We start from the raw sequence: 114,280 nt of genomic DNA on the forward strand, positions 1-114,280 counted from the left end.
GTCAAACCAAAGCTTAGTGTTTTATAAGGCCGTGTATAATGTAAAAATACTTATTATTAGAAAAGTTCCATCAGAACTTAACAAGGGTTTAGACTTCACACTCTGACTTCTGCAACTTGAGTGTTTAATTCTACATCAGCAGAACTTGGTCTCAGCTAAATACTGAACACTTGTATTTTCTGATAGAAGGCAAAACAGCATATTCAGCACAGAAATAATGTGAATAGTTTTGTAAAAATGCAGTAAACTCTCCAAAGTTTTATTATGTGGAATAAGGGAAAAAATGCTTGCATATATTGTAGGGACAGAAAGAAATCCAGTCACTTCCTTCATTCTGTGTGGTTCAATACGAAGCAGCAAACCCCTTCAACACTGTCCTCCTCCAGAACAAGTAACTGTCAGAGTCACAGTGAAGGAAATAGATTTTTGTTGAAGCTCTGTCACTGTATTTACTGCTTCATTAACACTGGACTTTTTAACAAAGTGACAAGATGATGAGTGGAAGGTAGCGAGGAGTTAATGTGACCTCTGCAGTCTTTACTCCTGTGGTTTAATGTTCAGATCAGATTAATGACCTTTGACTACGTCTGGAAATCTGTCTCTGTCTTCTGCCAAACAACTCAAAAGCGTCAGCAAAAAAACTCTGTAACCCAAAAGGTCCACTTACTAGATTTTTGTGGAGCTTTCAGTCACATCTCTTGGCCGTAACAGAGCTGGCTTTGTCAACACATAATCGAAGTGTGGAACAAACTTCTGGTGTTGGATGTGAATGTCTCGTTGATCTTTCTCCATCTGTCGCCTGCTGTGACCGGGTTTGTCTGAGGTTCACAGAAATATTCACCACTCAGCCCAGTGAAAAAGCCACTCTTGGGTCCTGTGACTTTTATTTATGGGCGCTGGACTTCTCGTAAAAAAATAAATGATAAAAATGATTAGACTAAAGAAAGCCAGCTACAGATGTGTCTGCTCAGTGAGGAGACCTGAACTGACTCATCATGTCAGGTTGTTTTTGTCAGTGAAGATCTACTGTTGAACTCCAATTATTGTTTTGTGGAAGAATTCTTCTTCTACAAATAATCCACAAAGGAGGACAAAAATAAAATAAAATATCTGCCTCTCTGTCTTCCTCTCATTCAGGATGATCCCGGCCAACCACAAATACTTCCTGCTGAGCGACCTGGCGTCATCGCGGGACTACGAGCTGTGTGTCTTGGCCGTGTACGACGACGGCATCACTGCCCTGACAGGCACCAAGCTGGTGGGCTGCGTGTCCTTCACTACAGAGACGGAGTACGGACGCTGTCACTCTATACGAGACCAGGTTAGTGTGTTGGAGGGGCCGTGTTAATCTGGTGTCAGTCTGACAACGAACTGAGCTCAGCGGCGGGAATTCTCTGGAAAAGACAATGTGGCTCTAATTATCAGGGGAATGGAGACAGTGTTGAGTGAATATTCCAGTTCATTTGTAGCTGAGAGTCTTTTACTAGTCACATGTATGAAATGTACTGAGCACTGAAAACATCGGGACCAAAAAAAACTCTAATTAGATACAACAGAATCTGAAACCTATGAAATATCAGAGTCAGAGGTGCAGCATGTGAACAGGCAACTGCTTGGGGCCTCAGGCTGTTAGGGGGCCCCTGAGAGCTGACACTGTTGACTCCACAGCAATGTCTCAAAATGCAGCTCCCTCCCCTTTAATTAACCAATGGACGATTTGCAGGGACATCTGAGTAGGAAAACATATGATGTCGTGTTGGGGGTCGGGGGGGTGAGGATGGGGGTAGATTACATTACATAATGATTAACTAATAGTGACCATGCCGCACCACCTAACGCACCTGTGGCACACACCTGCATCTGCAGACTCTCATGTCTCCGGATCCGCATATAAAAATGCAGGCCTAATGTTAAATGAAAACAAAAAACAAATAAAATAGATGCACGAAAACCGCAAAATGGAAAAATTGTCATAATTCAAATGGCCACAGCCTGCACAGCGGTCTGTGTGACGGCGGTCTGTGTGACGGCGGTCCGTGTGACGGCGGTCCGTGTGACGGCGGTCTGTGTGACAGCTTTTGTGGTCTGAGGAATAAATGCTCAGAAATCTTGTGTTTTTTTTATTTTAATACCTTCATGGCTTCAGAAAACATCCAAAACATATATTTAGGAAAAGTCATAGACTGAGAGACCTTAGTTTTAATTTAAACATTATTCACATAATAAAAACTCAAACGTTTCGGCGGTCCTAGCGTTAAAAGTCACCAACACTGCTCAGCGGTAGTAGCCCTCTTTAGCTCAGCAGATAACTGCATATATTAGCCACTCCAAAATTGAGGATGGCTGCCGTTTCTGGCTAGGAAATGTCATTTTTTGCAGTCATTGAAAGTTGTCCCATGGGTAAACTTCTGTGGTAAAATATATGTTTCCTTTACCAGAAATGACGGCCATCTTGAAATTTCAAGTGGCTAATGGGATTTTTTCAAATGAGTGGCCCCAGAGGAATTAACATACCACATTTGAAAAGATTATTGTAGTTATCTGCTGAACTAAAAGGGGCTTTATGTGTTGACGAGCATTATAATGTGGATTATTTAGGACCTAACAACACTGAAGTTAGTTGGTTAGTTATTTAGGTTTTTATTGTTCTTTGTATTTATATTTTGAAAATTTTCCTAACGTGAACATTTGGAATAAAAAAAATGTTTAGATTTCGTATGTTCGTTGATGTTTTTTACATAATGGTGATAAACGCTGATTCAAGGGGCCCCCCTGGCAAATTTTTGCCAAGGGCCCCAACGGACTCTAGAATCGCCACTCATCATGGTTGGTATTATTTACTGTTTATTGAAAGTCAGGGTCAGTTCAAGTGAACAGGACCTGCACACGCCAACACACAGTGGGTGAGGATTTACAGAATGGGAACTTGTGAAGATAAAAAATTTTATCATCCGCTCATTTCCGAAATGCAATAATCTCATTTCAAGGTGCATTTAGTAGCTGTTCTGGAGCTTTCAGTCATGACACAGTCTTCCTCGGCAGCTGGATTTGCTCAGTACATTTTCACTTGTACAGGGCTCTTCAAAGACTTCCGTCTGTGATTTCATGATGTTGGCAAATCATCTCCCTGAAAGGAGAGATCACAGGACTAACTGTCTGCACGCTTTAACTCTTCATCCTCAGTTCCTGGGTGGTACTATGATCATCATCATCGGGGGGATCATCGTGGCCTCTGTCCTCGTCTTCATCTTTATCCTCCTGATGAAGTACAAGCTGCACAGTAACCACTACAAACAGAAAACCGCCGCACGCCAAGCCAACGTCTGCTCCCAGACCAACGGAGGAGGTGGAGGCGGAGCCAACGTCCTCGCTCTGCCTCCATCCTCCTCCTCCGCAGGCCAAGGTAACCGGAGGAGGAAAACCAATATGTGACTCCTCTCTGTTTCCTACTTCTGCTAATCTGACTCCATCTTGTCATCTCCAGGTGGAGGTGCGAATAAGAGCTCCCAACCGTCATCATCGTCAGAGGGGATGGGAGGGGCTTCTCTTCGAGGGACAACTGTAGTGGACTTAAATCCCACCCAGGAAGATGACGCCATCTCCCAATAACACACAGTCCAGCCCACAACCCACCAATCTTTAAGCCCAAACCAATACTCCACCTCCCTCCCCCGTTTTTTTTAGTTTTTTTATTTGTTGCTGGTGTCTGGAGCCAAACTCCACTTCAGCTGAGGAGCGGCTCCTGTCATTGGTGAGTAGCTGCTGTCAGACAAGAACGGGGGGAGGGAGGGGGGAAGGATGGACACTTACTGTATCTGCATTTAGAGCTGATTTCATTCTAGGAGGCAGGGGGTGAGATACCTTCACTTCCTCATGTTGTTGTTTTTCATGATTTCATGGAAGAAAATGATGAACAAGATCCTCGCTCCTTGTTACTACCAGTGTAAAGTTTAGGTATTTAGGCGGCAGACATTTTCATATTAAAAGGGTTGTAAAGATACGCAAAACTCACTTTTCAGTTCATACCTCGGTTTTGAATTCATGGTTCAATATGTTTTTCGGTACAGTAAAAAAAAAGCTGTGAAAAACGTGACATTTCTTTTAATTCATTATGAATTTAACTTTGAAAAATAAAGGCGTTATTGTAAGCTTGTAAACTTGTGGCAAACTGGACATGATTTAAAACTGGATGACTTCTTGTTTCTTGAATGCAAGAAACGCACATAAAGGCACATACACAGAAACACATACATTCACTCTATTCTCATGTGTTTCTCAGAAAGATTAATGTATCCAAATTGTCTGCAGAAAGGGCAGATTTTTGGTAGCAACAGTGGGACAGGGAGAGAGAGAGAGAGAGAGAGAGAGAGAGAGAGGAAAGTCAGTAAAGGGCCACAGCTGGATTCAAACCCTTGCAGCTGTGGTTAGGACTAAACCTTTATGGTACGAGCATGGCACGAGTTACACCCCTCATATATACTATATATATATATATATATGTATACTATCGAATTCATAGTTAGATTCTCACTCCAGCGCCTTCGCAGTATTTTCAGCTGCAGTTTTTGTCACATCAAATGGTCAGGTTTAGGGATCTAGACTGTTTTGGGGGTGGGGGGAGTTACTACATTGTCCTGCTCCCAGACATGTAGAATGTAACTCACACATGTTTTTTTGCCTGAATGAATTCAATTGAATATGATACACCTCAGACTTAGTGCAGCCAGAGAGAGAGAGAGAGAGAGAGAGAGAGAGAAAGAAAGAGAGAGTTTCATGTGAAGTTTGTTTGAAATTGAAATCTGAAACAGACAGAGAGAGGAAGTGATGGAGAGGACAGGCAGTGAACCATGCAGACAAAGTTCAATCAGCCTGCATCGCTGAGCACCAACTGAACACTCCTATTAAAAATACACTTTAATGAACAGTCACTCACCTGGATAAGGTACACACACACACACACACACACACACACACACACTCACACTCACTTTCACACAGTACTCACACAGTTGGATGTTGCAGCTTTGCTGCTACCTCAGGGCGAATGAAATGGGCATTTGCCACTTTATCAAGCTGCAAAAAGACACACACACACACACACACACACACTACACACACACACACACACACACACACAGACACACACACACACACAAACACACCTACCTACACACACACACACACACACCTACCTACACACACACACACACACACAGACACACACACACACACCTACCTACACACACACACACACACGCACACACACACACCTACCTACACACACACACACAGACACACACGCACACACAGACACACACACGCACACACACACACCTACCTACACACACACACACAGACACACACACACACACACACACACACACACACATACACACACACAGACCCGTGCAGTTTCCTGTCCAGTAAACAGATTTTAACAGTCCAATTGATTTCATATTACTACTGCCTGTAAAAATCAATGCAGGGCAACAATGTGTGTTATAACAGCAGCCATATAAAACCATAACATACCCATAACGTCTTATTTTCCCTCTTATAACAGCATGTGAAGCTGAATGAATGAATGAGGAATTACATTAATACACACTCAAATTCACAAAGATCCCCAGTTTGGTCGCTTCATTTTGAAGAATGATTCCTTAGGAAAGTGCTTGTGATGCAGCTTGACATATTTCATACCAAAGATGCTCTATGAAGGAGGCTGGTCTCAAATGTTCATTCAGAGTTGTTAGTTGTTAATAGAGAAGTGAAGTGGGTGGAGCCACTGGTGACTCACACAACCTCAGTGTTCCTCAACACAGAAGTCTTGCAGGTGTTGTGTATGTTATGGCCCCGATTATTTGAGTAGAAATTATGTTTTTTCTGAATACTACAATCTCCATGAGCCTTTGCCACCATCACAGTAGAGCAACCATTGTGATGTGACTGCTTGACAAGGATAACACCAAGGATGTGGAGCACAGTGCAGAGATACAGTAGCTACATGAGATCAGCATGCAATTAAGCCGCAGTAGCACTGGCTATACCTTCACTTCCTGTGTGCCATAGATGTCATATGACATAACACTACACAACACGGGTGAGCAAGTAAGCTAAGCTAATTGTTGTATCAAGTTGGGGACTTTGGGCCCAAGCTAATAAATGACAGTGCAGGTGACTTCACATCAGCCAAAGCCAGAATTCAAATGTGCCTGATTTTATCAGCCAGCGTGAGGAGCAGTTATGAAGCTCCTCCAAGGGGCATAGTTGGCCATCAAATAATCCCTTCATAATATCACAATATTGCAATATCACAATATAGATGTTTATGAGGTTATTACTCGGAACAAGATCTCAGATCGCCCTGTTGGTGTGATTGGTGCGCTTTATTTACATTTTCACTTTTCTTGTGGAGAGGAATTCTCACTGTGGCTCCGCTCAGACAAAGAAAATGAACACACAGACTCTCTCACCGCTCCCTTCTCTCCCTCCCTGCAGTCATTTGTTTGATTTTAATGAGCTGTTTTGTTATGATGCTTCCTTTCTCTTCTCCATTCCTTTCATATCTGAGTTCAAGGTCGTTTTGTTTGTCTGTTATCAGACGCCATAGCTTTTCTCTTTATCTTGTGAGATTTCTTTGAGCAATTTCACTCTAAAATTGACATGTATACCCTAATGTGAGGTATCTATCAAAGCTCTGGAGGATTTTCTCCCCTTCACACAATTTATGAGCCGTTTCTCTTCTTTTATCTCTGTGTGAATTCAAACATTGGACCTGTATCGTTCAATGGATGGAGCGTAACGTTAATGCATTTGGGGGTGAGCGGCTTCATTCACTGTTTAACCAAACAAGCAGAGCATGTGCGTCTGTAGCGCGACCCGACACATACAGGCGCTGTATGACCTTATCCTCCTTCACTCTGAAAAGGTTTTACAAGCGACATGACAGGAACATGACAGGAGATGATCTTTTCTGCATCAGCCTGCTTCACATTTTTCTGTGTCAGTAATTGGAGTTGACTTCCTTTCAGAGTGACGAACACACACTGTTCCTTCTGTCTTTGACCCCATTTCCACATGTTAACTCAAGAGCTGTGTGGACGTTTGATCTGGATCTGGAAAAATCACACATGCAGGTGTAAACGCACAGGAAACATGTTCAAATCAGAGTGCCGTGTCCCGTGTAGGTATGGCCAAGACACAAATTGTGCCCCATCTTCCCCAAGTCCCAAGAAGCCACGGGAACAAATTACCAGTGGATGGTACCTGGTGTATTCGTTTACAAAATGCTTTCCGATAAATTGCGAGTGTATTCCAGCTTCAGAGTGGACAAAGGCCAAAATAACAAACACAGAAATCTATCGAGAAACAAAACACTAACATAACACCAGCTCCTCCAACCTCAACAGTTATACAGGTGGTTTTTTTCTCCCCCTCTGATACGACCCATAGGAGTAATAGTGCCGCCATGGCTGCAGGCGTACCGGACCTGGGTTGTCATGTTTAATATAATAAACACGTGGACTACACCGAGAGCCGCGTACCTACCTTTGTCGTCCTGGTTACAATAATAACAACGTGGTTAAGTATATCGGATCATCATTTATAATAGAAACAACAAAAAAGAGCTACTTTCACATGGGAATGGAACAGCGCTCTCCTCCGTCATATTCATCCATCCACCACCACCTCCTCCTGACGTGGACTTTGTCTCTCTTTAAACTACGTCACCGCACTTTTCCCTTTGCTCCTGTCATCATTACTATGACCGCTAGATGTCGCCTAGCAACAAAGCGTAACTGTGGGTCATAACAACCTGCTGCACAGACGACCCGTGGGCTCGTTTTTTAGGCCACAGAGAAAAAACATATACAAGTTGTAACAAGACTGTGACTGTGCTTATATGAAGTGAATGCCTATGATCAGATGTTATTACCCGGATAACGTAGGTAAAAAGGGTTAGAAGTGAAGTACAGTCTTTCTGGTTTCTTGAGAAGCACTTGTATGGATACAGAGCTCAGACGTCCTCTCAGTCCTCTACAGCTGAAGTAGCAGCAATTCTACTGTACACAGTGTTTCAGATGTCAGGCGGTCGACATTTCAGGTCACAGATTTGAGTTTGTTTAGTATTTCCTGTGTTTACAGTGCTTGCTAAACTGCCTACAGGATGGATATATGCGTTAAAGAAGCTATTTGTCAGTTTTGCTATTGCTACATAGCTGAAGTTAGCATTAGGAGCTGTTTACGTACCAGTTCTGAAGAAACGTTGTGAGTTCAGCATTAAACTTCATTCCTTTAAGCACAAAGATCTGTGTCCAGAGGTGGAAACAAACAGCGATGTTAACTCTAGTTTAGAGTTAACATCAGTTTAGGGCTAAGACACACTGTAAACAGACTTGACTGGCAACATTAAGGCTACAAACCCATAATGCAACGCTCCCTTTATGTCAGGGGCTGGGTGCTGCATTCAGAGACCAAAGATGATCTTGTGAATGTGTAAATGTCCAGTCATGAGATGTTAAATGACTTCAACTTAAAAAAAACATATTGTTTGTTATATGGGCCAATATGATGATAAACACAATAAAAAAAAAACACAAAATAATCACTATCTCACTGTTTCCCCCAAATTAGATGCACCCCCCCACCCCACCCACCCCACCTTAAATATATAGGATGCGGTTTGTTTGGCGTAAGTGTTCTCTTCCTGTGAAGTCTCTGAGTATAGACATTTAAAAGTTGACTTTACCTCTCCCCCTCTCTGGTTTCTGCTCTTCCTCCCTACTTCCTTTTCCTTTTTCTCCATCTCCTCCTTTGTTTTTCTTCCCTTCATCCATCATCCACATCCCCATATGCCACTACTCCTCTATAACATTCCATCCTCTTTTTTTATCTGCTCATCATATCGTGGCCCTTTCCTCCCAGTAATAATACACCTCCCATCTAAAAACACGCATTTTGCCACGCATGTATGCACACACACACACACACACACACACACACACACACACACACACACATACGCAGATTTTTTTTTTCTCATGGAAGGAATCTCCGCGGCCCCCCCCATCGGCCCTTAGGCCATTTGTTGGGGGTTTAATATCTATACACACACACTGAGTAGAGAAAACACACATACACACAAACAGCAGCAATTCCGATGCACCTGCTTCCTCTGCAGTCCAAATGAACTGAGCCGGTGTTTGTTGGTCAGCCTGATTCATTGCTCCCCGAGTCGCCATCAGTACCTTCTCCCACTACACACACACACACACGCACACACACGCACACACACGCACACACGCACACACACACACACACACACACACACACACACACACGCACACACACACACACTCTCACTCACTCACAGGCACTTTCAGCCACAGGAACACAAAATGCATTGTTTGTGCGAGTTATACTGTATATGTAAACCATTTTTTCTGCTTTCATATCATTCATATTACTTCACCCTTCATATCACTAGAATAATAATAGCACTTATATACATATATATGCAGTGTAGGGTGTAGTAACCGAAATGGAGATGCATTTTTAAAGAATATATAACTGCAATGTTGCAAAATATTCAGATTGAATTTATCAAAACTTTTGCTGTCGACATATTTTCTTACAATATCTGCAGCTCAGGCATGATTAATGTTTTTATCCAGCTGCAGGGACACCAAGTTGTCTGTCAGAGGCTCAGACCACCACCTGGGTCCAAACTGAAATATCTCAGCAGCTATTGGACAGATTACCATGACACTTTGTACAGATGTGCATCGTCCCCAGAGGAAGACTTGACTTTTCACCCAATACGACCATCGGGTCAAACTAATGTTTACTCAGTGGATTGGCATAAATTAAACATTGATGTCCCCCAGAGGATGAATCCTTTACATTTTCTTCTAGAATAATCATCAGGGCAACGTTTCAATTTGTCTAATACTGTACTTTATCTATCTAACAGTTTGTTTCCTTCACAATGAGTATCACAGTCTCATAGAGCAACAACTGTGGCACACATCTGTCAAACTCAGAGACAGATTCTCACCTCAGTTAAATATAAAAGCATGAGTCAGCAAGTGTTGAACTTTTCCAATAATTAACTGAACTAGTAGCTTTTCTAATGTACTGTAGTAGCTGAAAACCTAAGCCAACCCTGCGACCCTGTTCATATTGGACAATCCTGCACTTGATGATTTACATCCAGTGCCGACATTCACTGTGAACGCAGGAAGAAGTGTGTTCTCTGTGTGGTGAGATGGAAAGTGGAGGGTACAGAGGTCGGGCTGATAGATGTGTGTAGCATTTCCAACTTTTCTGCGGGGGAACCTGCAATTAACGTTCATCTTTTAATCAGTCGTAATGATAGTCTTCCCCTGACCTTAACCACATCATAGTTGCCTCACAGAGCTGTCGTAAAAGCAAAGAATTTATTAAATATTGCCACTGAATTTAATCCAAGTTTGTGCAGAGTTGGCAAAGTAATACCTTGTCTTGTCCACCCAAATTAAATACTTCAAAAACTCTGAAAGGTACATAAGCTCCACACCATTAAAGTGAAGTGATAGATTCCCTGATTTTCTCTCTCTTGTCTGTAGGACGGCACAGACTTTATAGATTCAAGTTCTCAGAGCATAAACAGTAGATCCCATTCTTATTTGCTAAATTAAATTGGATAAATGTGGAGGTAAGATGCCAACGATATCTTTGTAGACGGGTGTGTACCAGGGCCAGCCAACCCTGTTATATAATACACAAAGACAGGTAAGCAGTGGAATTAGAAATGAACCTAAGAGCAGCATTGTAAATACAGTTCAGTGTACATATGCATTGAGAGGAAGCACAATTACATATATATAAATTGTGACAAATGCACTGTCATCATCATTTTCTCCGGACATCAGAACAGTACACCAATACACACATGCAGACGAGCTACACACAAAAACACACATTCATTCAACACAGGCTCCCCTCCAATGCAATCCCACCATCCCACCTCGCTGGTTACCACGGAGAGGGACAGAGGGCAGAGAGGCGTAGGCACCCACGGGCAGATAGCATCACTGTGCGCTCTGTAAAGCCACGAGGCATCGGGGCGTCATTCAGTGTGCTTTTATTATCCAAGCCTGGCACTGAGCAGCAGGATGGCACAGTGACTAAACTGTTAGCGACTGCCACACAGCCTCCACTGAGGCCGGCAGGCAGCGTCACAGTGACACCTGCTGGTCACGTCACACACAGTGGAAATGGATTCATGTGCTTTTATTTTAATGTTGCATGTATCCAGGGAAAGTAGGAGGCCTTCGGGGGGGTTCCTGGGAAAAGATAACAAAAGTGGGAGTTCACAGGGAGAGGAAGTGCTCGTTCAACCAAAGCAAAGGAAGAAATATGTGCTGTGCTCTGAACGGAAAATCATTGTATTTATCCAACAATTCAACAATACAGTCTTTTCCACAGCATGGAAAAATAATCACATCAAAGGAATATATACATATACAGCTTAGGGAACTGGGAGTGTTGCTCATCTTCAAATCACTTCACTCCAAGGCCGTGCCTCCAGCAGCTGCCTGAAAAACAACAACACATAAAACAGAGTAACAAAAGTAATTATACTAGGTTAGGCAACTAAGAATGCTTGGTGAAGATAACAGAAGACTCATTAACATATCGTCATTGCGTGAGATTAATCCTATGTTTAGATTGGTGAGCTAAATTAATGCTTGAACCCCGATGTTCGTCCGACGTTTGTCGGCACATTGACGTCCCGCATCCCCTGCAGTCCCTCTGAGCCCTGCCCTGATATGGAAAGTACAAGCTGAGACAGTTGAGAAAGGAGACAGCACATTTACAATCATTTCCTGTAACTGTGTCACATGGTTTCTCCACCTCCCCGCCCCTTTAGGAGAGCAGCAGCAGCTCTGAGTCTGTTCACTCCAATGGGAGAAGTGAACCTGATCACACATTATGATTTTTTTCCCCCCATAATCACTGAAATAAATTATTTTTCACAAGCCACAGATCCTCAGATCATTTTTGCAGATCAGGAGAAAATTGACTTTATTAGACACCTGTCTCTGTCAACCAATCTGAGATCTCATGTTGGTTCTGGGTTCACTGCTGCAACCACAGAAGTTTACAGTGGCCTGTACCCGTAGAGCAGAATGACACTTGTGGCCCAACATGTAGTCCATGTACTCCCAGATCCCAGGGCAGATTCCGGCTGTTATCCTCCAGTATTGACTGACAGATGGTAGATTTCCTGTGCGTGTGCCAGAACTGGTCCAGATGCGGAAGTGTATGTGCATCTGATAATCATGCTGTGTATGGGCCAGATTCGGGCCGTGGAACCAGGCATGTACAGGGCCAGAAGAAAACACGCATATAGCCCAACGCATGTTATTTTGCTACCTGGGTACATGCAACCATGAAGTTAACGTTAAAACTGAAATAAAACATGTCTTTTATTTGCTTGATAATACTATTATTGTTGTTTTTGGCGGGAAAACAGAGTGTTAGACTGATCAGATATAAGCTAGCAGTTAAAAACAGTATCAAGTTCAAACTGTATCTAGTGTAGTATTATATTGTTGTTATGTTTTGACATGAACAAGCAATCATGACCACGCCCACTTAGGAGACAGGAAGTGTTTACCATTTGTCACCATTCGCTCTGGTTGTGATGCATCATCTTCTGTTGTAGAGTCCCCAGTTTAACCAGCTTATCTAAAGTGAGAGCACCAGAGAAACAATGTTATAATAATCTGCTTTATTTCTAAACTGTTCCTTATTTCCATTTTCAAAAGTTTAAATAACATAATAAAATAGCATGTAAAAAAAATAACAAAGCAGCTTCTGTTTAAAGTTTGAAGCAGTTAAAGTAGCTGCTTACTTTAAATAAATCTTGTGAATGCACATTAACAGAAAGCAGAGAAATCCCAACTCAGGCTCCGCTGTTTCCTGGTATCTATTTTTATAGAGGAAGGCCTTTGAATATAATTTGCAGTGTAACATTGCCAGTGGCTTCATAAACCCTTTGACTAAAATAAAGCAAAGTCAAAGTCTTTTTAATCTCCATCTGAAACAGACCTGGGTGTATGTGCAAAGAAAGCAGAGAGACAGATGAAGGCGGGCGGGCGGGCGACAGACGGGTGGATTGTGGGCTTATAGTTGGTGAAAGAGAGAAACATCCAAGAAAGACAAAAAGAGAGAGACAGGAGAGAGAGACAGAAGGGAGGATTATGGACTTATATTTAGTTAGTGAGATGGAGAAAGAAAAAAAAAAAACAACAGAGAGAAAGAGAGAAACAGCCAAGCAAACAGAGAGAGGAGTGCAGATGAGTCACTCAGCCCTGAGACACAGTTATTGACAAGAAGAGATGGAGGGATAAAGAGACGGAGAGAAAATGAAAACTCAGGGATGAGGGGGAGGTGAAGAAGGGAGAGAGACTGGGAAGAGACTAAACGTGAAGAAGGTGAAGAGAGGTCTGCAAATAGAAAACTGAAGCCCAGATTTACAGCTCGCTGAGAGAAGACAGAGCTAGAATGATCTCTCCATCAGGAGAATTAGTATCATTGATTTATCTTTTAGCCATCTTTCTTTATCGTTTTTGTTATTGATTATTCATTGGCTGCTTATATATGTGTGTGTGTGTGTGTGTGTGTGTGTGTGTGTGTGTGTGTGTGTGGATTTACTGAATTTCACTCTTTTAGATCATTTTGAATTAATTGTATTTTGGTCTGTTGGTTCAACAAAATAGATCTATCTATCTATCTATCTATCTATCTATCTGTCTGTCTATCTATCTATCTATCTATCTATCTATCTATCTATCTATCTATCTATCTATCTATCTATCTATTTATCTATCTATCTGTCTGTCTATCTATCTATCTATCTATCTATCTATCTATCTATCTATCTGTCTGTCTATCTGTCTATCTGTCATCTATCTATCTATCTATCTATCTATCTGTCTATCTATCTATCTATCTATCTATCTATATATCGGTCTATCTATCGGTCTATCTGTCTATCTGTCTGTCTATCTGTCTATCTATCTATCTATCTATCTATCTATCTATCTATCTATCTATCTATCTATCTATCTGTCTATCTATCTATCTATCTATCTATCTATCTATCTATCTATCTATCTATCTATCTATCTATCTATCTATCTGTCTATCTATCTGTCTATCTATCTATCTATCTATCTATCTATCTATCTATCTATCTATCTATCTATCTATCTGTCTATCTATCTGTCTATCTATCTATCTATCTATCTGTCTATCTATCTATCTATCTATCTATCTGTCTATCTATCTATCTATCTATCTATCTATCTATCTATCTATCTATCTATCTATCTATCTATCTATCTATCTATCTATCTATCTATCTATCTATCTATCTGTCTATCTATCTATCTATCTATCTGTCTATCTATCTATCTATCTATCTATCTATCTATCTATCTCTCTATCTATCTGAGCTGTTTATTTGTCGGTTTTGTGTGTTTTTCAGATTTACTTACATTCAGCTTCACAGCGCTGGAGGGAGAAGAGGCGGGAGAGGTGAGAGATCAAACACAGACACACACACACAGACACACACACACACACACACACACACACACACACACACACACACACACACAGAGACACACGTACACACAGGTGAGAGGGTAACCACTCATTGTTTCATCAGAGAAGCTCCAGCAGAACGTCTTGAGGGAGAGAGGCATGGAGACATGCCAAGCATACTTTAACAGAGAGGAGGAAGAGATAGGAGGATGAGAGAGTGAATGAGGATGAAGGAGAAAGAGAAAGAGAGAGCAGCAATGAGCAGCCATTAGCAGGCCTGGAGTGAGTTCACCTCTAAGTGCTCTGTGAATATCGCCTTGCCTTAGTAAACAACATTATTCCTCCTTATTGGGTCATTATATAAAGGCCCAGTCCCCCACAGTGTGCAGACTGGTGGCGCTCGGTCCAAGCATCGTTCCTCCTTCCTTCTCCTGTCTTTTCTTTCTCCTTATCTTTTTCCTCTCCTCTTTTCTTCCTCTCCTCTTTCTCTTGCTTCCTGTGCTCATCTTTCTTCTCTCTTTCTTTTAAAATCTACTTTTCCTTTCATGTTGTTTTTCCCCTTATCCTTGACTCACTTTCCCTCTTTTATACCTCATCTCTCTTTCTATCATCTCCTTTTTTTCATCTTTTCTCTTCTCGTCTCTGCTCTCTTTTCTCCTCTCCTTCCTGTTTTCCTCCCCCTCTCCTCTCTTCCATATCTCTCCACCCTTTTTTTCCTCTTATCTCCTAGCCTCCTTTTTTCCACCTTTCTGTCCTATATTTTCTTTTCCCCTTCCTCCCCCTCTCATTTCCTCATGTGTCATGTTTTGTGATCTCATCTTTGATCTCTTTCTCCCTCGCTTCATTTTTTTCTGTTATTTTTTCCTTTTCATTTTTCCTCTGCCCTTTGGTGCTTTCATCTTTCTATAACCACCTTCCTATTTTCTCACTTTCACATTTTCTCCTCCATTCTCCCCTCATCTGTTTTCTTTGCGTCTTTTTCTCCTCCCGTGCTCTTGTCTCCCTTCCACTCGTTTTCATTCTTCTTTCAGCCAGTTTTCCCTCCTCCCACACCAACTCTTCTCCTCTCCTCATCCCCCCTCCTTCCTCTTCATCAGCGTGTGCTGATTTCAGACGACAGTTTCATGCAGCTCGAGAGGCCTAGACAAACGGAACAAAACACAACAAAAGACAAGCAAATCACAGCTGAACTGTAGACCGTAACTTTTTATTAATGTTTGAATACATTAACTGATGCTCCTTTTTAAATCTTGCTTTTTCTAAAGAGCGCTGACATGTTTTTTACTGCTTCATCATTCATTCCTAAAAGCTATTAAGCATTCATTTGTCGAATTTCACTTTTTTTTCTCACGTGCATCAGTCTCTCAGGTTCTCTTCAGTCATTTTGCATTTCAGTCTTTTACACATTTTCTAAACTAGGTCTCATTATTTCAGAACTCTTCACACAAATTCAACAACTGCAGACACAAAATGCAAAGTGCCACATATCTGCTGTAAAATGAAACACTGGACACACTGAAAATATCATGAACACATCTCAAAATCAAGTATTTGCATCAAATACCAAACACTTTTTTTCATTATAGAACATTTCAGAGGTTGGAATATACACAGCACAGTAAACACCAATGCAGCGTTGAAAACCTCGTCCTCCATGATGTCTCTGTCTTTCCTCTCAACACACAGTGTGTGTGTGCAGTATAGTTCACATGTTGGCATTTGAATGATTGTAGACTTTTACAGCAGCTACAATATTTGCTTTTAATAAGTTGAGAGATAAACTTTAAATAGTTATTACAGGTGGAGTCATTCAGTCAATATAAAGTCAATTTACAACAATGATAATATTAATATTATTATTATTATTATGTAATTATTGAGTTTCCTTATTCTGTCTTTAAATGATGAATTAGTCCATCTACTTATGTGCCTGTCTGTTATATTCCATCTTAAAGAGGACTTGTGTAGTTTACTGTACTTTTCATTTAGCACGCTTCAAGCGCCCCCTGCTGGCACAGTTTGACCTGAGCTCCCTCACTCTTCATTAGTACAATCTCCCCATGCACCCAAACACAGCTTTACCATCTGCTGTACTTACCAGACAGTGAAAAGTGCTACGGTGCCTTTTGTTTGGCCTCGGTCTGTGTTTCAAGTACAAATACATAAGGCTTTGTGGGTGTGAAGGGGGTAGTTTCCAAACCAATGTATAGGCAGGGAATGGGTTTGAAAGCCCTGAAATCTCAGCAGCTGACCGAGCAGACACTGAGTCATCAGCATTGGAGAACAACAGTATAGAGCCTCTGCAGATGCTGTGGGGGCTTGTGTGGTTTTTGTAGAGTGCGTGAAAAAAAAAAAGAAAGAAAAAAAGGGATGTCTCAAGTGTGTAGGTTCATAAACATTGAACAAGCAAAGACTCGAGGAACCTGCTGTCTATAAAGAGAAGAACTCCGCAAGAGGCCGGCTGTTAGAATATATTTAAGTGAAACCAAAAGAGAGAAGAGCAGTTTGAATTTCAGTCACAGTAAGAGACCATCATTTGTTCTGATAATGCAAGAGAAATTTAACTACAGTACATGCACTGTTAATTTATACTTCTACTCCATTACAGGTACAAGTACTTTTTACTGCACTAACTTTAATTGACAGCTATAGTTACTAGCTGCTTTAAGATTTAAGATTTCACATACTAACATCGACCAGTACCTAAAATATGTCTCTGAAACACTCTTACTACCAAACACCATGTAAATGAATTCAAATGAGATTCTTCTCAACCAGCTCCTACATTAAAAATCTGCTCACATGTTAATGGATCAGTTATAATGATGAAATAACAGTAAATATGTTGATGAAACAGGAACTTAATGAGTACTTTTACCATTTGAATTATAAGTATATCCTGCAGATGAACTTCTCTACTCTAACTTAAGTAGGAATTTAAATACAACTTCCACTGCTGCCAGTAAAATAAGTCACCATGAGTTGACAAACAAAACTAAGATCAGACGTAATGTGTCTCTAATTACAGTAATCTATCAGCAACAGTAGCAGCACTTAAACAGGTAAGAAAAAACCCGTCTGAAACCAGAGAAGCCACAATTAAGCAAATGGAAGGACACGATTATTGAAAACTATACAATAGAGATAGTAAATCACAGGATTAGGAATCTAGATAAACTATTTGAAATGAGGTGGAAGATGATCCAGAAAACAAATATTATATAAAAATATCAGTATCAGAAGTTCAGTTTTTCTTCCGTTTTTTCTTCTATTTTTATTGATTTCCTTTACTTTGACTTATTAATTGATTTTTGTGAATTGTTTTATTACATTATAGCTATCATAATGTTGTTTTTTCTGGGAAATAACAATCTAAGGGAATGAAATTTAACAAATAAAGAGTATAAAAATATATACACAGTGACTCAGTCAGCCTGTATCTCTGTCTCCCGTCTCCTTTAGGTGCCCCGATAGGTTGCATGGTCACGTCTGTCTGCTCTGCTGCAGTGATCAGGTATTCAACCCAGAGACACACACCCGACCCTCTGATGCCACCTCATACCACGAGCACGGGATGTGATGTAAACATCCTGTAGGCAACTCGAGGAGGATAAACAGCCTAAACCTGTTGATATGCACAAGTCTCCAGGCCGCTCGGATCAGACATGTGGGATACAGGTCAGGCTCCGGGCTTTGAACACCGGCCCGTGTTTGGTGCTTATCTGGGGCTTGAAACCTTTGGATGTGAGGAATCATACTGAACAGTCGGGAATCACTCCTTCTTCTTCTTTTCTGAAGGAAGTATCCAGTGATCTGTCGGGGCTCCTGGATTTAGTCTCTCCATTTGACAGCTGGGATCTATGCGGACACTAAATGCTGCTCTGGGAATATAATGGATGGATTACTGTGGATTTGGGGAAAACCCATTTCATGACATTTGTTCCAGGATGTTCTCAGCTGTGGTTCGTCAATGGTTGGTGGCACCACTCTTCTCTTTTCTCCAGCATACAGTCATATGCCAAAGGATTACTGCAGTATTATGACAGCATTATTACAATATCGGGAGAATATGCAGACTTCCAAAAGCACACACCTCTCTATTATCTCTTAGGAGTCAAAGAGAAAAATACATGTTGGGCCTTGGATTAAAAATACGAGCACATCGTCAGCGTCTTGTCTCGAAGCATCAATAATAACAAACTGTCAAACTAAACGGTGAACTTCTCTGGCACTTTAATCGTGTGTTTTCATTTCATCTATCTTCCCCTCTCTCTCTCTCTTTCTCTGTCTGTCTCTCTCTTTCTTTCTCTCTCTCTCTCTCTCTCTCTCATTTTCATGAACAACTGAATAGTATACTCTCCAGTATTACCAGTCTAACTCTTCTGGCTGCGGATGACTTAAATAATGTTGAAATAATCAGTGTGTTTGCGTCCATGGTGGACTGGTTCTCTCTTTGTCGGAGTATTAAAAAAACCTTTGGTGTCCCAAGAAGCCTTGAGGAACACCAGCGAGGATTTATTCAAAGCCAAACTTCAAGCACACAAGTCTGACTCTACATTTGGTGGTGAAAATGGTGAATATGATGTTCTGTTTGACACGGGAAAAGCGACCATAAGTGTTCCTACTACTAAACGCTGGCACTCGAGATTGTTAAATGTATTAAGCGGTTGTAAAAGATGGCCAGCAGAACTTGCGCTGTCCCGTCCCCCTCACTCCCCCTCGCTCCCCCTTTGCCGTTTGACAGTGTCTGTGTTTGTATGTGACATACACCTTACAGTCTTCGATGGTTTGATACCAATGATTTACTTTGAATATAACGAAACAAATGACCACAATAAGGATAAAACACAACAACAAGTGAAATGGGGATTTTATGCTTTCATAGATACAATTATGTGGATTTATAATGAAATAAAAAGGTATTTTTCTTGGAAAAAACTGATGTGTTTTTATTCATATCTCAACAGAACTCTTACTTCTCTTTTGACTATTCTTTAAGTTGACAGGGGATTCAAAGCAATGGGTTTTCCAGTGCACACTGCTTGGCCAGTAGTAATTACATCCCAAACAATGATTACTCATTCAAGATTCACTCAAATTTCTCATTTTTTACACTTTGTTCCACATGTATAGCCAAGTAAAGCCAAATATAGCCAAGAGATGGAAGAGTACATTATATGTACCTTGTGTTAGTGCACTGAGAAATTAAAAATCACCTAGAGGGAAACCTGAAGGCTTTTAGTCAGATATAGACAGAGGTAGTGGTGCACCTCACCCTCCTGTGGCTGAAATCAGAATTACAAACGCAAAAACACATTTTTCTTCTGTGAGAGGCAAGTGAAATAAATATTTTCATTATTTTATATTTTTTTTTCCCAGAGAAAAAGTGTTTTATCTTACCACTAAGAGTTCTCCTAAATCACACTAAGAGTTTCTAACTAAAGGTTTTTTCCTAAATCCTCTTCACAAAGCTGCTGACAGAAACTTTTACAAAGAAGAAGTGAAAACTCCGTTGCAATGGCTGACGTCAACTCTCATGGACGAGCTCCCTCGCAGGAACCACAGTGATTGGTTGATGAAAGACCGTCTGTGCCGGTGAAAACGCATGTGCAACATCCAGTGTTTGTGGATGTTGAGAAATAAATTAACACAAATTAAATAATAACGGATTAGGTGCTGTTTACAAAAGTAGTGCATTTTCCAAAAAGCATCCGTATGATCAGGTTTGTGTCGACCCGTTAAACAAACGAGCCTGTCCTAGACTAATAGCCACAGTCTGTTGTAGCGTAGTGTTGTATTGTAGCTGTGGGTTGAGGTGTGAGAAGATTTCCACTGTCCCACCAGGCGACATCCAGCTGGAACATGATCCTTTCAAACAGCTGATCGGGTCACTCTCCATTAAAATCCATGAATCCTTCACAAGTTCCCCAACGATCATTATTCCCTTGTGATTGAGTCGTATCTTTTAGGTAGTTGAGCACAGTGTAAGGTTTCCAGAACACTGCAAGGTGGAATGACAGCAGACTTAGGTGCTACTTTTAGCGCTAAGTGTCTTTGTGAATTGCTCTCAGTCAGAAAAACCAGGAGTCCTAAAGTTAGGACTGACACGCCCATTCATTTTAAGAGCTTTTTTTTAGGAGCTCCTTTTAGCCTTAAGATGCTTTGTGAATACAGGCCCTGATATAAACCAGAATATCACACTTGAGTGTTAGTTGTCCTAATAACATTTTTGATATCGTAGTAACTTTATACCCAGAAGCCACTGAGGGGCTGCTACTTTACTTTAATCTAAAACAAAAATGTTCCACACACACACACACACAAAACTTGACACAAACAGAGGTGTGTGAGGCACGACACAAGCACAGGTAGCTGTGTACAGAAGCCAAGAAAGACTTTACTCAAATATTTTTTATCCCGTTATCTCAAGATAGCAAAGCTCTTTATCAGGAGAAAATGATTTTGACTGAACCTCACAGTGTTGTGCCAGTTCACACTTAAAAAAAAAACTAGTTCAGTTCATACAGATGAAAATGAAGTAGTTCACGTTCATTTGCTCCGTTTTTTTTGTGGTAAAACGTGAGTTAAAACTATTGTAAAACCTTCACGTTCATCATTTGTAAACTGATTCGTTCAGCTCAGTGCTGAATAAAATGAACATGTTCAATGAAAGCTGTTCATGCACAACACTGGAGCCTCATACACTTAGTCGTGAGTAACACTCCTTAGCAACGATCCTTAGTAACTCGTTGCCTGACGAGGACTGATCGGAAAACGATCTTGCATGAAAAGACAAAGTGTGATTTCTGCCCTTGACTGAAATATTCTCTGATGTGTTGATCAGTGTCTCGTCCTGACATATTCACTTTACTCTAGAAGTCTCCGTCTGCATACTGACTTGGCACATCTGATCTCTGATTAACAAAGTAATTATAATGAGAAAACAAGCTTTGTTATCGGGATAACAAAAGATCGTTTTCTCCTGTCAATTTGTTATCTTGAGATAACAGGATAAAAAAACATTTGCGAGTATGGCTTTTCTCGGCTTCCATAGATGTGCACTTGCACTTATATATCTTATTAATTCTTATCTACATCTTTATCAATGACCTCAAAAAATAGTGATGTTGTTAGTTTAACCTTTTAGCTTAGCCAGGCTAGCTGTTTGCCGCTGCTTCCGGACTTTATTTGGAGCTGGTTGAACCCTCATACAGACACAGAGTGTTGATCTGCTCATCTCCATCTTGCAAAGAAAGTGAAAAAATGACTTCCTACGATGGTGAACTATTTGTTTGAAGCAGCAGTCTGTTCAAATGGCCGTGTGACAATCAGACATGCAGCACAACAGGTTTGAAGCCAGTGGTGATGGGGAATCACTGAGTAATAGAAATGATCATGTCAGTCATGTGTGAATATCGTGCCGTCTTGTTGACGGTTCATCTGCGCTGCCGTGTTACAGTGCCTTAAAGACTCCGTGTCATCCTTCAAACAAACTGTGACTGTCACTTTCAAACACAGAAGCTGATTTGCCTCATCGTGGTTAGACGCTGATGAGTGTTTTCATCTGGCCCGAACCGCTGCTTCAATTTCCAAGTAGAGAACTTTTTAATGATGACGGGCAGCGCTGCATATCATTGTCTCCCCTCACAACCATCTCCAGAACCGTCAGCCTGTCAGGAATAAGAGAAGCTCATCTTCCACTTTGAGACATGCATTTTTAATGTCTTACAAAGGATTTTCAGTGTTTGCCGTGCTCTCTGGATAATATTGGACTTTTGTTCTCGGGAAACAATATCGACCGTCAGTGAGGCTTTAAATAGTTGGCACTTTTACCTGACAGTTCTGTTTACATACGAGGTTCCAGCGGAGCCCTGACAGCACTTCCATCGGGATCTCAAGTCAGCAGACAGCGCAGTGACAACAAGGCCTACAACACACACACTGTGAGTGTGTGTGTGTGTGTGTGTGTGTGTGTGTGTGAAAGAGGTGAGGACTGAAGCTGAAAGACAGCCTTTTAGCATTTCTCAGTGGCTGTTGTCGTTTTAAGACCAAGTTTCCCTGTTTGGATTGTGTCACAAAAACTGTGGGTCAACTGTCTTAGAAAAATAACGAGATGGTTTGAGTCACAAAAGTAGATTGAGGTGTTTTTAATGACAGAAATAGGAGAAATAGGAGAGAAAACTTGGATGTCCACAGCAAAAACAAAACAAAAAAATCATAAACAACTTCCAAACACCTCCTGTCTGGTTCACATCCACCCTCAGAGAACCTTGCATCACTTGAGAGCCTTGTAGGCCAGAGGTTTATAACTGCTAAGCCCCTCCCCCCAGACCAACCAAAATCTAATTGAGTTAATAATCATATATTTCTGACAGTTCACAGCTTTTTTCATGTTAGTTTTCATGTTAAACAAATGAAAAAACAGAAAAACTATTTCCCAGTTCAGTACTTCAATAAATCCCAAAACGTTACCACAGTTTCGTTAAAAAAAACGAGCTCACAGGTCGTTTGCGCGGCAGCTTATTACGACTCATAGTTACGGTTTGTTGCTAGGCGACATCTAGTGGTCATATTAATTATGACAGGAGCAAAGGGAAAAGTGCAGTGACGTAGTTTAAAGAGAGACAAAGTCCACGTCAGGAGGAGGTGGTGGATGAGTCAACAAAATACAGGAATATGACACAGGAGGTTGGTGTTTGATTCCCATGTGAAACCAGTAGTTTATATTGTTTCGATTATCCATGACTGTTTGTTGTTATTATTGTAACCATGACAAAAAAAAAGACCTTTTAATGTTGAGGAAATACTTATTTTAACCCAAATCGTGATCTTTTCCTAAACCTAACCAAGCCATGACCGTTATTACAGTAACCACGGCAACGTTGGGTACGCCGCTCTTGGTACAGTTGCCTGTTTACTATGGTAACCATGAAAACCGAGGTCCGGTACGCATGCCACCGTAGGGGTTCTATTTCAGCAGACAGTCCTGTGGGTCGTATCAGAGGGTTGAAAGGAGTTGTTACCTGTGCAGGTAGCTGCTGCCTCTATATAAGACAGCATCATGCAGCAGCTCTGGTTTGGATCCAGGAACTGTGGAAGAGAAGGAACATCAGATTACGGTGACACTGGTAAAATGAGATGAGGACATATAAACTGACCTGAATGAATAAACTTTAACGTAGTGCAGTTTTATGAAGCAGTGAATCTTTCGACACAGTTGTATTGAGAAATGGTTCATTACTGGAAGCTTTTCAAGTCAGAGCTCGATGGAGACCTCTGCTGGTCAAAGTGAGGGAACGTACTGTGATGTAAAATGCAGGTGCGCGCACTGACGCACACACACTTGGTTATAGTACATTGAATAACGTAAGAAGTGTTCTGAAGAACTACTGGTGCTTAATTCAGCAAACCACAATACACCTCAGCAACCCGCAAAGTCACGCATTTTTAAAATTAGAAACAGATTTCGAAGCGGTCATGTGGGTGCGTCTGAAATGAAGCTTCGGACGCCATCGCTCACATGATCTGATAGAACGAATCAAGCTTCGATGCCAAGCTTCACTGAAAATAGAGCATCGGTGTCACGGGTAACATCACTCGTGTTTTTTTTGTTTTTTTTGTCATACATATTACTGTGTGTAGAGTTGTGATATTAGTGTTAATGTGTGTGCACTCACCACTATGACAGAAAGACATTATGTGTCTGGATGACTGAGCGTATTTCTGAGTGTCCTCTCTGCCATGTGCCGTCTTTAATCACTGCCGAGGTCTTCGTCACAGGTTGACTGTTGCTGCTCAGGCAGCTGCTTTCAGAAAACAAAATGTTGTGATGGAGCCGCTGTGACGAGCTGCCCGGCAAACAGAGGACGCACAAAGTAACAAACTAGAGGTGAATGAGCAGCTGTGTTCTTCTCAGGAGCCCATGAAGGAGAGTGAATGTAAGACTTCAGTGGCCAAAACGAATCCAAGTGAATGATGTTGCTTCGCGTCTGCTGGATGTTTATAGATAATTGTTAACATTTTTCCATAATATGAGGTGTCAGATGTTTACAGCTTTTTCTACTGTGGCCAAGAATCTGTATAAACTTGTAACATGACTCCATCTTGAACCTTTTTATCTGTTTGAGTCTGAAGCTGAGTTTGACTTTGATGAAGTGTTTTTCCTCCTTGTTTACTGGTGCTCCCGTCTGTGATGTTCTGTCAACAGCAGAGTGCATTTCACTTGTCAGCAGAGTGCAGTGTTTTAACAATGACTGTAGGGAAAAGAGTCAGTCTGTTTGAAATCCAGAGACACGACTAACCGGTTCACCACTCGCTAAACAACGGCTCAGTGAAGCTGCTGCAGCTGACACGAACAACGAGAACATCATCCACACACTCCGGGCACTGCCGGCTTCTCTCACTGTATACATTCAATATCAAAGTGATGAAGGACGCTGACCTGACAGCACACCATGTTTGTTCATTTGGTCTTCTCATTGACTCCTAACTATTAACAGATTTAGTGGATGATTTGAAAACTCAAGGGTCTTCAGTTATTCAATCAGTTTCAGAGTAGAACTATCAAAATAAACAAGTTCCTACCGGTTGATGTAAGAACTCTCCACTCTCCAGCGTCAGGAGTTATTCCCTTTCAGGTATTTTTGCCAGTTGTGTATATGGTTTTCCCCATGTTTTTCCTGATTGCAGACTTAAGTGACAGACTGCTACTTTTCCCGGCCCCCATGCTTTGCCTGCCTGTGCCAATCCATCTACATGGTCCGGCCCCACTTGATTTGCATTGTCGGGACCAGATGGTCCATATTGCCTGGTTTCACTGGCCCGTTATGTTAATGGAGACTAGACCCTAGTTTTTGTGTGGATTTCCCTTCGTTCTGTTTTATTTCCTTTCAGGCAGCAGAGCGAGCTGTGGGGAGTACGCGTGGGTTCCACCTTGGATGCAGTGTGGTAAGCTTTGGTGGTGCTGGTCATTTGCATGTCTTGCAGTTTTGTTTCTGCTTGCAGTGTGAGTTGCAGTGTTAGCGAGCACCAGGTGATATCATAGTGGTATTTATTGGGGTATGCGATAGAATCTCCGCACAGTGAGTACATTGTCTGATTTATTGTGGCTCATAAATACCATTATTATCCCATACTGGGGTCTGTATTAGCCATTACTGTTTTAGCTATTTATTAGAATTGATGAATAAAACTTTACTGGGTTTAACCTTGATCTCTTTTGTTCTCCAGGGCTGCAGCCACAAGTATTACATTTGCTAAATAAATATTTCTAGTAGTGAACTGAACTCACATCTCTGCTGTCCTTGAACCTCTAAGTTTGTATTGTGTCGACACGTATGAAGTTGGGGCCTTTCATGACATACATATATCTCTCTCTCTATCTCTATCGCTCTCTCTCTATATATATATATATATATCTCAAAAACTGTGTCACATTTAGCATAGGAAACACTAGCGCTTCCTTTACAAAAGGAAAGGAGAAAATGCTATCCCACAATCCCTTGCTGCACCAACATTTAAAATGACGCAGAATTGCAATTTCACCACAGCAGACCCACATAGATACAGAAACAGAGCAGCTGTCTCATGCTTGTGACACAATCCATAACCATAAATATAGATTTTCCTCTTTCAAATCCAGTTAGGAGTCATCATGAAGACCAAACAGTTTTATCCTCATCATAACAATCTATACATGTCATTTCAAAACTCTGCTCACTGCAATAAAAATATTATCTCTATATAGCCTACCTATGTCTGCATGTAATTCACCCTGGCCCTGACTCCACTGTTTATTTTCATTTAATTATCTTAACGGCTCGACTCTGTCTACTTGTATATTTCATGTTGTCTTATTTCAATTTCAATATTTTGTTTTGTTTGTGGTTAGGGAAGGAGTAGCGCGTGTCATGAATAAAATTGGTTTAAAAAAAAAAAAAAAAAAAAAAGCACCATACTGCAGTTGGATTCTCTCTGAAGTCGAGTCGTTATGAATTCTCCTTCAAATCTTTCCTTGACCTCATGACACTTTCCATTGAAGTTGAGAAGTGGTTAGAGCGGAGAAACAATTCACTCAGCAGATTATGTAATAAAAACAAGAACATCACATGTTTCTCACCTGTGTAATAACTTATAAAAGTGGCTTTTATAATCTTTAATGTGCATCCATATTCCCAATTATAATCCCAACAAACGACTGAGGTTTCACTGATGTTACTTTATATTGGAGCAGTATTTTCTGAAGGTAGAGATAAAGGTGTTATAACAAAGGTATGATTTGCTACATCTGTTGTGTGAGAGCTGACGGGTTCATGTGGATGTGCAGCTTGGAGAGCTACTGTGCTCCCTGTGTTCCTGCCTCTTCACCCGGCCGTCCCTCGACATCACCAAGGTAACCAGCTCAATGCTGTGCAAGTTCACCTGCAACTCCAGAAGTGCCGGTAAGTCTGCTTCTTGCATTGATTTGCACATGTGCACAATGTGTTACTTGGTGTGTAACGTGAAGGCCTGAACCTGGACTTGGATGGTAGACATTTAGATAAGAGGAAAAGCACCTCTTCCTCTGAGGTGTTAGTTTCAGTTCTCCTAGTCTATGTATGCCACCCCTCCGCCTGCCTGCATGGCAGAATGTAAAAATATAGACTTGTAACTGTAAAACATTGCTGTGGAGTTTATTTATTCTTTATTAAGATTTCCTCAGCAAACAGTGTGAGGTCCTGGCCATTAAAGTGGGTATATCAAAGGATTGTCATATCTCTGTGGTTGGATGTTATAGTCTCCCATCTGCCTCAAAGGATGCTCTCAAATCTATTTCAGATATTTTAATGACTCAGAAATCATCCGTTTGTGTGATTTGAATTGGGACTGGTTTTAGGGAACTCGGATGGATTGTTTTAAAGAAATACTGGACTCCCTTAAAACCTTGTGCAACTTAAAATTTAAGAAGAAAGCCAAATCCTAAATCACAAAATAAATCTACCTGGCTTGATTAATTATAACAAATACTAAATCTTGTGGTTGTCTGCCTCCACCAATCAGTCCAGTTGCAGTTTACGTGCATGTTTTTGTCCAGACTCACTTATGCCTCACACACACACACACACACACACACACACAAGTACAGACAACCTGAAAACTGTCTCCGCTGTGGAGGCATAAAATGAAAAGAGCATTCCCTACATCTACCGGTGCTCTCGGAGAGGGGAGAAAGTCATTTTAACACACATCAGTCCATATTTCTTAAAGGGTTTCATTCTTAACCATCGCGAAGGAGCTGAGTGAGTTTAATAGTTTTTTTCATGCAGCACAAGCAAACAGTAGTGAAAACATTCACAAACAGGACTCAAGGATGAACTCATTAGAATTGGGTAGTCAAAGGCCAAAGGTCACTGTGACATCATCATTATTCAGCACAGTAACTCTGGAAGGGAAGACTGCGACGATGTTTCCTGCAACTTGATTGGAGGCCACCACATGCAAACTGAACTGATCGGACAAAGTTTAGAAAACTTGTTCCAGAGCGAACACAAGCATCAATTTAATGCAAACTGAAAGCAAGAAGAAACTTGTTGTTGCTTTTGTTTTCAGGAAACTTCCAGTCAAATGTCACGTTTCTTTGAGTATTAAATTAAATGAAAGCTGGAATTAAATTAAATTATACTTTGATGATACTTTTATGCTCTGAGAGCAATCAGCCCACATTACACCTTTATGATGACCTACAATAGAAGGGTAAAAAAAAACAGCTAAAAAAATAAAGCAGAAATCCCCTGAGGGTTGGACCTGACTCTGAACTTGATAAAGACAAGAGCAGAGACACATGAGGAAGACAGAGCAGCACGCTGCTTCATGCTGGGCGGACATGGATCACAGAGTGCTGATAGTGCTACTGTCTCTCTGGGGCCCAGGTAGGACTCTGGCTTAATAATGGATGTTTGAAGGTGTTTATGTTTGTAGAGGCAGAGTGTGTTTGTGTGTGTGTGTGTGTTTTAAAATGTTTCTCGTGTTCTCAATGTTAGAGCTTGAAACGATTAACAAAATGATCTGGATGTTTTCTTTTTAATGATACATTTTCATGCAGTCAGGCTGAATAATATATGTAGATGCTTTTTCTGCTGCTTTTCCTCTCATCTAAATGTCACCATCCGAGTCATCAAGTCTTCAGTACTATTACACTCTGAGTAACATATTGTTGTTCAGACTAAGATAGTAACACATTCATCAAAGTTATATTTCGCCATTACAGTAATTGACAGAGTTATGCAGCTAATAAGGTTGGATTTGACGGCAACCCCGCCTCCTTCACCTTTATGATTAGTCCTGTTGACTTTGTAGCCAAACTTTGGAATGTAGGCTTCAGTCCTAAGGCTGTTAAATGGTTCAGAAAGTGTGCTTGATCATTTGCACAGCTACTGGAAATCTTACACACCCATCACAAATAGTATTAGTTGGAGCTGTGTTGCTCAGACTGAGGCAGATGGGATTTATTAAACAAGTAGTATTAGACCAGCCAGCCCATTAACATAATATTGTGTTTTCTTATGATTACCATTTACAGAATTAAAAAAATGTAGCTCTCTCATGGAACCTTTAAGCGCTCTTGGGGGCCCTCTGGTGGCCATGGGGGCTCTAAGCAGGCGCTTAGGGAGCATGTTTTTGAGTAACTGCAGCAGATTCAATTGTATGTTACTGATATCATCAATTAAAACTAAGATGCAGATTAATTAAGCCATAAATACAATAATTATGACGGAAACATCACAAGTAAGCATAGGAATATTTAAAAATAATTATATTAATTATAAAAACTATATAAATATATATAAAGTAAACTAAGTTCAATTTATTATAAAATCATAATCTATCAGATGAGATGTTATATGATATATTAGGAATATTAGAGCTTGAAACGATAAACAAAATGATCTGGATGTTTTCTTCTTTATGACAAATATTCATGCAGTCAGGCCGAGTAATACAGAGGATCATCTGCTTCTTTCATCACACTTAAATATAGGATATTTGGCATAACCGAAAATGTTCACAGTAAGTCTGTTTTATATATGCAAGCAAACTGGCTATAAAAAGCATAACATATAAAACTGATTTACATGTTCTTCAGAGGAAGGAGGAAGCTCAGGAGGAAAAGAATGACAAACACTGAAACCAGTGTCTTGTTCTGCACATTTTAAATAAAGTACTGATAATCTTTTCTGTGTCTTGTCAGTAATGCCCGATGATATCAGGTTGGTGGGAAGTTGACTAGAGATGAGAAAGCAGGGAAACTGGGCCCCGGTGGACCTGAAAAGAGCAGCTGCAGCGTGCAGCCAGCTCAACCGTGGCTCCGCTGTTTCAATACGAGAAATGTCCTCTTACTCGTCTTTTGTGAGCTTTCAACCACATCTCACAGTCTGCATCAGCTGGCGCAGTGCACTTTGCAGTGCACAGTTTTCTTAAACTACAGTTAATAACTGTGGTAATGAATGCAGTGTCGCAGTGTTGTGCTTTTGTACATTAATGCTGTTTCATGCAAAGGCCCAAACCTGACAGCATTAAAAAAAAAAAGATTTGTTTTCTACATACCAGTAGTGTGTGAGATGAGTATCAGTTTAATGACTCAGGTTACAATGCTTTAGTTAGTTAGTTAGTTTCTGTTTTTCTTATACAGCTCAGCATGAATTGCATATAATTAACTGAATAATAATTAAATGAATGAATAAAAGCACCTTATTCATTCATTGGATTATTATTCAGTTTTACAAGCTACATCTCTACCTTCATGAAAGTAAAATGAAGCGTAAAGAAGTCCTCAAAAAATATACAAACTTCATGGGACTAACAGTCTTCAAACATTTTGTCTGCCATAAACTATTTGACAAAGTGTTAATCAGTTCTCATAATTTTAATAAAGTCACGATACGGATAAACTCTACTACTTACTTTTTACTTTTGGTTACAAAATGGTTACAAAATACTTTTTAAAATGTTGCATTTGAATTAAAACCACGTCATTACGAACTGATGGGATGATTTTAAATGTGTTTCAGCCTCTCTAACAGAACTGATCATCAGACTTGTCGTGATCCTGCTGGGTATGATGCTGCTCATCACAGCCCTCTGTTTCACCTCTAAGGTACCGTACACATCGACATGACATATTTAGTCAGCAGAGAGCAGTGATTTCAGCAGCGACAGGACATGTCTGCTGTCATGTCTTTCCAGATGGGCAGGAGCCAGAATAATGCATGAGGGAAGAATGCAAGAGCTCAGTGATGATGGTCTCTACATGAAGAAAAAGGAAAGAGAAAGATCTCCGAGCTCCAACAAACCACACCACCACACCACCTGCTGGATGAGGTGAAACAGGCTTGAAATGTCTTTATAAAGGCCTAACTTTAGCTTTTTACTGCTGGTGATTGTATTTAAGCTTCAAAAATCATATAAGTGGTGTCATTTCTCTCACAGCTGCTGCTGCTTGCAGGAACTACCAAAGGAAGAGATCCAGAGTAGTTTGTCAACCAACCAATTGCTTCATACGTCAGAACAGCAATCTCTACCCTGCACACAGCCAGAAAGGTTTTTATCTGTTATAATTTCAGTGGTAGTAGCATCTCCAGGATCTTTCCTGTATGATAATAGAGCTGAAAATACTCTAACTAACTCTAACTAACATGCTGTTGTAAACACATCATAGCCTCACTGTATATGTTTAAAAAAGGCTCAGTAATTTCCAAAAAACACCTGCTCGCTGCAGCATTTGTTGGGGACTATTTTCAGCAGCGGATTGATCAACATGCACTGCCCGACTAAGTATTTGGGGCAGCAGGACAAAGTATGAACAGTCAAAACAGACTACTGTGTGTTTGTTTGTTTGTTTTGAAACATTTTTCATTTTTAAATTTTTCACTTACACCGGTTTAAAGATAGAAACATACACACTTATTTCAACTGATGTTCCCCAGAACATGAATGTGCAGGCAGACACATAAATAACAGTTTGGTTTTGCCCCCTGGTGGCAACAGCAACAAATACAAGCTGGTGTCTGTTTACTCACTGTTAACTGTCAGTTCCTAAACGATTAATCAATATTGTAAGTGGGACTCACTGAGTCGCTTGTCAATAATCTTTCTATTACTGTTCCTACCAGCTGACTTACCAAAAGGTTGTTTGAACTGTTTCTTCTTGAAATGGTTGAAGATTTACAGATGAGTCAATCCAGTTTTTCTTCTATCTGTCTGTCTGTCTGTGGACAGATGTTGTCACTTCGATAGTGTCACAACTAAGATCCGAATGAAGGCAGAGGTCATAGGCCGGTGTGTTCCGACCTGTGGGTACTGGGCACAGCTGGTGTGATCCCATCACAAGATGACTCTACTGTTAGATTTGTGCTGTAGTTTTATTGTAGTCACATATACATTTGTACGTTTTGCCATAACATCTGCAACCCAACAACAACGAAGGAAGTGATCCATCAACTGTTGCTATGATTATCTATCATTAAAGAAGTTCTCTGGAGATATAGATATCTTGCCAGTTGGGTATCTTCCATAGCATTTTCAGTACAAAATCACCCTCATCGTGGGGGGGGGGCTTTGTTTGTGGGCCCTTTTCCCCAGCACTGGATGATGTATTCAGTAACCTTATGTTCATAAAACACAGAAAATATACATTCTGACTCATAAAACAGTTTATCATTTTAAAAATGGTTTCACTCAATGTTTCAACGATACACCACTAGATACAGAGCCCACTGCATGATATTAAATTAGATCTTTTCATTATATTTTCTACATACAATTTAGTTTTTTTTAAATAATTTCAAAAGCCCGTCAAATTAGTACTCGTTCTCGTCATCTCCCGCTCATCCGGATCGCGGGGGCAGCAGCCTCAGCAAAGAGGTCCAGACAGCCCTCTCCCCAGCCACTTCCACCAGCTCTTCCGGGAGAATCCCGAGGCGTTCCAAGGCCAGGATGAGTGAACAGGATCCTGAGATACTTAAACTCCGCCACTGAGGCAGGACCAAGCACGCCCTGTAGGCTTCCTTCTTCAGCCTGACGGCTTCCCCCACCTCTGGTGTCCACCAGCGGGTACGGGGGTTACCGCCACGACTGGCCCCAGCTACCCTGCGGCCGCAGCTTGCAACAGCCGCCTCAACAACAGCAGAGCGGAACAAGGCCCATTCAGACTCAATGTCCCCCACCGCTCTCGGGACACGATCAAAACTCTTCCGCCAGGCTTTCCCAGCAGACCCTCACAACCCGTTTGGGCCTGCAAGGTCTGCGCGGCGTCATCCCCCGCCATCTGATCCAACTCACCACCAGGTGGTGGTCAATTTGCAAATCCGCTCCTCTCTTCACCCGAGTGTCCAAAACATACGGCCGGTCTGATGATACGACTACAAAGTCGATCATAGACCGGCGACCTAGGGTGTCCTGGTGCCATGTGCACCTGTGGACATCCTTATGTTTGAACATGGTGTTAGTTATGGCCACACTGTGACTAGCACAGAAGTCCAATAACTGAACAGCACTCGGGGTCAGATCAGGCAGGCCATTCCTCCCCACCACACCCCTCCAGGTCACGTTGTCATTGCCCACGTGAGCGTTGAAGTCTCCCAATAGGACAATGGAGTCCCCTTTCGGGGCACTTTCCAGCACCTGTCCCAAAGACTCCAAAAAGGGCGGGGAGTCTGAACTGCTGTTCAGCGCATAAGCACCGACAACAGTCAGAACCCAACCCCCGACCCGAAGGCGCAGGGACGCAACCCTTTCGTCCACCGGGGTGAACCCCAACATACAGGCAGAGAGCCTGGGGGCCACCAAAAAGCCCATCCCGGCCCTCCGCTTCTCCCCCGGAGCAACTCTAGCAAAAAGGAAAGACCAGCCCCTCTCAAGGACTTGGGTTCCGGAGCCGACGCTGTGTGTTGAGGTGAGGCCGACTATATCTAGCCGGTACCGTTCCACCTCTTCCACAAGCTCCCGCTCCTTCCCCGCCAGAGAGGTGACGTTCCATGCCGTCAAATTAGATTTATGGTTATAGAAGGAAAGTGGGGTGTGGTCTATTAGGCTCCTTTATGGCACCCTTTGGTGAGTGTGGTCCCTGGGTTGGCCACTCCCCTGCCCCTCCATGAGAGAGAGAGTATTGCTTCTCTGCAGTAACACCATCAGCACCTACAATACAAACAGTCCAGAGACCGATTCAATCTTAATGTTTCAAAAAATGTTCGACGTATATTCCCTTCCTCAATTCTGATGTTGGAAAGTTATGTGATGAGACGGATTCAGACAGAGACTGTTTGACATCCCAAAGAGCTGTTTGAGGTAAACTCTGATTCTTTTTAAGCCGACAGAGTGAGTGTCAAAGGGTGAGGGGCAAAGTTAGACCTGCACCGACACAAAGACTCTACTCAAACACTCTGTCTGCTTATTTTTCTTTCTCTTCCTCTTCAGAATCTGTCAGACTGGTTAATGGGACTTACCTTCAGGTTGTGGAGGTGAAGTCTGACCAGTCGTGCTCATCAGTGTGTGAAGACAACTTTATCCAGAAGGATGCAGAGGTGGTCTATTTGGGACCTTTACTGCAGGGCTCCTTCAGTCCTGCAGGTGGCGCTGTATGGAGAGGAGGTCCAAAGAAGTCCGGTGGGAAAGCAAAGAGTCTGTTCAGCTGGACTGTGGAAGCTCCAGCTCAGCTAGAGACATCTGCTCACCTGCTAAATTTGTGGTCAAGCTTTATTTTACAGTTATTATTATTTTATTATTTTATTTTTAGATAGACACCAATAAGACGAAACAAGCCGTAATAAGACATAACAACTCATACTTTGTATCAAATTACACAAAACTACAAATAATATGTTCTTTATTAGACAGTAAACATAGTTATACCCTATATAGATACCATGGTTACACCTAAATTATTCTGTAATTAGAAACCGCCTATAATTATTAGATCCAAAATAAACAATACTTAAATACTGTTACACCAAATTATACTCTAATTAGAAAGCAAATAGGAGACCCTAATATACTATTAGACATCATTTTACAAGATCATAGTCTAATGAGAAATAAAATACAATGTTCTACAAATAATACTGTAATGCTTCACATTGAATACTTCCATCATGGACCTACGATAGCTTCATGAGACAGCTGTAATTAGAGGAATGTAATGCCGTATTATATCAGGAACATATTATTTGGCCTTTATTTAAACATTGTTTCACTTTCTTACTGATCATTAGTTGCTCATTGGAAGATATCTGTACTGTGAACTAAAGTCAAAGCACATCAGGCCACATGTTGGCACTCCCTCACCCATCCGTTGTAGATTGGACGTTGTCCACAGTCCAATGTAGGTTGTAGGTAGTGATAGTTTCTACTCTCATATGTCACAAACATTAGACTATGGAAGCTGCTAGCACATTCCATCTTTATTTCCCACCGTGAGACACTTATTACACACTCTAGCGGCACATTACAACAAAACTGTACCGTAAACTAAAGTGAAAAACAACCTGCATATTGTGGTTATTTTTACAGTTTCCGTCATTACTTCATCATTATATCACAGTAAGTTTGTTACCAACAAATCAGACACAGCAGAAACAGGATATAATTTTAACTTATCTCAAACATCTAGTAACGGGTCTGTGAGGAAAGGCAAACTCCTTTTATATTTAAAAAGAAAAACTTGCATATTTACAAAATGCTCCAATGTCTGACAAAAATATTAAAGGAATTCCATTGCCATATCCAATAGCTATCCAGCTGTACCTTAGTTTCCTAGTTTCCTTAATTAGTTACCTTAAAGAGTTACTGAACACCAGGCTGAGACATTTCAAGCCTGTTTCACCTCATCCAGCAGGTGGTGTGGTGGTGTGGTTTGTTGGAGCTCGGAGATCTTTCTCTTTCCTTTTTCTTCATGTAGAGACCATCATCACTGAGCTCTTGCATTCTTCCCTCATGCATTATTCTGGCTCCTGCCCATCTGGAAAGACATGACAGCAGACATGTCCTGTCGCTGCTGAAATCACTGCTCTCTGCTGACTAAATATGTCATGTCGATGTGTACGGTACCTTAGAGGTGAAACAGAGGGCTGTGATGAGCAGCATCATACCCAGCAGGATCACGACAAGTCTGATGATCAGTTCTGTTAGAGAGGCTGAAACACATTTAAAATCATCCCATCAGTTCGTAATGACGTGGTTTTAATTCAAATGCAACATTTTAAAAAGTATTTTGTAACCATTTTGTAACCAAAAGTAAAAAGTAAGTAGTAGAGTTTATCCGTATCGTGACTTTATTAAAATTAGGAGAACTGATTAACACTTTGACAAATAGTTTATGGCAGACAAAATGTTTGAAGACTGTTAGTCCCATGAAGTTTGTATATTTTTTGAGGACTTCTTTACGCTTCATTTTACTTTCATGAAGGTAGAGATGTAGCTTGTAAGACTGAATAATAATCAAATGAATGAATAAGGTGCTTTTATTCATTCATTTAATTATTATTCAGTTAATTATATGCAATTCATGCTGAGCTGTATAAGAAAAACAGAAACTAACTAACTAACTAAAGCATTGTAACCTGAGTCATTAAACTGATACTCATCTCACACACTACTGGTATGTAGAAAACAAATCTTTTTTTTTTTTAATGCTGTCAGGTTTGGGCCTTTGCATGAAACAGCATTAATGTACAAAAGCACAACACTGCGACACTGCATTCCTTACCACAGTTATTAACTGTAGTTTAAGAAAACTGTGCGCTGCAAAGTGCACTGCGCCAGCTGATGCAGACTGTGAGATGTGGTTGAAAGCTCACAAAAGGCAAGTAAGAGGACATTAGATTTGACATCATTTTGTCACACATAACAAAATGATCACCGTAACGCCTGCATGTTAAGATCTGTGTGTGTTGCATTTCCCTGTTTGACACAAACTGTCCATGAAGTTACCTGAGACAGTGAGAGAGAGTGGCCGGCTCTCAGAGGAGAAGTTATGGGAGAAAACATGGACGTGATAAACACATCTGTAGCTTCCTTGGTGGGTGTGGTCCGCAGCAGAGAACAGGAAACGGGCAGAGTGATTGACAGCTGGCAGGGTGTGGTTGTGCTCTCTGTGGGCGGGGCTGAAGATCAGCTGGAAGGAACCTTCTTGGTACTGTGGTTCAGTAGCGCATGTGATGGTGAAGTCGGAGCCCATGAGCACCCGAAACGCCCACTGCTTGGAGTCTCCGTCAGCGGAGGGAGAGAGGGAGATGCTTGGCTGAGCCAGCAAGTCTGTTAACACAAGGGGAGATAATGAGCTGAACCAGCAGACATGTGAACACAGAGAGACAGAGGGCCCACCTCCACCTCCACCCCCACCCCCATTTCTTAACCTTGACATTAGCTGAATGTCTCGTCTGTCTCCATCCTCAAGTCTCTTCTTTTGTGTGTCGCACTGACACTGTGGGTAAATGTAAGCAGCAACTATCTAGCTTGTTTAATACACTTTACTTTCTTACCTTCAGACCTTCTGAATTAGATTGTGTCAAGTATCTACGGCTGAACGCTAACGTTAGCCAGTTTCTAACTTAAACCTTAAGTTATTGTTAAGTTGAAACTAATGTCAGCTAGCTGATAGCACACCTTCATTTCTAGTGCCGACTTGTAATTTCAATACCAATATAAAATGTTATATATGATCTAATTCTAACAAACACTGGTGCACTTTATTTTGACATTTGAACAGTCTGTGTGTGTCTGTGATGGTTGGTCTTTTACCTATTTGATATTAGCTCCTAATAGTCACCTCCTTTGTTTTCACTCAGGAATTCAGGAGTTTTACTTGTTGGATCATTGAACAATATTAAAATCCATGTTTGCTGAAGGCTCAGTAATTGTATGGGCAGTTGTGGAAAGTAATTAAGTACATTTACTCTAAGTAATGTACTTAAGTACAATTTTGAGGTACTTGTACTTAACTTTATGGTACTCTTTACTTCCACTCTTACATTTCTACACCGCTACATTTATTTGTCAGTTTTAGTTCATAAAGCAAGATACTGTAAGGACTGTAACACTTCAGTTCACTGACACACTGTACTGTTTTCCCTTTTGCCCCAGAGAAAAATTTGACCCCCCCCCCCTGATTGTCACTGTATAATCTGCACTCTGAGTAAATGTAAATGTAAATGTAAATGTACAGCAATACTATGTGCAAAAGGGCTGGGTGAGGTGAACTATAGGTCAGAGGGTGTGGTGATTAATAAATAACTATTTTCTCAACCTTGCATTAACGTTTTCCTACCATGACTTGCACTGTATCACACCGCAGATCAGCTTGTACAGTGAGTGCACTCGTGTAGGAATATGGTATAACAGGTGAGAAAATGTACTTTCAAAGGGCTGTTTGACGGCAAGTTAAAGATAACTACCTCACACATCCCCACTTTAAATAAGCTAAACTATCCCTTTAAGATGTGACTGTCCAATAATACCTGAGCATATCACTTCGATGCCAGCATAGGTTTCAGTAGGATCAGTCATCATCACACAGTCGGAGAGTGCAGATGCCGACTCAACACAGGAACTCTTGACCCACCACACAGGTCTGTCTGGATGTATGTCTGTCATTTTTCCACAAACAGCAGAACCACAGTCCAGCTGTCTACACACTGTAGCTGCAGAATTCTGGTCCCATTCAGATTCCCAGTCAGCCACTGGTCTCCACTCTCCCTGGTTTTTCATCTCCAGTTCACCAGCGCAGCGGCTTGCCCCTCCCACCAACCTGACATCGTGTGGATCTGAGACAGGAAAATAACTTGTAGAGGGAATAATCCAGTACGCCGAATCAAAGTTATGCAGCTCACCTCTTACCTGAGCAGGTGAGTCCAACAGCTTTGTCAGGTGAGCAGGTTTTTGTAGCTGAGCCCGACCTTCTGCAGTCCAGGAGAAGAGACTCATTGCCTGCACACCGGAATTCTTCGGTCCACACTGGAGCCCCTTCTCCATAGAGCGCCCCCTGGAAGGCTGAAGGAGCCCCACAACCAAGCTCCCTACAGACCACCTCTGCATCCTGCCGGTCAAAGTCACCTTCACACACCGACGACCACGAGAGGTTAGACCTCACCTCCAGTCTGCCTGAGCACAGGCCAGTCCCATTAACCAGCCTGACAGATTCTGAGGATACAGAGGGAGAGAGAGAGCGAGAGACAATGTTTAGCTTCTGAATATCCATCCATTTTCTCAGCAGAGATCCCGAGGCATTCCCAGGCCAGATGGGACATGAAATCCCTTCAGCATGTGCTGGGTCTGCCTTGGGGTCTACTCCCAGTTGGACGTGCCCAGAAAAGATTTAAAAGGAAGACGTCCAGAAGGTATTCGAGATATCCAAACCACCTCTGCTCACTGCTTCCTATAGCAAAGAGCAGCAGATCTACTCTGATCTCTTCCCAGCTGTCTGAGCTCCTCATCCTATCCTGTGAAGGAAACCAATTCGGGCCAGTTGTACCTGTGATTCCATTCTTTGAGTCGTCACAGTCACCTGTGACTGAGAGGGTGGATCTTAAACGATATGAGCCAGTCTGATGGCAGACGCCACGGCGAAGGGAGGAGGGCAGAGATATGGACACATGAGAGCTGTGTGCTGCAGATGAATGCTGAGAGCAGCCGCACGGTCAAGTACGTGACGCTGCAGGGAACAGAGCACCACAGTCTTGGAATTTGCACAAACTGCAAACCGCCCCAGTGCACACTGGAGGTTACAATCTGATGAAACCCGCAGGATAACATCAACTGACACAAGCAGAGATACAATCCTGAGGTCATTGCTCTGTCTGTCCACACCTTGGCTTTGCCTTGAGAGTCTGTCCATGAACATGACAAACAGAATCAATAACGAGGCATAACCCTGCCAGCGCCCGGTGTGCGAGTCTTCCTGCTGAGAAAGCAAAGCAGCTCCACTCCACTCAGTAAAGGAATGTGGGAGATAATAAGACAACCACCATCTTCTGCCATGAGACAAAAATGAGCTTCTAGTACAAGCATCATTTTCTGTGTTCGTCCTAGATAACTTTGCAGTTCAGTCTAACGTAATCCACAACTGACCATGTAACACAGTGACATTGCTGTTAGTATAGGCGCCATTAATGGTTTTACCTGAGCAGGTGATTTCCAGTCTGGAATAGGTCATTTTATTCCCTACTGCCACACACTGCTTCAGTTTGTATTTCGACTGAACACAGGAAGAGTTGAGCCACCACACAGGTTGTTTGAAAGAATCCTCGGTCCTCTTTGTTGAAGCAGATGAGCCACAGTCCAGCCATCGACATATTGTAGCTGTTGCCTCCAGGTTCCAGTCAAAGTCTAGGTTACTCACTTTTCTCCACTCTTCGTGGTGTTTCAGTTCTAGTCTACCAGTGCAATAGTTAGCTCCTCCCACCAGCCTGACTTCATCAGGGTCTGAATAAAGATAAATTAATGATTAGGGAAAGACATAAAATGACTCGAAACAGAAGAGAAGCTTACTCAAATCAAAGCGGTGCCTCTACCTGCGCAGGTGAGTCCAACTGCTTTGCCAGATAAGCAGGTTTTTCTCACGGTCCTAAAGCTGTTACAGTCCAGGAGGACAGACTCATTGCCTTCACATTGGAACTCTTCGGTCCACACTGGAGACTCCACTTCTCCGTACAGCGCCCCTTGGAAAGCTGAAGGAGCCCCACAACCAAGCTCCCTACAGACCACCTCTGCATCCTGCCGGTCAAAGTCATCTTCACACACCGACGACCACGAGAGGTTAGACCTCACCTCCAGTCTGCCTGAGCACAGGTCAGTCCCATTAACCAGCCTGACAGATTCTGGAAAGTGAGAGTGGATCAAATAACACTGAATCAAATGAGACACACTCTTTAGGTCTTTGTCAAACTGTGGATCCTGCTCTCAGACTTCACTACTTATTTTTGCATAAATGTATCTCTGCAATTTATACTGATAAATAAGGAAAATGTTGTCTCAAATCTAACAAATGAAATTAGGTCTATAATGTAACAGATTAGGGAAAGATTAAGTTAAAAGAAATTTAATTTTGAAGCTGGGTTTATTATTTTGGTAACTTGTAGGATTGAAATTCCAACATGTGTTCGTTCACATGTGGGGAAGTTGGCAATCTTCATCTATCCATTTGCTGTTGTCTTTGTTTGGCATTCCCAGTAAGTGCGCTTTTGTTTAGAAACCTAAGGAATAAATATATCGTTGTATTTGATATAAATTACTAATTTTATATTCTATAATTTGGTATACTTACCTATTTCTTACTTAGCTGTAGCTAGAGTTAAACATAAAAGAAACACTGAATACCCGTGTCATTTGTTTTGTTGCAGTTTTACCTTTTATCCATTACAAATCCTGCCAAGTACTACATGTGTCTGTTCATTGGAGGTTTTTGGAGGAATGAGTTTAGCTTGCTGTTTCATTCAACCTTAGATGAAAACAGTATTAGGCCTGAATAACACATGCAGAAACTTATGCTATGGATGTAAACAGACAAACCATCATTTTCTTTTTTTTTATCATAACCCTCTTCTTTCATCTCATGTTTCCTGTCTGTATCTTTAGTGTGAGATCATCCAGTAATACTAAAATAAAAAATAAAAAAAACAATTCACAGGACATGGTAGACCACTGTTCACTCCACATTTCATACCAACAGTCAGTGTTGGTTTCTGACTATGACCACAATCAGCACCTAACCTTGACCAAGCAGTTATTTTAACTATAACGAAGCCCCTAACCATAATAAAGCACTAAGTTTAACCATAACCCACATAATGATGTTTTCCTAATTCTAACCAAACCTTAAGCACAGCAGTATCGGGTCAGAAAACTGCTCTTTGTAACAGTTTTAGAAGGACCAAGGCCGTGAGTTGTGCTCACGTGGTTCATATTCCGTTCTTCACCGCAGTGACAGATAAAGGAGGAAACTGAACTATGATGGCAGCTGTACAGTTTACTGTCACTTCTTAGTTAATGACACTCACCTGAACATGTGATTTCAAGGCTGTAGCTTGGCTCTGAAAAAAAGAAAGCGATGTCAAAAGGAGGATGAACAGCGGATTTCTGTCCTCCTCGTATTGAAACAGCAGAGCCACAGTTGAGGTGGCTGCACACTGCAGCTGCTCTTTTCAGGTCCTTGTACTGGTTATTAACAGGGGTCCAGTTTCCCTGCTTTTTCATCTCTAGTCTACCGGCGCAACGGTTGGCCCCTCCGACCAACCTGATATCATCGGGCATTACTGACAAGACACAGAAAAGATTATCAGTACTTCCATTTATTTAAAATTAGCAAAACAAGACACTGGTTTCAGTGTTTGTAATTCTTTTCCTCCTTTACCCGTTGAAGTGTGTGTGTCCTCAGCCCAGAGCCCTGAGGAGAAACATAAGAAAATAAATGTGAAAATAAAGAGATTTGACCAGAGCTTTGCAGAGATTTAAGTCTAGTGTCTTCTAACTATCTGCCTCAACATCTTCAGATACAGGAAACTCAAAAACATGCTCCCTAAGCACCTGCTTAGAGACCACATGACCACCAGAGGGCCCCCCAGAGCTCGTAAAGGTTTTTATTTTAATAGGCTAGCTGGCTAATACTACTGCTTTAATAAATTCCCCCAGCCTCTCTCTGAGTAACACAGCTACAACTAATAATAGTAGTAATGGGTGTGTTAGATTTACAGTACAAATGATCAAGCACTAAAAAAAAAAAAAATCCATGAAGGACCCCATAAAGCAGAAGTCGGCAACTGGCAGCCCATGGCCAAAACTTGATATGTTTTTTGTTAAATCGAAAAAAAAAAAAAAAAAAAGATCTCTGTTCCAAAAATAGTTACCTAAAGAATAACTAACTCTTTAGCAATTTTTTTTTTTTGGAGCAATACTTTATTTCAAGCTGTTGTGAGCTTTTATTCTGAAAAATTCTGAAAGGAAGTTCCAAGGGTTCTGTTCCTTTCTTGACAAACCTCTGAGGGAGCGGACATACGATGTGTGATATGAATAAAATAACAGGTCAATATTTGATTATTTGCACACCTGCTGTAAATTTAGCAAACCAGTTATCAGTTTTATTAGTTGTAACTGTGTTGGTCTGACACAGGCCTCGTTAACATAGTCTTGTATGATTGCCATTGACATAATATCACAGAAAAATATTACAATAATTTGAATACGAAAATGTTTCTCCTACAGTGAAATTTGTATTTTATATGTTATGTGAAAGCAGCAGATGATCCTCTGTATTACTCGGCCTGACTGCATCAAAATTTAAAGTTATCATTAAGAAGAAAACATCCAGATCATTTTGTTTGTCATTTCAAGCTCTAATATTCCTAATATATCATGTAATATCTCAGGGACGGGGAATATAATATGTGTAAAATACTGTATGTATTATATGTTATGATTTTATAATGAATTGAACTTAATTTACTTTACATCCCATCCTGTAATTTGAATAATTAATATAATATTTTTTTAAATATTGCTATGTTTATGTTTTGGGATGTTTCTGTCATAGTTATTGTATTTATGACTTCATAAATCTTCATCTTAGTTTTAATTGATGATATCAGTACAATACAATCTGCTGTAGTTACTCAACACAGTAAATTTAATAATAGCAGTATTTTTCCTTTGTAATATCAATATCATAGGGACAGTATTTACATAGATAGAGCTGCAACAGTGTCACCACAGAGCACAGTGAACCAGGCAGAATGTTTCAGATCTGTGTGAAGTGAACACAGGGATTTGGCCTATGTAATAAGAAACATTTTAAAACACACACACAAACACACTCTGCCTCTACAAACATAAACACCTTCAAACATCCATTATTAAGCCAGAGTCCTACCTGGGCCCCAGAGAGACAGTAGCACTATCAGCACTCTGTGATCCATGTCCGCCCAGCATGAAGCAGCGTGCTGCTCTGTCTTCCTCATGTGTCTCTGCTCTTGTCTTTATCAAGTTCAGAGTCAGGTCCAACCCTCAGGGGATTTCTGCTTTATTTTTTTTAACCTTCTATTGTAGGTCATCATAAAGGTGTAACGTGGGCTGATTGCTCTCAGAGCATAAAAGAATCATCAAAATATAATTTAATTTAATTCCAGCTTTAATTAAATTTAATACTCAAAGAAACGTGACATTTGACTGGAAGTTTCGGGAAACGAAAGCAACAATAAGTTTCTTCTTGCTTTCAGTTTGCATTAAATTGATGCAGATGAATTTGGATAGGATCTCTATCCTGAGGCCGATTTATCTATCTCATTACCTGAGAATAACACAGTGACAACTCAGAGTCCTGCAATTTCCTGTCTCAGTGTTGTTAACCTTTCCTGGCTCATATCGTCTGTGTCAGGGTTTTCAGGTAAGTAGGGGTGGACCCAAATGCAGCCAACACTTTGGGGAACGGTGCAGACAGGTTTAGTAACCTGACGACGTGAACAAACCCTGAACTAAACAGACGAACTGACACAGACAAAGGGGAGCACAAGGACTATATAGACAAGGGGAGGCAAGGGTGATTGAACACAGGTGAAACACATTAGGGCGGGGCAGACAAAAACCATGACAGTCTGGACTGTAGTTGGGAAGCACATGGGAGACGCAGGAACCTCGGTCTTGAGGAGTCGTAGCATTTACTTACTGACAAACAGCCTAAAAAGCACATACATTTATTGCTATGTCCACAGCTGTATTGCTAACTGCTAACTAAGTAGCTAACTCCCTCCGCCTGTGGGCAGCCTCATTGATTTCTCTCGCTCGCCCACTATTTTGAAACAATACTGTTTCAGACTTAATTAATTTACAGCAGAAATTTTGCACAGAGATGATAAATCAGAGTTAAATCAGCTAGTTTACAGTTAACGACGCGCACACACATCTGCACGTGTACAAGGCGCGCAATATCTCGGATTGACTGATCTCAGAATGATCTCCGAATGGGAGAAGACTCCAAGTCCCTGTTGTCCTCTCTGCTTGACAAGCCCCAACCTTTGTCAATGGGACGCAGTCATAGCCACAAAAATGACAGAAACGATAGGTACAATGGCTGGAAGTCAAGGAACAGTAACCTGCTGCTACAACAAGTGGGCAGTAAATTGCAAACAGGCACAGGTTCCTTTATGGGACAGAATGCTGTTGTGAGATCAGATGCAAGGAGAGATATCGCTTCCTCATTCTAATTGATGTCTATTTTCAGCTTTAACTGAGCAAGCACTGTGTGACCATTTTTACGGCATGCCGCATGACGTCTCCATAGACACGGCCAAGCTTTGCTGGTGTTAGCGGTACAGATGGTACAGATGCATCCGCTACGGCTGAAGCCAGTTTGTTTGAGCATTTGAAGCAGTTTTATGAACAAACAAGTTCCCCCCCATTTCTGTCATATGTAAAGGGAGATGCGCCAACAATTGTGTGGGCATTTCTTTTTTTCTTCATTATCTTTCTTCTGTCTCTTCCATGTTGGGTTCTTTTATTAAGTTTCTGCCTGGCCTTCATATTATCCAGGAGAGTATCAATGATGTGTTTGCCAGTTAATACAGTGCACAGTCAGCAGAAGAGTTTGAGTACTGTGGTCACTGAGGTAGTGTTTGCAACCTGGCAAATACAAATGCTGCAAAATCCCTCAAACATTTGTCAGCCATTTTTCTCCCCAATTAACTGAGCGACAGTTTTGAGCATGTGTGCAGAGCATGTGTGCAGCACTGTAAACACTCTGATGTCCTTCCATGTCTTCAGTTTTGAACATATGTTAAAAGCCCTGTCCAAGCAACTGGGAATGTCTTGCTGATGGATGATAGCAGAACACTTTGGAGTAGTGCCCAGCTGTAATCTGTTTCAACCTGATGAACTCTTAGTTTTGTGTAATGGGACAGTTTTCAGAGGAACTGCATTAGCCAGACAGGTAGGAGAGGTGCATTCTGATCACCTCCAGGAAGCCTGAGAGAGTGGTAAAGGGGTCTTTTGGTCCAGCTTGGAGGATACCTTGTTCCTACCATAGTTAGACAACAAGCTAGTTTCATCATAATGAGCCGTCTTCCAAGATGGAGAAATAACATTGGTCTGTATGTGCAGCTGGTTGTGAGATGAGTGACACAAAGCCTGTCTTCAGCCTTACAAAGAGTGAGGCAGAAGACAAGCAACAGAGGATGTCATTGCAGAGAGGAGCCCAAGCAGAACATGGAAAGACATGGAACAAAAGAACAATGGAGAAAGTTGCCAGTGGTATCACAGACAGCCGCAGTGAATAGAAATAAAATGGCAAACAATTGTTCCACTAATGTAACCATGGACCAATGTTGCTGTTGAACTGTTGCGAATTTCTCACAGCTTGAAAATTAAAAATCCATATTTCAACATCAGTGCAGTTTATACACTCCCTTCCTGCAGAGTAAAAATACTTCTTTTAAAGGAAGTGGGAGCCACTCACGTCAATGTGATATTTCAGTTTTTCCTTTTTGATAAACTTGTAAACAAGTATAACAACATAAGAAAATGTGAAACAAGTTGTTAATATATTTCCTTCTTTGGAGCAAATGAAGAGCTTAAGCCACAAGAAGTGATACAACTGATACAAGCAACACGCTGAGGACTTGAGATGCGACATTATCAGCTCTGCTTTTCTGGTCAGATGACCTGTTTCCTCTCCATCGTTTAATCGTCTCATCAGTTGTCCAGTTCATTTCAAGCATTGCACCACCGGTACGTTTTTGGAAGCTGGCCATCTGGACTGGAGAGTAAAGCTCATCTGACCGGTGGGGAGGAAAGTCAAATCAAAACATACAGGAAGATGCTACTTCCATATTGTTGTTTTTGCTTGTTTGTTGTTGTTTTTTTTTACACAAGAATACTGAGCGATTTTTATCTTTGTGTATTTGCTGAGCCACATTATCAGTGGTTACTAAAAGTGTAAATCTGCCAGTGATGCTGCTGATGAGGATGATGATTTCCTGAGTTTGGCAGCATTAGTGACAAACACAGATGTTTGATGAAGATGTTGGTAATACTGAACTGGTCATTGGCTATGACTGGAAAGCAGATGACAGGATGATGATATGATAAACCCCCCCCACGTCACCCACACAAGAAAATCTTGTCATGTGCTGACTTATTTGAGGTGTTGTGCTTTCACAATAAGACTAAAAAGGCCCCACACCTCTCTGTGCCTTACACACAGATGATATGAGTTTGTGTCATATGCAGAAATATGAGTCATCAGAATGAGGCTGCCTGTGAACTCAGGTATTTGATATTTCCTAATTGTTATCAAATCCCATGAAAAGACCAGAAACAAGTGTTAATCCATCCCTCAATACGTCCTGACTTCCCTACTCTGTCCGCAGCTCTCAGCTGCAAGACCATTGGTTCCAACTGAGGTTATAAATCTTGTTTAAAAACAGTTCATAAACAAATAGTTCTATTTAAAACCGTAAAGTAATTTCCTAAAACAGATGGACATTGTAGTTTTTAGCTAACAAGTAGGACTGCTCTACATTTGGTTCTCTAGTCTACTGAGTATTTGGGTCAGCAGGCCAGAGTGTGTGTGGCACCGAGTCAAAATAAAGTAAAGGTTGTGTTTTTAACAGTTTTTGGAATCAGTGGAGCTCTATGGCTTCGGGGTATGAGACACATCAGGCTCTGATACATACACAGTCCCCGTTAGTGTTGTTGCTCTCGTGATTTGTTAACAATAAGAAAAATAAAACATATAAGCAGACCTCACCACATACTGTGCTATAAAAAAAACAAAAAGAAAACACTCTCCCAACAGATTTTTCTATTTTTTTTTAATTAAAAAAATCTTTATCCTCAGGATTTGGTTGTAAGAAACATCACAGAGCCTGGTTACAGTCGATTGGTCAGAGAGCCAGCTGCAAGTGATGAAACTGCATCTCCAAGGGTAAGGTCTGCAGATTCAGAAGGAGGAGCAAAGAGCAAGAATTCAAAAGCTCGTCATCTTTATGTGGTATTATGGGCAGCAGTTACATCTTTAATACCAACAAGTACAACTGCTTCTCGGACTGTTGTCTCAGTTTCTACTCAGGGTTACAGTTTTTTTATTGGTCTGTTTGAAACCAGGTGTGTGTACATGACTCTGGTTTACTTTACAAGCTGCTGCTTCAAATTTCAGATCTAGAGATTGAAGCTTTTCTTAGATTTTCTAGAAACGCTCAGAAATTTGATGCTTGCCAGGGTGTCAGGTGGAAGGGAAGGATTATGGGGTGGGACAATTTTCCGCGGGAACTGGCTCAGCTGATTCTACATTAAATCTATGTTACAAAATTCACCAGCCACGTTCACCGTTTGACCACATTCAGAACTTGGTGGGAGCAGTCAGGCCTGCAGCAGGGTTCAACTGACTAACAACAGCAAAAGCATTTAACTGCATTGGGCTGGTAGTGCGGTCCTACCATGAAACTTCCTTTAATAGCTTTTAGTAAGAGTTTTACAAATATTTTTTATCCACTGCACGATAGAACTGCTTTCGTCATATTCATCTTTAATCAGCATGTTTCTGACTGATCTGAGACCGGGGAGAAAGAGACAAACATTTTAAACAAACTCCTGGTTTTTGGGTCTACACATTTAACATTTTAACTCGTTTTAACAGCTTCTCCACTGATTTTGACATCACAATTTTAAAATGACATTTATCCACATCGCTCCTCGAACTGTTTGCCCGGTGCCAGAAAAAGACAGTGTCGGAGGTTTGAAGGAGTCTTTAAACAGTTAGAAACATCACACAGCGCCTGTGACGCAGAGTCGTTGGTGGACTAAAAGAAAACATTACCCTCGGGGGATTTAGCCGAGTCCATCTCTGAGTCGGTACTTTTAAGATTTAAAGAGGAAGACTGTAGTAACGATGGCAAAATCTAAATATTTAGCACCATCAGTGACACTCGTTTCATCATTACTTGTTTGCTTGTTTTTACTTAGCATTGTGGGATAATGTTAACCTGCTCGAATTAACTCCCACAAGACAATCGACTCACAGAATTTTAAACACATCAGTTTTCATTGATCAGCAACAGCAAATTAGATTTCTCCCTCCCTCCCTAATCAAAGACATGTATTTAATAATAATAATAATGATTATGCTGCTTTATTTAATACCCATTCATTGTGATTTTAGCTGCATCAGATGACACTGACCCAGATGTAGCCTTACACTGAGTCCAGAGGCAGGTGTTTGGGATCTGGTATTACATCTGTAACGGGATGATTTCTTGAACTGGATCATGCACAATTGTTTATTCTCTTCTCTCAGTCAATTAAACAGAGTTTCCAATTCATGTTACTGAGGCACTCCCAGACCAAACTGTGGAGGCCTTTTAGAAGCAGGTTATTAGATCGCACAGACAAACCAGCGAGAAGATTTTTTTCCTTAATTTAAAAAGATTAACCCTTTGGAAATGACACAAGAAACTTTTTCACCAGCAGCAGTAAATTCAGCAGCAACCTCAACTAAACAGTTCTTTTCATTTTCATTTTCTTCCTGCTGTGTCTCAGCACCTGCCATGTTGGAAATAACAGTGAGACTGGGGGGCTAGTTTGAGCTGAGCCAGTATAGATTAAGTTTATCAGCATTGAAAGCATTAAAATGGTGACCGTATGGCTCTAAAATCTAAAATGCAAGATTAGTATCTATTTATATTCTTCTGACATGTTACAGTTGCTTTGCTCAATTCCTGTCATTCAGTGAGCCGAATGTTAAATGAAATGCGGGACTCTTGTCTCTGCATCATCTTATCTGCGTTTGTTTCTCCACACATGAGCACAGTCCCATCGCCGCTCACTGCAAGCGGGTGATTTCAGCAGCTCAAAACAACTCACTTTAAACCCACTTTAAACTGCCAATTACAGTGCGGATAACACACGAGCCTGCTACAAACCAACAGCAGATACATAACGAAAAACAAGACTCAAAGCGGCATGTTTTTGTGCCTTTGGGCAAATAATTTGTCCCATTTTCAGGTTGTTAAAGTCAAATATCACCTTCTCTTTTACGATGTTAACTAATAAGACAGAAGTTTAAACCTGAAGCACTCAAAATTCCCCTGCACTTGGCTTGTTCCTTCCCATTTTGTCTCATTTTGTAAAAACCTACTAGTTTGTTCATGTCCACTTTTCAGAAGTGTGAAGGGGGATGATGATGTGTCGGCAAATGTCCACTGTTGGCTTTGTCCCTCAGCATAGTCAGCGCCGTGTTGGAGAAATCCCTCAGGATGTCCACTGTCTCTCTCTGCAGCAGCAGAGACTCCTGCACAAACTCCTGCTGGCTCTCCACCAGCAGCTGGACAGACTGAGCCAGCACCTCCAGAGACTGAGACACCGAGGTCAGGAGCATCCTGCTGGCCCGCTGCTGCTGGAGGCTCTGAGAGGCCATCTGGGCCACGTGGTTCTGGGACCTGCGGGAGGACGCTCCAGCCGGCAGAGGGTCAGATGAGTTTGAGGTTGAGGTTGGGGGTTGATTGGATGGGAGGACTGAGGAGGAGGAGGAGGAGGAGGAGGAGGAAGAGGAGGAGGAGGAGGGAGGTGGTTGCTGAAGGCTCGCTGAAGGGACAGAAGATGAGGGAGCGGTGGTTACAGCAGCACCAGAAGAGGAGGAGGATACAGCAGCAGAGGAAGCAGGAGGAGGAGCAGGAGGTGGTGGGACGGAGGATGAGGATGAAGAGGGCACAGGGTGAGAGGTAGAGTTATTGGCTGCAACAGGCGTAGAGGAGGAGGATGCAGGAGGGGGAGCAGGGATGGAGGAGCCAGTCATTTTGGCATTTGTGGGGGACTGAGACAAAGGAGGTGCAGCGGAGGATGAGGCAGCATCTGAATCAGATACTGGAGGGAGAACGGAGGAGGTGGAGGCCACAGCGGAAGAGGGTCCAGGTGTTGGTCTCGAGTAGTTGTGGTTCTGGATGTGGTTGTGATTCTGGCTGTTGTTTCGGGAGTAAGTGTGGACTGGCTTGATCCTCAGCAAGGCATCATCCGGCAGGGGGTCCAGGGAGGTAGATGAGGGCGGGGGAAGAGAAGAAGGATGGGAGGAGAACAAGGAGTCATCATTTTCTTCAAAGTCCATGTTGTGTTCTGGTAGATGACAGAGAGAAGAGACATCCATTTAGTTGATCTACACACACTTTCTGTTTTAAGAGTTTTTTCACAGCTTTTACAAGAGGCCACACAGATTCATGTTGGGATCCCATTTTACTTTTCAAATACAAAATGTGATGCATAAACTCATGGTACTGATGATGCAGATTATATCGATGCTTTTTTTTCTTTTTCAGTTTAAAAAAACTTTATTCCTCACTGTCTGGATCTGATTTGGTAATTAAGGCCACATTGAGGGAAAAAAAAGAAATCGGAAATTTCAAGAAAAAGTTATGTAAAAGTAATATTATGAGAATAAAATCATAATATTATGAGAAAATTAAAAATGTAAAATTTCAAGTGAAAAAAACATAATTTTTTATGAATATTATATCAACCAATCAAACAGGTGAAAGGACAGTCAGTGCAGCCTGAGCTGCTTCTGGCAGCTGCTGTTTGTCTAACAATAGAATAGACTGTCTTCACAATCTGTGGGTGGGTGGATGGATGGATAGATACTTTATTTATCCCCTAGGGGAAATTCATGTCTCCATTAGCTCATTGTTGATGATAATAATAATAATAATAATAATAATAATAATAATAATAATAATAAAAACAGTAAATAATAAATACACAATAATAATTAGATTAGTCCACTTCCTTTGGCTGAGGTGTTGTATAGCCTGATGGCAGTGGGAACAAAGGATCTCCTGAACCTCTCTGTTCTGCAGCGCAGTGAGATGAGACGTTTGCTGCAGCTGTAGCTGCTTCTCTGTCCTGCCAGAATGTTGTGGAGAGGGTGGTTGGTATGAAAATAGCAGCTGTATAAAACTACACTCTTACCTCCATCATCACCCAGGTCTACGTCAAAGTCAGAGGAGGAATGGAAAGGATCTCCTGCAAGACAATACACAGCAATGACATGACTGAAGGGCTCAGCAGCAGGCAGAAATTTTGCAATGTTAAAATGTCTACGAGTCTCAGTTATTAAGTATTTTAGAGAGGAGGCACAGAGTAGAAAAGAAAGTGATCACGCATTAAAATAAAACCACTGTCGTCGACCAAAGAAAATGTTTATTCTCACTCAGGTCTTCGTGACTCTGCTGTGCACTCTGAGTCAGGTTCAAAAGTCCACAATATTAAAACCCAAGTGCTTCACACTTACAATAGAAATGTAATCCAGATGACTTTCAGTTTATTATCTTTGGTAATTGGTAAAGCTGTGTAACCACGTCATGGGATCTTCAAATTTAAAGAGAAACTGACTGGACGATTTTCATGTTGGTGTGCACCAGTGACTTTCCTGCCATGTTACTGGTGCAGCTTAGTAACCAGTTCTACTTACCACCAAGTTCTTTCTCTGGTGAGGAGAGAGGAGAGAGGTCTAAGCAGGCTCCTCCAGGTAACGAGTGGGAGCTGTCCGTCAGGCTGAGGTAGGAGTAGGGAGCAGGATTCGAGGATAGGCCTTTAGTGTAAAGCTTCGAGAAATCATCATCTTCTCCAATGTCCTGATCACTGTCTCCATCTGAGAACCAACACATGAAAACTAGTTCAATAAAGACAAACAATAACACTTCAAAATAATGGCAATTTAAACACACACAATTGTATGCACAAGAAAACAGGCAGTTTTCTTTAACGATGCTCAAACCATCGAACACCCTGCCAAGAGCTTTAAGAGATGCTCAGTGAACATTTTCAAACTACAGCTGGAAACCTTTTTATTTTACTTGACTTTTAATTAATTCTCTCATATTTTACTGTTCTTACTGGTTTCTGTTTTTATTTGCATTTAGATATTTTATCATGTATTGATGACGTATTGATGTTTTATTATAAAGGACTTTGAGCTACATCTCTTGTATGAAAAGTGCTGTATAAATATCACTATTTATTCAATTACAGGGACTTTTGTTATCCCTCTACTTCCACTCCATTTCCATATGATCTGTTTTCTGTAAGGCCTTTGTGGTTTTAGTTTTTGTTTAAGCAGCAGAGCTGCTTCATCTGGGGATGTGTCGGTACAAACCACAGGATTGATAGAAAAGCCAATCCATGGATATTCTAATTCATTTTATTGGTTCTTAACAACCGGATTAATTTCCAACTGCAGACACATAAAATAATTCAAACTGACTCTCTCTCTGCCATTTGCATGAATTTAAGCATCACTACTTGGATGCACTACACTTCATATATGCTGCTGCCTTTGAATTTTTACATTTTCTTTATGCTCGAGAAAAAATTGTCTAAATATTGTTCAGTCAAATCCACACAGATTTCCTCTCAGCATGGACGTTATAAAAAACACTATTCAGCAGCAAAAGACTAACCACTTAAGGATGTAAAATCTGTCTTCTGGATTAAAGCTCTCAAAACAAAGATTCCACCAGAAATGATTTTTCTACCAGTACGACCAAATTTCAAATCCAATGTCTCGCTCACCTCCTCTGGGACTCATCATTAGTATCCTATGGACCATCCTCTCCACGGGGCCCAGGTTCTTCTTCCTCAGGTTGCTGCCGTTGGGGCCCCTCAGGGCCGCGATGCGTCTCTTTCCATCACATTTGAGGTCAGCCCATTTCTTCATGATCTGACGCACCTGTGAGAAGATACAACCGCCTTTAAGAAGTCTTCTATCATGTTGAAATACCTGCTTCCTCAAGTAGCAGCCTGATGCTGCTGTAGCCTCTACAGATGCTTCAAACTAGCCAAGAAAAAATTAGTGGATTAGTCATTGAACAGAAAATTAAGTGCCAGCAATTTTGATTATCGGTATTTATCATCTGAACTGAAGTGGGTCGAGGTGGACAAAGCAAATATTCAGCTGCAGGTCAAACGTTTGGGAACCACTGGTGTGATCTATACAAAAGGCTGATATTGAGATGAACACTTGCTTGAGAAATGTATTAAATGCAGATTTCACATCTATAACTAAAACAAAATTATGTCTGACAGTATACCTGAATATTACACCTGGAAATACACACAACCCTAATAAGATGATGACAATCACAAACCTCTCTGTGATTCTCTCCCAGACCGTTGATCTGATTTGTGATTTCAGCCCAGGTCTGTTTCTTGGTTTCAGCTGACACACCTTGGTTAAACTTCCCTACAGATGGGAGTGAGATAAAATACGATGATGTGAGACTTGGTTTTGCTCATATTTAATATTTCTCAACAGCGTCGGTGTCCTCACTGCACAGAGTTCACCTGGCTCACGTCCAACAATCAGTAAAAAGGAATAACATCTGTGTCAGGAAACATCTGGTTCTCTGATAAAAAGGCGAAGTTCTTCAATGGTGCATTTCAGCAAGAAACATCCAATCACAGCGATCACGTTTCTGTCACCTGTGCCACAAACACATGGTGTGAGCTCGAATCAGTTAACTTTTCATTTGTGATTCAATTTTGTGTAAATTCATGAATTATGGCTTCATGTTTTTGTTACAGCTGCGACAGCAAACCATTTTAATTTTTTACCACTGTCATTCACGCTTATTACTGGCTTCTCCTCCACAGCAACAGCAGCCGAGGTTCATGGATATTATAGTATTCAGAACTATCCACCAAACTGTCCACCAAAAGTTACGATGAAAGAAACTGGTGGTTATGATCATTATTCAGGATGATACTGTGCTTTCATGTTAAGCAACATTGCAGATGTCATTTTAAAAAGAGAACTGAAATAGGAAAAGCAAGAGGAAGAAACACTTCCAGAACCAGGAGCCCACTTTACATCTCTAATATCAGAACCAAATGTCACCAAGCTCCTGGCTGAATCTGATCCTAGGGGCAAGCAAAAACACACTGCCCATAACTATCTCCTCTTTTCTCCAAGATGGATGCAAATAAGCTTAAGCATAACTTCTCAGTACAATTCCGCTGCTTGCTACAAGCTTTGGACAAGGTCCTATCAAACAGAAGGATAATCTTATCAAAACCAACCAAAAACACACACACACACACACACACACACACACACTCCGCCTTACTCACTAAGGATGATGTATCTGTTCCTCTTCACTGCCTCCAGCAGCAGTTTGACCTCCGTAAAGGAGAACCTCGGTTTGGCTCTCAAACCGCCTTTTACTCCTCCCACCCTTAACTCTTCATCGTCATCACGCCAAGTGGTCGACATAGCTACACCTTCACCTCTTCCTCCTCTTGTGATGGCCCACTACGACTCTGGTACAGAGTCCAATTTCTCCGCCCACAAGGATTGTCTGGTGCTGATCCACGTGCCAGTCTGGACTAAAGACACCTGTCTGACTGCACAGGTCCTGCAACAACAAAAAAAAAGAGACGAAGGAGAACGAATGAGACGTAATACAATGCATGACAGACATTCCAGAGCTCTAGTTCTAAAACGCATAGCATACCTAATATTGCATTCTCCCACAAACCATTATTGTTTTACTGTTGTTCTCTTTACTGAGTGACAGCTCTTTAAGAATATGGCATTACATTTATTTATCAGAAAAAGAAAAGTTTGCACCTTCACTTTCAAACAGACATTTTTTTTTAATCAATACATACAATTCAGCATACAATGTATGCTGAATTTGACAAAAGTGAAATCAGTAAATGTAAGTAAAAGGTAGATATGCTAATAGTGATTGAAAAGTCAGCGCCATGATCAGCTCCATCTACGCAAAGGAAATGTAAATATTTATGGCCCCTAGCTCACGAATCTCCATCATTGCCTTCCTTATTCTGTCTCCCTACACTGCCCCCTCCTGGATAGATTTTAAAATAAAAACGCCCTGATGTAGAATTACCCACAATGATGGTAAATGTTTTGTTGTAATGTGATCTGGTGTCTATATTTATCTGATGACCAACGTCTTTGTCATTTATCCACTTTTTTAGGACTATATTCAATAAACATAATTACCCAACAAAAGCCTTTGTGTGTACATATATAATTCTGTACTACATACACTAATATATGTATCTATACACTAACCTAAACCCAATCCTAAACAGATGAATGTTTGACTAATCAAGCATCAAGTTAATGATGCTGTATTTTTCCCCTTCTTTTTTTAAATAATAATAATAATAATAATAAACTTTATTTATATAGCACTTTTCATAACAGATTTATTTAGTGCTGTCCAAACAGAGAAACAAAACAAAGCAATAAAAGACACAGAGAAGAGAGGCAAAGTGTCAAGGCAAATTTAACAAGGAGAATTACAAATGCACGTTAAAGCGATGAAATCAATGAAGCAGACAAAAGAAATTAAGATTAAAGTAAAAACCAACAATCAAAACATTGAAATCAAGAATTAAAAGCTGCTTTAGACAAGTATGTTTTGAGTAGTGTTTTAAACTGAGGCAATGAGTGAGGTGTGTCTCTAGCTACTCTGTTAAAGTCCATTTTTTAAAAAGTATTTCTACATGTAAAGTAAAAATGAATAGGATGTGTATTTGTTAACACATTAATAGTTCAGGACTTCTCAGCATAAAATGATGGAAATTTGCATTGCGTTTGTTCTGACCACGTGACCCGTGGTAGCCAATCACGTGACCCGTGGTAGCCAATCAGCAGCTATCTTTCTTATGCCTTTGTTGAGCTTGTTCCTGCCTCTCCCCCTACTGCTCGTGCCTGACGGGCTCACACAGAGAGTAGCTCGCAGACACCGCCATCTCTGTTAGCTGCGCAGGGTTGAACCGCTGCTATGTTAAAAACGGCATAACCCGACTCACTGTGAATTTCGGTACTCATACGTGGATTAATCGCGGATGTAAAACGACGCGTGCTATACTTGTGCGCCGCTCCGCTGCGCCACTTAGAGCTACGCGACGTATCGGTGGCCGACGGGAGGACGAAACGCCTGCTAGCTTCTGCGTTACACTCTTTTTAGCATTGGGTAGCTATACATGCTTTTCTGCGCGTAGACGACACGCGTGCGGTTTGCTATCGGGAACTAATCGCGATGTGTGGTGTAAAAAAAAAAAAAAAAAAGCTGAATATATAGAAAATAATTACCAGGGAAAATGGCGTTGTTCTCTCCCTCTCTCCCCTCCTTCTGTGGTTCTCCCGAAAGTTCGGAGTGACGAGAACAGCTGAACTGCGCAGGCTCTACAGAGCGAGAGATTTTTTTTTTCCTCCCTTGAACGCGCAACATTTTCATGCTGCTGCTGCGCGCCCCCAGCTGTCCCAGATACAGTGTGCACCAATCACTCCCATTTTCAAGGAAAAAATCAAGCACAACACTCACAAATTCTGCACAATTAGCTCACATTTTTGTTTTTTAAGAACATAACTGATGACTGGATGCTGATAAATCACCCAGACACCCCCCCCCCCTTCTCGACATAATCAATTAATCTGGAGTCATGCATGCCATACATTTCTGCACCTTTCTTTATTCCATGATGTTGATATTTGACATTTCATCACAACACACCAGTATACATGCTCAGTAGTGTTGTGCCACCTGATCCTAATAGTTGTCTGAAACATGCCGTCAGAACTGAAGGCCTGTTTAGGTCAGCAAAGGTCACCAGCTTAATTGAACTAACATATGCAAATGATAACACTAATACACATGAACCATAGGATCTGAATTACAGCATTACTCTAGATCACAGTTAAAGACACGACTGGTTGCTTGTGAACAGTATGCCCAGAGAGCCAACAGCCACAGCAGCAAATGAATGTAAACCAAAAAATTATGTAACTGGTTCTTATGAAAAACTTCAGACACAAAAAGCACAAAAATTTCAAAGACTTGTTGATTCATATGCCTCTTGACAGTGTCAGCAAAAAGAATGATGCAGATTCCCCCTCAAATGATGGAACAAGATTAAAGGGGGGAAAAAAATCAACAGCAATCCATAGTCATTTCACCACCATTTTATATCAACATGGAGAAGAAAGAAGATGGAGAGGCCAGGAAGAGCAGGTCCCGTGTTTGTTCGCTAGGTGTCGCCAGAGCTTCTCCTCTGGGGACAAATGCGTGTTTCAGTCTACTTCTCAATACCTGGTTGAGCCTGCAGAGGGCACCATCACGCACGTGTTTCAACCACTCTGGAACATTTCAGACTACAGAAAAGTGGGGAGGGGTGGTACACAATGATGTTGACACTGAGAAATAAACTGCTTACTGATAGCTGTGTTTGATATTTTTTCTCATGAAAAATTTGAACATATATTCTGAACACACAAGAGTTTTACTTCTCTATTTACCCCGGGAAGAAGAAAAAGGCCAAATGATTGGTTTTAAGATGCACGCCCCGGCCCACGGAGCCGCTCTTCTTCGCTGCTGTTCCCCACATATTCACCTCCTGACATTATTTCTTGACTGACACATTTGGTGTTGTGTGATTCTGCTCTCTGCTGCTGCTGTTGGTGGTGACGGTGCTGCTGCTGCAGTGACCCAGTTTCTCCACAGGGATCATTACAGCTTCCTGTGATCTAACTCTGCTGAGTGACCAGAGGCCACCTTGAGAGGTAATATGGAGCGTGAAATATAAAGTGACAAAGGCCTCATCGTGAAATCCCCACAAAGATTTTTTGTAATAATTCCATTACACATTTCAAAAAGATACCAGTATCACAGCAAAACTATGATTCCCTATCATTATATTATAGTAATAGCAGGGAAAAGGAAAACTACAACAACATGAGATAAGAGATAATGAACATTTCAGAGGTCGGTGGGAATAACGGACACAGTCCCTGAAGGAATATGACAGCAATAATATTACATGATGTTCTCATCCTCAAAACACAACTTAAAAAGCGACTTGTGTCAGTCAGAGAATAACAGCGGCAGCACATTGGCACAGCATGCGAGAATGTTGTAATTGCAAAAGCAGGATGAATTTGTAGAAGAAAAAAAAACGGAAGCGCGTTCCTTTCCTTTCCTATCGTTTCATGAGACTGTTAGCTTTCTGGTTGGCAGCGTCGATGCGGGACACGTTGAGAATCGCCTGCAGACAGAGGAGGGCCGACAAAGGACACAGGAGATGAGTTAATAAGAATGTGGAGGACAGAGCCATTGGAGCTCCCTGTCTATCTGTCAAAATCTACTTTGATTTATTGCAATGGCTAATCAATAGTCTTCCCAAAGCAGGTTGTGCAAGCCTACAGTGCAAGTATTACAATCCACAGTGAACAAAAACATAAAAATAAAGCAATGGTTAGAAATGTTTGCATAGCATAGTCATGGATGGTTCAAATTAATTTAAAAACACATTATTAAAAAGAAACTATTGATGAATAAAAATGGATCTATCCTCTCTGTTTTTATGCATCTTTTACCACAAGCCCTGCACTAACCCCGGCGTGATCTGCTTTCATCTCTCTCTCTCTCTCTCTCTCTCTCTCTTTCTCTCTTTTCCTTGTCAGCACATCACAACAGACACAATTGCACATTTCCTCTTATTAAAAAAAAGCCACCAGCAGCAGACATGGTTCAGCTCTGTGGTGTTGAAATGACAAACCACTGCAGTGCTGTAAAACATCTCAATGAAAACCTGAACCTGTTTAAAGGGGAATGACTGGTTGCAGATCCCTGTTAATCGTTTTTAAGTTATAATGGTATTTAATGATAATTGGTAAGGTTTGGTATTCTCAGTGACGTGCTGTCACACTTCTATTTCATCTTTTGTTGTTGTTGTGTATCACAGGAACCTTATGTTAGCCAACAGGACGGAACTTGAAAGCCTGGCCAGAAGAGACATTGGGGTAAATCAAATCCAGCTCACTGGTTTTTTTAACTGCCAGTCACCTCGCTTTGTATTTGTGGGAGGCCAACGTCAGTGTTTTGCGTACACAAATAGATTTTTTGTGTGCGTGTTCATGCTCAGTCTTTAGCACTGTCGCGTCAAAGAAGGAAGGTTCTAGGTTCAAATTCATCTGCCTTCACCTAGTGCTCTGGTTTCATCTGATAGGTAGGTGAACTAGAGACAGAGGCCCTGTTCAGACCTGCATTAACATGCGTCTTCAGCGATCCGATCACAAGTGGTCAGCTCTAAGTTCATCAGTTCACACCTGGCTTTAAAATGTGTCTCGATTGACCACTTGTGATGGAGTCTCACTTCCTGCTTTATATGCAAATAAACAGGTATGAGCAGTTTGATCCATTTCCTCATAGAGCAGTTGGTCCTTCACTGTGGCACGGGACGCATTTCCCTTCACACTGCTAAAAGAACTTGGCCACATGTGGTCCGGACCACGTCTGAATGTGGTCTGAGTGATCGGGTCTCAGATTCGTCTTGGGTGCGTTCACACCTGAACTTAGAGCTGACCACTTGTGATTGGATCACCTGAGACGGATAATACCAGGTCTGAACAGGGCCGGTGAATTGCCTGTAGGAGCAGATGAATTTGAGTGTGAGTGGTGGTCTATCTATATATTAGTCCTGTGATAGACTGGTGACCTTTGACTCCACGCAGGATAAGCAGATATAGCGGGAGCCGTTTTTGTTTGTTGTTTTTTAACATTCAGCACCATGCAGTGACTTATGGTTATGTAAATGCTGACATTTGGCACATGCTGTATCGAGAGCAGTACCTCGCCCCGGATACGAGTGATCTGGGCGTTGTGCATGTCGATCTCGTTGCCCATGTCCAGAGCCATGCTCCTCAGATTTCCAACAATGCTGCCGACATGAGCCAGGTTCTCCTCCATCTCGTCCTCACGGGCGTCGTTAGTCACCCTGTGACGGAGCGGAATGAAAGCGGGACAATCATCGTCACCACAGCCAACTCCTATTTTAAAGATGTGAGGTTCCAGCTGAAACTACAGTCAGGTTCTTGTGTGTGTGTTTATGATAAATGTCCTGTGTTTGGCCAGCTGCCTGTGTAACTGATGACTGGCAGTATTACATGTCAGTCTGCTCTAAAGAAGAGCAAACACTCACTCACCATCTAGATGCCTCTCTTAACACCCAGCTGCCTACAATAACACACTTCATTACTCTCTGTCTACCTCCGTATGTATCCTCCACTCATGATCATTTGCTCCCTCTCATCCACGACTCGCGACAACGGCGGCTGATTGGACACGACGCCGTCCTGACCAGAGGCTCCACCCCAAACTGCCTTGTACGCCCCGCTCTTCTCAAAGGCCTTGAGTCTGACAGAGAGAGAGAGAATGACCTTATGAGTGTCATTTTATATTGAGTTCAGTGTTTAATGTGATGGACAAGAACCACCACTGTAGCCATATTGGTCCTGCAGCCTTGGGTACATTATATGTATTGTAACTGGAATACAGGTTTCTCTAGCCAGTGTAAAGCGTCTGTTAGGTAATGCATGTATGGCCCCTGTCCAGTATGAGTATAGCAGTGGTCCATTTATACAGTACAGAGGACAAACACGGTGTAAGATGATATCTAAACAGCGGAAAATCCTTATGACAGCAAAGCAAGCGGGCAACAAAAGAAAGCTGCAGCAACGGACGAACAAAGTATGAAAACTGATGTTTGAGGGAAGATCTGACAAATTGAATCAAGTGTTTCTCATTGTGCATGATCCACGTGCACAAAATCAAATCAAACAAACATCACGATGGTAATGCACTCAGTTGGAAATTTGTTACATACACCAGCTTAAAACTAAACTAGCCAGATCCAACAGTCGTGCAGTAAATCCTCCATCATGAAGGTTAGAACGTTCAGTCTTTGTTTTCAAACTGTATGACAGCGTGTTTAGGAGGATGGAGCGTGTGGTGCTGTTGAACTGTATTGCATTATACTGAGAGGAGCTTTTGTTATTTCTCCTATAGCCTCATTGATATGTGCAGAGAACATCACTAGCCTTACCTTCCTTACCTTACCTCACATCACTAACAGATCTCAGCACTGGATCACTCTGCATGTTCCTCTGGTGAACCCTGAGCTTGGAAAGACTGCTTTTAGATTTTGTGCTCCAGAGACTTTAAATATCGACCCCCCGAAAACATTGGGGCAGTCTAGAGAGACGCTTTAACATTTCTTTTTGAATTGTAATGTTTCTGAATGTAATTGTTCTGATCAGGAACTGATTTTGTATTGTCATTGTTTGCTTTGTTTCCTTTCTGCTTTTGTAATCTCGGCATCATTGAAAATGAGGCTCACCAAAATAAAGGTTGATGATGATGATGATGGTGATGAAAATAACAGAAACAACTGTCCACATAATGCAGTACAATTCAACAGCAGCACTAACTGCAGCCTCCAAAATGAGCTTTAGGTGGAATCAACACTGAAACAGTCACAACACAAACTCAGTAGAACGTCACAACGTCTCCTGCATTAGTTTTAGCTTGATCTACGTTTTCATTCTAAGTCACTATTTCAACAGAAGGAATCCTCTGGTGTTCAACATATACTTACCTAAGAATTATGTGTACCAGCCAAATAAACACACACACACACACACACACACACACACACACACACACACACACACCACCACCACCACCACCACCACAACCTACTTATCACAGGAGCAGAGGCCACAGCACTTGCCCAGGTCAGTCAGGTTTTTTTCGGCCTCCTTCATATCAGAGTTGATCTGATCCAAGCCCTCCTCTATACGCTCCAACTGCTCTATGGGAGGAGGAGGATGGAGGAGGGAAAAGATGCGAGGAAGATGGAGAAGTAGGCAGGAAGAGAGGTAGGACATAAGAAGGAGAGGAAGGGCAAAGCAGAAAGGGGAAATGATAGAAAAAGGAGGTGGGACAGAGGAAGAAGAGGATGTATAAGGATGATAGGAGGAAGAGGAGGAAGATGGCAAGGAGGTAAAAGGGATGATAGGAGAACCAGCAGGGAAAAGGATAAACAAAAGAGGAGGAGGAGGAAAGACGACACAAAGAATGGAGAGAGAGGACGGTAGATGGGAGTGGAGGAGGAAGGCAAAACAAAATCCAAAAAAGAAAAAAAAAAATCACCAACTATTTCCCAAAAGCCCTCGAGCTGAACTGAAAAACCAGCCACCAGCAACCGAACAAACTCAACTATAAAACTGACTCAGTTCAGCCGCAAACCATAAATAACGTCACTTTAAACAAAGTAATGCTGTGAGGAACTGGAGCAAACGGATCCAAACTGAGCTGAGCTGAGCTGAGCTGAGCTGAGCTGAGCCAAACTGAGAGCTAATATGTTGGCGGCTTGCAGTCTGGCCTTGATACCCAGTTCCATTATGTTTCTGGTTGAATTGGTATGAGGCGTGCAATGTTTGAAAGACTGTTGAATCTGAGGAAGAATAATATATTTTCAAACATGACTTTTTTTTTTATGTGAATATATTGGCATATATATTTATGCTTATGTATTTATGCTTAGAATTTCTTCTTCTTTGCTGTATTTATGTTTGATTATAATCACTGGGCAATTATTGTCACTTTCCACTCACTTTATTGAAGAAAATCAAATGAAACCTCCAACACAACAGACACAGCAGGAGTTTTACTCTGAGCTCCACAAATGTGCACTCACAGCTGTCATCTGCTGACCTACTTTAATCATCATCATCATCATTTTAATCTTCACTATAAATAACAGCTACTCAAAGCACTTTTCTTTGAAGTATTTATTATATTCTAAGCAAAATAGTCTTTTATGTGGAATATTCTTTTGTGACCTTGTGTGTCTGATCAGGAGTCGTTCTCAGAATTTAATTATACATTTTTTGTACAATGACAATTATACTATTTTCTTATATTATTCTATTTTATTCCATTTTACTAGTGAACTTGTTGTAAACTTACAACTTTTACTAGTAATGTAGTCACCACGACTGCGATTGGTAGTGCGTTTGATGCAGTGTTCATATGTGTGTGATCATTTTGATGCTACATAAATACACCGCCTGCCGCCACGCTGTGTGTGAGGCGCTGATAATGGGCGCATGTCACATTGCCACGATATACATGAGTAGGGAATCCCTGGTTTGACTTCCCGTCGGCTGGATACTTGTTGATACTTGGTTTATTTCAGCGGTTTAGTTCTTGATCTGAAACAGTCTGAGAAACACTGATCTTTGTACATAAACCTCCAGGATTGATCGAAAAAGCTGTGCAGTAAAGACGACAGAGGAAAACATTTTTGTCAAAGATGGTTTGGCAAGTAAGTGAAGTCCTCAGGTCACTGAGAGGCTTTAAAGTTGACAGTCTGAGGCCAACCACTTTGAGGCAAGAGTTGAAGTTTTTGTTTTAACCTGGTGTCATCAAAATGCCTTATTTTGTCAGTGTTAGTTAGTTAAATTGTTATTATTATCGTGGTATTTAAATACCTTATTTTAAGCTCATTAAATGGAACTGGGCACAAGGACGGGTTTCTTAAGCCACCAGCTGGATGATGGTGTGGATCCCGGACACCAGACCTACTTCCTGATCGGCCAGGCACACAGACCACAGCACTGGGCCATGTCTGTCAGATTCTTCTCTGCCTCCCTCATGTCCCTGTTGATGGAGTCCATGCCCTCCTCAATACGCTCCAACTGCTCTGTTAGGAACAGGAGTTTTATGGTGGTGGGTTTTATGGTGTTGTAACAACAGTAGAGACAGAACAGTGAACAAACAGAGGGTTTCAGCTGAGTGTTCTGATTGGTCAAGAGCATAAGGACCGACATGTACAGACCACGCTGACAACCCCCAAAAATCATAGCTCAAATCTTAGAGGGCCTTGAGTCGGCCACAAACATATCTTCATGGTTTCATACAACAGCTTCCGGGTCTTATCAGTTACCAGTTCTGTAAACCTTGACTAATCGACTCACTGGAAAGATGGTGAGAGCCCAAGTTATACCCTTGTCCCACAGAAATGATCAGGTATAAGCAGGTTTTTTAAATGCAGGAAAACCTGACTGTAGCCTACCCTTTTCCATTGCCGACAAAAGCCCAATGATAGCGGGTATTAGCGGGTTTTTGACCTGTGGAAAAGGGGTTTTATTTCATCTGGTAGTAATGAATGTGAAAATCCCCCATTCTGTGTAGCTAACTTAATGTGTAAATAGGACAGGTTGTTTTTTGATGTAGGCCAGCACATTTGTCTTTCTGTTAGACATGTCACAAAGCTACAGGAACTGTATTGAGAAATCAAAGTAATGCCAGTCTTCTCCTCTACCTCTCAGTTACTCAATAAACAAATATCTTTAAGTAACTGAGGCATTATTGGAACTCTCCACCTTGCTTCTTGAAAAACAAACATTACTTTATTACATATATACATGAGAATTTAAACACTGATGAAGTAGAACCGATTACCTCCTTGTTCATCCAGCATAACCAAAGATATGATCCCGGCCTCTTTACTCTGGAGGATGGAGCATATAAAAACACATTATGATCATCATGATGCATAATTTCCCTCCTTCGGGGAGCCATATTGTTTTCAAGTTGCTGCAGATAGATAATATATAATTGTCATGTGTTGACTATTGTAAATCCTTGGCGGACAACGCCCACACTTCCTGCTCACTTCGATGTTGCCACATGACAATACTTAAAATCTCAAATCGATTTTTGCATAAATAAACTGACACCAATGGCTACCCACATAACAGACAATATAAATACTAATGATGTGCTTTGTTGAATGTTTGTCAGTAAAATTAAAAAATGAAGTAAAAAAAAGTAAAATGAAGCCATTTTTAATATTGGGATTTACTAGTCAGCTAACATACAGTACATACAGACTGTCTGAGCAGTATGTGGCCCCTCCCTGCGTCTGACTCTGTTCTCACACACATTGTTTTCAACATGTCAAAACCCCAAATCACTTTAAGTTCATCACGTCCCAGCATCTGTCTCGCTTAAAGTCATTTAATGAGATCTATTTGGCCATTTCCTCCAGTGGAAACAACACTGGAGGAGGCTAATGTCGAGATGATGACACTAACATGATAATGAACTTCATGATTACGTTTGTTCGCCCACTGACTCTCTTACACTTTTTATATCTCTCATTTGTCGTTTCAGGCTCTGTAGGACATATACTGTATATATATATGTGTGTGTGTGTGTGTGTGTGTGTGTGTACCTCCTCAACAAGCTGCATCATCCGCCTTGTGCTATCCAGAGACTGAAAGACACAAAAAGGCCAATTTCAAATACTGTATATTGAAATTCAATTCAACAGATACTGAAATGAAGAATTCCAAACAAAAGTTTAGCTCTATAGTTGCCACAAATTCAATGTCATCTCTGTGACCTTCTATAACTTAGTATGACACTTTTGCAAACCTAAAAATGGGTAACATTGTTATTTGACCTATTCTGTGAATGTCCTTTGACTTGTCCTGGAAATAAGTATTTAATTTAGCACTAATTGTAGGTAAAAAAAAAAAAAGACAGTGTTGAAATGTTACACTTATAATGAAGTAATTTCCATAAGATGCTATGCTAGTGCAGCCTATAGAGTATTTGAGTCAGTGTGTAGCAGGTCAGCTGAACATGCTAAAATGGGCAACTAGTCTAAATGCAAGCTCAGAATTATATATGTATGGAGATTAAAGTTTAAAATGACTAGTGAATAAGTATTTCTTTCAAGTAATTTCCCCTGGGGAGAAATAACTGCTCTTTAAACTGAACACAATATCATGTTTTCCAAAATGTTTAATCAAAACACAGAATAGAGCATTTCTTTTCCAAAATCTTTGGTGTTTGCTGATGCTGTTTACACCATTTGTTCACATCATTCATGCTCATAAAGACTCAATAATGCACAAAAGGTTTATATATTGATTTTATATCAAACTCTTGTTTATCATTTATAGGTTTATAGTCAAAAATACACTGATTGAACTGCTGTTTTCCCTTTAAAGCCAGCACACAGCAAACATGATGACATGTTTACACTGTACTGTCAGTCACACACGAAATTCTGTGTGTGTGTGTGTGTGTGTGTGTGTGTGTGTGTGTGTGTGTGTGTGTGTGTGTCGTGCGCACAAGTGTTGTGTAAATATCATATCAATTCCCATGGACTTCCCCACTGAGGGGATGATGAGGTCACAAATTGCTTTGACCTGTAGTAGCCTTTAAACTCCGGGGAGTGTGTGTTTGTGTGTGTGTTTAGCACCACCCCGCATGAGCTCATCCATGCCTGATTATTCTCTTGGGAGACCGGTTGTCTCCATGGCAACCAGGTAAGCCAGGTGCCCTTAAAGGGACCCTCCCCTCAGGCACATGACTCTGTGACACCTCAGTAATACTGATCCTGCCTCTCATGTTTGTGATGTTTGTCACCCTCTGCTTGTCAGCTTGATTATTTTGAATCTTTTGTTTCGGCCAAGACATTCCCCTGACGTTTCTTTGTCCTGCACACACACAGTTTTGCTGCTTCCTGGAGAAGCGCTGGTGAAAGGATGGTGAATGTTGCACTCTGTATTCACCCAGGTCAAACCTGAAAACTGCCCCTATGAGGAATACGTCTATTTCAGTGCTGTTGTCTGTTAGTGTTTTATTGCTAACCATACTGTACTGAAAGAGTTTACACTTTCTTCAGCAGCTCTAAAGGTTTGTTGGAAGAGGGAACATCATAGATTCTTGGCTGGACCACAACAACAGGGCCAGCCCTATAAACATGACTGACTGACTGGCTGACTGATCATATTTCCACCACTGGTCAGTCGAGGGCCTAATCACTGAGTTTCTGGTATAAACAGGTTCTATTGGTGGGTTGTTTACAGCTGCAATGTTGCCATCTTAGCTCATTGTCTCTAGATCTAGAAACGTTTTTTGAAAGCCTTGGTATAAACCTGGTTCAGGACTGGACCATGTTTGGATGCTGACCAGGTTCTTAGGGCTGCACGTCTTGTTTTCAGGCAGTCTACTGAGCCGCTCTGGTTTACCGGCTGCTCGGGAACTGCAGGGAAGAGGAGGAGCGCTTCCAATACACTAAGCCTCGCCTCCATTACAGAAAACAAACTACTTTTATTACATGTATCATTATTACTAAAGGAGGCAGAAGAATAACTAAATATAAGACACATCGAGCAGAGAGAGCAGGAGAGAGAGAAGTCATCGGTAACTGCTAAAGAAGCTAGCAGATCTGAATAGCATGAAAACAACAGAAACACAGGAAATTAGACAATACGCTTACTGTAGCACAGCAATTAAAGCCCTGTGAAGAATTAAAGGGTTTTCTACCTAAACGCTAGAGAGCTTTTCATTTGAAACAGTTACAGGGAGTCTTGAGTTTGTTTAAACATGTAATGCAGCAACTTTAACACGACAGACGGGAGAGACTGAAAACGAGGATTTGTACTAAAATACAGCTCTGATCAACTCTACATATCAAACAGAGGGATACACATAAAGATCTGTTGCGTTCTGGAGTTGAAGTAAATAAAAACTAAATTATTGTGGATCCAGACGGAGGCTGTGCTCTGTGTCAGAGACTAAATAAGAACAATGGTCTGTCTCTTCTAACTTTCTCTCTGAGTGATCATGTTACAGTAAATACAGCTGAAATCACAGCTCAGTCTTTGTCTTTAATTTATGTGTTTGGTGATTTTGTCAGACGACATCACAGTTATAAAATCAGTGTTTGATCATAAGGAGTCCAGATATATATTAGGTTTTGACCTAGTCTTGTTTTTTGTTATTAACTCTTATTTTTATGGCCTGGTCCTGAGGTCACTGGAACTGGAGCCTCTACAAACTACCTTTAATTACCTGAATTTAAAAACCAGAAAAAAACACTGGCTTTCCTTTAAAAAAACAAATATAAACCCTCAGAAAGGCCAAACTACTGGAGAGTATCATTTTTCCCTAACAAAGTAACAAAGAGTAAAATCTTTCATTGATAGCTTTACAGGTATAATATTGGTGCTGAGCACTGCTAATGTCAAAAGCTCTCAGATGCTAACTGTGGCTTGATGACTAAGACTGTGGAATTAGATCTTCTGTATCAATTTATGTAATTTATCAAGTAGGTGTTTTACTCTGTTTTATATTTTTGAAAACTGAATATCTTTGTGTTTTGGACTATTGGTCAAACTGAATGAAACTATTGAGAACAGGTCTTGTCAGCCAAGTGTTGGTGTACCTGAAGCCAGTGGAGAGGCCTAATACCAGTATATACCAGGCATTTTGTATTACTTGACTGAGGGCAAAGACATGGCTCCATCTTGATCTGATCACTATCAGGAAACCTCATGTGGAACAATCAAATTTGCTGTACAGTCATCTGGTAAACACCAACCCTGAATCTCAGTAGTTTCTTGTTCAGTGAGGAGGTCTAAGAAATTACATCTGGTAGCAGGAAGCAAACAATTCCGAAAACTACTTTACATGATGATGACAACTGTGTTTAGGATTTGAAATGATCAGCTCTGATTTGTTAAAAGTTGATCCACGAATACTTTACTCTTATTTACTATTCTCATTCATTCTCAGGGAATATTCTCATTTATTCTCATTTAATATTCTCACGTATTCTCGTTTTATATTCTCATTCATTCCAATTTAATATTCTCATTTAATAGTCATTTATTTCCTTTTAATACTCCCATTTAATATTCCTCAAACATAAGAAAATTCATATTGAGTATTTCCAGAACAATGTGAGGGAAGTAAAACTTGTGGCTTTGTCTGGTTACTTTGGTCAGTGATATCTAACACCAACACGTTTTACAGTCAGTGCTTATCTGACTCTAACATAACTTTCCTTAGAGGGTAAACCCCTCTAATAAATGATAAAGCAATTATTTACAGCTATAATAATGAAGCCATTTAGATTTTCACTTACCTCATCTGTGACCTGATTGACTCTCCTCTGCAGCTCCTCCTGCTCTGTCAGGATGGGCGGGTCTGATGCCATGCTGGTTGTGTGTGTGTTTGTGTGTATATATACTATATATATATCTATATATATATATATACATACATACATATATACATATATAGATATATATAGATATATCTCTCTCTCTCTATATATATATATATATATATGTGTGTATGTATATATGTATGTGTGTGTGTGTGCTTAGTCCCAGGCGACCAGATTAGGCTGCAGCATCAGGTGGTTTTGGCAGCTGGAGAGCAGAGGGACACCATGATTATTTATAATGACTGACAACACAATTGACCAGAGACACAGTCTGTGACAGACAAACAGACATGCTTCACTTCAACATTCAAACAGTTCAATTCAAGTAGCAATGCTGCTTTCTAGAGAGACCTGCCTTCTAAAAACAAACAGCAGGTGCAGTCTATTGGCCAGGTGTACCAGCGTCCAGCGTTTGTTCTGTGTAGACCTGTCCAGCTGATTCCAGCATCAGTTGTATAATGTAGCTCTCACTGTCTCTCATAACTCAGCTGTGTTTGAACTCACACACGCTTGTTTTAATCATAGCTGCAGTGCAACAGTAAGTCCAGAGAAACCATGTCAGTAATTGGAGGCTTTCAGGTGCTGGTTGTCCGGACAACCAACCATTTACACCAGACATGAAGGGTAGTTAGTCAGTCAGCCAATACAACTGACCTGAAACTGTCCTCTTCAATCATTTCTGAATATCTCAGTCCGTCCGTCTTCACTCAGTTTGAGCAGTAAGGCTCAACATGTTTCCTTTAAGGTTGAAAAAACAAATATCAGCTAATCTGGTTCCACTTATTTCCAAAGTTCCTTCCTGAATTCAGCCTATTTTCAAGTTCCCGTCTATTTTCAAAGAACTCTTGAAGCTGGTAAAACAGCACAGGAAGTCTGGAAGATAGTTTCACTTGTTAGAAAGCAAAGCTCTGTTGGTTTGGGAGAGCAACATTTTTAGATACTCGACCAAATGTTAAATATTAGCATGTCAGTTGATTACAAGAAAAATGATGAATCTGTGAGTTCTTGGTTTTAATCACATTGTTTCCATAGTTGGTGAGAGCAGTTTAGAACTTTTATAGTTTTTAAGTTTGACTTAAATAATCCAGATTGGGTTGTCCGTCCGTCCGTCTTCAAATTTGGCACATGGCACACATTCACTTGGACTCAAGGACAAACTGATTAGATTTTGGTGGTCAAAGGTCAAAGGTCAAAGATCAAGGTGGTCATATAAAATGCTTTTTAGACATTACTCAAGACTTCACGAAGCAGTGGAGGAGGCAGACAACCATAGTTGACTTTGATTTGGGAATTTCAGTTGGTATCTGGTTGGTTCTGAAGAGGACTGAGTCAGATACTGAGTTTATATGATGACCAATTCATTATTCTGATGATGATGTGATTTTTGTTGGTCTTGTACCAAACAAAGATGTTCCTTTATGTCTGGAGAATATGATCTGGATATTGCCCATGGTCATATTGCGATTGCGATTTCGATTAATTGTTCAGTCCTATTCTTTTGCTAAATAATAATTCTTCTCAGATGATGTAGGTCTTTTTAAATCTGTATGACTGCAACACTGCATTAATGAATTCCAGATTTTCCACAACAAGCCTGTACAGCTAGTTTTTTAGTCTGTTTGATAAAGACTTGGTAACATCAGCATGATGGAGACACAGCTAGCTGTTGTCAAAACTGCACAACCAACACTGTATATAAGATGAATCTCTGCTCTCCTTTATAATTACACTCCCCTCTCTAATTAGATGATCAGAGGACCCCAATGTCAGTGTCCAACCAGGTGTCGGGTCCACACAATATCATAAAAACACTGCTCCTCTCGACTGTAGCTCCTCCAAACACACGGTGCTTTTCTTGTCAGGCATTTTGTTATCAGGCTGGAGCATCATAATTAGGCCTAACCACTAATTACCACCTGCTGGAATAAAGAAGAGGATCGAGGGGCGAGACAGAAAAGAAAAGAAGAAAGAGTTTTGATGTTCGTTAAAACAAACCAGAATCACACAGAACAGACGAGGACCTGCAACTAAACAATCTGTAGGTTCTTTGTGCCATAAACTGATAAAACCCATAGGTAGTTAATAATCCATCTGCCATAAACTGATGAATTATTAATGAATAACCCTAACCCAATGACCTGAAAGTGACCTGTGCTGGATAAAAAGTTCATCTTGCTCCCAAACATGTAAAAAAAAAAAAAAAAATCACAGCAGGAAGAGCTTTTCACAGAGTCAACAGTCAGACGGGGCAGATAGTAAACAATGAAGCCTTCCTGCCACCTGGTGCACATTGTGACGTAAACCTATACTACCTACACTTTACCTCTGCTCTGCTCTGGGCCACACCTTACAGCCTCACCAGCTCACTGCTCATCATCTGCGGGGAGCCTTAAACACTCGGCCGTCCAACCTTCGACATGTCCCATCAGACCACTGTGCTGACATCACAAATGCTCTGTCCATTTTCCCTACAATCTATAGTGTTGACTTACAATTACAAGGCACATTGACATTAGATTTCACACTTATCACTTATCAAATATCATGTTTTATTAACATCCAGAGGGAATCACTCCATTAAGTGCTTTTGTTTGTTTCAAATTTGCAGGTACTGAATTAAAAGAAGATAACAGATGATGACTGATGATACATGATGAAGAACCAGGTGGGACTGATCTTTAAAAGCCATGTCAGGAGCAAGTGAAGGACAGATCTGTCCATCTGTGTAACACACTCACTGCCGACTGAAGAGAAACTACAGACACACACACACACAAACAAACAATGTGCAGCTTTCACATCATATTTTACAGGTTAATTCATTTATGATGGTTGCTCATTGGACCAATCTTGTAAACAGTTATAGCTAATATCTGCAGGGTTTACACCTGCTCATATATACTTGTCCTTATTTAATGTTAGTTTAGTTCAAAGTCTTTTCTCCTCCTGTTTAAATCTTTGAATTATTTTTATATTATTTCTGCTTCTTTTAAATGTCACGTAACTACAAGGCTTGTTCTCTTATTATCAACTTGCACCGAGTTGAAGTGAACTGAGAAGCAACGAACAGTTTCTTTCAAGATATCTGCGTTTATTTCCTTTATATGACTAAAGTCTGATCAGACGCTCGTAGATAATCATCAGAAATCATCCCTCCTACCTTTCATCAGCTCTTCTCTTGATTCTCTGCGGGTTTTTTGTCCAGATTTGCGGCTGTTGCCTGTTGCTTCCACCGTTATCCCTCCTCAGCATCTTTGCACCGCCCCTCTCCTCCACACCGGCCCCGCCCCTCACCGAACACACCACAACTACATGTCAGATTTAAAACCAAACGTTCGCTCCAAAACCACAATGTTACTTTCCTTCAGGGGCGTCTCAGTAGGGGGTAAGGGTGGGACTGACAACCCAGGGGCCCAATGGGGGCCCTCACAAAGCCTGGGATGAAAAGTATTTTTTTGTTTGCAATTTTTTATTTCTAAGTAATTAATGTTGTAAGTAACTTTAAATTGGCTGAATAAAACGTTTGAGTGACTGAACTTTGTATATATAAAAAATAGTGGAGGCTCACTGTCACCCCTTACAGAAAGCGCAAAATGGTTTAGTCCACCCTTGCACAGATTCCCCAAAATATAAACTGCAGTTGAGTGATTGCTAATGCTGGAGTGCGAATTTGCGCTGTAAAGAGAGTGATCTATTCTGAGCCGAGCTGAAACCAGAACCTTCAGACACAGCACCGGCTCCGTCCAGCCCACACCTGACAACTGGTTCTTACGGCTTTTCCAGATTGCTAGCTTAGCAGTTGCTAACAAGAAATTGATAAGAACCAGTGCCTGTCTTTCTTTAACAGTGTACCTTGGCCCAAAAACAAAAAAGTGAAACAGTAAAAAAAACCTCTCCTAAAGCCTCCACCCACCTGTGCAGCAGCCTAAATAGAAAGGAGGACAGGAAACCACAAGATGTTCTAGTTTCTGTCTGCCTGCAAGCCCTCCCCAGTGCTGGGGTCCAGGTGAGCTCTGTATCTGTTTGTAGCTATAGCTCTGTTTATGATCCTCCACTGGAAGTCAGCCATCAGTTTTTCAACAGGAGGCTTGTACAGGAGCCGCCAGCAGCCTTTAGGGGAAGAGTCTGGTCAAACACCTCAGTCCATTTGGACTCCCTGAGTCCTGCTAGAGAGCCGAGGTTCAGGACCTTTACACAACTGTAGTACAGCTGCTTCTTCCCACAGGAGATGAATTTGATGATTGATGATGAGTGAGGGGAACACATACTCGTGGTCGTCACTCCACTGTTCAGCCAGCGCCCAGTCCCGAACAAAACCCCTCATTGGAGCAGACAGAAACTGCCCCACCTCGTCTACAAACCTCTACAGCACTCGGGACGACCTGATGTTGGTCACCTCAGTCATTGTGTCCAACGACATCCTCATTAGATTACCCAGCTTGACGACCCCAGCCTCAACAAAACCAGTTCTCTCAGTGGCTGAAGAGATCACGCCATTAGACAACAAGCTGTTTTTTAAACAGCGGCTCCTCAAACAGCCACATTCCAGGCCTGGGGTCAGGAGGTCGGGTGATGTGAAGTCGCTGACCTGTAGAATGCCGTGAGTCCAGACGGGTCACACTGCGAGTCCAGCAAGAACAGTTGTCTATCCAGGCCAAGTCGCCCGGCCTGGCTGAGGATGAGCTGGGCGGTAGCCGACCAGCAGAGAGCACAGCCGTACAGCAACCTCTGAGCCGCCTGCAGTCTGAAGGCTGCCATCCTGGATCTGATATCTATAAGGCCCTGCCCTCCCTCTGCCACAGGGAGATACAGTACCGCCGCCCGCAGCCTCCCAATTCTGTCTTTCTGTGTCCTAGCTGCCTTCATGAACACCTGAAACCTTTACTCCTCTTGTTCCCCAGCTAAGGCTCCCAGGAAGACCAGGAGGGGAACTTGAACTCCACCGCCCCGCCAGACAAGCTCCACTCTTCCCCCAGTTTATCCTTGCTGAGGAGGCCCTCTCATACAGAGCCAGGCCGGCCTCTAAATCAACAGAGGAAGGGAACCCACAGAGACTGATTTGGTACAGGCCCAGAGTTTTGTGCTACACCCCTGCTTTCTTTTGAGATATTAAAAGGATATTCCTGTGTAAACAATCACAGTATGATCTATAAAAACAGAATGTAATAAAAACTTAAATACCATATCTACACACGTTTAATCTTCTTTACTGGAATGAGATTTTTTTTTACATATAATACAAATTTATGCAGATATAATCCAAAAACTGGTTTGACCTGAGTCACATTAATTTATACTACTGCTAATTTTCATTACTATATGCACAAACAGAGAAAAGTTTGAACATTTTAACTGAACCAGGAGGTTTTCCCATAATTAACCAACCCTAAATCAGTATTTTACCAGCTGTTCTGTCTGGTAATAATAATCATAATAATGTTAATAATAATGATAATAATAAACTCTAATTATATAGCACTTTTCTCAACAAAGTTACAAATTGCTTTGCAGAAAGAAAAATGTTCCACAGTTTGATGGCTCGAACAACAAAGGCCTGGTCACCTCTAGTCACCAGCTGAGACCCAGGAATAACCAGCAGGTGGTAACGCCTTAATGATGGGATGATCATGTGTCTACTGGTTTTTTTCTTTGCTTTATTTTAATCATTTTTGATGCCTGAAATGATCTGGAAAAACATCTGGAAATGATCTGGAAAATGTTGTGGTTTGTCTTGGTCCTGACCCCCAGGCTGGGAACAACGGACCGAGCCACATTAGGCTCTAAAGTTAAACCAGAACAACGCAAAAAGGCCCAGTGAGAGGAGGCCAACTCATCCTGAGGTGGGTCTCACCGCATGGCCCCAGACCAGCCCTCCCAACCTTCAACACAGACACTCACCGCAAGTAGAAATCGCAAATTACCTTTGTGTGCGTGTGTGTGTGTGTGTGTGTGTGTGTGGCTTCACTTCAGCCTGTGACAAACTGATGACCTGTCCAAAATCTTAACTGTATGAGCAGCTCTTATTCTTTATTTTATATACGCATTCCATTCTGATTTAGTGAAATGTTTTGTCTTGTCTGCCTCATGTTGTTTGTCTGCACCTTTCTGTGGAAAGGCTCAGTGAAGTTTTCATGGTTTAATAAAGGTTGGACAAAATGAAATGCCTGTGCTTGTGTAGACTCCAGACCCAAAGGAAGGAGATTTACACGGGATATGACTTAAAAAGCCTCTTGATTTATGACATTTATTGTAGGTAAAGTCCATGACAATATATTATATATGTAAAAAAAAGAAAATGCTACATTAAATTCACTACAAACTCCACTTTCATTTTCATTTTAGTTAATATTGTAATTGTGTATTTGCTCCTTGCTCTTTTCTTGTTTTTAGTATGTTTACATGTTTCTGTATACAGTATATTTACCATGCTTTCTTTATGTTTTACTTATTTTTAACATTTGTTTTACCTGTTTTTTTTATTTTAATGTCCTTTGTACAGCACTGTGGTCAGCTCAGGCTGTGTTTAAATGTGCTCTGGAAAATAAAGTCGACTTGATTTGACTAGTATCCTTGTACTGTAGCTGGTACTCACTGTCATAACGATGTCAGATTAAAAGCACAACAAAATAAAAGCAGTCAGTGGTATATGTCAGAAGTTTGTTCTAACCTCTCGTTGCCTGGGAGCTGCATGTTTTCTGCCACACTGAAAGTCATACATCACATCTTCTTCCCTTTTCAGCAGCAACGGCCACCATTGCTGAGCTGGTTTGAAAAAGGAAACCCACACAGAGAAACACAACTTGCACAAACACAGAAAAATCCAGTCGTCAAAGGGTTACACCCACAACTAGCCACCACAACACTTAAATGCCAGCTGTGTCAGTTGTGTTGCTTTATTCTGTTAAACATTCAGAGTCAGTTCTACAAACAGTTTCAGCCAAATAAAAATTTAAAAACCTTTAAAAATTTGCCATAAAACATGAAATATAGAAATCTGTGACACAGGGACGTTGTAGCGCCGCCGCCTGGCGGCAGCAGGACGGTGCAAGCGGCAGCAACGGCATCGGCTCCACTTCGGTCTAAGCTCTACGCTGGCATTTTTGGTCCCGTTACCATGGAGACAGATGGGCTTCAAACACATCCGTGAGCACAGATGTGATGAAGTGGAATGAGAGAATGTGAGGTAAGAAATAAAAGAAGAGAAGCAGAAGAGGTTTTGTTGAGGAGCAGCTTCCCTCCATCGCTTCATGAGTACATGGTCAGCTGAAGCCACTGTGAGTCAGACAGAGACAGAGAGAGACTCACTACATATCTTCACTTCTCACTGGGCGCGGTGTAACTACCACTTTAACAAAAAAGGAATACAGTAATAAAAATTGTTTTTTGAGGTTGAAAAAGTCATTTATACTGTGATTTTGTTTACAGTTCATATTGTCCTAGAATTGAAGATCAGTCGAAACTAATTTGTTGTAGTAAAGTCTGTAGTAATGTCAGGTATCTATAAAGGAAATTGGCCTTAAGTATGATCACAATACAGAGGTTTACACTGTACTTTTTGCTTGTTATATTACCATTATTATGGAAAGTGCAATAACCAATTTTATCATTTCTTTTTTCTTTTTTTCTTTTACACAACTTTGTGCCTCAGCTACTTGGACTTACACTCCCTGTGTGTACAATCTGAGAAGTGAGAGAAGTCAAGAGTGTTTTACCTCCTTGATGTCCAGGTCGATGGAGCCGCTGTTGTCCTTATCCAGGGTCTTGAAGGCTCCTGCAGAACACACACACACACACATCATTTCATGTTCAATGACTCAATACAGTTACATTCATATTGAAGTGAACACTGTTTAAAGTGAAGCTCGTTTCCACTGTTAAAAAGATCAGCAGCACAAACTTGATTTTAAATGGAAGGTTGTCACTCTACAGATTGATCCCATTATTTACTTCATATTATATAACGAACATTTTTATATTTTGTTGCAAATTGAATAGCATAGCTCTTTAAAGCTAAAGTGCAAAATCCAATTATGCAGAAGAGAAGGGGAAGGAGCTATGATATTTATTATGCCTCAGATAATCTACAGAGATCTACAGAGATGAAGAGAAACATCACAGGTACTTTAACAGAACTCCATCATTGACAAACATTAAATTAGGATGTAAAAACTCTGAACAGGCTGAGAACCTTATTTTAAATTCCTGTGGAGGTTCAAAAGATACAAAATGTCAGACTGAAGTTTGTATAAAATGTGTATAAAATGATGCATGTAAAATACATCATGCACCTATGAAAACATACATTTTTACTCAGTGTGAGCAGCAGAAACTGGAAAATATGTGATATTATGGTCTTATTTGGAACAAAAGAAAAAATCAGCTGTTCACGTGGTTAAAAACATCAAAAGAAAATCTTCTCATTCTGTAAATATGAGTGTCTCTGAAACAGACTCCAAAAACATCTAAAGTCAGAGAGGGGAGAAGGTGAGAAAGGTGAGGGAGAGAGACTCACTGCACATGGCGTCCAGGCGCACCAGGCAGCCAATGAAATTGTCGAAGTCCATGTTGCCATGCTCATCACTATAGCGACGGATAATCAGCTGGAAAAGCTGATCATTCAGAGGGAAACCTGCCCACACACACACACACACACACACACACACACGAACAGAATTAGTGTGAAACTTGCTCTGCTCAGGCTGCACACATGACTCACAGAGCAGTTTCTCACCTGCAGACTTGAAGGCGGCTGGAAGCTCGTCAGAGCCGATCACACCTGAGTGATCCCGATCATGGGACAAATAGATGCTCTGGAGACAATAAACACATAACAGATAAATATTCCATTTTCACAGTAACTCAAACCCTCAAATGTTTTTTTAAAGCGATGGTCACTTGTTTTGGGTTGACAGAGGAATGTTAATGTTATACTGTACACTCGGTTACTAGTTTATTAGGAACACCTAACTAAAACTAAGTCAGTCAAACACAACAGTCCGGCCAGAAATCCTCATCATGAAGGTGAAAAACCCACCTAACCCCCGCCCTCTTCCCTACCCGATCCCCATCAGGACTGAACTACCAACAGGTTCCACCTGCCAGAAGAGGAATCAGAGGTTTTCCCTGAATAATAAAACATATTCTTTCTAATTGAAGAGTTTCCACTAGTTCCATGAGCTAAAGTCTCAATGTTGGTCCATATGCTAGAAGGTGTCGTTGTGCCTTTTTTAGTTTTTGGACTTCTCTGGATAACCCCAGAATTATTCAAATTGGGTCAGGTTCTATCTGAACCTTCAGCACAAGTGACAAGAATGGAAAGACATCCCTCCAGTAACCTTGTGTTTTGTGACAAAGGGCGTAGCTGTGGAGTAAATGACCTTCTCCTGTTTCACATGTTTCACACACAGGAGAGGAAATATTTAATGTCATTTTTCCTTTGAGTAGTGTAACCTGTGTATGATTTTAAATTGTATTAAACAGTGACATTTATAGAACATGTATGAATATAAACCAGGCTCTCATCCCAAATGTCATTGTATCTCTACCACTCTGCCTTTATAGTGGATCAAAGATCATTCAAAGATATAGTCTATGTTGCTGTTGACCTGTATTACACTATACAGAGAGATGTTTTGTTATTTAGCCTACCCTGATATATATAGGGTGAACAAAACAATAGAAACATCTGCCCATATAATGCAGGACAATTCTGCAGCAGCACAAACTGCAGCATAAAACTGAATCAACACGCATTATATGTGTTCATGAAGGAGGATTTATTCCAGGACTGTTGGATGAGTTTAGGCCACATGTACCTGATAATAAAAGAAGAAGAAGAAGAAGAAGAAAAAGAACTGACCTGCCATCTCTTGATGTTATTCCAGAGGTATTTGAACTCATGGAAGCCCAGTTTCCCTGTGCTGTCACTCTGAAGTCAACAGGGTCAAAGGTCAAATTTCAAAATCAATGAAACAGTGTTACTACTCCCCATACAAATACTACTACTACTACTACTAATACTATTACTACACTTGCTGTACTTACAGCTATTACCTGTTATTTCTGCTATTTATGATTTCATATCTACTAATACTACTGATAATGCCATAATGTAATGTCCTACTGCTGCCGCCATCACTGATGTTACTGTGACTGCATCTGCTCCTACTGGTATTATTATAAATGCTCCTGTTACAGTTGCTACTTCCGCTACTGCAGCTTCTATTGGAACTGCTACTGCCACTGTTACCACTTTTGTTCCTGCTGCTGGTATTTGCCACCCTTTCTAGTACTCTTTCTGAAACTACTCCTACTAATGATACACAGTAGTACTCAGTGTCATTAGTACTGCATTGCGTTGTGTTATTTGGTGGAAGGATACGTCCATGACAGCGACCATGCTCCTGCAGGACTCAATGCTGAACCCGTCAGTCTGCAGGCCTCCATCTGCAACAAGAGAACAAGAACCTTTACACACACACCACCTGATTAATAATCAGTAAGAAGCTGTTGACATTTTCACAGGCAATGACACAAAGGCTCTAATGAGAACAAGATACAGCAGAAATAGCATGTTAAAATATTACAGTCATTAAATTCCTCCAGGCTGTCTTTTTCCATCTGAGGATCAGTGGATGACTCATCACTTCCTGTTTCATTATGAGGAACAAAAGTGGACTCACGTTTGGAAATGACTTTGTTGAGGATGTTCATCAGCTCTTTGGGGCTCACCTCCATGTCCTGTTAAAAGACACACACACACACACACACACACACACACACACACATTAGACCGGGTGTTGTCACGGTTTATTTCCACAGAGGAAGCCCCACAAACACAGTGAGTCACAGCTGATCTGAGTGTGACTCATACCAAACTAAAGCTGTTTCTTTTGATATTTTTCCAGTTTCTGACTCAATGTTTGAAAAAAAAAAAAAAAAAAAAAAAATCAAAACAAGGTCCAGACTCATAACAACGCCATGTTGCTTAAACACTGTGATGCAACACCATGCTATCTGTGGACACTGGCTTCTCTTGCAGCACTCTGTCATTCCTTCACTTATTTCAGTCTCTTCAGTCATTTCTAATTGCAATAGAAACAGTTTTGTGGTTGTGGTCTTATCAAAAGAGTAATACTGAAGGAGGATTTGTGCCAAGTTTAGTATCCACATCTGCTGAGCTATATAAAAACCACAAAGTCTTGTGTTTGAATATTTCCCTAAGTGTAAGAATTACACAGCGACATTGAGAGGCTGCAACAAGCCCATACAGAAGATGTATTATACTGTCAGATAGTGTGGAATAAGGTGATTTTAACAACCATAAAACACCTGGGAAATAAAAGGTGAAACTGGCGCTAAGTGGTTAAAGATGACTCCTTTAAAGTCCTCACATTTCACCCAGTCCACCGCTGATGTGTTTAACCACAGCTCTGGTGTCATGACAGACCGTCGGCCTGCACCTTTAAAAAGTTAACAGTTTCCAGACGGTCAGCACAGCCATCTGACCCCGCCCACGTGGCGCAGCCTGGCAGGTACGTTACTACAACCTTCTTCATCATCTTCATCCTCACCCTTATTACTGCTGTTGATTTAGAGAAAATCCAACCCACCGAGAGCCGGATGAGCTCTGGTCTAACTGGTGCACACACCCCTCTGATGAGTCAGAGAAAACCTCCAGACACACACACACACACACACACACACACATAGTTCAACGCCCCTAATGCCTGAGTGCCGCCCTTGTAGACAATGGCAGGAATGCAGAGAAAGAGCTGTTGCGCTGTGTAACACACCCTGAGGCGACTCTGCTCCATGATAAATAGATTCACTGTTTCTCTGAGAGAAAACGACACACAGCTGACAGATAAAAATGAGCCTGTTAGCTGAGTTTTATTCTCCTCCGCCCTCAAAGTCTGTGTACTGTGCTGTAAAGCCACACCAGTGGGATTAGGAATATAGTTTACTGAAGATTAAAAACCACCTTTACATCTTCAGTAAACACTTATTTAGTGTTTGTAATATTTGCAATAAAACAACGGCAGACTTCTGGAGGTTTCTCTGCTTCTCTCTGATTAGATTTCACAGGCCTGGAAATCACATTACAGCTGAAGCATAATAAAACTTCCTGAATGAGATAAGGTGATGTCGCTTCGTCTGTCTCTAGGCCGATTAAAGGCTGGATACACGCTGACACTGATACAATGTTACTCTCCATATTGACCTTTACACACCCAGATATGTAGGAAATGTCCTCCACAGTGGACAGTCCTGGATACACTGCCCTCTGTTGCCCTGGAGTGTTAAGAGCACAGCTTTCTGAACACGAATAGGTTCAATCTAATTATACTGATGTGAAGTTTTAAGTTATCCCAATGCTTAACAAGAGGATACTGGGTAAAGCTGAGTTTGCAGGAGCACAGAAAGATGTTATGCATCCTCGGGGTTATATTGGAGATCAGGTGGGAGTCAGACCGGTAGAAGCTACAGAACCTGCCTGGTGTGTTCAGACAAAGAGACACAGCTGAGAGAGGCTGGGGCAAGTGAAGGTGGAGCTTTGATTCTGGAATGCAGCAGACAGGTGTGGTGAGTGATGCAGGATCAGGTGAAAGAGAAAGACCAACTGACAGAGATACAGACGGACTTTTAAAGACATGAATAAAAACTTGCTGAGCAGCCAAATCACCTCTGATGTTTGAGGTTGAATAATCAGAGTAAGCAGCATGTCAACTTTACCCATCCTGTTTTCCAGTAAAGAAAACAGGAAATTCGTTCGACAGGGTGGAGCCATCCCCAATCATTCCTCAGATCAGAGAGAGACACTAAGATGGGAAAAAGTCAGATCACCACGCTGACATGTAAAGTATGCATATAAATGTTCAAGAACAGGAATCATCATGATTCTGTTGCACAGAAACAATATAATCAATCTGCGACCTGAGATAACAACACGACAAAAATGTTCCTCAAAGTTTACGTCTTGTTTTGTTGATTGTTTAAAAAAAAAAAAGATGCACGAGGAACCACAGAGAGGCCGACCAGCGCATAAGGCGCCTGAAAATGTACCACAGACATATCAGAGCTCGGTTCTTACTGAGATCCTATCCGTGAGAAGATGCTCAGCCGCGCTGTGGAGACTGATTTAAACAATTCATTATAGTGTAATTACACAGCTGACTGGAATAGGTTTGCTGTGAGGCCTGTGGTCACGTGACCCCTCAGACTGTAAACCAGCAGCAGATGTGTTCACGGTTAAAACCCGGACTGAACCCCCAGGTTCAAAGCCTCACACTGCCGAACTGAAAGCTGTAGTTTCTTCAACATGAAACACTTTGTCAGTGTTGCACTCCTGTTACTGGACAAGTTCACAACATTGCAACTGTTTTCTACTGAAGAAGAAGTGGCTATGAAAGTGAGGACAGCCGTTCTGTGGATCATCTCCACACAACTGGAAAATCTTCATCATAATAACGTAACTTTACAGATTATTTTTGCACTTCTTACCTTGAACTCTGCAGCACAGAGTTCAAGTCATCTCTCCCTGCCATGCTCCAAACAAAAACACACTGATTATTGAATTTGAAGGGGACCAGTCCATCATCCAAGAACTGCAGCTAAATGATTTGTGAATGATTAGTGGGATAAAATGAAGTAGAGAAACAGTGGTAGTTAGATGGAGCTGGAGAATCAGTGTTAACACAGACAGAAGATCATAGAGGGTTGAAGTGGATTAAACATGAATATCATAAACTAACCTCTCCAGCCAGCTGCTTGAAAACCTTCCGAAACTGCTTCTCCTCATCGTTCTCATGAGACTCAGCGAAGTTCAGAGGTCTGCGAGGGGGAGGCTGCACACACACACACACACACACACACACACACACACACACACACAGAGAGCTACTGTTAGGCCACACACTCACAACATTCATCAGTCTGACTGCACTGAGACGCTCAGTGTGTTTGTTTGTGTATAAAATCTTCCACTGGCAGAAATCTGAGCGTTGATTCAATCAGGAGTTTCTCAGTTTAAGGGACACAGGTGGTTTTTAAGACTAATGTATCGATTATTTCTTATGATCGTAAGACAGAAAGACTGTTACTCTGTTACTGACCAGTGGCACATTCCAGGCTCCACACAGATTTTTATTAAACTGGTTTCTGGAATGATTTCACCCAAATGACACATTGTCTCATCTTAAAATCTTTTTAAAATAACATTTTCTTTTTTAACAAAAACAAGGACTTACTAAAATGTAAATTTGTTGTGGTGTACATACAAAAGTTACTTAGTTTCAAAACTCATTTTTAGCAGCACAGACAGTAGAAGTGCTGTTAGTCTGAACTCAGTGTTGTTCTACAGAGTCTGAGTCGCTCACATTTAAATGCATCACACCTGCTTTTTATTTTATCTTATTATATTGTGTTTTCTGCAAACGTACTATAAACAGTATGCTGGTCCTGTCTGCTATCAGCTGATTCATGAAGTGACTTCATCTTCAGGTTGTACATGGCTGACAGTAACTACAATAATGACTTCTATACTAGTTAAATATTCTGGAATTAACTTGAATAAATTAAGCAAGAAATCTATCAAAAATTTAATTTGAATATGTTGAATTTATATATTATTTCTGATAAGTTCATGAAGGTGAAGTTTGCACTCAGATAAATTCATATTTAAAAGGTGAAAAAGTTTCTTGTGTCATGTGTTACTGTCACCTGGACACCATATGTCAAAACATGACATTTATTAATTCTACTTAGTTCCTGGGCCAAAGGGAAAAGTTGAAACTGTGTATTTTAACTGACTGAGCCCAGTAAATGTTTGGGTCTGCAGGGTTTAAAAAGTGACAATGTGAATTTAATAATTGCAACAAACAGAGATGTAGCATGAGATGATCTGTGGCACATTATATGAAATATATCTGTCTAATGTCTAATGACCTAATAATTAATTCAGACTAATATGAAGCTGGTACTTACAGGGTCTGAAGGAATGAACTGAGCGGGGTCGATGTTGCTGAGGATAAAAAAAAAAAACACAGGAGAAAAATCAGACAGCAGCTCTGACATGATCACCCAGTGCAGAGATAGGTTCAGGAGTTAGTTAGCCTAGCTTAGCACAATGACTGGGAGCAGGGGGAAACTGCTAGCTTAGCTCCACCAAAGAGAAAACCTCACCTCACAATATTAATGATGCCTCCAATTAAATTCTTTGCCAGAAACATTTTGACGTCTGTGTCTGTGTGATACGGAGAAACAAAGTGAAAGCAGTGAGGAAGAATAATGATTAAAAAACATTTACCTGTTTAATGAACAAGAAGTAAAACCAAGATAAACAACATTTACTAAAGTTTTCCATACAAATATGATTCATTAACAGCAGAGTGCAGCCTTTAATCCACACTAATACACCTGGCAATCAACAGCTTCAATACAATACACTTGGGCTGTGAGACCATGTGATGAGCATTACTCATAGTCTGTCAGAGCCAAACAATTATTCAACTGACAGACAGTTAATCACCAACTATTTTGAAAATCAATTCTTTTTTTTTCTTTTTTCTTTTTAAAGTTATATTTTTGGTCATTTTTGCCTTTATTTGATAGTACAGTGAGAGCTTCTTTGAGCAAAAACAATTGATGTGACAGAAAGAAGATTGATTTGAAGCTGATTTATAGGAAAATAATAAATGATTTAATTAAAAATAGAATAGTTCCAACTTCTGGATTTGATAAAAATCTTACTTTTGATATTAGAATGAATATATCTGGATTTTGAACTGTTGCTCAGACAAAATAAACAACATATTATCATCATGTGGAGTGACTTCCTGACAGTTTTAGAGAGGAAGAAAATGACTGCAAGGTAAATACTGACAATAGTCATTAGCTCCAACTAGTCAGTTATTGATTCATTTACCTGACAGTATAAAGTACTTGCTCCATTTTAAGAAGGAACATTAAAATGCTGCTTGCACCGTCAAGCATCAGTAACAGCGACTGTGTAAGCAGCTATTCTGTAAAATGAATGCTTTTACTTTGAAAACCTCATTTCATTTGCAAATACTTTTGTACAGCAGTGTAATTAGAGTATTTTTACAGTGTTGCGTTTGTACTTTTCTTTAAATTGAGGATCTAAATACTTCCTCCTTGTGTAGGATTACAATACAGCATTCACCTGAAGCAGCTGTCAGCACATTAATAATGGAACTTTTCTGAGCTCTGTGGCTGATTCCTGAATCCCATTCTACTCTAAGTCAAACTCTGAACAAAACACTGGACACAGGGATAAACAATATGCAAAGCCCTTCATCTTCATATAACCTTAGTATCAGGTTTCAACACAGCGTAAACACACACTGCATAGCAACACACGGCGTTAAACCAGCACAAACAGGTCACTAAACACAACTCAGGACTTAAACAGACAGAAAAACAGGAGAAAGAGAAGGTTTGTGCTACTTACTGAGACTGGTGCTGCTCTGAGGGAAGAGAGGAGAGACTGACTGCGAGAGGGCGAGCGAGGCAAAGGCAAACTGAAGGAGAGAGATAGAGAGGCAGGATGACACTCCCAGTGAGCGAAAAAACCAGTTGGGCAAAAAGATCCAAGTTCTTTTTCAATGCATCATCAACCCCGCCCCACACACACACACACACACACACACACACACACACACACACACACACACACAGACACACACACACACACACACACACCGCTGAGGCACGCAAGGAAGGCAATCCACCAGGTTCCTGAAGTGGAAAAAGAACATAATATATGTAGCGTTCAGGGGGCAGTGGGAAAGCTCGGACACTGTCGTCGAAAGCTGTTTTAACTGTAATATTTATCTTGATCTTAGAAGACACAGAACAATCTTCCTACATATGGAATGTAAACAGAATAAAGACTAAATCATTGTTGTTGTGTCATGTTATGGCTGATCAAAGTTGTGAGCTAAAATTACAATTGAAAAACAATGACTTTACTACTGTATAGTCCAACAGTGATCACACAAACACATTTAAAATTTGCTCCTGAGCCAATGTCTGGCCAGAAAAGGCCTTTCCTCTGTGTGGAAGATTTTATAACAAAGTAATTTAAAGTGTTGGTGAGAACAATTAGAATTCACACCAATAAAAAAAAAAAAAAACAGCAATTATGCACAAATAAGTTGGAACAGACCTCTGTTGACACCCTCTCTCAGGGGCCTGGTGAGCAGAGTCGAGTCTCTGGCTTCCACCCTATTTGGTTTTGTTGTATTTAGTTTGTCTTTATGTTCATTTCACTTTTAGTTATCTGAAAGAAAGTTGTTTAGTTACTTATGTGTGGTCTCCCCTCCTTTGTCCAACTGTGAACAGGGCTGTGACATTGGAGTACAAATTTAGTCAGAAACAGCTCATAGCCATTGAAAACCATAACTTACACACCTCCCACGGGTTATTTTAATAACTTGATTACAAACAAAGTTAACAAGCAAGATGAAAAAGGTTATTAAACAGGGCGTCGTGTGGCGTAGTGGTCTAAGCAGGCGCCCCATGTGTAGAGGCTACAGTCCTCGCTGCAGTTGGCCCCGGTTCGAGTCCCGCATCGGACGGCCTTTACTGCATGTCATTCCCCCTCTCTCTGCCTCCCCATTTCCTGTCTCTCTCCACTATCCTGTCCAATAAAGGCACAAAAAGCCCAAAAAAATATACTTAAAAAAAAAAAAAAAAAAAAAGGTTATTAAACATAACATAAAACATTCATTCTACTAATATAATTGCACCATATAATTGTATTATGCAATTATAATAGTATTAGTATATTATTATTATATTGCTTTCATATAAATAAAACTCTTTAAGAAAAGAAAAGGACAAGACAAGTGTATGTACTGGATGTACTGTAGTGCTGTAGTGTATGTACTGACAACAAACAAGCAAGAATTTAAACTGGTAAAGAAATTATTTCATTATGCTCAACTGTGGTGATATTCTTTTTTTCTTTTTTTTTACTGTGTAACTTAAGCCAGCTAAGCAGAGAAATCTATTTATCTTTAATTTTACTATTTAATTTTTTATTTTGAAGGATTTTACAGGAAATGAAAGGTTGGTATATGTAAAATGGTTTCTGAATTTACACTAATAAGTTTTTTAAACGCTGCCCTCTGGTGGTCACAGTGAGGAACTGTAACACGTCGTAAATTAGCACCTTACACAGCGTTAACTCCTTAAGGTCAGCACATTGGGTGTTAATGTTAATGTGTACAGGTTGTTGATGGTGCATTTTTTCCAAAGAACATTGATGACTTTGGGAATAGTAAAAATTCTACTTTTTAAGTGTTGTTTTATTAACAGTTTCTTCTTCTCTGAAGGTTATGTTTACTGCCCCCCCTCCCTCACAGTGAGGAACTACATCACTTCAAGTCAAATTACACACGAAACACTTCCCGCTCAATACTTTCTAAATAAATGTGATTGGCACGCAAATGACAGCATCAGAAATAGATCAACTTTGCTGAAAACGAAAATTTTTTTTAGAGGTAATGTATTTAGCACTGTCGCATTTCCACAACATTATGTCAACACACCATACACTGAAAGATGTACCACCTCCGGTCAATACTTTCAAAATAAACCTAAGTGATCAAAAAGCGTTTACTTTTGAATAAACAACAGTGAAATTATCATATTCGTTGTTCTTTGGTGTTCAAAGCCGGGAACTAAATCTTTAAAATCTTTAACTATCTTTAAAACACAAAACAACAAAGAGTATATGTTTAATTTCCCACGGCCCCTGAAAGCATCACTCCACACCCGCTTACGTTAGCCGGAACCAGGAAGAGTGCAGCTTGTTGTGAGTTGTCGCTGTGGCTTTTGCTGCTGCTGGTTTCTGATTCCTCCTGGCTCAAATGGCGAGCTCCACGGGTCCGGCTCGGGCCGGGCCGGGACTCTGGTCCTCGGTGCTGCTACTGCTGGTACTGACGGGGCTATGTGGGCCAGTCAACGCCGTGTCCGAACCGGGGAAATGGATCCTGAACGTCGACAGTGTGAGTATCCCGTTTACAGCAGCAACCTGAGCTGACCTGGCTTGTACCGGACAGTTTCACACATTGACCGGGTCAGAGAAGGAGATAGAGAAACGACAGCCTTGTTTAAACGTGTTGTAACGTGGTGGGTGTCTCGCCATATCATCGGAACTCCCCTGAAACACGCTGCGCGGTCGCACATTGCGCTGCGCCAGAAACATATAAACAGCGTTATCTCGAGAGAGAAACCGTTTCAGCCCGGCCAGCAGGTTTCATGAAGCCTGGGAAATAAATAAACTACGCAGCACACCTTCTTCACTGATCGGTGTGTGTCCTGACACCTGCTCAGGTGTGAGAGTATCTGTTTTTAATGGATTCATAGAAACCTCTCTCTGCTACAGTCTGTACATATTGATTTAATAAGTCAATAATAAACACTGTGTGTTATGTGCAGATGAGCATCCACAATGATTATAATTATATTCATAGTAATAATAATAATTTAAGATCCAACTAATGATTATATTCAGTATCCGGTGATTATTTACTCACCACATTGATTAATTGTCTATTCAATAAAATGTCCAAAAATAGTGAAACATGCTAATAGTGACGTTCACCTGTCTTTTTTTTTTTTTTTTTTTGACCAAAGGTGCAAAACCTAACGACATTTAATTTACTATCATTTATAATAAAAAGCAACAAATCTTCACATTTTAGAAGCTAGAATCAGAAATATTTTGGTGTTGTTGCTTCAAAAATCCAAATAGTTACTGATAAATTTTCTTTCCATCAAATAACTGATTAATTTAGTTAACATTGCAACTCAATCATCAATAATAATAATAATAATAATAACAATAATAATAATAATAATAATAATAATAACCTAATATCCAACTGATTATATTCACTATAGATTCAGTTACAGGTCATTCTCACGGTCTCAGCTCTAACAACACAAATAATGATAAACATAAAGCTGAAATTATAGTATGGTATAGTATTAGAGGTCTGAAGAGGAAATTTTTCACAAGAAAAAACAAGAGAAAAGTCTGACAAATAAACCTAATTTTGTGTAGCAGAATTGTACTTTTTATTGTTGGCACCTTAACCCGCCCGTTGACACACCACACACTTAGTGACAGGCCACCAGTCACAGTTAGTGACTGGTGGCCTGTCACTAAGTGTGTGTTGTGTTTTTATAAGGTTTCAACATGAAGAAAGATCAGGTTTAGTAATTGCTGCTGCATCTTAAGCACTGGAAGGATGCGATATGTTTCCTGAAGTCTGATCATGTGTTTGTGTGTTTTTTTTCTCCAGGAAACTCTGAAAACTCAGAAGTACTTCTACTTCACTAAAACTCTGTTCAACAGCAGCTTCATCCATCTCAGATGTGAGTAGATCCTGCGGGAGACAGAACCATTCTTCTTCTTACATTTGTTTTTGATGCCTTTAAAGGAGCAGTTCTACATTTTTGGAAATCCACTTGTTAATAACAACAGTTTGTTTGTTTGTGTTTGTGTGTATGTGTGTGTGTGTGTGTGTGTTTTGGCAGTGGAGAACTGTAACTCCTCATCTCCTGTCCGTCTGAATATATCCTGGTATCTGAGGAACTCACACTGCTATGATGAGGTCTTCGGCATGGATGTAAGACACACTATCGTCTACTGAGTTCAATCCAACCTAAACTTCCAGATCCAGATTTGTAGATGTGGTTTGGTCCGTTTTGGGCCTATAGAAGAGTGGTTCTAAAATCAGGATTTCAGCAGCAGCTTGGAAGTGACTGCTGGTTAACACGTAGTCTTAATGAACCATGTTTCAGTCACTGTTTCAAACTTGTTCCGTTGTCTTGACAACAGAAACAGAAAAACATGTCAATGACAGCAGCTTCATTTTGAACTCAGCTGTATTAAAATGCTGTATAAAGAGAACAGATAAGGAGCTGAAACCAGCTGATACTAGACTAAATGCGAACACGACGCAGTGACATCTTGAATATGCTAATTAGTGTATTACGTCATCTATTGACTTTTCCAGCAGCTTTTTAGCGTCTTACATTGAAAGTAGCTGGACTGGTTCCACAACAGTTTTCAACTTGTCATCATTTCACTCATTGACCCTACATGGTCCAGACTTCTGGTTGGTCTGGACCAAGATCAGGATCAGGTGATATGCAGACAAGGATGCAGGAGACATCCAGTTGTTTGATTATCAATCATTGAGTCAAAGTGAAAATCAATCCAATTAATTTACATGAATCTAATTGTTTTATGTTAGGACGTATGTTATTTTGAATTACCTTCTTATGGCCATTGTTAAATCATGTAATTGATTTCATATCTTGGGACCCATCAAATGAATAACACTGTGTTGTCTCTCTTTGGCTTTTATTGTTTGTCTGCAGCTGAAACAGGCGGAAATTTATTTCAAGTCGGCGGAGGTCAGACAAGGAGGAGGAAGTGGATTCTACATTTTGCACGAGTATCCTAACATCGACTGCCAACCACACAGCACTCCCCACTTGGTCTCTCTCTCTCTCTCTGTCTCTCTCTTACACACACGGTGCATACACTGACACAATATGGTGACTGTGTTTTAAATCGGGTGCGTTTGTTTTACATTACAGTTCGGCCTGCAGATGATGGACGTGAGGACACGGCTGACAGAACTGCTGCAGCAACCGGTGAGTTGTCTTTCTCACCCAGACCTGCACGTAAAAAGAAGAAGCAAATAACAGTTTGAACTATTTTGCTTTGCACTAAACTTGGATCCTGAGCGGGTTTGACAGCTCGCAGTTATTATATTTACATTCCTTCATTTACTTTGTGATATGAGTCCTGCAGCGCTACGGTGCATTTCTAGAACTGCAGTTACATCCGGATGACTTCTTTGTCGCCTTGTCTCATAACTGAGAATAAAACTACTGCTGAGGAGTCATCTCGTTTGCATTCATTCATTCATTCACGATATTTCAGCAATAAACAGTTTTTACACCAAAATCAGCACGTATATACTAAAAAAAAGCAGATTGACTCTTTTCACACAGCCAGATGAGTTTTCCTTTCTGTTTGAGAGGACACACACAACTGCAGGGAGCAGCATCAACATCATCACTTGCAGTTACAGACCACCCAAACACACCCACACACACGGACGCAGATTCAAAGAGTGAGCTGCTAGCTGCCATGCAGACTGGTAAAACGGGCCTGTCACATTGGTGCTCCTGTCAGTGTAGGGGTAACAGGGAGTTCACCCAGATGTTGTGTTTACATCAAAGCCAATTGGAGCCGGAGCCAATAAATACCTGTGATTACTGCAGAGTCATTTGACCGGGGAGTAAATGCAGATTGTTACATTTTCTACTGCAGAGAAAAGCCTGATGTTCGAGAGTGTTGCTGGGTTTTTTGACCAGTGGAAAGGGGAAGCTAACCAGGTTTTTCCCCCAAATTGCTTCATGTTTTCATTTTCTGTAATCTCCACCAGAGGTTTGCCAATCACAGTTCACATTGTCCTCACGTGATATCTCTGTAGCAGCTGTAGCCCTGACTACATTTTTGAGTAGGTGCACCTTAGCTCCGCTGTAGCTCTGGATTACAATACACAACTATCAATGCAGTTGTACAGTTTCAGAGGTGAAGTCCAGTGATCCAGCATCATTTGCTGTCACATGGTAGGTGTTAAAACTCCTTTCCAAACTCTGCTGGTCTGTTAACAGTCACCATAGCTCTGGGTCTTTATTCACACACTGTCTGGTTTGTCAGGTATGATCATGTTCTGAGCCCAGTTTTTATTGCAGTATTCAACAAAAGCCTGATTATTGATAAGCATTGCATAGCCTCCGTTTCTACTAAATCTACCCATTTCCATCTCAACACACACAGAGCAACAGGAACCAGAACACTTTGTCATGGATCATGGCGTCCTTCAACTAAACCCATAAGACCATATTTATTGACATGTTGTTTTTGTTTCCTTTGTTTCAGGCAATCACAGAGAAGACTTCAGGCAGGAGGAGGAGAGATGTGGAGCCTCCAAAACCAAAGGTCCACACGTGCAACTCACACATACAGCAAATCAGAAAGCAGAGCACACAGTAAAACACAAAAGATGATTTCATTGTCTGTGTACTACTTTTTCAGATGTGCAGAATCTGCTTTACATTATAATCATTCTAATACAAATGCTGTTTAAAAAAATAGCTTACAGTGTTCAAAAAATTACAGCTGTCACCTCCTACCATATAGGGAACTGTCATATGCTGAGGTTCTCTACTGACATATTTGTACGAGGCTTTTGGAGCCACAGTGTGTAACGGCCCTGTCCATTTGTTTAGAGATAATGCTCATTTATCACCGTTACTGTAAATGTGCCGGTGTTAGCCAGCTGGCTCATTTTCAACTGCAGTACTGAGGCGCAATGTTTCAAGAACCATCAGCTCAATGAGATTTAAAACAACATCATAGAAGACAGGAACAACAACAATCAGAATATCAAACACGTAAACACAGGCGACGCAAAGCAACTGGAAACAGAAACGTTAGGGCGCTAATACAGTAACAACACATTTCAGTGCATACAGCCATGTAACAACACACAACCTTTAACATACCGACATGCAGAGCAGCAATAAACAGTAGTTATAAACACAGTAATCAATATGTGGTCCTTTTAATAATATTGAATATTGCAATAATTCCCACGATATGCAATATTTTCCATAATAATACAGTAGGGCTACACAATATGCAAAGAAAATCCTATTGTCATTATTTTGACAAATATAATGATTTCAATCGGAATGGTAGTTTTTGCATTTTCACTGAAAAAAATTCAAAATTGAGCTTTTTGTTGGTCTTGTACCAAACAAACATGTTCCTTTATGTCTGGAGAATATGATTTGTTTTGCACTTGGCCATATTGTGATTATATTTGGTACAAAACAACACAGAATTGTAATACACAGTTATAAGAGAACTTATTAGTTTGATAATAAAATATACATTATATATATATATAGTATTCATACACACATATATACATACATACCCAACCAAGCTGCACACACTCACTTGTGATGTGTGTCCTGTGTCCCGTTTTGGGACTTAAACAGTGTGTATTTATCGCCCCAGCTCTCTCACAGCAGCAGGTGTGTGTCAGTGAGTGAGGTGTGATGCTTTCACCATGACCACTCAGACCAGGCTCGGAGCAGGAGAGGGCCCGATGCAGAAAATTCTGTTATAATAATCATCTGCTTATAAAGATCAGTTTGATCTGGGCAGACATGATCACTATGAATGGTTTCCATTGTAGTTGAAGTTGAAGTTTCAGACTCAGTAGCGCTGACATATACTGACAGCGTATGACTTTTAAGGAGCGTATTACTGTTTTTCTGCAGGTAGAGCGCCAGAAGTTCTTGATCTAAATTTTATTTATAATTATGAAATGTTTGACTCAGCTGATTTTACTGCTCTCTCCACCTCCATCTCTCTCTCAGGCTGCTGCACAGGAGAAGGAAGGTGCTTCAGGGGAAAAAGGAAAAGCCACCCCTCCTAAAGAGGTCAGTCACACTGCTCAGCTGGATCAGCTAAACCTGCTTATTACAGCAGGTTGGAAAAGCAGCTTGTAAGAAGGAAGTTGCTGGTTTGAATCCTGGTATTACTGAACAGTATATGATCAAAGCCACAATGCCAAGCAGTGTCATCTCTGTTGACATTTTCCTCTGTGTTTTTGCACAGGTGGTTCGTCACCCCCCCGTCGATGCGGTGGCCCAGAGCTGGGAGGACGGACCATACATGTTCATCCTGAACATCAAAGAAAGCAAAGACAACAGCCAAGGCCCTGAGTCCGCTAACCCCCCCACAACCTGGAGTCTGCAGTGTCAGTACACATTAAAACACACCTACACACACATTACACTCCTTTGGCCAAGACATTGTACTGTGCTACCTGTTTAACCATTAACCATCAGTGATGTTGACTCTATCAGCTCTGCAGCATTATTGGAAAGCTGGTGATGAAGCATTGAGGTGAAACTGTTCAAATAGGAGGTTCCACAGAACACCAGATGTTGTATTTAGAGAATGTGTTCACAATATTTCAGCCCAGTGAATCAGCTCTGATCACTGAAACAGGTTTGCCTTTATGTACTTCCTAATTTGCTTCCAATGTAAACGACTGGGGACAGAATACAGACGCTGTGTGGTGTGTGGGTGGAGTCACAAATCGGATGGGGTTGGTGACGGTTGATTACACTTTTTGAATGGAGCCTAGTCTCAGAATACACATACAGCATGCTCTCATGTGCACCCTAAATGACAGGCACACAGAGAAGGAGGGAGAAGACACAGACAGGGATGTTTTGACAGTCCACCGATGTGGCAGGACTTCTCCTGGTGCTTCTGATGGCCAGTTGGACCATGACAGATGGGTTGCTTTGTCAGTGTGTTGGTGAGAGAGAGCGAGAGGAGCTGAGTGAATCAATGGCCTGCACACAGCTCTACAATGAAGCAACATTGCAAAACACTAGAGATCTTGTATGTTCTTATGAGAAGCGTAAAAATATTTTGGTTCATTTTCATCAGCAAGTTAGACTGTGGTGGGTGAATGAACTGGAAGAAGAGGGGTAGAGTAAGGGGAAATTGTCTACTAGTTTTTAGATTGTGGATGGCATCCTTCTCTCGGGCGGATAAAAAAATAGGGGAAAAAATGCTAAGATGGGCCAGATATACTTTGGCGTGTTAATATACCTGGGTGGCCCACCCAAGTTGAAGTCTAGCACAAAAATGTAATTTTGTATCAAACACACAGTAGTTTTGGAAGAAACCCACTTGATTTGACTGACTCACACCAAAGAATGAGGAATAGAGCTTTTATTCTCTGTCTCTTTCCTTATCTTATTATCTCTTTCCTCTGAGAGCCAGCTGAACAGGAGAAGTACCAGCAGGCTAAACCTGTTTTAATGTTCATCTATAAACCAGTATGAGTTGACAACCGGTTAGGGCTGCATGATATGCAATAAAAGAAATAAGAATTATATTGCTTTTATTTTGGCAGACATTGCGATTTCACTTGGAATTGTCATTTTTGCATTTTCATTTTCGCTGAACAAAACATAAAAATTATGATGATGTGTTTTTTTTTTTTTTTTTTTTAGTGGTCTTGTACCAAACAGTCATGTTCCTTTTTGTCTGGAGAATATGATTTGTAAGTCGGGGCATCTCTGTAGCACCACAACACTTATGGTGTTACCAATGCGCAACAATGTTGTGACACATTTTACCTTTATCATAAAAATTGATATACATATTGCGATTTTGATTAGATTTTGATTAATTGTGCAGCCCTACATCTGGTTTAAGAAAGACTTGAAAAGTTGGGAACCTAATCCTTTTAAGGTTTGGGCCAGAGACATCTATTATAGTTTTCACAGATGTTGACATTGTGACATGTTTTTGCACCCATTGAAAATACTTGCATGTGTTCTGACCTTTTTCAAATGATATTTCATGTAAATTTCACCACAGAACAGGGCTGGGCAGTGCAAACTTTAGCCCACAGTAAACTTAAACTGAAAAGAGTAAAGCTATTCAAATGTTTGACATTGACTCCATTAAGAGTACGGGTGTGAAATATCATTCTGCTGACTGCTCTGGTGCACTTCGTGGTTCATTCATGGTCAACTTGCTCACAACACTGAAATTCATGTGTTTAAATGGAGCATGATGGGACATTTTTGTAAGTTGCAGATCAGCTCTGGACGTTCTCTAGAAGTTCATAATAACATGACACGTTAGTGACGAGTTTGTCTGATGTGGTCTGTTTGTGTTTGCAGTGCAGATAAGCATGAAGGGTCCACATGACTACATATCAGCCTCTGAGTGGCCTCTGATGGTGGTAAGCGCACACACGCACACACACACGCACACACACACACAAACACACACACACACACACACACACACACACACACACAAGAAAAAATCAAACATTTCATATTCAGTGAATCAAAGGATGAGTCTGGTCTTATATATATTTTGTGATTGTCAATAAATCCATCTCTCATTACTTTCTTATCCTATCTGTAGATCTCATTTTAAAGCTTATTACTTACTTGTTACTTACTGGAAATGTGAAGATTGAAAAACAGTTCACAAATGTGTAATTTCATTTTTAAAAAAGGCTCAGTTATTTCTGATAATAGCTGGTCACTGTAGTTTTAGTAAATATTACTTAAACAGGTGCAATAAGAAAGGGAAAAAATAGGCCAAGAAAGATATAGAACATCAGCAGACTTGTTCTTTAAAGGTCCATATAGTATAAAAGTAGATGTCCATGTGTTGTTTGATTATAAAGCAGGTCTAGGTTCTATATTAATACTGTGAAAGTATCAAAGCCTCAGTCCACAGAGAAATGCACACAGCCTGTATTCAGAAACTGAGCCTTAAAACCAGCCGTCAGGACTTCTGGAACTTTGTGATGTCACAACAAAGTAGTCACTGCTCTCAGCCATACCCCAAGCCCCACCCACCCAGACCCACCATCCAACCTTGCAGATTTGGTTTCTGAGTGTTTTAACTGAAATATGCTATATTTTTATTGGATCACCCAGAAAACAGTCAGCCAGTCAGAAGAGAGGTTCAGAGCCTCGTCTCTTCTGATTGGCTCACTGACCTGTTGTTCCTAGAGCTCCAGAGAGAAACCTGAGAGAGGAGATGTAAAAATACATTGAGATGGATTTTGGTTCTTAAAACCACAAATATATATTCTTATGTATCAACACTTCAAATAAAACACTGGAGAAGAGCTTTTAGAGTTAAAGTAATTTAAACTCACGTCCGAGCCTCCTTTCTGAGAGCACCTGAGAATATATTACTGTTAACAAATTCACTTTTGTCACAGATGTTCTCCCGGAGTCAACACTATGTCTTTGATTCTGCCTCCAGTTTTACATGGTGATGTGCATCGTGTACGTGCTGCTGGCTGTGCTGTGGTTGGTTCTGTCGGCTTGTTACTGGAGGGATCTTCTCAGGATCCAGTTTTGGATTGGAGGAGTCATCTTCCTGGGCATGTTGGAGAAAGCTGTTTACTACGCTGAATTCCAGAGCATCAGATATGACGGCTTGTCAGGTAGGTGTAAAACAGGCAGAGGTGGTATTTGTTGATGAACACAGTGTTCTGGGATTAATGAGTTGTACTGTGTCTTCCTGCAGTGCACGGGGCAGTGGTGTTCGCTGAGGTGCTCTCTGCGGTGAAGAGGACTCTGGCCAGGGTACTGGTGATCATTGCCAGTCTGGGATACGGCATCGTCAAGTAGGTTTTCACCTGCCGTCTGGGATTTGTATTGTAACATCCTGAGGGTTTCTTGTATTTTAATGAGGGCTGGCAAGACTATAGATGTTTTAGAGCCATAACTAATGATCATTTTCACTTGATCCAAGAAATGTCAACAAACATGTCATCAGAGAGTTCAGATTGTTTGTTTTACATGACAAAAAAAAAAAACCTGCCAAGTTTTCAATCTTTAAACCAAAAGCAGCAAGTAAATGATCACATTTTAATTTTCCACTTATTGGTTCCCAAACACTCTGTCTCTCTCACACTCTGTATATCTCTGTATCTCTCTATCAGGCCCAGGCTCGGTGCCTTGCTTCACAGAGTGGTCGGAGTGGGTCTGCTCTACCTGATGTTCTCCATCATCGAGGGAATATTACGAGTCAACGCTGTAAGTCACTCTGTGTGTGTGTGCGTGTGCGTGCATGTGTGTGTGTGTGTGTGTGTGTGTGTGCGTGCGTGCGTGCGTGCGCTTGTGCAAGCATGTGTGAGCATGTGAGCATGTGTGTGTCTAACCTGTCTTTCCCTCCAGGATCGAGGAGACAACACCAGCAGTAGAGTTTTGTGTGACATAGTGCTGGCCTTCACTGACGCCTGTATTGTCTGGTGGATATCCTTTAACATGAGCACGCACACATGTTAACACACACACACACACACACACACACACACACACACAAGGATAAAACCACACAGAGAGATCATATTTGAACCAAAACTTAAAGATTTATAAACATGCAGACAAACTAACAGCCCTGATCAAACAATAGAAATTGATAAATAAAACCAAAATAAAAGCCCTATCCACACAAATATCCCAAAATAATTAAAACAATAAGATATATAAACTTTTTATTATAGACTGATGGCTGGAGCAGCTCTCTCAACACCCCAACTTCCTCCCACTTCCCATATCACTGCCACAAAATAATGGCATGCACAGTTACGCCACTCCTCCCAGAATGTAATGTTTCACGTTTGCTCTAGTGCATCTGCCAGTGATGATGCATAATAGTGATGATAAACTACTGAGTGTATATGAAGTTGTTTTTACAGAACCAGTGGCTCTCAGATATAATCATACTTAAGACCACTCATCATCTCACTAGAGACTTTCTAACTCATGTAAGAGACAAATCTGGGCTGAGGGTGTAAAGAAGTAAGCCATCTTTACTGCCATGTGGTTTGCCACTTATCCATGTCGGGCTGAGCTGGGTGCTCAACATACATTTCCTGGCACAGGATACCACATTAATAAATTCATGTGTTTTAGATTTTTATTTAATGTTTCTCATCTGACAGTTCAGAAATCATGGATTACAAATGTGTTGGTTTATAATCGTAATCCGGCTGGAAATGCTGACTGGGTGTAATCACCACACAGCCAACCGGTGGTGGTCAGACAGGACGTTTTGACAGAGTAGTCTGATGAATTTCAAACTATTGTTTTGAAACTGAAAAAATGGTTCATGCGTCAGCGCCAGCTTGTGGATGCAATATCTCAGTAACACTTTGATGGAACAAATTTGGCACAAACATTCACCAGGAGTCAAAGGTCATGGTGACCTCACAAAACTCGGTTTTGGCCTTTGAACACAATATCTCCATAATGCCTTGAGGGAATTTCTTCAGATTTTGTACAAACAGTACTATAAGTAATACAGTGTGACCTCACAAAATGCTTCTTAGCCATTAGTCAAAACTTCACACAACAATTATGACATAGTTCACGATTCATGATTTTATTTGACTGGATAAACAGCGATGTAAACTGAAACTAGTCTGAGTGGAGGAGGCAGACAACCACCAGGTAATTCTAGTTCACTTTATTTCATCTACTGCAGGAGACTGTGTGTGCTTACACACACAGTGTGTTCAATTCACCTCTGCCACCACAGTAAAGCTGCATTTACTGAGTCATTAATGTTCTAAACTCACAGTCCACTCACAACCTTTGTCCTCAGCTGTGTCTGTCGATGAAGAAGGACTTGGAAATATTTGACCACAGATATGTATCAAAAAACTAGAGCCCATGATGTGATGGGTTAGTGGGATCACACCAACTGTGACGCCCATTAACATGTTGATGTTTCGGATCTCTGCCTTCATTTTGATCTCAACCACACACCTCTGTGGTACAGCTGCAGCTACAGTAGGTGTCTCCAGGACCACATTTTGCCATGATGACACACACACACACACACACACACACACACACACACACACACACACACACACACACACACACACACAGGCTTCATATTTCACCTGCTGCCACAAGAGGGAGACAAAAGCCTAAAACCTGTTTGTCCTCTGTCTGTCTCTCTGCCTGGGTTGATGCTCCTTTCTGCACGTTTGGCTCTGTAAAGTTGACTTCAGGAATTTCTTTGCTGTTTTGTTGTGTTTGTCTTTGTTTGTTGGGTGGGCGGGTGTCACTCAGCCCACCCACCGGGTGCCCCACGTCAGCCAAAACAAACTAAGAATGACCAGTAGCTGCTGTTTGATCTGTGGTACGGTGTGTCTGCACTTCCGTTCTCCCTTCTCTCATCCCTCTTTTATCCTTTTACTCTCCCTGTTTTACCCGTCCCCTTTCCCTCTTTTTCATACAACCTGTCACTCTTTTTCCTCCACCCTGCCTTCTTGCCCTCCTTTTCTTGCTCTCCCTTCTGTGTATTCCCCACTCCCCATCCATTCCCCTCCCTTTCCCCTTCTGTCTTTCTTTTTTTCTGTCTTTAGGCTGAAGACGATGTAGTTCTCCTGGCTGCTATTCCTCTGGCTGTGCTCGACTCTACCCTCTGCTGGTGGATATCCGCTAAAGCTCCTTCCCCCTTTTTAGTACCTCAGAAAGTTTGTTTTCCATCCCTTTTCATTTTTGTCCTATTTTTCTGCTTTGTTCGTCTTCGTGTATTCGTCTGTATTTAGTAGAAACCATGAGCGCTGAATTTTAATGTCGCGTAATCAACAATTAAATTAAGTTTAACTTAGTGATACATGAACAGTTTAAATATACGTTTGGCTGTATTTTTCAAATGTTTATATTCATTTGGGAAAACATTAGGAATGATAAACTCCTGCAGCTGAAACTATAAGTAAAATTACTTGTTTGCTGCAGTTGCGCCTTCTCTCCTTGAACTCCTTGAAACACCCCAAGACCATTTGAAAGCGTGCCTCTTGAACACACCTAGTTTTGGCTTCACTTGTGACATGAAACAGAAATGAAAGATGAATTTGTCCAGTTATTGTGTTTATTTTCTCCGGCGTTGATAATCCTTGACTGTGTCGTCACATCTTTGTGAGTCTGGCTCAGACCATGAAGCTGCTGCGGCTGAGGAGGAATGTGGTGAAGCTCTCTCTCTACAGGCACTTCACCAACACACTCATCTTCGCCGTCATCGGTATGAAAAACAATCTGTCTTTTAATATTTGCCCAAACTCATTTCAGGTCTTTGAAGCGTGTGTGTGTGTTTTGTGTCTTTTACAGCATCGGTCATCTTCATCATCTGGACAACCAAGACCTTCAAGTTGTCTAAATGTCTGTCTGTGAGTACTTGAGACTTTGGACTTAAGCAGAAACTGTGACAGCTCAGGTCACGCGGTTTGTTAGAAAGCTTCATTGGTAAAGCTTCTTCTTTTATTGATTAAATTATCTTTTCTCTGATTGAAGGATGAACATTTATGGGCTCAATTAAATTGTATCCTAAAATTATAAAAAAAGATAAAAACTCTTGTGTTTTTTTGCGACGTGGTTTTGCCTTGGACCTATTGGAAGACTTGAGTGATACTGATGTATTGGGAGTTGCCTAAAGATAACCATAAAACCATGAATCATGCTTTGGTTGAAGCGAGTGGATGTTGTAGGAAACTTTTTGCAGTTACGTTCAATATGAACATTTTTCCACTTTGCTGATAGAGTCATTACTAATTTGTAAAAAGTGTTAATAAATAACAGTAGCAGAGTCAGATTTTCTGTTGAAAGTGGTCGCATATATACTTCACTTTCTGGGTGACAGTGTTCATACATTTGTATCTGGAATAAGTGCTGATTTCAGTAGTTTTCATTATTGGTGTTTTTATGAAAGTCAAGTATTAATTAACACTCAACTTTCCCATAATACTTGTATAACACAGAAAGAGCTTCTGTTACCCTCTGTTAGAACTTTGCCTGTGTGGCAGTGTAATCCATGACTGACTGAGTGATCATAGTTCCACCATTGGTCAGGCGAATGCCACATTACTGAGTTGGAGTTTCCCCATTGGTTGCTGCTCTTTCAAAATGATTTGAAACAAACAGCTTCTATCATGGGGCACACAGTCTGCAGTGTTGCCAACAGTAAAACATGTAAATGAAAACAGATTTATTGTGAATTCAGATGTATTGAAATAGTGTATATGTGAGCACAGAGAGGAGGAGAGAAGAGAACAGATAAAGAGCTGAAACCAGCTGATACTGGACTGAATGTAAATACAACACAATGATGTCGTAGTTGTTTTCAACTCCGTCCCCAGTTTCACACGTTGGTCCAGACATACACCAGGTTTTGACCCAATTTTGTTATTTGATTTCTTTTTTTTTTCATTCTGTCTGGGAGGTAATCAGCCAGCAGAGAATGCAAATGCACAAATGCATTTCATCTTCAGTCTCCTCTCCTCTGAATGAACATCTTGAGTGCTTTTGAAGTATTTTCATTAAACATGTCTCTCTCTGTCTGTAGGACTGGAGGGAGCTGTGGATAGATGACGCGTTCTGGCGCTTCTTGTTTTCCATCATCCTATTGGTCATCATGTTCCTATGGCGACCGTCAGCCAATAACCAGAGGTAGGGGGACGTGTGTCGGGCCTGTTGCTGTTACTTTGACAGATTCTCTGTGCTGAACTGTAAAGTAAAGCCAGTTTCTCTGTCTCTATAACAGGTATGCCTTCAGTCCTCTGGTGGATGAAGAGAGTGAGGAAGAGGAGAAGGAGCCCATGATGAACGAGGCTTTCGGTCAGAAAATTGCACACTCCCACCCTTTCAGTCTCTTTCTACTTTCCACCCTTACTTGTTTCCTCCTTCCTTCCCTTCCTGTGTTATTTCTGTCTCGCTTCTCTCTTCCTCTATTTATTTAGTTAGTTAGTGAGTTAATTATTAAGTTGACCAGTTAGATAGTTGGGGACACACAGCTCAAAAAAAACATTAAGTCATTAAATCTGCTTCCTTCATTAGTTCAATTAGTTTTACTGCTCAATTAACTAACAAACGTATTTACTTATTTATAACATAAAGAACATGTTTATAAGTAATGTATGTAGTGGAACCATCTTCAGTGTGTGATCCGTTTTCAGTTAAATGTACATCCTCATCTCAGTGTCTTCTGTCTCCTTTACGTCTGCAGAGGGGATGAAGATGAGGGGCATGAAGAACGAGACCAACGGCTCAGCCAAAGCCAACAAAGTGGTGAGTGACGACAAAAGGCTTTTTGAGTTCAGGTCAGAGGAATGAATGTAGGACCAACAGAAGCATCTGAACACATTAAAACCATAGTTGTTAGTCCGCTGTCATTTCAGCTGGACCACAAGAGCAGGGCCAGTCCTTTCATGGGGAATGTCACTGACTGACTGACTGACTGACTGACTGACTGACTGATCATATATCCACCATCGGTCTGGCGAATGCCACGTGACTGAAATGAAACGGTTGCTCTTTCAGATTGATTGGAAAAGCAACAGTTTCATTTTATATTAGGGGACATTCAGCGGCTGCAGTGTTGCCACTTAGACTTTTTTTTCAAACAAGACTGGGTGTAAACCTGGTTCATGACTGGACCGTGTATGGATGCCAACTGTGGGCTTAGGGCTGCACCTCTTGTTACAGTCTACAGAGACGCTCTGGTTTCCCTGTTCTGTCAGGTGGTTTCACGTTTAGTTTGACACCTGTTGGAGCTACGTAAACTCCTCACATGTTCTGCAGAAATATTGGTTTCTGAGAAAAGTTTCCAAACCGAGTGTTCAGAAAAGCTGCTGTATGAATACCTTTGATTACAGTTACAGTACACATATTAAATAGTAGTTACCCAGCTGTAACTCAACCATCATTTTTGCCTTTAAACATGGATTAGCATTTATTGATTAAACTTTTTTTTTTTATTGATTCCTGAGGAGAAAACACACAACAACACTTAAATGTGATTTTGTTGTTTTTCCAGGATGAGGATCTGAAGTGGGTCGAAGAGAACATCCCGTCGTCTATGGCAGATGTGTAAGTTATCATGAGCATGACCTCAGCCCAGACCTGTTGATAGCAGAAATTATTACTGTACGACATCATTTCAGATGTGATGCTGAGTCTTCTCTTCACAGCGCCCTGCCCCCCCTGCTGGACTCTGATGAGGTAAGATGTCTGCTTTTCTCACTTCATTAGTGAACTATGATGTAACAAACAGTAATAGTAAGATTCAAATTTATAATTGTTGAGAATTAAATTTAATAAAAATATACAGTGAGCAAAATAGAAAACAAGACTAAAGTCAATTAGTTTTGAAGGTATCAGCTGTCCGTATTTACTGGTGGGTGAGCTGGACTTGAACATGGTAGCAACTGAAGACGATACACATAGACTGAGAGTTAGTCCATTAAATGAGACTAAGTTGTACACAGTATATTGAGTATTAAATGTGGCTATATTGGGCAAATTGCTCTTTATCTTAAAGAATCTCGTCAATCTGTTTAGCCTGAAATTTAAGATAAACACAAAGCTTGTGCTACAGAAAATGGACCAGACTCAGTTGAATAGCTCCCTAAGCTTAACATGTCCTATGATAACTATTAATTTAGCTATACAGACTAATGAGCAGTGATAACTAACATGGTCACTCCCCTAATGCCAGCCATCACTGCTCCTCACACCAAGACTATTTTCTTTATCTTGCCTATGCTACCACAAACAACACTATCATCAACTCTGACAAAACACACTAACAGATTAAGCAAATGAAAATAAATGCCATTGTAGACATTAAGAGTAAACTTACATGTGCAGACGAACACACTTAAACAAAGACTGAGACACATGTTTTTTTAAGCACACTCTTTTTCAATTAGTATTACATGTCAGGTGGAGACAGAGGTGCATCTCCTCTAAACTACGAGAAAACTACCAGGAAAACAGTAGAAATACAACCTGAGTACAAGGTGCAAATCTATTCAGAAACAGAAAAGAAGAAGAGAAAATGGCAGCTTTGTAAAATAACAAGATAATAACAGCAAGTTTATTTTGTAAATACTTAAAACACAGATGAGGATGTTTGGTCCATTTGTCGTACTGAGACAAAGTATTAGACAATCTCCTCACGCAAGATTTGTATGTGCTGCAGGAGACACACACACACACACACACACACACACTTATATTTGTTAGCAGCAGGGGGCGGCATACAATCAGTACAGAGCATCAGTTGCCACGGTTTTATCACACAGTTGTTTATCCTCGTCTCTGTTGTCATGGCAAGGAGAACAATGTGACGTCAGTGTGTATGTGTGTGTGTGTGTTTGGTGTGTTGCTTCTGCTGCAGCTATTACTGGTCATCTTGAACACAGAATCTCTTAGTCACTGATATGTTTAACATTTCCTTGTGATTTTGTTCATCTCCTCTGTCAGCTGTTTATTCGGACCATTTTCAAAATTATTTACTCTGATCTCTGAGTGGAAGCTCTTTAAGTGATCCAACAATCAACAAAGTGCCTCTTATGTAAACTCAATTTCTTATGTAAGCTGCTGTATGCACACTGAGAGATATTAAATCCATAGTAATATGAAGTACTCACACTGATGCCCTTTACACTCTGTGTTGTGAGGACAGAGAGGAGGAGGGAGGGAGGGGATAGAACAAAAGAAGGAAGGAGGGTAGGAAGGTTTTGATTGACTCAAAATGTCGCTCATTTCAGATCCATTAGTTGTTACAATGAGAGTAATTTATGGGTTACGCTTTTTTCCATCACGTTAATGATTTTAAGTTTTAAACTGAAGCTGCTTGACGTGGGAGAGAACAGTAACTATGTAATGCTGCTCTCTTATTAGTGGATGAAATGAAGGGGAAACATTTGCCTTAACTCCCTGCTATTCATGTCCTTATGGCCGACTACGTAACTCCAGTTATTTAGGACACGGAGGAGACATCTCAACCTAACCTGCTCATTGTTCCCATTATGACAAATTATATAATTTATCCTGATTAAGGAGGGACGTTGCTTTGCCCTGCCACCATCCCCATGATCAACCCAAGAGAAACTTCCAGTTTAAAAATGGCAAAACTCTGCGATTTCTTGGTATAAAAAAACCCAAAAACAAAGCTTTTCACTGGTATTTAATTTACAGCTGGCAACCTGCAACTTACCTGCAACTTACCTGTAAATCCTTGAGTCCTCATGCTAGCGCTATACATGCAGACAGGTTTATGAGCACTATATTGGGTCCAGCTTCTTTTTTTTTTTTTTTAAGATCTGGTCTCAGGTCGAGGAGTTATACAGATTCCATAAGCATCAACAAACATCTGAGGTGAAGCCAGCTGTAGATAATTATCATTAATTCTCTTATTAAAAGATCAAGAAAACTCTGTTGCTCTCTGTAGTCCAGTGTCTGCACTGACCAGGATCAAGCAGCTGGTGAACAGTAAGGTGGAAAAGTCGACAGGCTCCAGCTGGTATTTGAGATCCATATTCAGTCAGTTCATCGTTCTGTATCTATTGCTGCTGGCCTCACTTTCAGACAGCGAGTACAGATCCCAGTACAGTATGGCGTCCTCTGTCTGTGTCTCCCAGCTCAAAGCCTGTTGCTTCCTACTGAAGATGGAAATCTTTAAAAAAACACCTCACAAATATATCATTTCATTTGATAAAAAATGGGTCAGCAAGTTCTTTCATCAGCTGGCTGCTGTAGTTAATAGCAAATATTAACATTTAACATTGGGGGGGTTGGCTAGTAGGTGGAGGATAGAGTGATTCAGAAAGTCTAAAACACTGAGACGTCACATCCATGATCTAGCCTAACACTGAAGAGGACTCTGAAGGGACATTAACAAACCAACACGTTCTCGTTTCAGCCTGATCGGTGATGATCCACTTTGTCTTTCTAGAGACAATTTTAGGGTTTTCCCCTTCACTTCAGTACAGGCAGAGTTTTACTGGAGCAGGATCTGGTGACCATGAGTGGCCTGGTTAGTTTCTGACCAACATTCGCTCTGCATGAAGACAAATCATGCAGCCCCCTTTGTTCATTTGAAGATGCAGGGCTGCATGGTTGGGCAGATGTTGAACATGATGTGTTGTCATTTGACTCAAGCGCTGCATTGGCCAATCACACGAATGCAAACACCATATTTCTACTGCAGTGGTTCCCAACCTTTTCCAACTTGTGGCCCACTTGAAAATCTACCAAAAATGTTGGTAGCCCACTTTTGACGTGAAACAATACGGTGACCAAATTATTATGTTCTCCGAGCACTTTCTATTTTGATGATAATGATCAGCGTTCAGAAGCAGGGGAACATGTAGGAAGCTCAGTTTCTCTTTTTTCTTTGACAGGGGGATCGTTTTTCTCTCGACTCTCTTTCCTTTTAATTCTTCCTGTTGCTAACCAGCTTCCCATTTTGATTCTCCGGTTTGGCCATGGATGTGATCTTTTAGCGAGCAACCAGACTGAGATAGAAAACAAGTGCACACTGGGGTTCAAAAAGTTCCCATTAAATTACATTAAATATATATATATATATTTTTTATAATTACATCTTTTCACCAAAATTGTAGTGTTTTGAAAATCATTCGTCAGCTGACTTCGCAGCCCACAGGTTGAAAACAAATGCACTACTGTTACATTGCAATTGTGATGATAAAATCAGCATCACTATTCTAATACATATAAACCGGTGTGAGATGTTCAGGTGTCAGATAGTCCTGAAGACCTATGGATGTGTTACTCAGGTTGGACTTCCTGGCGGCAACACGCCCCCAACACCGCAGCCCCTTTTTTTCAATACAGGGCTGTTTTGTGTCTGAACTCCTGCCAGGCTGTAACTGTGTGTATTCCTTTGGCTTTGCGATGTCAGCCAGCGCACCAGTCAGACATATTAACACCAAACACTAAACAAGCAGCGATGATCTCTTTGCAGTAAATAAACCTAGAGCGTTCAGGATGTTTGTCAAGGCCATGATATCTCTGTGATGCCACACCCCTGTCCACATACTTTTGTTTACTTTCGGTTTGGTTTGTACAAAGCCCATTAGTTGACAGGAAGGTGTGAATCCTGCAGCGTACCATGATAGTTTGCAGGTCCAGGAAGAAAATGGTTTCAGGAGCATGTTAATAGACAAAGCACCAAACACTCAAAATGAACCAGGTGGATCAGTGGACATACATTCACCTGGTATCAGATGGTCAGATTTCTCAACTGCTCTTAACCAAAAAGCAATTCAAAACAATGGTGTGTTTCCTGTTGCAGGAAACCATGACAACCAAGTTTGAGATGTCCAAGATGGAGTGAAGCAGTAGAGGAAAGACGGACGAACGGAGGGAACACGGAGTGGCGGGAGTGTTTGAAAGACACGAGAAATAATACAGATGAATATCGGTGTACAAGGTGGAGTAAAGGAAAAGGATGGCTGATTAAATACACATGTGAGGGGGGGGGTGGACGAACTGATGGGTGAAAGAGGGAACGCAGAGAAGAACGAGTGTTTGCTTTACGGAGGCGGCGGTGTCGGTATGTGATTTAATCCCTGAATTTATGAGCTTTGTAAGCCTTGATTGTACATACACTGGGAGTAAAATGGATCACAGCGACACACAGTCCCTTTTTATTTGTTCTTTTTATTGCCTGTTTGTATTTATATCTCTCTATATATACAATATATTTTGACAAATCTGATGTTAATGAGGCTCTCTGCCTTCTCATCGTTTACATGCAGAAATGTGATTTTCAAATCCTGTGTCGTCAGACGTGTGTTCACTGTTTGCCGTATCACTAGCTCCTCCTGTCACTGCTGTTGGGATTTGGTTTTGTTTTTTTTTTACATTGACAGTTTCATAGAGAGTAAAAACCAAAGCTGTAAATCAGAGAGAAAAAAAACATGGACGTTAATGAATATATGAAGTTTTTTTTCTAATTCTTACATTTTTGGACTTGAGGTTCGTCATTGACAGGAATTAGTATTGTTCCAGCTTTGGTTCCAGTGAAATTTAGGCCATTAAATTGTTCACATTCAATTTCTCTTTTTAAAACTTGCTGTTATTTTGTATGTTTTGGCTTTGGAGTGAAAATGATTTGATTTGTTTTGTTCCTCTTTGTGTCTGTGTAAAGGAAATATGGCAGATTTTTTGCAACAAAAAGCCAGAAAGGACAAATGTACTGCATCTGAAAAATTTCATCCACTTTAATGAAATTCTGGTTTTATTGTTAGCGCTGGCTAACGGCAACCGTTGCACAAAGTGAGTTTTACCTTATGTCACTTTACATCCTCCTTGTTGACGTAGTGCGATCAGGTGACCTCTGTGGTCTCCGCAGTGTTTTAGTAAGTTGTTTGCAGAACCATGTTGAAGCATAAAACAGGCTGACAGTCAGTCAGTGGACAACATCAGACCGACAGCTCAGCCTGTTGAACTGTTTGCTGAGGCAGAGAACTCTGATTGGCTGTTCTACAGAGACATCGAATGAAGGATTTCACCAGTTCAGCACAGCTTCTCTTTATTTTCACGTTTGCCTTGCCTCTTTCTTTTCTTTCTTCATTGTGCTACAGTAGCTGAGTGGCTCTAAGGATAGCAGTGTCAGCTGGTCAGTCAAGGCTCAACAACTGGATGGATTGCCATTAAACTCTCTATAGACATTCATATTCCCTAAAGGGGAGCTCACCTACTGACTTGTATGGTGGCCCTGAGAGCTCAACACACTGCATCTTAAGAAAACACATGCAAAGAGACAAAACACAAAGGACTTTGTGAGCCACGCTTTGCCCCCTCATCACTTTCTAGTGTCCCCCTGGAAACACTTCCACTGTGTTCAGTATTTGCAGCTCATGTGTTGTCAAACTGAAGAAGATGTTTTCTGACGTTCTTTGTGTTTCATCTATTTGCATGAGTTTTCTTAAGTTGCAGTGTTTGAGCTCTCTGGGCCACCGTAGACTTGTACTCCAGCGCCAGCAGCAAGTTGCTGTCGGCTTTTATGGAAATACATTGATGACTATTGCCTGGATTTCCATGTGCCTTGGTGGAGATGTCCGTGGTGCCCTGTGGGTGAACACTCATCCCCCGTTTCCTCTAGCACCACCATGAGATTAACACGTGTGGATTTAAGAACAACAATTTGGATGGATTACTGTTAAAGATTTAATGTAACTTTTCATCTACCAGCGTCATCGAGTCTAAGTTTTAATATGTCCGAAGCTTTGGTTTTGACCCAAACACCTGTAGAACTAGTGACATTCCCATCAGCCTCAGCTGTAGTTTAGTATCGAGAAGCAAATGTTAAAATGTTAACAGGCTAAACTAAAGATGTGTTAGCACTTAAGTACAGCCTCTCAAAGCTGCTAGCATGGCTTTACGCTCTTAGGCTTGCTGGATTAAGAACACACACTACAAACCAGTTACTGTATCTCCTCTCACACACAGGCGCCTGTTGGCATCAGCTGTAGTACACGTACGTGAGGCAGAAGTGTTTGATTGGTCAGTCTCTTGTCAGCTAAAGCTCTTTTACAGGAGTTTAATGTGTCGGGTCGTAAAGACGGAACACACACATGTGGCTCAAGTAGAGCTGGAGACTGAGTTTCATTGTGTGTGTCTTTCTCTGTCTCTGTCACTTTACTTCATTGTCTTTATTTGCTTGATGGCCACTTACAGTATCTGTTTACACACACGCACACACACATGCACGCGCCGCCCCGTGTGTGTGTGTATGTGTGTGTGTTAATGTTGACAGTGACTTGTCTGAATGGACTAAACGCTCCATACATCATCCTGTTCAGCCGCAGGGAGGTTCTGCCTCGGTGCTGTCTGATCCTGCAGGCCTGCAGCGGTCCGCTCGCGCTCATCAGGAACATCAGATAAAAGGTTTCTGTTTTTAGTTTTTTGTCTCTCAGAAAAGGTTTGAGGCGAGAAATCAATGATTTCATAATAATCTGAGTTCTTTAATACTGAATATCTGCAGATACTGAGTCAGATTCTGTATTTTTTTTATATTTTGTTTTATTTTCTTAAATAAAAACAGCTGCACTCATGAAGTAAAGCAGTACAGCAGAACTGGAGAAGCACATTCACTTTAGGGAAGACATTTTTGACAGCCAGCATTGTTTCTATAAATCCAGTGCGTAGGATTACAGAGCCATTACAAGTGGAAAAACGATTCACTTGCTCACAGACTGTGCTATAAATTGTAATGCAAGTGTCAGGCTTTGAGAATTAGTTGTTTTTTTTTTTTACTATTCAAAACTGATTACATCCAAATCTCTGCCACAGTGTGAGAGCAGGAACAGTATTTGCTCATGGGACTGTTAAAAACCAAACATCTCTGAACAACTGAACAACTGTCCAGCTCTAGTCTGAGAGGAGACGCAGGAATCCCTCCGGCTAATTAGTCATTGAAAAGCCTTTGTAATTACTTTTGCTGTTAATCAATTTGAAAGACGCGATGTGAGGTTTCATGTTGGAAAGGGGTCTCTTCAGTGAAATGTGCTCCAGTTTTGTGGTTTCACATCTCACCGCTGCCATCTGTCTGTTGTTGTCCAAATGTTGACATTAAAAAAAAACTGAGATTACATAAAGTCCTGTGCTGTTTGGTTTGTAAATAAATCAGAAGTTAATAATAAAAATCTTGTAAAGTAATAGAAAATAAATGGGTCTGGGTGTTTTGACGTGCCCTTTGTGTGTTGTCCAGGATACACCACAGACGCAGCTCTCCAGAAAAGCTGCAGTTTTATCTCAGTCTGTTATTGGATTGGCCCTTATCAGCTCCCACACCTCGACCTCCTGCCTGTACGGCCCGTTTCAGACCAAGTGCTCAACGGTGAAGAGCTGCTCGCAGTAGAAACGCAATGTAATCATACAAAGCAGCCGGGCTGCTACAGACTTCATGTAAATAAAGTACTTTCTCTTACTCCGCATACAGAACTGTCATGTCTGACATATATGTTGCTATATCAAGAGAGAAGTTGCCCTATATGTCACCTATCAGGGGATATATTATCATCACATATATATATATATATATATATATATATATATATATATATATATATATATCCTCTGGATATATGAAGATATACGTATAACATGAAATACCCATAGTAAAATGCTAGTTTATCTAAACAACATACTTATTAAAAATCTACATATTTATATATGATTATTTCATTAATCTTATACTTCAATACATAATATCAACATATATTGACAGGCTTTGGGATGAATATTATGTAACCTCTACAAGCATGCATAAACATACATGTTTCTATTAGCTAGATGTATATGTGTCAATATGTGAAGTTTTTCCAATTTCTAACAGGTTCCATATGTATTTTTTACACACACACACACACACACACATATATATATATATATATATATATATATATATATATATACATACATATATCAATATTGTGCAGTGTAATGAACCTTGCTGCCTCTAGGGGACACTAGTAGGGCTGAGAAGTATTCATTATAAAGTGCCCACTTCTAATGACACTACTGAACTACCTGTGCACATGCAGTGTGCACCATCCAGTGTTATTCTGTTCTGCATCTCATCCTAACGTCATCTCTGTGCTTAAAATGTCTTTAAACTTGACCCCAAATCCTCCATCTGCAGACTTTAATGTCATCTGAGGATAGCAGCTGCAGCCTAAATGTCAGTCTACTTTACTAAACTCCTCACATATTCAAATCTGCTAATGTTATTTCATCTAATCATAGAGACAGAAGCCTCTGAGCCAGCATGTGTAGGTGTACTCTATATTTAGCAGCTGGTGCCTTTACGTTATAATCCTGACATGTAATCCATCTGTTCCTCCTCTTTCCATGTCTTTGACCTCAACTGCAACCCAATGAAAGACAAACCTAAAGATGACTAACGGCTCTTATATTCTCATTATCAGCTGTTTCCAGTGTAATGCAGAAGCTCCAGGTTGTTGTAGGTATCACTGCTGTTCATTTACACTCGTCAGACCTGATGTGATTATCCCTCTTTGTGCATTAAAACATCTTTAAATGACAAAGCATTTGTTTTCCTGAGGTTCCTGTGTGTGTGTGTGTGTGTGTGTGTGTGTGCGTGTGTGTGTGTGTGCGTGCGTGCGTGCGCCTGGGCGCGCGCACACGTCTGCGTGTGTTAGTGTGTGTATAAGTGAGTGTGTGTGAGTGTGTGTGAGTGTGTGTGAGTGTGCATGCTCAGCTACTGTACACTGGCATTACGGGTGTAATAACATAATCCCAGAGATTTGGCCCGACAGCAAGACAGTATGCTGCAGATTTCAACCGACAGTAGGGAATTATAGTCACCACACATTTTACAGACGGCTAGACGTGTGTTGCTATTGCTGCTTCTGTTGGGTCTCAACATGCGGCCCGTGGACCCCATGAGGGACAGTGAGTTATTTAGAAGTAAGGACAATAATAATAATAATATTTATACAGCACTTTTCATACAGGAGATGTAGCTCAAAGGGCTTTACAATAAAAAAAATCTAAACAATAAAATAAGGGTGAATTACAGGACAATAAAAGTAGACAATAGAAAGAGAGTAGATGATAAATGTTTTCAGTCATTTAAAAATACTCACTGAACATCTCTTATAACTCTCTTCCATAGTTTTGGAGCATAGTTTAAAAAAAAAAAAGCTGCACTGCTTGTGTTCTTGTGCGTAAAATTGTGTTTATTATAATATTGTGTTATTTAAAAGCCTGGCAGTAGAAGATCTGAGAGCTCGTGAAGGATTATAAAATGACAGAGAATCTGCAGTGTCTTTCCCAATCAGTGAAGAGCTTTGAAAACAGGTAAAAGGACCTTAAAATCTTTTCTAAAAGAAACTGGGAGACAGTGGAGTGAAGTTAAAGTGAAGTTGGAGTTAGTTGTTTTAGTTAAATGTCCAGCAGCACAGCTCTGAATACTGGAGTGCTAAAGGTACTCAATGCATAAAAATCTCCTCGGAGAGTTATATTATTGTATGGTATATTATGATGCTATTATCGCTGATGCATTCATTTGTAAGCAGCATTTCACAATGAGCCCATAGTTCGTCTGTGCAGCAGGTTATTATGACCCATTGTTACATTTGGTTGCTAGGCAACATTTAGTAATAGTGATTATGACAGGAGCAAAGGGGAAAAGTGCGGTGACGTAGTATAAAGAGAGACAAAGTCCACGTCAGGAGGAGGTGGTGGTGGATGGATGAATATGACGGAGGAGAGTGCTGTTCCATTC

The 114,280-nt window shown here is 40.9% G+C and overlaps 6 protein-coding genes across 12 annotated transcripts in view; 2 read left to right on the top strand and 4 right to left on the bottom strand.

Moving 5' to 3' along the window:
• The window catches only part of si:cabz01090165.1 (uncharacterized protein LOC100333421 homolog), a 411,304-nt gene extending 391,774 nt beyond the window's left edge, over positions 1 to 19,530 (top strand). For all 3 annotated transcript variants that reach the window (XM_056373298.1, XM_056373299.1, XM_056373300.1), the window contains 5 exons: positions 1,138 to 1,321; positions 3,184 to 3,403; positions 3,485 to 3,751; positions 14,540 to 14,589; positions 18,061 to 19,530. In XM_056373298.1, the coding sequence (XP_056229273.1) occupies positions 1,138 to 1,321; positions 3,184 to 3,403; positions 3,485 to 3,609 (529 nt within the window). In that variant the 3' untranslated portion in view covers positions 3,610 to 3,751; positions 14,540 to 14,589; positions 18,061 to 19,530. The remainder of the gene's footprint in view (positions 1 to 1,137; positions 1,322 to 3,183; positions 3,404 to 3,484; positions 3,752 to 14,539; positions 14,590 to 18,060) is intronic.
• A 15,011-nt stretch (positions 19,531 to 34,541) lies between these two features.
• LOC130167815 (scavenger receptor cysteine-rich type 1 protein M130-like) lies at positions 34,542 to 43,713 on the bottom strand. The gene is made up of 10 exons (XM_056374313.1): positions 43,487 to 43,713; positions 41,975 to 42,007; positions 41,622 to 41,876; positions 40,137 to 40,442; positions 39,745 to 40,047; positions 38,464 to 38,766; positions 38,085 to 38,390; positions 36,559 to 36,882; positions 35,677 to 35,762; positions 34,542 to 35,587 (listed from the first exon to the last, which is right to left on the bottom strand). Exons 1-10 carry the CDS (start codon positions 43,572 to 43,574, stop codon positions 35,561 to 35,563), a joined length of 2,031 nt encoding a protein of 676 aa, XP_056230288.1. The 5' UTR covers positions 43,575 to 43,713; the 3' UTR covers positions 34,542 to 35,560.
• Positions 43,714 to 48,870: 5,157 nt separating this feature from the next.
• On the bottom strand, positions 48,871 to 56,956 carry zgc:113149 (uncharacterized protein LOC541363 homolog). Of its 2 annotated transcripts, XM_056374266.1 has the most exons (7): positions 56,720 to 56,956; positions 54,721 to 55,004; positions 53,739 to 53,833; positions 53,164 to 53,320; positions 52,064 to 52,243; positions 51,562 to 51,615; positions 48,871 to 50,712 (listed from the first exon to the last, which is right to left on the bottom strand). In XM_056374266.1, the coding sequence occupies exons 2-7, from the start codon at positions 54,860 to 54,862 to the stop codon at positions 49,763 to 49,765; spliced, it is 1,578 nt and encodes a 525-aa protein (XP_056230241.1). In that variant the 5' UTR covers positions 54,863 to 55,004; positions 56,720 to 56,956; the 3' UTR covers positions 48,871 to 49,762. The 2 variants fall into 2 exon arrangements, with proteins under 2 accessions (XP_056230241.1, XP_056230242.1); XM_056374267.1 differs by lacking the exon at positions 56,720 to 56,956 and having other exon boundaries at positions 54,717 to 54,842.
• Positions 56,957 to 57,079: 123 nt separating this feature from the next.
• On the bottom strand, positions 57,080 to 72,773 carry zgc:101731 (SNARE_SNAP25N and SNARE_SNAP23C domain-containing protein). 3 transcript variants are annotated; one of them, XM_056374268.1, is made up of 8 exons: positions 72,662 to 72,773; positions 69,418 to 69,706; positions 65,707 to 65,748; positions 64,932 to 64,980; positions 64,053 to 64,170; positions 60,672 to 60,818; positions 60,255 to 60,399; positions 57,080 to 58,668 (listed from the first exon to the last, which is right to left on the bottom strand). In XM_056374268.1, the coding sequence occupies exons 2-8, from the start codon at positions 69,559 to 69,561 to the stop codon at positions 58,603 to 58,605; spliced, it is 711 nt and encodes a 236-aa protein (XP_056230243.1). In that variant the 5' UTR covers positions 69,562 to 69,706; positions 72,662 to 72,773; the 3' UTR covers positions 57,080 to 58,602. The 3 variants fall into 3 exon arrangements, with proteins under 3 accessions (XP_056230243.1, XP_056230244.1, XP_056230245.1); XM_056374269.1 differs by lacking the exon at positions 64,053 to 64,170 and adding an exon at positions 62,163 to 62,274 and having other exon boundaries at positions 72,662 to 72,771; XM_056374270.1 differs by lacking the exon at positions 64,053 to 64,170 and adding an exon at positions 62,163 to 62,269 and having other exon boundaries at positions 72,662 to 72,770.
• A 3,558-nt stretch (positions 72,774 to 76,331) lies between these two features.
• capns1b (calpain, small subunit 1 b) lies at positions 76,332 to 86,162 on the bottom strand. Its single transcript, XM_056374271.1, has 11 exons — positions 85,973 to 86,162; positions 84,685 to 84,745; positions 84,487 to 84,523; positions 83,256 to 83,348; positions 80,184 to 80,241; positions 79,883 to 79,947; positions 79,361 to 79,429; positions 78,233 to 78,311; positions 78,014 to 78,130; positions 77,214 to 77,272; positions 76,332 to 76,773 (listed from the first exon to the last, which is right to left on the bottom strand). Exons 2-11 carry the CDS (start codon positions 84,729 to 84,731, stop codon positions 76,747 to 76,749), a joined length of 651 nt encoding a protein of 216 aa, XP_056230246.1. The 5' UTR covers positions 84,732 to 84,745; positions 85,973 to 86,162; the 3' UTR covers positions 76,332 to 76,746.
• Positions 86,163 to 88,315: 2,153 nt separating this feature from the next.
• Positions 88,316 to 113,078, top strand: zgc:162698 (Transmembrane protein 87A-like). Of its 2 annotated transcripts, none has more exons than XM_056374263.1 (21): positions 88,316 to 88,535; positions 89,838 to 89,910; positions 90,073 to 90,164; positions 90,922 to 91,041; positions 91,144 to 91,200; positions 92,501 to 92,560; positions 94,012 to 94,074; positions 94,253 to 94,394; positions 96,349 to 96,410; positions 97,460 to 97,643; positions 97,727 to 97,826; positions 98,145 to 98,238; positions 98,380 to 98,457; positions 101,134 to 101,242; positions 101,329 to 101,387; positions 102,560 to 102,663; positions 102,758 to 102,831; positions 103,220 to 103,281; positions 104,030 to 104,082; positions 104,184 to 104,214; positions 108,317 to 113,078. In XM_056374263.1, the coding sequence occupies exons 1-21, from the start codon at positions 88,398 to 88,400 to the stop codon at positions 108,356 to 108,358; spliced, it is 1,797 nt and encodes a 598-aa protein (XP_056230238.1). In that variant the 5' UTR covers positions 88,316 to 88,397; the 3' UTR covers positions 108,359 to 113,078. The 2 variants fall into 2 exon arrangements, with proteins under 2 accessions (XP_056230238.1, XP_056230239.1); XM_056374264.1 differs by lacking the exon at positions 98,380 to 98,457 and adding an exon at positions 100,584 to 100,652.
• Positions 113,079 to 114,280: the final 1,202 nt, after the last annotated feature.

The sequence above is a fragment of the Seriola aureovittata genome, chromosome 4 (assembly GCF_021018895.1).
Source record: "Seriola aureovittata isolate HTS-2021-v1 ecotype China chromosome 4, ASM2101889v1, whole genome shotgun sequence".
Lineage (NCBI taxonomy): Eukaryota > Metazoa > Chordata > Actinopteri > Carangiformes > Carangidae > Seriola > Seriola aureovittata.

Excerpts from the sequence above, each read along its gene's own strand:
- zgc:101731 (XM_056374268.1), bottom strand. The coding sequence starts at position 69,561 with ATGTATGTATGTATATATATATATATAGATATATATATAGTATATATA. Across the intron at positions 64,981-65,706 it reads TGATGCAGCTTGTTGAGGAG|AGTAAAGAGGCCGGGATCAT; the intron begins GTACACACACAC and ends TCCATCCTCCAG. Across the intron at positions 64,171-64,931 it reads TATGCTGGATGAACAAGGAG|AGCAGTTGGAGCGTATTGAG; the intron begins GTAATCGGTTCT and ends TGTTCCTAACAG.
- capns1b (XM_056374271.1), bottom strand. The coding sequence starts at position 84,731 with ATGTTTCTGGCAAAGAATTTAATTGGAGGCATCATTAATATTGTGAG. Across the intron at positions 84,524-84,684 it reads GGCATCATTAATATTGTGAG|CAACATCGACCCCGCTCAGT; the intron begins GTGAGGTTTTCT and ends TTTTATCCTCAG. Across the intron at positions 83,349-84,486 it reads AGTTCATTCCTTCAGACCCT|CCTCCCCCTCGCAGACCTCT; the intron begins GTAAGTACCAGC and ends GTGTGTGTGCAG.
- zgc:113149 (XM_056374266.1), bottom strand. The coding sequence starts at position 54,862 with ATGTCGACCACTTGGCGTGATGACGATGAAGAGTTAAGGGTGGGAGGA. Across the intron at positions 52,244-53,163 it reads AATGATGAGTCCCAGAGGAG|ATGGAGACAGTGATCAGGAC; the intron begins GTGAGCGAGACA and ends GTTGGTTCTCAG. Across the intron at positions 50,713-51,561 it reads AGACCTGGGTGATGATGGAG|AACACAACATGGACTTTGAA; the intron begins GTAAGAGTGTAG and ends GTCATCTACCAG.
- LOC130167815 (XM_056374313.1), bottom strand. The coding sequence starts at position 43,574 with ATGAGGAAGACAGAGCAGCACGCTGCTTCATGCTGGGCGGACATGGAT. Across the intron at positions 40,048-40,136 it reads AGTTGGACTCACCTGCGCAG|ACCCTGATGAAGTCAGGCTG; the intron begins GTAGAGGCACCG and ends ATCTTTATTCAG. Across the intron at positions 38,391-38,463 it reads TGTTGGACTCACCTGCTCAG|ATCCACACGATGTCAGGTTG; the intron begins GTAAGAGGTGAG and ends TTCCTGTCTCAG.
- zgc:162698 (XM_056374263.1), top strand. The coding sequence starts at position 88,398 with ATGGCGAGCTCCACGGGTCCGGCTCGGGCCGGGCCGGGACTCTGGTCC. Across the intron at positions 90,165-90,921 it reads ATGAGGTCTTCGGCATGGAT|CTGAAACAGGCGGAAATTTA; the intron begins GTAAGACACACT and ends GTTTGTCTGCAG. Across the intron at positions 97,644-97,726 it reads CAGATATGACGGCTTGTCAG|TGCACGGGGCAGTGGTGTTC; the intron begins GTAGGTGTAAAA and ends GTCTTCCTGCAG.